General features: G+C 42.7%; 1 protein-coding gene across 1 annotated transcript; it reads right to left on the bottom strand.

Moving 5' to 3' along the window:
- Positions 1 to 76942: 76942 nt before the first annotated feature.
- MKX (mohawk homeobox) lies at positions 76943 to 141254 on the bottom strand. The gene is made up of 6 exons (XM_068987832.1): positions 141067 to 141254; positions 139256 to 139415; positions 130323 to 130476; positions 129557 to 129892; positions 77235 to 77268; positions 76943 to 77129 (listed from the first exon to the last, which is right to left on the bottom strand). Exons 1-6 carry the CDS (start codon positions 141252 to 141254, stop codon positions 76943 to 76945), a joined length of 1059 nt encoding a protein of 352 aa, XP_068843933.1.
- Between the last annotated feature and the right edge of the window lie 2925 nt (positions 141255 to 144179).

Below are 144179 nucleotides of genomic sequence, written 5' to 3'. Positions count from 1 at the left end.
GGGAACATTAGTTTAAAAGATATGCACATCTGGTTGCATTGCCAAGGGATTAACTATCCTGGGCTTTCAGGCAGAAACACAGAGCTTATGCTCAAATTCAGTGGTAGAAGCAGAATGGGTACCATGTCTAGAGATGAGGATCTTGGGCTGAAAGGTCCATGTCCTCCCTTATCCCTGTATTAACTCATATCAGAGGAACAGCTCTGAGTCACTCTGCAAAGATGAAGTGGCTAGGAGTATCTGCTGGTAGAATTTTTAGATATAAGTTTATTTCACACACTGATTGTTCTTGTTCACCAACTCCATCACCTGGGTTCCAAAAAAGAATTTTGAGACGTTCTTACTTTGATGCTCTTCCAGGAGTCCACATATTTTAAAAGAGAGTTCTATATACTCACATATCCTAAAGTAGAGTTGCTGTACCATATTATATGTTACAGGTGTACATTACAGTGACTCATAATTTTTAAAGGTTATATTCCATTTATAGTTATTATAAAGTGTTGGTTATGTCCCCTGTTATACAATATGTTCTTGTAGCTTCTTTGTGTCTCTTAATCCCTTAATCCTGTATTGACCTTCCCTCCTTCTCTCGCCTCACTGGTAACCACTAGTTTTGATACTGACCAGAATTCTTGGTCTTCCCCAAGCAACAGAAACCGACTAGAGGCCAGACAAGAAATTCAGAGAAGGCTTTATTGGGGCTCCTATGCCTGCAGCAGGAGGGAGCAAGAACAAGTAACAAGCTCCCTTGCTCACTCTCTGAGGGAACAGGAGCTCATTCATTAAATGTGAGGTGTAGGGATGTGTCCAGGGATCAGGCTGGAGGGGTGGCTTAGGTGGTTTGCTCACCCCTTTGTGGTGATGAGTGCAGGGGGAGTGTGCAGTGCCCTGCTTTTGCTTCCAGCTCTTCAGAAATCCGGCAGTTGGGTGGTGTTTTTTTTGGCTTTGTATCTTTTGGTCCAGAATTTGCCCCAATTGTGCATATACACAGTTAGTTTTATTCTCATACAGTTTCTTTGTATTTTGTAGCTTGAGGAGAGGTGTGTCTAGGTGCAAGCTTTGCTCATTGCAGCAAAAGTTTCCAGGTCCCAGACCTGTCTCAGTTTGTTCCCTATAAATCTGTGAGTCTCTTTAAATAAAATATAGTTCAACCATGCATTGTAACAAATAAGACATCTTTAAATATACAAATTATAGAAAGATATCTTTAAATATACTAATTTTAGGAAGACTTCATTTGTTAAATGAAGGAAACATGTTGCAACACAGTGTATGCTGGCTGTCATTTGTATAATAAAGAATATATATATATATTTGAAAATACATAAACTATCTCCAGAAGAATATGTGAGAAATTGGCAACAGCGCTTATCTCATAAAAGAAGAACCATGTGACAATCAGACAGAGGAGAAAAGGGTGCTTATACATTCCATATATTATTCAGATGTTTATTAATTTTCAAATACCTGGAGACATTATAGATATATTTTTGTAATTAATTTCTAATTTAATTTATTGCAGACAGAATATTTTGTGTAAAATTTCAATCCTTTGGAATTTATTGAACATTTTTATGTACCAGCACATATGATCTATTCTAGCAAACATTCCATGTATTGGAAATTGAACTCTGTAAATATCCATTGAGGTAAAAGTGATTAATAGCGTAGTTTAGTTATCTTCTGTACCTCTACTGATTTTTTTGTTTAGTTGTTCTATCAGTCACTGAGACTGCAGTTAAATTCTCCAATTTCAATTGTGAGTTTCTCTATTTCGCCATTCAGTTCTCTCAACTTTTGCTTTGATTAATTAGGGAGATAAAATTATAAACGTTTATTTTGAAATTAAGTCCATGCACACTTAGAATTTTGCCTTCCTAATTAAGCAGCCCTTTTATCACTGTAAAATGATAAAATTCTCTTTTTCTTGAAGTCTACATTGATACCATAGACACACCAGCTTTTTACAGCATGAAACAGTTTTGATCCTTTTACTTTCAATCTATCAGTGTCTTCAAATTTAAGTGTGTCTCTTGTAGGCAGCATATAATTGGATTTGGCTTTTTAAAAAAATTCGACGATCTCTTTTTTTCAGTTAGAATATTTTGGTATAGGGCTTCCCTTGTGGCTCAGATGGTAAAGAATCTGCCTGCAATGCAGGTGACCCAGGTTCGATCCTCGATCCCTAGGTTGGGAAGATCCCCTGGAGAAGGGAATAGCTACTCACTCCAGGGTTCTTGCCTGGAGAATTCCACGAACAGAGAAGCCTGGCGGGCTACAGTCAATGGGTTCTCCAGGAGTCAGACACAGCTGAGCAACCTTCATTCACTTATTTATTAAACAGTTATTGAGACAGTTGTACACGTATCTACCATTTGCTGATTTGTTTTCTACTTGCACCATTTCTGCTTTTCGTTTTGTGTTTTTGATGTTGTTGTTCCTGTCTTCTTTCCACCTCCGAAATCTAAGATCATCTCAGTTCCAGAACACTTTCTGAGGAATGTCTCTATTACTTTGCTATAGAACCACCTCTTTGCAATATTTGCATATTGCAAATATGACTGGCTCAACTTTCCAGGATGCCCAGTTTTAGCACATAGTGACTAGCTCCTTGTTTCTACTTCCTTTTCTTCATTTATATTATGTGAGTATAATTGTTGGTATCATATCTTGATACTCTGGTTTATTTCTCTTGCCATTGCTGCTATTATTTTTAATAACAGGACTAATTCCACAATATTTTTTGAGTCTCTAAGAGTTAAGGTTTTTGGTCTGAATCATGTGTGGTGTGAGGTGTTAAAATAAAAATTGATCGTTTTTGAAATGATAAAGCTTCATCTTGACTTCCTATGGTGACAGGTGGGCTGTGCCTCCAGTCTCTCAAAAAGCAGAAAAGTGAGAAAAAACTAGCATCTTGGGTTCATGTAGCTCTTAGGTGACTCCAGTCTTTCTACATTTCAAGGGAAAGTAAACACCCTAGCAGTATTTACTTGTTTTTATCTTTTGAAACTTTTCCTCCAAGAGTCACTGACCTTCCTCCAGTTTTGTGAACTTCTATTTCTTCATGATTCACAGAGATTTAAATTTTTTGAAGACCTATTCCTAAAAGATAACTATTGCTTGAGTACAGATTTTTAATAAAGCAAAATGAAAAGTCTTTCAGAATAACTGCCACCATATTTTTCAGCTCTGAATCCCACAACACAAAATCATCATTTAAGAAACACAAGTAAGGGATTTTCTCTGGAAACCAATAACAATAACAAGAAAAAATCCCTTAAACAGCAAAAAGAAAAAAATTAAATACATTATAATTAAGGAAATGTTTTAAACAATCCTGTTATTAATCTAAATGCTGATGTTTTTATCCTGTTTATAACAGTTTAGGATTGAAACTCAAAAAGAATGCTTCAGAAGAAAATTAAAACATTAATTGTATCATTTTTGCCTATATTCTCCTGAGTAGAGTGCACTCTGATTTTCTCATATAATTGTCATACTAATAGTAACAGGAACAAAAATGGCTCTATTTAAACAATTTCAACTTAGCCGATGTCATCGTAAAACATTTTGTAAGCTCAAATATTTGTTGCAACATTTAATTGATTGGTTAGAAAACACTAGGATAAAACTTAATGACATTCATTTGAAATGAATCTACATGAAATTTATTTTTTAATTATGCAAACAATATAAGGTCATTTTAGGAAAATTAGAAAATCTAGATAGCCCAGGAATATGAACATATAAGAATGAGTTTCCATATTACTGATTCCCATTCTTGACCCAAAAACCACTCTCAGAAAAAGACTAAAGAAACAAAATTTGGGGCAGGGGAGGTAAGAGAAGATAAATATTGAATTTAGGAATATGCCAACTACCTGTACAAAAATCATGGAATTCCTGCTGCATAAATTTCAGTTTGGACCAGTGAAGGGAGTGTCACTTGGAAGGGAGTGCCACAGAAAAGGTCTCTTCCTCTTCTGAGAAAGCAGTATTGTGTTTCTGGGAGTGAAAAGGACATTCTGGAAGCAGTGGTGTGGTCGGGATGGGAGGAACAATACTGTAAGGGCTGGATCTGAAGCAATGGTGATATCCTAGTCTTTAGGGGCTGAGTTGTCAAGATAAAAAAAAAAGAACAAAGAAGAAACTGAGTCAAATTTATCTGGGGTTATTTCCACAGCTTTGTACCCAGGGAACAGGGAAGAGAAGCTATGAATACCCTCATCACACAGAAAGCTGACGCTCACTAAGTTTTGTTGGGTTTTTTTGTTTGTTTTTTGTCATCATTAAAGTTCTTGGCAATATGGCTGGTTAACACTGCTGCAGAAAGACACACTGAAATCCCAGCCCTGTCTCCCTGATAAGCCATTTATGCACCTCTCAGATGCTATACTTCTACCAGGAACATGGTTCAAGGAAACCAAACTAATAAACTAACAATAACATTTTAAAAAAAAACAGAAATGAAGTTGTCAAAGACAAAGTTCCTGGGCCCATGACACCACATTCCTCCATAGTATATGTCAGGCTGCTATGTAGCGCGTGGATAACAACATAAAGCTGCATCCTTCTACTTATTTTTAATGTAAATATTTTATTTTTGAACATGTAATACATATACATGTTAATTCACAGGAGGAAAAGTTCATTTTAGTAATTAGAAATAATCCCTTTCTGGTTTTATTATTTTATAATTGCAAAAATTGATGTCTGCTTCTCGTAACAAGTGTACAGGAATAACTGACATGAAAAGGGAAAGCTGAGCTGTTTCCTATTGCTGCTATAACAAACTGCCATAAACTAGGTGACTGAAGCTGAAACTCCAATCCTTTGGCCACCTGATGTGAAGAGCTGACTCATTTGAAAAGACGCTGATGCTTGGAAAGACTGAAGGTGGGAGGAGAAGGGGACGACAGAGGATGAGATGGTTGGATGGCATCACTGACTCAATGGATATGAGTTTGAGCAAGCTCCAGGAGTTGGCGATGGACAAGGAAGCCTGGCGTGCTGCAATCCATGGGGTCGCAATGAGTGGGACATGACTGCTACTAAACTGAATTGAACTGAACTGAAGATGGCTTAAAAAAACACAGAGTTATTCTTTTATTGTTTAGTGCTAGAAGTCTAAAATGGATTCGTTTCCTAATCTCCATTTGTGGTGTCAGAGCTTAATGAAACAATCTCAGACATACAAGGCTTCAAAAGGATCATTACACAATGATCCACAATCTTCAGGAAAGTCTTCAAGTATGAGGAGGAATGAATCTAGGAGATGCTACAAATAATATGGAAAGTTAGAAGGATCAAATAACTATGCAGATAACATAATATGTTAAAACAGAATAAAAGTGAACTTAAATGAAATGAGGGAGAAATTGTGTATATCACAACAGAGAATTTAAATTTTAGGAAATATCACAAGACCCAGGTGACAGGGCATGTAGGGAAAGGAAGGAACTTGAAAATGTGTGTATTTATTTATTATTTTTTTAGTTTTAAAACTTTGTATTTTGTATCAGGGTATAGCCAATTAACAATTTGAGATCGTTTCAGGTGAACAGTGAAGGGACTCAGCAATACATATACCAAGTTCTAACCTTAGAAGGAGAATGTCGTGGGCTGAGTTTGTCCCCAGAAAGGTGGTTCAAGTTCTCATTCACATTACCTGTGAATGTGACCTTATTCAGAAATAGGGTCTTTGCAGGTGTACTCCAGTTAAGATGAGAATCACACTAGATTAGGAAGGGCCCCAGTATCTGGTGTCCTTATTATGAAGAAAACATTTGGGGAATTTCCCAGTGGTCCAGTGGTTAGGATTCTGCACTTTCCTGGCTGAAAGCCCGGGTTCAATGCCTGGTCCAGGAAGTAAGATCCTCCAAGCCCTGCAGTATGACCAAATTAGAAAAACAACAACGAAAATAAAATAAACAGAGAGAAAGGAAACATTTGGATGCAGAGAGACACAAACACGCAGTGGGGAAGGCCACGTGAAAACGAGACACAGATTGGAGTGTTGTAGTTGCAAAAGGAACTTCAAGGCTTATTGGCAATCGCCAGAGGCAGGAGAGAGGCAACTGATTTTCTCCCACAGAGTCCCAGGAGAGAGCAGGGCCCTGCCAGCACCTTGCTTTCAGACTTCTAGCCTCTGGAAGGGCTTCCCTGCTGGCTCAAATGGTAAGGAAGCGCAAAGAGTTGGACATGACTGAAGTGACTGAGAGTGCACACACGTACGTTATATGTCACATTTTGCTGGTTCATTCCCATCAGTGGACACTTGGACTGCTTTCACCTCTTGGCTCACAACTCTCAAGTTGTACATCTTTTTTCAGTCGACAGTTATGGTGACTGACTAAGCAACCCAGAGTAAACTTCCTTCCTTCCACTGGACTCCACGAGGAACTGGAGCTTTGGTACCAGCAGCGGCCCCTTGCGCCCATCTGCCTCCTGGAGGACTGCAGATGAATTTGGGTAAGTCTCTCCTGGTTCTTGGGCTTCCCTGGTGGCTCAGCTGGTAAAGAATCTGCCTGCAGTGTGGGAGACCTGGGTTGGGAAGATCTCCTGGAGAAGGAAAAGGCTACCCACGCCAGTATTCTGGCCTGGAGAATTCTATGGACTGTATAGTCCATGGAGTCACAAAGAGTTGGACACAACTGAGTGACTTTTTCTTCACTTCACCTCTTGGCTATTGTGAATAGTACTGCTATAAGCATAATACTCTTTCTTTTTTAAAGTTAAAAAATACACTTAGAATAAACATCTTTTTTTTAAGTCATGTTAGATAAAAATATTCTAAGATATCAAGAGGATGCTAAATAGAAAGTTCAGAGTGGTTGGTAATTTGAGGCAGGGTTGAAAGGCCAGGGGAAGAAATGGGTAGAAAGATGGTCAGAGTTATAGTCCTGCAGCTGACCAGACACTTGTGACTCCTCATAACATTATGATAAATGCATAAGAAAAGAAATGAAATAAACAAAAGACAATGCATGAATCTTTTTATTTATTCAGTTGTGTTCACCTGAGTTTCACTAGCAAAACCATTGAGACAACTCCCCTCTGTGGCATGCATCCATTTGCAGGTGCTGAGGCAGCTGGTAAATAATTTGGTATGTTTTAATTCATAAAATCCAGAGTAAATTGCTTTCTATTGTTTTTTGAATGGCTTTACTAAGGTATAATTGTTATACCATTTTTGGAAGCAATGCACTAAGGTATAACGGTTATACAATTAACTGCACATGTATAAAATAAACAATTTGATGTGTTTTAATATATTTATACATCCATGAAACCATCACCACAATCAAGCTAACTAACACAGCTATAATCTACAAAAGTTTTCTCCTGCTTCATTGTGACCCTTCCCTTCTGATTCTAACCATCGCCCTAAGCAACCATTCTGCTTCCTATTCCAAGAGATCTGTTTCTGTTTTCTAGAGTTCTGTATGCATGGAATCATACCATGGACTTTTGTTGGCTGGCTTCTTTCATTCAGAATAACTGTTTAGAGAATCATGCATAATTTCTTTTTATTGGCAGATAGCATTCAACTGTATAGTTCTACCACAGTTTCTTTACCCATTCATCTTTTTAATTTTAGTCATTTTTGTAGGTGAATAGTGTTGTCTTGTAGTTTTAATTGGCAGTTCCCTAACAACTAATGAGAGTGAGCATCTTTCCATGTATCTTTGCCATCTATAAGTTGTTTATGTTGAAGGGTCTGTTGAAATCTTATGTCATGTTTTTTAGTCAAGGGTTTTTTTTTTTTTCAAGTATTGAGTTCTGATAGTTCTTTAAGTATTCTAGGTATAAGTTTTTCATCAGATATATAAACTGCAAATATTTTCTCCCAGTCTGTAGTATGTGTTTTTTTTGCTAACAGTGTATTTTGAAGAGCAGGTATTTTCAATTTTTGTGAAGTCCCATTTATCATTTTGTACTTATGCAGAGTGTGTTTTGGGTGTCATATTTAAGAAATGTCTGCCTATCCTAAGGCCACATACATTTCCCCATGTAGTTTTTCTAAAAGTTTGATCATTTTAGGCCTTAAATTTAGATTTTTGATCCATTTTGAGTTAATTTTTGTATATTGTTCAAGGTATGGGTGAAAGTTGACTTGATTTTTTGCATGTGGTACCCAATTATTCTAGCACCATTTGTTGAAAACTGTCCTTTACCACTAAATTGCATCTGTATCTTTTTTTTATTTTTTGGCCACACTGCATAGCATATGGTATCTTAGTTCCTTGACGAGGGATTGAACCCAGGTCCCTTGCAGTGGAAGCATGGAGTCTTAACAACTGGACTGCCAAGAAAATCTCTGTGCCTGCATCTTTATTGAAAATTGGTTGTTGGTATTTCTGTGGATTTATTTCTGGACACTTTAATCTGTTCTAGTGATTTGTTTATTTTTTTCCAGTACCACTGTCTTGGTCAATATACACAGAAAGAAATAACATACTAAACACCAATAAATGCAACTTAATTGTCAGTTGACTTCCTACTTCCTAATAGCTACATTGAAAGCCAAAGGCAGTGGTAAGATATATTTAATGCAATAAGAAAAAAAAAAAAACTAAGAGTTGTATACCTACAAAAATTATCTTTGAAGAATAAGGGTCAAAAAAGCATTTTCAGTCAAACCAACATAAAACTGTTGGGTAACAGTAGAGGGGCCCCCACTATAAGAAATTCTAATGCCTGTTTTTCAGGAAAAAGGAAAATGATCCCAGGTGGGTAATCTAAAATGTAAGAAAAAATAAAGAGAAAAATCGGTGGTAAAGAAGCAAACATCAGTCAATGTGAACATTAATAATATCTAAGTTGAGTGTTAAAAATAAAGTAGTATCAAAATTGAGAGAAAAAGATGATCAAAGTAATGTTTCAGTGTTCTTATATTACTCAGGAAGAGGGGAAGGATATTAATGAGTTGTTAAATATGCTTATTAAAATATCTAGAGAAGCCTATAAAGATTGATTTAAAAAAAAAAAAAAACCATTAACTGAGTGGAGAAGAGAACTGTTTCATTCCAAAAGACAAGATTAGAGGTAGAAAATCATTGTAAAGGCTGGATAAGTGAATGTATAAAATAATACAGGAGGAATAACTATAAATGCTATATATTTAAACAATAAATGTAAAGATACTATATACTATCTAGAAAAAAGAAAGATCAGACTTTTTAAAAAATTCAGCTGTATTCAATTTTTAAAGATACATCTAAAACATAAGAACTCAGAAAAATTAGAAGTTCAAGATAAAAAATGGTATACTCAGTAAGATAAAATTGGTGTTGCTTTATTTATACCAGATACCAAAATATTTTAGTATTCATTACTGATAATAAAGAGGGTTCCTGCATAACATTAAAAGACTCAGTTAACTAAGAGATAGAGCACTCTCTATGCTTCTATGCCCTTATTACCATAGCCTCAAAATAAGTGAAGCATATATTGAGACGTATGAAGAAAAATTAACAACCCAGCAGGATAGCGGAAGATTAGAGCACTTATTTCTCAATATTTCACAATAAATGTCTTTATTCCTTCAGCAAATATTTATTGAGCACCTACTATGTGCCAGCCCTGGAGGATGAAATGGCAACCCACTCCAGTGTTCTGGCCTGAATATTCTGGCAGAGGAGCCTGGGAGGCTGCAGTCCATGGGGTTGCAAAGCATTGGACATGACTGAGCGGCTGAGCAGGCACTGTGTACTAGCACTGAGAGTACAATAGTGGATAAAATAAGCAAAAATCCTTACCTTCAGGAAACTTTGATTCTAAGGTTAGATAGAGAAACAAAAAAGTTAGTAAGGACAGAGAACATTTGAATAGCACAATAAAAAATCTTTATCTGATGGACATGAGTGGAACATGCAAAACACTTAATGAATACTGATTTTTTGCTAGGTTATAAAGTCAACACACACACAGAAGCTAAGAATATTATACAGACCATGTTTTCTGACCACTATATATTAAGCTAGAAATCAAAACTAAAACTTGCAGTAAAGATTTTCTGCCATTCTGTAAAACTAGAGATGTGCATATCATTGACCCCATAATTACATTCTTAGGATTCTACCTTTGAGAAAATCTGACACATGTGAGCCAGGACATATGCACAAAAATGCCAAGGAAGTTTTTATCGTTGTTGTTGTATAGTCACTAAGTCATGTCTGACTCTTTTGTGACCCCATGGACTAAAACCCGCCATGGGATGTCCCAGGCAAGAATTTGGAGTGGGTTGCATTTCTTTCTCCAGGGGATCTTCCCAACCCAGGAACTGAACCTTCATCTCCTGCATTAGCAGGCAGATTTTTTTTTACCTCTGAGCCACCAGAGAAGCACCCCCATAGATGCTATACCTGTTTTTAAAAAAGATGATTGGCAATAGTTTGTCCAGAAACAAATGTTTACCTGCAAAAGATAGATTAAAAATAACTGTGGTCTATTCTTATAATCAGTAATAGACATTTATGAATGACACCTGCTTGGATCCATATAGATGCAAAACTCAAAAGGTTATTTTCATGTTATTTCAGCTAGACTAGTTTGAAGTTATGTACTTACTATGGAATGGCATGACTTCATGTTGTGTGCAAATGTGATGAGGGGGAAAGAAAAGTAAGGGCAGGCGAAACCCAGAATTCAAGATTGTAGGAAGGGGTAAGATCAGGGAGGTACTCACAGATGATGAACAAGGTTTCCATCTTTCTGCCTAGGTACTGGCTACAGAGTGTGGCATGAGTGATGGCCTCAATGGTCTCTGTCCCCTGGTGTTACACCTGTGATCATGTCACTTAATATTGCAAAAGGATTTTATAGTTGTAATTAAGGTGACTAGTCAGTTGATTCCAAGTTAATCAAAAGGGAGATTGTCTGGGTGGTCTAACCTGATCACTTAAACTCTTTAAAAGCAAAGCATTTTCTCGAGCTAGTTGCACAACAAGAAGTCAGAGATTCAACACATGAGAAGAGTTTGATTGACATGTCATTGCTTTCTTGATGACAGAGGGGGCCACACGTCAAAGAAGTAAGGACTTAAATCTTACAGTTGCAGGGAACTGAATTCTGCTAAGAATAAGCTTGGAAAATGACTCTTCCCCAGAGCCTCCAATGAGAATTCAACTTGGCCATAACCCTGATTGCATCTTTGTGATAACTTCAGCAGGGAGCCCTGTCCAGCCATGCTGGACCTCCATACAGAACTGTGAACTGATAAAAGGGTGCTGCCTGTGGTAATGATCAATAGGAGACCAATATACATAGATATTTATATTGTTGGACTTGTACCTTTTACTTATGCTATAATCTTTTATTTATAGCATAAAAGTGTGATTTCATTCTTTAATAATGTTTCTAATTTCTAGAGTTAAAAAATTTATTTTTTGAGACAATTGAAAGATAGCACTGTGTGAGTGTAAGGTGTTCAGAGTGTTAATTTGATACCTTTATATATTAAAGAGAAAGCTAGCAATTGACTCCATATATTATACAATATTTTATACATTATTTATATATAATTATTTTAAATATAAGATAATACATATTATATTATATATTATATAATAATTTATATATTAAAGAGAAAACTGCCTCTTGACTTTACAGGAGCTTCTGAACAATGCAGGTGATGGGGCTAGTTGTGCATGAAAAGAATTTAAAGTTTTGACCTACCCAATAATGACAAAGTGTCTTCGAGACGAATCATGAATTATGAGCCATGCCCAAGACCATTTTTATGATGTCTTTTATTAGATTGCATAGTTACAATGCAAAGATTTATATCACTAAGCCAAGAATGCAGACTGCTATTTATGGAGGCCCAGAATTTGGGAAATGGTTCAGTCCTGTGGATTCTATGTAATGATGTTATTGTTGCACTAAACATAGGGGTTGTAAAGTGATTCTGTATGTTAGTCTAAGTGTGTAAATATTTCTGTTATGGCATCCTTATGTGACACTGATCATGAATATTTTATTTTATAGTGTGCTTGAATTAAATCCATTATAACCAAAGAAGGCATTAGAACATGGAGTAAAGTTGGCATGACTGCCTGTATCCTGACCCCATCAAGCATGGAATCGCTGCTAACAACATACGTGAAACATGATCAAAACCCTGGAGGCCTAAGGCAGCAACTCCATTGACTCCAACAGGCACTTCAACAGATTTTAACAGATGTGAGATGAATGACACAAAATAAATAGAACCTAATGTGAATGAGCAGCCACAAGATGGCATTTGAATACTAATGTATTTAAAGTTTGGGGCAGTAACTTAAACACATGGCTACTTTAATCTTTTCCCTTCCCGGGTCACTTTTTCTCATATTGCCATGTAAGATCACAACTTTATTTTCTCTGTAGCCTAAGTCATAAACATTTTTTTATCAGCTTACTTTTTATCTCTTGTGATGGTTGATTTTACATGTCAATTTCACTGGGTCATGAGGTGCTCAGATATTTGATCATTTTCTGTGTGTTTCTGTGGGGGTATTTTTGGATAAAATTAACATTAAATTGGTAGACTGAATAAAGCAGATTGCTCTTTATAACATGGATGGGCCTCGTCCAATCAGTTGAAGACTCTAACAAGGTTGATCCTTCATTACTTAAGAGAGAATTCTCCTCTTTGATGACCTCAAAACTGGAACAGAAGTTCTTCCTGGTTCTAGAGCTGCCTATTGGTCTCGAGATTCAAACCAGCACATTGGCTCTGCAGATTTTGGACTTGCAGTCTCTATAATTCCATAAGCCAATACTTAATTATCTATCTATCAGCTACCATATTGATTCTGCTTTTCTGGAGAGTACTACTATATCTCTCAATTTATTGTTAATTAACTGCCCACTATAGCAGAAGTTCCATAAAGGCAACAAGTTTGCCTTGTGCTCTTACATTTCTAATGTCCAGACAAGCTCATAAAAATTATGCAGACAATCATTTGTTGAGTGAAAGCATCGTGGCAGGGGAGCAATGATGCATGTAGGTGTTTTGAGGGTGGCACTGAAGGGGTACAAATACGTCAGCTTTAGAAAGTGGTATCTTTGGGTGGATGTTGATATCATGCCACACTGATATGAAAAATAAAATGGAGGAAAATTTTAAGAGTCAAGGCATGTTGCTACTAAATGGGGAAGTTTATGTAAACATTGCTCAAAGGGAGGGATCATCTATTCCTGAGTCTTAAACGTTGTTTATAGGCATTTGGAAATTATACACGTTGGTAACAAAATTTGAGACTGTTCTACTGAAATTTTGGCCAGCACCAAAGTCTGCAATTGCACGTTTCTGTTGCCCTAGAGACCCTTAGTCTCACCCACGTCATTCAGCTGAAAGCAAATCATAGAGAAATCAGTGTCAATTATGATTACAAATTTTGGTTGCCATTCTTAGGAAAAGATGGAGGGGATGGGAATCAAGGGAGTGAATAAAAGGGAACTTTGTAAATGTTTTGTTCATAGTGATCAAGACCATGAATGTGAGTTGAGGGGATCACATGTCATGCTTGGGAGTTGCAAATTCTATTGCAAAACCACCATGTCTTAGTGCAGTGTTACCATGATAAAGTAGGTAAATTCTCCATCGTAACCAGTCTTACAAAGATATTTTTTTTAATTGAATGAGAACTCTATCCTGTGTAACTGACTGCCTTAGTGGGCTGAACAGAGGGAGGGTACAGTCGGGAAATAGCACTATTTCTTTTCTCACCACTGCCTTTAAACGAAGTCTCCATCACCTCCCTTGTCTCTGCTCGTCAGTGACAACTCAATCCCATGCTTTTCAGTTCACTTGCAGCTGTGAGAACTGTCACATTTCCAGACGCTAGAAGTCCAGTCCAGTATAACACAAAACTCAACCTCGCCTCCAGTTCCAGCCTCCTCTCTCCTTGCTTTCCAGCCCCCAAGGCTTGGTTCAGGAATGCACAGCAGGGTGGGGGTGGAGGGCTGTGCTTTCATTAATGCTCCACCTCGATCTGGCACTCTCTTCCCCTCACTAACACTTTCCTAAGTGGAGGTGGGACAAGGAAGGAGGAGAAGGAGTTAGAGGAAAAGGGGCAGAGTTGTCTTCACATAGAGGGTACTGTTTATAGCTACAGTTCTCTGCAGTCTCCAGCTGCCGTCTCATGTGCTTAGTCACTCGGTTGTGTCCAGCTCTTTGTTACCCCATGGATTGCAGCCCACCAGGCTTCTCTATCCATGGGATTCTCCAGGCAAGAATACTGGAGTGGGTTGCCATGCTGTCCTCAGGGGATCTTCCCGACCTGAGGATCAAACCTGTGTCTCCTGCATTGGCAGGCGAATTCTTTACCACTGAGCCACCAGGGAAGGCCATAAATCTTTTAACTTTTGCCAAGTATATAGGCCTCAAACTGTATCTCCTTCCTCTAGTTCAAAAAAAATTATAAATGAAATTGAGCATTTTTTATGGCTAGCTCAGTCGGTAGAACATGAGACTCTTAATCTCAGCTTCATGGGTTTGAGCCTCACGTTGGGCGATGTTTTTGGCTTCCCTGGTGGCTCAAATGGTAAAGAATCTGCCTGCAGTGCAGGAAACCTGGGTTTGATTCCTCGGTTGGGAAGATCCCCTGGAGAAGGGCATGGCTACCCACTCCAGTATTCTTGTCTGGAGAATTCCATGGAGAGAAGAGCCTGGCAGGCTACAATCCATGGGGTCACAAAGAGTCAGACACAACTGAGCAAATTTCACTTTCTATATTGCATTCGAACTTCTATTTCTTCTAGAGTGAAGGGATACTTTTTCCTTTCTTACCTTTCTCTTCTGACTCTGGAAGTCCCACTAGGTCAGGGTTAGTACAGACTGACTGAGATGTTTAACACTCAAGTTTTTCAAGAGCCTGTCAAGTGGCATTACCTCATGGCAGATTACTGCACTTAGCGTGGTTTTATCCACACACAGGGGACGCTTTTTGTGCAGACAAGCAATTGTACACTGTCAGTCAGGCTAAGATTACCTAGTGCAGTTGGTGTGTGGGCTGGTGGGCCTGAGCCAGGCAGAGGTGTGGAGGCTGCTGTGTGGGGAGGGGTTTCAGGCTGAGGCTGGTGCAGGATATCCTTGGTTCTCACTGGAATAGAGTCTTCAGGAAAGACTGAGGTGGGGTTAGATCTCAAGCATTGGCGATGAAAACAATGTTTGCATGCGTGCATACTGTTGCTTGTTACGTCTGATACTTTTGCAACCCTGCGGACAGTTGCCTGCCAGGCTCCTCTGTCCACGGGATTCTCCAGGCAAGAAAACTGGAGTGGGTTGCCATGCCTTCCTCCAGGGGATCTTCTCAACCCAGGGATCAAACCTGCATCTCATTGTGTTTCCTGCGTTGGCAGGCGGGTTTTTTTTTTACCATTAGCACCACCTGAGAACAATGTTCAGTGCTATTAAACTGCAGAGGAGCTGCATTCTACCTGTGCCATAGGGCACGAGGCAGACTCCAGGCTGACGTGGTTACTGGGCCCAGGTAAGAAGCACCGGCCCAGTTTGCTCCAAAAGGCAACTCCCATTAAGGCCAAGGGAGGGAGTGTCTGTCCTCAGGCTGAAGAGTCACCCCCACCACGTGATGTCCATTTAGCTCTAGATTGGAGTTGCCAGATTGAGCAAATGGAGATACAGAATGCCCAATTAAATTTGAATTTCAAATAAACAAAAACAAAAATTGAGTTTCTAAGTATATCCCACACAGCATGTGGCATATGCTAGAAAGTATCTGCTGTTTATCTGAAATTCATATTTAACTGAGGATACTATCATATTCGACTACTCTGTATTAGATCTATCAATTATACATACTTTTAACATAGCTATAATGCCCAGGACCGAAACTGCACAGCTTATTGTATGAAGGAGTAGACTAAATAGAAGCGTGATTTTCACTAGGGCTCTAGGAATCCAAACACAGTTAGCAACAGCAGTCTTGATCTTCTAGCTGAAACAGAAATGGGGAATGAAACCCATTTCATAGAGAAACCCATAGAGAAACCACCCCTGGAAGCAAGTTTGGAGGGCTTCCACCCAAGAGTCCCTGTAGCACAGCACTGAAGATGCCTCTTCATGCCGACAGACACATGTTTCTTGTACTTATTCTCCAATGCATTCTTTTCTCAGAGCACATTCTAGGAAATGGGTTTATGTAAATGTTGTACAAGTCTTCCTAGCAAAATTCTTGTTAGCTTACCTTCCAGTTACCTTCCTGAAAGAATAAATTCTGGAGTCTGGAAAAAAGAAAGAAAGGAAGGATGAGAGGGAGAAAGAAAAGATGCTCAATATCAGTAATTATTAGAGGAATGCAAATCAGAACTACAATGAGGTATTATGTCAAGTTGGTCAGAATGCCCATCATCAAAATATCTACAAACCATAAATGCTAAAGAAGGTGTAGAGAAAAGGAAGCCCTCTCACTGTTGGTGGGAATGCAAATTGGCACAGCCACTCTGGAGGTTTCTCAAAAAAATTAAAATAGAGCTATCATATGATCCAGCAATCCCACTCCTAGGCATAAATCCAGAGAAAACCAGAATTCAAAAGGATGCATGCACTCTACGTTCACCGCAGCACTGTTAACAATGTCCCGGGCACGGGAGCGACGTGAATGTCCATCGACAGAGGAATAGGTAAAGATGCGATGCGTATATGCAGCTGCTCCTCAGCCATGACAAGGGATGAAACGGCGCCGTTCAGAGACGTGGACGGACCTAGATGTGTTATACACAGTGGAGTATGTCAGAAAGAGAAAAGCAAATATTGTATAATACCTCTTATATGTGGAATATGGGAAAACGGTACAAATGAACTTATTTGCAAAGCAAAAACAGAGTTACGGATGTAAAGAACAAACTTATGGTTACCAAGGCTGGAAGGGTGGGGTAGGATCAATTGGGAGATGGGGGTTGACATATATGCGTTACTATGTATAAAGTAGATAACTAACGAGAACCTACTGCATAGCTCAAGGAATTCTACTCAGTGCTCTGTGATGACCTAAATGGGAAGGAAATCTAAAGGAGAGGGGGTGCATGTATAAGCATCGCTGACTCACTTCGCTGTACAGTAGAAACTAACACAGCACTGTACCGCAACTATACTGGAATAAAAGTTAACTTAGAAATAAAACGAATGTTGAGATCGTTTTGCCTTTCTTTGAACACACGGGACTTTTCAAAGAGAGGCGAGTTTAACCTGTGGTTCAAGATGAACCACATATTTCAGAGGACCCCCAGGCTGCAGGTGCTGACCGATGCTCACTCTACCTAAGCACTGAGGACCGCCTAGTGATGGCAAAACCAGATATTAGCGAGAAGGAAGAATTTGTTTGGATATTTAACACAAAAGGGCAAATGCTTTGGATATTATCTTTTTGGACTGTAACTTGAGAATTTTGGATTTTTATCTCTTTAGGATTTAATCTTCAAATTTTAATTTCTCAGGATGAAATTCATAATAGGGTAAGGTTCCTATTCAAATTTGAAGTAGCACTATATTATTGGGAATTTACCATTTAACTTAAATAATAAGCGATTTAATACAAACACATAATGAATTATCTCCATTTCATTGCAGAACCTCTAACAGCATGGGTGGATATAATTGGGTTGGAAAATATAGAAGAGGAAATGAGTATTCAGCTTTGAATACAGAGTGCCACAAAGAAAAGAATTTATATATTTAAACTGTTCTAGACCATATTAAGGGCTTCCATGGTGGCTGAGCAGTAAAGAATCCGCCTGTAATGCAGGAACCTCAGGAGAAGCAGGTTCAACCCCTGGGTCAGAAAGATGCCCTGGAGGAGGACATGGTGATCCACACCAGCATTCTTTCCTGGAGAATCCCATGGACAGAGGAGCCTGGCAGGTTACAGTCCATAGCGTCGCAAAGAGTCAAACATGACTGAAGCAACTGAGCACACACACAGACCATATTAAAGGGTGCAAAGCTTGCTAATTAATTTTATGATGCTGGCATAATCTTAATATCAAACTTTGATATAAAATAACAGATAAAGCTATACAGCCAGTTCTTGTTATTTGCAGTAATTATGTTCTATAAAGTTGTCATTAACACTGAATTAGTGAATACTGAACCACCGCTTCAGGGAGAAATATATGGTTAGGCTCCTGTGAGCCTCTGGTCATAAAATTTTCTCAACTTATAGGTGCATAACCTTGTTTTATGTGTGTTTATGTTTAGAGAAACCTTGTTTAATATATACTGTTGGCTCATTGGGCTTCCCAGCTGGTTCAGTGGTAAAGAATCTGTCTGCAATGCAAGAATTGTAGGAGACTTGGGTTCAATCCCTGGGTCAGGAAGATCCCCTGGAAGAGGAAATGGCAACCCTCTCCAGTATTCTTGCCTGGGAAATCTCACAGACAGAGGAGCCTGGCAGGTTACCATCCCTGGGGTCGCAAACAGTCAGACACAACTGAGCAACTGAGCATGCACACACATTAGTTCATTAACACTGAACTCACAGCCAAATCAGACCTATAAGTCATGCCTGCAGAAAGCTTCTCTAATATACAAATTTTCTCTTTAAGGCACGTCACAGCTTTTCAACGTTGCACCTTGGCACGTTGGATGACACTTCAGCACTATGCTCAGGTGCCATTTTAAATAGTAAAGTCACCAATAAAAAGCACAAAAATGCAAAAGTATGGCACGAAATACACCATGAGAAGGATACTTTTACAGAATAAGCTGACATGGAAAGGCTGAGTGTTGCCTTCTTCAGCCTCAGCTGGTTGAACAAGTTCCCAGTTCTCAGCTGCTGCTGCTGCTAAGTCACTTCAGTCTTGTCCAACTCTGTGCGACCCCATAGACGGCAGCCCACCAGGCTTCCCCATCCCTGGGATTCTCCAGGCAAGAACACTGGAGTGGGTTGCCATTTCCTTCTCCAATGCATGAAAGTGAAAAGTGAAAGTGAAGGCGCTCAGTCATGTCCAACCCTCAGCAACCCCATGGACTGCAGCCTACCAGGCGCCTCCATCCATGGGATTTTCCAGGCAAGAGTACTGGAGTCGGGTGCCATTGCCTTCTCCGAGTTCTCAGCTCGGAACTTGCATATCAAGTGATTCAAATTTTTTGCCACTTTGCACGTGACTATGAATAACGGAGAAGCACAGCCATACTGATTTGAGATTACAAATACATTCTAGTGAGTAAGTGAGTTTACAAATATGGGATTTGTGAATAACGAAGATTGTTATTAACTACATGGCAAAGTTTCATTCATATTAGCAGCAAAGTTCTCTTTGTGGACTAATAGCTCAAGTGAAGATAATCATAAAACAGTATTAGAGGGCATTAGACAAGATCTGGATACACAGAAAGGTCTTAATCTCAGATATTTCTGGATGGGAATACTTAATCACACAAGAGGTAATTCCAAACAGAATTTCAGTGGGCAATTTTTTACTGCACAAAGTATTTTAAAGTCTTTATATAAAAATCGATATATTAGAGTTGCCCCCAAATATTTAGAAAAAACTAGATTATTAAATTTTAGTATGAAAGCCTTATAAACAAAACAGTGTAGCATAGGCACTGGAATTTAATACAAGAAGTTTAGAAACAGATCCATGGGACTTAATATATGACCCAATGGTATCCCAGCTCACTGGAGACCAGTGTGTTGTGTTATAGATGGCATTGTCATGATGGACTTCACAGATGAGAAGAAATAAACAAGACCCGAACCTCACATAATACACACAACAATAGATTTAAGATGGATGGGTTAAAGTTCTTGATCTTTTTAACTAAGTATTTTTAAAGAAAATTTAAGATACATTTTTTATACACTTGAGTGGCGAAAGCCAGAATCCGTTAAGAATTGACTCCCTAAAAATTAAAAAAATCTCTGTGTGTCAAAGGACAAGATTAAGAGCAAAAGTAAAAGACAAACAAGTCTGTGGGAAAAAAATTATTAACACATGTGGAAGACCAAGCGTTAATGTTATTCAGCTTTTCCAGATTCATAGGAAAAAGAACATAATATTCCAGAGAACAGGCATTCACAAAACCAGAAGACATATGCAGATATGGTCAACCTGACATACAAAAATGCAGATAAAAAGAATAAGATCGTTTTATAATGGACACATGTGTATGCATGGCTGAGTTCTTTCTCTGAAACTATCACAATGTTGTTAATCGGCTGCATCCCAATACAAAATAAAAAGGTTTTTTTTTTAAATAAAATGTTTAAAAAGATCATTTCCTGCTCATCAGAGTGGGGAAGGGGAGGAGAACTAACCTGTGATCACAGAAATGTGGGAAAACAGATGCCTGTATCTACTCCTGGTGGAAGGAAGGCTTATTATTGTAAGTTCTGAAAATAACATAACAATATTTACTGAAATATCAAATGTCCATGTCTGTTAACACTGTTTACCCATTCTCAGTGACTGGAGGAATCCACCCTCTGGAAATTGAAGCAGCATTTTAATTTATATTAACACATATTTATTTTCCCTTGCTACATTGTTTATAACAGGAAAAGAGCCTGGAAACACTGCCCACAGTAAACAGTGTTGTGGTACCATGGAATAGTCTGCATCTGTGAAAAAGAATGTCCGTAGCCTTTTTCTTTTAATGCAGGGACTCTTTCCCAAGATTATGCCTTTAAGATATTGTGAGATCTTGCTCTAAATTTCTCTAGAAATTCCCTTTGCCTTCACTGCTGGCTGAGCCCCAGACAGGATAGTCTTATGGAAAAATTGTGTTTGTGGTCCTGCATTTAGTAGCAAAACAGGTGTCCCTCTCTGGGGCCACCCACACGATCCTGCTTATGTACTTAATGGGTTCATGGCTTCCCCCCAGACCCCAGGAGGCAGAGGAAATAACATCATCCTTCTACCAAACCATTTGGGTTTCACTGGCCCTGGTGTACACTGCTCCATATCCTTAGCAACATGACCACTTGGGCCATGTTAAAAAGTTTTTCTCTTTTTCTCAAATGATTTAAGAAAACTCTGGGGGAGAGAGTAGGTGGGGATGAAAAAACACAATATGGGTTTTTCAATAACATCTTGAACTTATAACTCTGTGAAATATTGTCTTTGAGCCAGTAATGAAACCCACATTGCACCAGTGGCCTTGATGTTGAACAAAGAGTGCGAGGACCATGTATTACTATCCCTCGGAGCTCTGGGCTCCTCGTGTTCTTGTTCCTTTTTGAACCTGAAGATGCTTTCTGGAGCTCCCATTGCTTTTGTGACATTTCTCCTGCAAAGACCTGGTTTAGAAGTTCAAATAGTGCTTGACTGTATGTCCCATGCCTGCCACCTGTGCAGCGTGAATAACTTTTGGGGTCCCCTGTCCCTGGCCTGCACTCCCCAGTTTGGGTTGATGAGAATTCTCCCAGAACCTAAACCTTTGCAATCAGCCCAGTGCAATAGCAGTCTTAAAAAATAGTAGGGGTCACAGGCCCTAAAGGAAATTGGAAATCTTAGAAATCACAGATTTTTAGGCTGATAGAGACTTTAGAGGTGTTTTTTTTTTTTTAATTTTTTTTAATCTGCCCCCATTTACAGACTGAAAGGAAATATGAATTCAAGAAAGGAAGACCTAGTTTAAACATCAGACGGTTACTCTGGACCTGGCTGCCCATTATGCTGTGCCTCTCCAGAGTGGTCTGTGGACCAGTTGCCACAAATCGTGGGAGCTTGTTAAAAATGCAGATTTCACAGGGACTCCAGTTTTGTAGGTCTGGAATGGGATCCAGAAATCAGATTTTAAAGTCTGCCTGGCGATTTATATTTTATTTTATTATTAATATTTTATTTATTCTCCAGACTGCAAGGACCACTGCACTAGTGGTACCTAGAGATGCTTCTTTTCCACTCAGCTGCATCTGAGATTGTTAGACAGCTGAGATTTAGAAGTTGAGCCCATAAGCCACCCAGGACATGTTCATTGAAAGGCAGAGCTGTTCTTCCCGATCATTGAAAAGATTGTGACTTCTGGTATAACTAAAATGAAAGCTGACACTTTGTCTTAGTTCTGTGCCTACACAAGCAAATCAGTGATGCTGCCCATTTAGGGAGGTTGCCATTATCCTTGGGCCGAGGTGATTTGATGCCTTGTCCACCTGGGCTTCCTTCTGCCTGCAGAGGGTGCACAAGGTGCTGGCATCCAGCAAGGCTGGATGAAAACAGGCAAGAATGGCTGATGCTTTTTTGTGCAGAAACATAGATCTTTTGAATCTGATGGAAACCAGGGACATCCTCCCAGAAACATGTATATACACAAACTTGCGCATAAATTTCTGAAGTCTCCTGAATTCAAATTTAAGGCCCTAAGAGATCCTAAGAGAGGATCTTTCCTACTTTAACTGAGTCTAGGGACTCACCCAAGGTATACTGTAGTGGATTTTGGAATTTAAAAGAGCTAATTTTCAAGAAAACAATGAATTGGGGAGCAGCAACAAACCATGTAAAATGCTGATCATTGTTGAAGCTGGGTGATGGTTCTTTGAGGGCTTATTGCTCTCTTTGGGATATGATCATTTCTGTAGCAAAAATGGGGGGAAAATGAAATATCTAATCTCCTTCTATCCAATTTATGTATTTGGTATCTCAGCTGCCGAGGGAATCTTGGGTGTCAACCTAGTATCAGTGAGGACCAATCACCCACACTGATAAGATACAATTCCCAACTTTTGCTGCTGTAAATATCCTATATTACACACCAAATGTCAGGCTTCCACTTGTAATTTATAACGTGTTCTACTTTCCATGAGGAGTGATATCAGTCAGCTATCTCCAAACACTGCTACATAGCATACCATTCCAAAATGTGGTTGCCTAAAAAATAAACTTGTATTCTAGATTATGTATCTGCTGGTCAGTTGGTGCAGGCTGGCTTCAAATTTAGGCCAGCTGGGGCAGCTTGGATGATTTCAGTAGCTCGAGCATCTTCTAGGTGTTTCTTGTTTTCCTGGGATTCTTCAGTTACCCAAGGCATGTTCTTCTCATGATGGAGGCTTGCATCATGTTGCTAATACTCTGCGGACAACACAAGGCAGGTGGCAGAGCCCAGAGTCAAAGGAAGAAGAACATTTCACCTAAAAGGAAGAACTAAAATCACATGGCAAAGGGACTAGGTACAGAGGTACCAATAATTTCTTTACTGTAGGGCCAGACTATTCCAATATAAGGAAATGGGAAGTGACCTCAACCTCTTTTTCAGGAAAGAGGGACCACAGGAAACTCTCTCCCCAGACCAGATTTCCCTAGGATTTGGCAAGACCATTTTCAATCCTGGCTCTCCGATCTCCTAAAATTATTACATCGCTGAATAGATGGTTATACTATGCAAAATCCAAAGGCTTTTGAATTGGATCTAGCCACCTAAGGGATGGGGGCTTCCCAGGTAGCTCAAATGTAAAGAATCTGCCTGCAATGTGAGAGACCTGAGTTTGACCCTTGGGTCAGGAAGACCCCCCTGGAGGAGGGCAGAACTCACTCCAGTATTCTTGCTTGGAGAATCCCATACACAGAGGAGGCTTGATGGGCTACAGTCCATGGGGTCACAAAGAGTTGGATATGACTGAGCAACTAACACTTTCAATTTCACCTAAGGGATAAATAAGCACATTAACAGAGTGGGTGCAAATATGAATCCACCAGGGTGCCAAAGTGATGTCTCTGCTTTTTAATATGCTGTCTGGGTTTGCAGTAGCTTTTCTTCCAAGAAGCAAGCATCTTTTAATTTTGTTGCTTCATTCACTGTCCTCAGTGATTCTGGAGCCCAAGAAAATAAAAGCTGCCACTGTTTCCATTTCTTTCCCAGCTGAAATCAGCCATTCCTGCCCAGATCAGCAAAGCTGCCTGGCGGACCCAGAGAACTTGAGCGAAAGACAGATGTCTATTGTTCAATGCCCCCTAAGGTTTTGTGGTAAGCAATAAAGGGTATGGGAGGAGTGAGGGAGGCCAATAAGAAGGGAACCTGCTGAACAGAGGGGGTGGAAGTAAAAGACCATGGGGACCAGCCCAAAGGGGAGGACATCGGCAGAAAGAAGTGAATTTGTTAACGTTATTATGCCCCCTGGTTGGTTAATGATTGCCAGAATAGCAGATTTTTATTCCACAATATCTTCCAAACATTGAAGAGTTGGATTCTCAGATGAAATAAGACTTTAAGCAGAAGGATGCTTAACTGCTAGTTTAGGGAGAGATTGAATGTAGGGGAAGGGTGGTGAAATAGGGAAGACCGGCCAAAACCTCAGCCCATATTGCTTGCAGATGCCCACTTCCTTCTCCACGAGATGTGTCAGGAGAGTTCAAGAGAGTCCTTTCAACTGACTTTTGGTTCTTGAGAGACTCTTCATGAGAGCCACAACTTAGCATGGCCAAGGAAAGTTACAAGTGCCCTGTTCTTTATGGCACTGGCATTCTCTGGGTAGGTCTTAGATAAACCGGTGGGCTTTGTCTCCTGAAATTATGAAATCTAGTGTAAGATCAGGTATTTTCTTCCCCAAAGAATAATTCCCAAAGCTAGTTAACTCCTCAGTTCTTCTTGACAATGAAAGACAGATGCATCAAAAAAGTAAGGTTGTGATTTTAGCAAGTCAGGCTTCCTCTGTGTCTCCTACATGGAAGAGGCAGGATCTCTCAAGCAAGCCCATGGCTGTCTGAGAGCTCCCAACCTTCTAGGCAATACATTTCTTGTACGTTTAAGGCACTTTGTACTTTAAAAGTGCTTTCAGTCTCTTAACTCATTTTATCATAAACATTAAAATGATTCACTAGGACAGAAGGGTCTCCTTGTTTTATAGATAAGTAAGAACTGAGAAACCTATATGCAGGTCAGGAAGCAACTGTTAGAACTGGACGTGGAACAACAGACTGGTTCCAAATAGGAAAAGGAGTACATCAAGGCTGTATATTGTCACCCTGCTTATTTAACTTATATGCAGAGTACATCATGAGAAAAGCTGGACTGGAGGAAGCACAAGCTGGAATCAAGATTGCAGGGAGAAATATCAGTAACCTCAGATATGCAGATGACACCACCCTTATGGCAGAAACTGATGAAGAACTAAAGAGCCTCTTGATGAAAGTGAAAGAAGAGAGTGAAAAAGTTGGCTTAAAGTTCAACATTCAGAAAACTAGAATCATGGCATCCAGTCCCATCACTTCATGGGAAATAGATGGGGAAACAATGGAAACAGTGGCTGACTTTATTTTTCTGGGCTCCAAAATCACGGCAGATGGTGATTGTAGCCATGAAATTAAAAGACGCTTGCTCCTTGGAAGGAAAGTTATGACCAACCTAGAGAGCATATTAAAAAGCAGAGACATTACTTTGTCAACAAAGGTCCATCTAGTCAAGGTATGGTTTTTCCAGTAGTCATGTATGGATGTGAGAGTTGGACTATAAAGAAAGCTGAGTGCCAAAGAATTGATGCTTTTGAACTGTGGTGTTGGAGAAGACTCTTGAGAGTCCCTTGGACTGCAAGGAGATCCAACCAGTCCATCCTAAAGGAGATCAGTCCTGGGTGTTCATTGCAGGGACTGATGTTGAAGCTGAAACTCCAATACTTTGGCCACCTGATGCAGAGAGCTGACTCATTTGAAAAGACTCTGATGCTGGGAAAGATTGAGGGCAGGAGGAGAAGGGGACAACAGAGGATGAGAAGGTTGGATGGCATCACCGACACAATGGACGTGGGTTTGGGTGGACTCCGGGGCTTGGTGATGGACAGGGAGGTCTGGCTTGCTGCAGTTCATGAGGTCGCAAAAAGTCGGACACAACTGAGCAGCTGAACTGACTTACTGACAGAGACACAAAAGCTCAGGGGTGACCCAAGAGTCTGGCAGCTGCCTGTGTGGTATTGACTCAGCTCATACACTTGTTAGCATAGCTCTCATTTTGGAAGGATGCTGCAGAAGACCTCTTCCTAGAGGACTTCTGGAATCTTCCTGGAGTGGCTCTTTTACTTTGCTCATGTGAAGCTTTCCATTTTGATGCCTTCAAGTGAGTGACAGCAGAAGGGAGAGAATGAGTGTGTTTCCATGCTGCTGAGTCTGATGACAAGTAATTAGCTCCACAGGTACTGTTTTCCTAGACCTTTCTTCACGTGGAGTCTCAGGAAATTCCAATTATCGATCCCTTCCAATTTTAATGCTGTAATGATCTCGTTTCGCCTCACAAGGGAAATGATTATGTGCACTCTGCATTGTGTAAATACATATGTACATATTTATGTACAGATCTCTGTTGTCTTGGCAGAGCTCTCAATGCTGTTAAAATGGTCTGTGAATGTCTTTACAAAGCCCCCTGCAGGTACGTCCAACAGCATACTTTAAATCAGACTTTCCTTTTTTTGTTTGTTTGTTGGTATCTGGTTTTAACGTGCTGAGCATTTTAAATTATACAAGACATTCCTAGAAAAAAGGTTTCTTCTCTTTCTCAATTTCTCTCCCCCAACCTCCCACATCCCAAAGAGCTCTTTTTCAATGTAAGAAGTCAAAAGCTTCCTGTGTTATTCTTTGCATGACTCGCCACAACATTCAAACCTTTGTCTGGCCCAGAAGAAGAGTTTGAGGAGGCTCCCTTCAGACTGGCAGCCAGCTTTCAAAGTCCCCCCTTTCCAAGTAGAGAAATAAATTAAAGCTGACACTGGGAGTGTGTGGACGCCCGCTGCCTTTCGATCTGTGCTCTCGCGTGCTTATTTATTTTTGTTCCATTGCAAAAAGATTTATGACCCCTAATTATGAATTCTGACATTCCTGTGCTACATGGATGCACTTAGATTAATTTTCACTTTCTGATGGCTTTGAAAAGCTTTCTTTTTCAGTTCTAAACCCTCAAGGGCAACAAGGGTCCCTTTTGAAAGAGGGTCTGGCTGGTGCCACTGCCTTCAAACGCTGTGTTTTCCTGGCTTGGACTTAATCTGGGCTCAGGGGTTGACGGATGGGTAGTAACCTCAGCCTCTGCTTTATTTACTCTCCTGGCCTTTTTCTCCTTCAGAGAATCGAATATATTAAAAATATGCTTCTAAATAAAAGCTGGCGAGCAGAGTGTCAGCGTGGAAATAACTTTTTCAAGACATTTCAGGAAAACAAGAATACTTAACAATTTGAAATTTTAAAAAGACAACCACTGATGGCTGGTTTGGCTGGGAGTGTGATGGTTTTGCAAAATAGAAAGACGCATGCAGACTTCATGAACAATGCTTCTAAGCCAACATAGGATGAAGCAAGCCTCTTTGTTTTTCTTCTCTGAATGCACAGCTCATGGCATTTCTTCAAAAGTTAGCAAGAAGAGAGGTTGATCTGAGGGCTGAAGCAACAGCTGTAGGACTTGGAATCAGCCCAGGTCTCAAGGATTTCAGGAAAAATAGGGGTTCACCCTGGAGGAGGGGGTGCAGTGAAGCAGGGGTGCCCAACCAGGCACCTCACAGGAGGTGAGTGGTGGGCAAGCGCGTGAAGCTTCATTCGTATTTGCAGCCGCTCCCCAGCAGTCGCATTACCACCTGAGCTCTGGCTCCTGTTAGATCAGCGCTGGCATGAGATTCTCACAGGATCTGGAGCCCTATTGTGTTTGACTCACCCTGAAACCATCCCCACCCCATCCACGGAAAAACTGTTTTCCACAAAATCAGTTCCTGGTGCCAAAAATGTTGGGGACTGCTGCAGTAAAGGACTTGCGTGCATGCATGCTAAGTCGCTTCTGTCTTGTCTGACTCTCTGCGACCGCATGGACGGCAGCCAACCAGGCTCCTCTGTCCATGGAATTCTCTAGGCAAGAATACTGGAGTGGGTTGTCATGCTCTCCTCCAGGGGATCTTCCCAAGCCAGGGATTGATCCTGCATCTCTTGTGTCTCCTGCATTGGCAGGCAGGTTCTTTACCATTAGTGTCACCTGGGAAGCCCAAAGGACTTGAGCACCATCTAAAATTCCAGGCATATCGTGGAACCCGGACAGGGTTCTCAGCCCCTCCTTTCCTACCTTCCTCCCTAAGGCAGCGTGCTGACCTGATTCTTGGGGCAGGGGTTGGGGGAGGGTGGCACTAATGGCCCTAGAATGTCACCTCTCACACCGGAAAGTGCAGCACCCTGGGAGGGTATCAGGGGGTTGGAATTTTTTTTTATCAGAACATTTTGAGGGAAAAACCAAATAGCTCAATTGATAAGATATTTCAAAACATTATAATTTTTAAATTTCACTTTAATTAACTAATTAAAGAACAGGATTTTATTTCTGGAGACTGGCAGAAATTTCAGTTCTGGAAGCTGGAAGGCTGAGGTCAGGGAGCCAGTGCTATTGCAGACTTGTGCCCTCATGTGATGGAACGGGCTGGCGATCTCCCTGGAGCCCCCGTTATAAGAGTACTGATCCCACTCATAAGGGCTCCACCCTCATGATCTAAGCATCTCTCAAAGCTCTCCCCACTACTGCCAGTCCTTTTAGGGGTCAGCATTATAACACGTGAATTTTGAGGAGACACAAGCAGTTCCAACCACAGCACCCACCTGAATCGCACTCATTCTTCAAGCCCTCCCCCATGATGTCCTTGCAAACTGATGCTGGTCACCAAGGGCTCCCTCCACCGAGCCGTGAACACATGGAATTCCGTCAGAAGAGCAGGCCATTAGTGCGAGCCATGAAGACGTTTCTTTTCAAACTTTCCATATTTCTCCTCTTAAAAGCTCCATAGGCAGCCAATCCTGTCTTTAGCTGAGAGCCTTCCAGGCTGCACCGCCCCCCCACCACTAGAAGGGATAGAGGGCACAGCCCAAGGATGTGGGGTATCTACCTCTGGATGGCTCCACTGTTCCCACAAACCAAAGGGTGATGGCAGAAGGCATAACACATAACACAGTCTCAGCCTCCAGGGAAGAGGCTGCTTTCCCAGGGGCCACCCTCCCTCACTCCTAGGTGTTGGAGTGCTTCTATTTTCTGAAAAGTGATCATCTGTGACTCTTGCTACGGCTGCCCCCAACCCTGCCAGGTGAACAGGGTTGAAATAAATTTCCTTGCTGAAGAAGATAGCTAAATTTCATCGGTAAATCCAGCCTTGTGGGACCTAGAGAAGCCACCCTGGCCTCCTCTTTCTCCTCCATATCCTCTGTCCAAAGTTTTACTGTTAAGCCTCAGAGGAGATGGCATGTGCCAGAGCCACCAAGTTTGGGTGTCTGGGTTCCTAAAAGGTCGCTTTAACCACAGGGAACAATGAAAAAAACCACTGCATATGGTGACTGTAGCCATGAAATTAAAAGACACTTGCTCCTAGAAAGAAAAGCTATTGACAAACCCAGACAGCATATTAAAAAGCAGAGATATTACTTTGCCATGGTTTTTGCGGTAGTCATGTATGGATGTGAGAGTTGGACCATAAAGAAAGCTGAGCACTGAAGAATTGATGCTTTTGAATTGTGGTGTTGGAGAAGACTCTTGAGAGTCCCTTGGACTGCAAGGAGATCCAACCAGTCCATCCTGAAGGAAATCGGTCCTGAATATTCATTGGAAGGACTGATGCTGAAGCTGAAGTTCCAATACTTTGGCCACCTAACATGAAGAGCTGACCCAGAAAAGACCTTGATGCTGGAAAAGATGGCAGAGAGGAGGAGAAGGGGACGACAGAGGATGAGATGGTGGGATGGCATCACTGACTCGATGGACACGAGTTTGAGCCTGTTCCAGAAGATGGTGAAGGACAGGGAAGCCTGGTATGCTACAGTCCGTAGTGGGGTCGCATAGAGTCAGCCACAGCTGAGCGACTGGGCAACAGCAACGCTGGCCTCACTTCTGCCACGTGCATCCCTAGTGCCTGCCTGAGTCCCCTAAGGAGAAGGAGCACAGGAAGTGTCTGTTGATGAATGACCGAGCACACGAATGAGTGGACGTGTCAGGCACTTGCTGGTGGCTGAGGATCAACAGCAAGAACCAACACCTACCAACCTCCATGGAGAGGAGACAAACCATCAGATGCTCGCTCCCCCACCTTGGTTCCACAGCAAGGCTGTGAAGGGAAATCTCGGGGTGCAGGATGGATTGTGACAGGAAGCTGGTCTCATGGAGGGGCCCAGGAAGCGCCTCCCTGGAAGAGAGATATGATCTGAAGCACCAGGGGATTTTTCCGCTTGATAACCTGGTGTTAGCTTAGTCATTCGCTTGACTCTAAGCAGATTACACATGAGAGAAGGAAATCGTGTGTGTGTGTTTGTGTGTGTGTGTGTGTGTGTGTGTGGTGGGGGGCAGTGGCCACTCCGCGGAGCCCAGTGGAGTTCTGCTGCACAAGGCTTTTTACACTTGAATTCACTGACTTTCCCCCTTTCCTTCTTTTCTGTTTTTCTTTTTGTTTTTTTGAAAAGCATTAAGAAATTCTCCTCACCAAATACACTGATTTTTTTCAATCCACATATGCATCCCCCCAGTTGTTTATATGTCCAACACGGGTATTTCAAACACCTATTCCTATATGTTTTTATCTTTTCTGCTTGTCAGATGGTGATGATTTCATGTGTGTGTGACTGGAGTGAAGCTGCTCCTTCTACTTCCAAAGTCAGTTCAGCATAGCATGGTAGCTTCCCCATGCGTGTCACACATGTGCATGCACACACACACACACACACACACACATGTGCACCCATGCACACACAAAGTCAGAATGCTGCAGCCCAGGGGCCGCAGCATCTGTCACGGGCAGGTAGACTGTGTGCCTGAGTCACTCACTCCTCAAAAGGATGATATAAGCAAATAAGACGTCAGCTGGGGTCTGCCAGGTATGTTTTTCTTTCTCCTTAAACTCTGTGCAGGTCAAAAGAGATTTCTTCTGTGCATTTCCTCTTCATTTAAATCAGCTTCTGAAGACGGTGGTGGGAAGAGCCATCTGGAGCACGATAAGTTTCTCTGTCCCTTTTCACCTTTCCCAAAGCACTGAAAGCCAAGTTAAGTACAGGCTAGGGACTTAAGAGCTGCCTGAGGTTTTAGATGCTCTAGCTGGGAAAATCAGTTGTTCCACTGCTCATCGTTAGGGCTCTGCTTTTGTAGGGTGGTTCTTCTTTTCAGCTGTCTCAACCTCAAGGTGAATGAAGCACTGAAGTGACCCAATCCTGCCCTTTGCAGAAAAATAGAGCTCAGCAGAGTAAAATTTCAAGATCTCATTGCCTTTGTTCAATGATTCAATGAATCAGGCAGCATCCATCTAGCAGATAAAAATGAAAGACATTTTTTTAAAAAAAAAAACTGAAGTATAGTTGATTTTCAGGGCTTTCCAGGTGGCTCACTGGTAAAGAACCTGCCTGCCAATTGCCAGTGCAGGAGACGTAAGAGATGTGGGTTCAATCTCTGGGTTGGGAAGATTCCTTGAAGGAGGGCATAGCAACCCACTGCAGTATTTATGTCTAGAGAATCCCATGGACAGAGGAGCCTGGTGGGCTACAGTCCATAGGGTCACAAAGAGTTGGAAATGACTGAAGTGACTTAGCATGCATACACGCAGCTGATTTTCAATATTGTGTTAGTTTCAGGTACACAGCATCGTGATTCAATATTTTTGCAGATTATAGTCCATGGTAGCTTATTAGAAGGTAATGGGTGCGCTTCTGTATGGATCCAGTACATATTCTAGTTGCTTATCTATTTTATACCTAGCAGTTTGTGTCTCCTAATCCCATACCACGAATTCGTCCCTCCCCACTTCCCTTTCTCCTTGGGCAACCAGGAGTTCATTTTCTGTGTCTGTGAGTCTGCTTCTGTTTTGAATGCGCATTCAAAGTTAAAGACTCTTATAGCCAGAAGGGAGTGGGAACAGAGAGGCAAACAGTGGGTTGTTTTTGACAAGGTCACATTCCTTTAGGGAATTCAGGGGGGCTACCAGGCCTAGTGCTGATCAGGTGATTCCTGATTGGACTATTTTAAGATTCCATTTCTTGGGGTGGGGAGGGGGTCAAAACTGTAAATAAGTCTGAGTTCAGTAATGTGGAGTTTAGCCTAAGTGGCTCCATTTGGGGTTGTTGTCTTTAACAGCTCCATTCCTTGACTACTTGTACACTTTGAGAAAAGGACTTCCTGTCCCAAATCAGAGAAAGACTCCAGTTATGCCCAGTTAGAAAACACTATTTTTCTGGACCAAGAGTTCAAGTTCCAGCAGCTAGACTGATGCATGAATTCCTCTTTAGCCAGCTGCCACCCTCCAGTTGGACAGAGGACCGTGCGTTGGAGTCCAGCATCTAGAATGTGCTGTATACCATGAACAGATGATTGTAAACTCTCAGGACACTAAGTTCTCCACGTGTCTCCTAAATACAAGGAGCACAAGTCCCTTTTAGGAGACCTGAGGTCTCCTATTGTGTGCATACACCTCTGTGGCTACGATGGAAAGATGAAGACGACTGTTGAAAGCCTGTGAACACACATTTTCACAATGATCAGATCTTTGCAGGCAGTAATTATCACAAACAACAACAACAAAAAGAAGTCCTTCTTTGAGGGTAGGGATGCTTCAGTTCAGTTCAGTTCAGTCGCTCAATCGTGTCCGACTCTTTGCGACCCCATGAATCGCAGCACGCCAGGCCTCCCTGTCCATCACCATCTCCCAGAGTTCACTCAGACTCACGTCCATCGAGTCCGTGATGCCATCCAGCCATCTCATCCTCGGTTGTCCCCTTCTCCTCCTGCCCCCAATCCCTTAGAAATCAACAAAAGAAAGTATTCTCATGAAAGAATTTTCTGAGATGTTCCTGTAAGTCAATCTTGGTCCTTGCTTTAGGTAAAAGTTAAGATGGGAAGAAAAACATATTCAGGGGAACGAAAAAGCTTACAACAGGGTTTTGGAAACAGTCTTTTTAGACAGATGGATGTAGTTTCAGAATTGTTTTTTGGAAATTGTTTCTTAACTCTTTGACCTGAAATTGTGCTTAACATTTTGCAGAATAAAGAATGCTTTCGGTGTTGGTTGTATAATTTCTTGTTAAGAATTCAGCATTTATTTTTATCAAGAGATACTTTTATCTAATAAGATACGAATATATTTTTTCTCTGCCAGTTTCTTCAGACTGAGGGAATGAATGAAAACTATGGAGTTCATCTTTTAGGGGCTGGCTGGCTAGTTGACAATGGGATCTCAATTCAAGAACCTAGGAAGCAGGAAGGTAGGAAGAAAGGAATGGCCCAGGCTCTCTACACTTCTGGTTCATTCGAGGTGAAGTCATATTCATTGAATTGCATGTCTTCCAGAATATACTCTTATTGTTCTTTAGTTGCTAAGCCATGTCCTACTCTTAGGGACCCCATAGACTGCAGCCCACCAGGCTCCTCTGTCCATGGGATTTCCCAGGCAAGAATATTGGAGTGGGTTGCCATATCCTTCTCAGAGAGATTTTCCCAACCCAGGGATCAAACCCACATCTCCTGCATTGACAGGCGGATTCTTTACTGCTGAGCCACCAAGGAAATCCATTCCAGAACATACAAGACACTGGTAACCAGGTACTTCTGAATATTCAGTTCCCATTTTTGCTGACTTTTCAAAATTCTGCTGAAGTTCTCCCACATGCTAGATTTCTCAATATATGTTTCTTGTTAGACGGACTCATGGTTTAGCTTTTGCTTGTTAAAGTTATTTACATGGCCTGAGGTCAGATGGTGTTTTTTTCACATTTTGCTTGATGGAAACCTTACTGGACTCCATTGTTTTTATAGCAAAAGATCGGTTTCAATGAAGTGGTAGAGAACTTCAGTTCTAATGTGTCTGTTTAGCAATACATTTACCAGGCACTCAAATCTCCTGGAGAAGATATAAAATCTTGAGGTCTGAATCTGGAGTTTTGATGTGGTGGTTCCTGATCTGAGCCGGGTGAATTCGCACATTGTCAGCCTCGCACACCAGCAAGGGAGAAGGTCAAGCGTCACATTCTTTCCAACAGAGGCAATGGCGAGGTAGCTTTGCTTTCTGGAGGATTATGTAAGAAACTGAGATGTCTGGAGGTCATCGGTGGTAACTGGAGGAGAAAATTGAACTGAACAGGCTGCTTCCACTTAGCCAGGCTTCTCCAGAAGATTATTTACAAGTCTGGGTCCAGCTCTGGTGGAGCTCAGTTTCATGGAGTCAGAGAAACACTGTAAAATAATCCTAAATCAGGCCATCCAACATTTTGAAAAAAAGCGAGGAGGGAGGGGGGACACTAAGGAAGGGAAGGAAGAGGACTCATTCCCAAATCCGCCCAAATTTATTCCTTTCCTCTTTGTCTTCATTTCCTTGGCTCTCATCTCTTTCAAGAAGTCTGCAAGCAGAGCAAACAGAGGTGAATAGCCAAAATGGTAGCCCACTCTGCTGCTCTGGTAGGAAAGCCTCTGGACTTAGGCAGCCATTTTCCCTTGGATCATGGATGTCCAAAGTCACATTCTATTAGCTCAGCAGCACATGCAAAATAATAACCATAAACCCAGAAATGTGCTGTGGAATTTTCTCCAGCTCTCTTAACGAGCTCTGCAAAGCTCCTCTGTCAAGGAGAGTGGGGAATGTGTAATTTCAAACACATTTTTAATAGTTTCTCTTGGCTCCCTCCGAAGAAGAGGGAGGCATGCTGACGCGGCTCTAGGAGAGGCAGCAACTTTACAAGAGTAATGTGAAACAAATCACCCAGGTGCTAGTAGCACTTGGAAAGCGTGGGGAGCTGCCTGGGGAGCGGCGGCTCATCAGCAAAGAGCGATGCTGGGGTCTAATGCGTGGCTCTGGAAGTCAAACCAGTGTGGCATACGGTGAGTACAGAGGAAACAAGGCACCCTCAAAGCTCTGACCAAATCAAGACCCTTTCCCTTTATAACCAAGCGGGATTTTGTAAAAACAGAGAAGAGAGGTAACTACAGTGAAAGTGGTAGCAGGTGCCAGACCACCAAGGAGCATCCGTGAGGATGCCCGGAGCTCTTGGCTCTTGGCTGCAGCAACAGATGGACACCTGGTGTAGCTCAGTGTCTTAGACACACTGAAGAGGACTCACAGCTGGAGACCAGGAAGGAGGAGGAGGTGTGTCACTCCTTGGCTTCTCTGGCTCAAGAATCCAAAAAACAATGTATTGGAAAGGATATGGGGTCTTCCCTGGTGGCTCGGCGGTAAAGAGTCTGCCTGCCAATGCAGGAGACACGGGTTCGACCCCTGGTCCTGGAAGATACTGCATGCCACGGAGCAACTGAGCCTGTGCACCACAACAGTTAAGCCTGTGCTCTAGAGCCTGGGAACCATAACTCCTGAGCCTGTGCCCCCCAGCTGCTGAAGTCCAGGCATCCTAGAACCTGTGTTCTGAACAGGAGAGGCCACTGCAATGAGAAGCCCGCACATGGCAACTAGTTTCACTAGCCAAAACTAGGGAAAAAGCCCTCGCAGCAATGAAGACCCAGCATAGTAAAAAATAAATACATCAGTAAATTATTTAAAACAGTCACATGAAACATGAACTCAAGGCTTTTCTGTCTTTCTCCCTTTTCCCACCAGTATTATTAAGTACCTGACCATGGTTCCTTAACTGAAAATCAGAACCCATGGTGAGACAGCAGGTCAGAATATTTGAAATCCTGACAATTTTGAAAAACCCATGACTGTGTTTGGTCACCACACTATAGGCTTGATTCATGAATGTACTTAAGTGATTTGCTCTTCAAATTAGGAAATGCCGCTTTTGTTGAAATAAAACCTTTTCTTTTATCTGATAACTGGTCTTGGAGAAGTTATTCCCTCATGATCAATTTCAATGTTTCACCTATTGTGAAGGAAGAGAAGAAATGGACATTTACTGAATCAAGGGAACAGAAAGTTATCTGTTCCCAGCCCCCTCCTCATTTCATAGCAAATGAACCTGGGGCTCAAGGGAACAACCAAAACAGTGGCTGACTACCCAGAGCCCCTGTTTTTAAGCTCAGTGTTATTTCTCTGCATTCTGCAGCCCACTGTGTATCTGACTCATGTGGGCTGATTCTGCCTTGAGGGGTCTGCTCCCAGCCACCTCCCCGCCCACTCTCCATGTCTGCAGTGGAAGATGGTGGGCTGGGTCTTCAGCTCCTAGCCTCGCGTTGGGCAGCTCTGCAGCCCCAGTGGGAAGGGAAATGCTGAGTGGGGTCTGGCTTTGGTACAAGTAGGCTAATCATGGTGAGTGGCTGGTAGGAGCTGTGAGAAAGACATGAGCTCCCTGTGGTCCCATTTTCTTCCCCGAGCCCCGAGTTTATCCTCCTGGCCTCCTTTAGGTCATCTATTTCTTTCCTGACAAAAACATCTGGTTGTTTCAAAACTGAAATTTTCATGCATCTCAGCTCATGTAGGAATGTCGAAAAGCTGTTCTGAAAAACATAGCTCCTCCGGGTGCCAAACCAGTTGGGCTGGATTGAACAACTGTTGTGATAAATCTCTGCTCTGCCGCTTCAACAGCCCCAGAAGGTACAAAACAGAATGTTTCATGAGACCAGCCAGTCGAATTGAATAAGACCTGCCTGGAGGAGCCCTGTGCCTTAAGAGTGTGGAGCCACCCCTTTCTCTCCTCCTCCCTCAGGCTCTCTTCTTCTTTTAGACAATTTCTGGGACTGCTGGAAAGAGGACAGCGTGTCAGGATTCTCTGTGTTCACAACAAATTCTTTTGTGTCCTTAAGTGGAAAAATATTTTATGACATGGCAGAGTAACTGCTTGTTCTATGAGTGATTCACAAGGAAAACTCAGCGACTTAATGATGTGTGTCCTTGCCAAGACCGAGGCAAGGAAAAGGATTAAAAAAAAAAAAAGTGACCCAGAATCAAAAGTCTGAGAGGAACTTCTAAGATGCTAGACCACCTTTCCACTAAGCAGTTCCCACCATGGGCTATGGAACTTCCACTTGTGCTGTCCTTTATTTCAAACCCACCCTTGTCCACAAGGTGAAACATCCACCCCCACAAAGTCCATGCACAAAACCTCCTGACCACTCGGGCTTTGTTTTAGTGTTTTGTTCTCTGTCCCCTATTTCCTAGGATATGCATTCTTATCAAGATGGTCTGTTGTAATGCTTGGAGCATGCCTGCGTGCTAAGTCTCTTCAGTCATGTCTGACTCTGTGTGACCCATGGACTGTAGCCCACCAAGCTCCTCTGTCCGTGGGATTCTCCAGGCAAGAATACTGGAGTGGGTTGCCATTTCTTACTGCAGAGGCTCTTCCCAACCCAGGGATAGAACCTGTGTCTCCTGTGTCTCCTGCTTGGCAGACAGGTTCTTTACCACTAGCACCACCTGGGAAGCCCATGCTGCTGCTGCTACTGCTGCTACTGCTGCTAAGTCACTTCAGTTGTGTCCGACTCTGTGCGACCCCATAGGCGGCAGCCCGCCAGGCTCCGCTGTCCCTGGGATTCTCCAGGCAAGAACACTGGAGTGGGTTGCCATGCCTGTAGAAAGTGAAAGTGAAGTCGCTCAGTCGTGTCCGACTCTTTGCAACCCGTGGACTATAGCCCACTGAGCTCCTCCATCCATGGGATTCTCCAGGCAAGAATACTGGAGTGGGTTGCCATTTCCTTCTCCAGGGGATCTTCCCGACCCAGGGATCGAACCCAGGTCTCCCACATTGCAGGCAGACGCTTTTAACCTCTGCACCACCAGGGAAGCCCTTGAGTATACTTCGGTATAATTCAGTACTGTAACTCAAAGCTTCCATGGTGCTTCTGGAATCAGAGGACACACAGGTCGTATTTCACCACGTTTTCTATAAAAATATTGTTGGATGTTTTATCACATATTTTGCTGAAATCATTGCACAGAGTGTCCACTCAGTTTCCTCATCTATCAACCTGGAGATGCTATAAAACTGGAACTAAATCTAGAATAGAAACCTGTGTTGGTCCTGTGGGCAGAAAATTTCCATTCTAAGTAACCACATGAACTTATTTGCTCCACTGCCTTTGCTGCTGGCATCCTTCTTGGTTTCCCTTTGGGATCCCCTTGCTTCCTTGTTCCAAGGACCAAGATGCCTTTCGTGTACCATGAAAGAATTTACTTAATTTGTTCCCTGAGTTCCTGTTAGCTTGTCCTCTGAGATGACACCTGCATTGTAACAGCAATCCTCTGTGCCTCAACCCAAAAGTATGGGGCTAGAGAATTTGTGGCAACGCCAGGGACCAGGGTCGTCACATCTCCTGGGATCTGCTGCTTATTCCATAACGGTGACCACTTCTCAGTCTGCTTGTTTCTATGTCTGGCAACTCTTGCTGTGCCATCAACTCCCCAAACCCACCCACCTCCCCCCAGCATGGCAGACAGGTGCTCTGGTTACACAGTGGGACCCCTCCATGGGTCCCCAGCCAGGCTTCTTTTAGCCAGTATCGGAAATGGCCTCAAGGGATTTTTCCCTTTTTGAAGAGAAGTTTAGGCTCTTGCCTAAACTGTGCTAAATCAAGTTACACAAGTCAGCGGTGAAAAACCCCACCTGTTTTTTTTTTTTTTTTTCTCACCTCCCTTCCCAATATGCTCCGTCATTACCAACAACCAAGAGGGTTCATTCATTCAGCAAAGAGTTGTTAAGCATATATTTTGTGCACCAGTCTGAGGTGGTACTGCAGGTTCAGAGGTGAGCAACACAGCATGGTTCTGCCCTTGAGAAGTGTCACCAGGTCAACTAGGAAGACAGTTTTTAAACATATAAAAATGGCTGGAGAGAGAGGGTTATGGGGAGGACAAGCTCTTACCTTGCTCCAGAGGGTCAGGGCACTGGTGTGGGAGGTGACATGGATGACAGAAGTGGACCTAAGAGCCTGAGAGAGGCCACCTGTCCCTGGGGACGGTGCCCAGAGTCCTGTCCACCCAAATTCTTCTGAATGCCCCTGCGGTTGAGGGCTCCCTCGTTGTCTTGGAAAGGTGATCTAATAAGATCTCATTTCACAGCTCATCTCAATTTAAATTCTGGGCTTGTCCCAGACTTTGTTCATCTGCAGAATATTTACCAGCCTGCAGAGTGATTTATTTTTGCAGGAGAAATGCCTGCAGGATTTCTAGCTCATTTCTGAAGTGGCCAGCTCTCCCCCTTCCTCTTTGAAACTCCATCTACGCTCAGAAGTGCCTCAAAGTAACCAGTTAGAATCAGAATTCCTGGCTGTTCTGTCCCAAGTGAAAGTCGCTCAGCCATGTCTTACTCTTTGTGACCTTATGGGCAGGCTGTAGCCCTGCCAGACTCCTCTCTCCATGGGATTTCCCGGGCAAGAATACTGGAGCGGGTTGCCATTTCCATCTCCAGGGGATCTTCCCAACCCTGGGATCGAACCCAGGTCTCCTGCATTGCAGGCAGATTCTTCACCATCTGAGCTACCAGGGAGCCACTGGATTTCAGAACTAGCGCTGGGACCTGGGTTTCTGAGGACTCTAACCATAGCTCCGTGTATGTGGCCCAGTGGGATCAGCGGAGGGCACTGTCAGCTAACACCCTCTTCTGGGGGGCTTCTCGATCTCCTGACACACAAACCCCCTAGACCTGAAGAATCTACGCAACCAGAAGAAAAGCGCAAGTTGATGAGAAGCGTTTGCTCAGCTTTGGCCATCTTGGGAAGGGGCTGCTTCATCCCTGGACGGCCCCCACCCCCTACCCCTATTTGCTTGTCTTGTTCCTACCTCCGTCCCCTCCCCCTCACACCCCACGAGGCTGCACAGGCCCTTTGTCGCCTTTCTGGGCGACATTCCCGTTCCCGGACCATCCCGCGCTCTTTCCCTGCAGAATCTCCTTTGCACAGAGCCTGGGGGTTGGAGCGCCGCGAAAAGCATCTGCAAACGTGGAAAGTTTCCCTTGTGCGTTCTCCTTAAACATTTGACAAGAATTAAAGTTTCCCCCAGGGGAACCAATTTCACATATTAAAACCAAACTTTTTTCCTTCTTACAGTCTCTCTCCCTCGCCCAGTCGCAGACCCGGGAGGAATGATTTCCTGTGAAGTCCGGGCGCTCGCTGCCCCTGCGCAGCGGTGAGCGCGCCGCCGGCGGTCGGACCCAGGGCTGCGCGCGGCGCGACCCGCATCCCCCATACGTACGCCGGGCCGGGGCGGGCCCCGCTTTCGCTGGAAAAATAATAAAATGTGGGGTCAGTTTCTTTTAAGCTGGCTTTCTGTTTCACAATTCAAGTTTTCTGTCAGGAAATGAGTACCGGCTAGCCCTTTAGGGTGGGGGAAGGCGGAGGGGAGGGGGCAGTGGGCGGAGGGAAGGGGGCTGCGCCGTCCGTCCGCAGCAAGGCCGCCTCCGGCTGCACTGGGGGGCGTTAGGCCCTTCGTTTGTCCCTCAAAACCCGCCCGCGTGGACCCGTCCATCTGCGTGGGGGTCTTTTGTGCGGCTCCAGGAGGGGCCCCCTTTAGAAGGGACAGAGTCCAGCATAACCAGACAGAATATACATTTGTAATGAAGCCGGACGGCCACTGGATGTCTGCAGACAGGGTCATTTTAGGACCATGGGGACGCGCCAGTGAAAAAATCCCAGGCGTCCCTGGAGAAGTCTTCTTCCAGGAAAGCAAAAATGGAAATGGGGGCACGGGGCTGGGAGAGGATGGTGGGGGCGTGGGGGTGAGGAGACGCGAGGAGACTAAAGACAGAGTTCCAGGCATAAATATGCATGTCTGGGCAGCGTGTGTTTCAAATGGAATGTTAACGCGCACACGCAGGGTATCCCGGAGGTTGTTTGTGAACGTCCCCCAAAAGGGTGGAGGGGCTCGAACGCACATTTGGAATTTTCATTGGAAACACATGCACAATTAACAAAAATGAAAGCATATCTTAGAAACATTGAACTTGCACCCAAGCAATTAGCAAGCTGGTTCATTCTGATTTGCTGGGTTGTGGGGCTCGGAGAGCCAAACCTTTATGCTGTGGTGGTGGCCGTGGTGGTGGGAATCAAATAACTTTTAAGTCCAGAGAAGACTTTCCAGAGCCCTGCTATGGCTAAGGGGGCAAGATGGAGGCTGGGTTTGTTACAGTTAACATCCTATGATTCCCAAGCGATCTGGTTTGGAAACAGGGTTTAGAGAGAAAGTATTCATCCTGCTTTAAAAATTCTTATAACATTCGTGCAGAGAAGTGTGTCTCAGGTCAAAGCACCTTCTCATGCTGAACACATCTGTATGATCAGCACCCAGAAGCCTCACTCAGCTGCCAGGCACTGCTCTCTTCTCCTCATCATTATGTTTTAAATTACAATTTTCTTGTCAGTAACTAAAGACAATAATGGTTTATTTTGTGCCAGAACTTCAGGGTAAAGTGAGTCCAGGCCAGGGGTGTGCTGTGCACACACCCAGAGCCTCCTCAGGCTCCACCGGCTGCCTGCATCTTCCTCAGGCTTCCAGCACCACCCAGAGCACAGCGGGAACACTGTGGCCCCAAAACCTCTCCAGACCACTAGCTCCTCCATTCCAGAGGCCCTTGGAGTTTATAAAATTACTCGTTTTATATGTTGCCTTAATCCGTTCAGGCTGCTGTAACAGAATATCACAGACTAGGTGGCATTTCTCAAGTTTTGGAGGCTGGAAGTCCAAAATCAAGGTGTCAGTAGCTTTGGTGTCTGGTGAGGACCTTGATTCTTGGTCTTCTCCCTGTTGCTTCACGTGATGGAAGGACTGAGTGTGTTCGTATTAGTCGCTCAGTCATGTCTGACTCTTTGTGACCCCAAGGACTATAGCATGCCAAGCTGCTCTATCCATGGAATTCTCCAGGCAAGAATACTGGAGTGGGGGCCATTCCTTTCTCCAGGGGATCTTCCCAACCCAGGGATCGAACCCAGGTCTCCTGAATTGCAGGCAGATTCTTTATTATCTGAGTCACTGAAAGAGATTCCTATTCTACCGGCATGAATCCCATTCCTGAGGGATCCATTCTTATGGCCTAATCACTTCCCAAAGTCCCTACCTCCTAATATCGTCTATTTCAGAATTAGGATTTCAACATAAGAATTTGGGGAGGATATAAACATTCAGTCCACGCCATACATACTGACAGCCAACCAATACCAGGATCTCTACTCCTAAGGAGCTGAACAATCTATAAGAGAAAAACAAAGAAACAATAGGGTGTGGTCTCTGCTAGGGCTGGAATTAGCACAGGGGAAGGGAAGGATCTGAAAGGTAGCACTGATCTTCAAAGGCGGAGGAAGGTTTCCTAGAAGAGCCTCAGCAGAGTCCTGAAGGAACACCCAGGTGAAGGCGAGGGTGGTAAGGAGAACAGAATTCCAGGCAGTGAGAACAGCATGTGCGAAAATGGGGAATGAGTGGGGTGAGGGAGGGGAGATGGGTTTGGACCAACTCAGGAAGACCCCGTGTGCTCCGGGTGACCAGATGGCCCCACTTGCCCTGGGGTGGTATCTACCTACACTTGCTGTTCTACATCACAGCCACCTTCTCCCCTCCTTCATTCTCAGTAGTAACTGATTTGGACCCTAAAATGATGTAGTCACCTCATCCAAGCCATGCCAAAGAAACTGAATTCAATCCTGAAGGTCCAAGAAGCTGGTGAAGGCCTTTGAGGAGGGAAGAAACCACAATCACGTTTGCATTGTAGAAACATTACTTTGGCTGCAATGGAAGAATGTTTTGGAGAAAACAATGATATTTTAGGAGATTATTGCCTTCATCTAAGGTAGAGGTGATGGCAGCCAGGGTTAAGAGCTCAATCATGATGATGGATGAATTCAGAATGAATGAGAAATATTGCGTAAGAGGAATTCCAAGGACTTGGTGATTGTACTTAACTCTGTGTTCATTGAAAGTGAAAGTGTTAGTCGCTCAGTCGAGTCCGACTCTTTGTGACCCCATGGACTGTAGCTCACCAGGCTCCTCTGTCCTTGGGATTTTCCAGGCAAGAATACCGTGTTCATTGGTCATTTATATACTGCCTTCTAAGATTTCGAGGAAATGGCAACCCACACCAGTACTGGAGAATTCCATGGACAAAGGAGCCTGGCCAGTTACAGTCTATGAAGTCGCAAAGAGTCAGACATGACTGAGCAACTAAGACTTCAAGATTTAAAACTGGATTCTGCTGGCAGCCTGGTGCTCGGGTTCCAGCAGTACAGAAGCCTTGGAGGAGCTGGAAGAGATGACGAGAGTGAGCATAGGCCTGGCTTGAGTTTTCCATCTCTGGAAGGCAGAGCGAACCTGTGCTGAGCCAGGTCACAGCAGCAGCTTGGGTTGAGGCCAAGGTTAGGGCCAGGGCAGGGTGGCGCTACCTTGGGGTGGTACAGACAGCATGGTGGCACTGGGGTGCTCAGCGAAGACTTCACTCTTGGACTGGTAGGCAGGTTCACATCCTGTAAGTCTGAGCAGTGTTACAAGCTTGTGAATTACATTTTAAAAATTCTGTTATCAGTACCTCTAAAGTAGTAGGGACTCCAGTCCTCACCACATGTGTTTTCCATGTGTGTTGCGACTGTAGAAAGTAACCAAACAACTCTGTATTGAACTTGTCAGAATATAATCAAAAATTCCACTAATTACTTCAGCATGAAGCCCATTGAGCTCTCTCCCTTAATCATCAGAAGTTAGTGAGCACCAGCGCTCGGGAACAGCACTTGACTGTGTTTCTTGGACAACTGCAAAAGCTTATCTTTCACTGCAAGGTTTTCTCATTTTTCGAAACTCCGTCCCCATTACAGTCATCATTACTAACTACATCAAGAGTGCACGACTGAGAAAGGTACATGCAAAGAAACTCCTGAAATGGGAACAGACATTCCCATTGGAGTGGTAGTTTTTGCCAAAAAAAAGTTAAACTGGAGCAAATGAATTGATTATCCTAGGCTGCTGGCTTCATTGCTCGAGAAAGAAGCAAATGCAAAATTCTGCCAGTGAGTCCATGCTGTTTAGCACTTTCGCTTTACCTCTGAAAGCCGGTAATAATGACAGAAGAAAACTGATGGAGTTTTGCGCCCAGGAAGAAAAATTAAGAGGCTTTTAATATTTACAAAGAAAAACATTATTTCCCTTTCATCTTTCTTGTCTCTCCTTTCAGTTCCCATTAAGCATCTGCACCGTGGGGGTGGACAGGGGGGAATCGTGGAGAGAAGAAAAAAGAGAAAGTGAAAGCAGTGAAAAGAAATAGTAACTTCCCAAACAGAGAGAATGTATAATAATTTATACGGATATGAGAGAGCCTTAGTGTAGAGTCTGTAAATGTTTATATTTGGTTTCTAAATGAAATATGGTAAGCCCTATTTACTATTCAGAACTCCAAATTTATAAAACAGATTTTTTGTTATTGTTGTTAGTGGGAAGAGAAGTGGAAATGAGTTGGAATGGGAGTTTATTCACATTGCATAAAAATTCTTTACTTTGCAAAATGATTCACTGAAAGCTTCCTTTAAATAACAGCTCTGCTGGTGCATTTAATTTACCAAAAAAATCAATTTTAAACAGAATTTTAGGAACAACGTCTGTGTTATGCAGTGAAAATGCAGTAGGCATTTAAAAATAAAAACAGATTGGGGTGAATATGAAAATAAATTTGTATTCTTTGAATAAATTTTTCCTAGGCAAGTATCAGAATGGTGGCCTAGAAGTATGATGGGAGGTCATTGTGCAGGAGTAAGTTGAAGGATTAGGTAGGATTAAGGAAGTGTGTATGGATTTAACTTTAAAAACCGGACATGATATCATCTAAGGAATGAGTTTTAATAGGAGACCTTGTATCAGTAAAAGTAAACAAAGGGATTTCTAATTCAAGTTGCAGATAACCTCCCCTGCATTTAAGCAAGCAGATAATTTTGCTTAGATTCCAAATTCCCATTGAAATTACCAAATACATAACAGAAAACTCTGCATCAGCGTTTAAGTGGTTTTTGCAAAAGCAAATATGACAGAAAAGAGTAGTAAAGGGAAGGAAAACTGATCCTAATATTTTTAGATGCAGCTCCTGGGCAGATTGATAAAAGTTACTGGGAAGGTAATAAACATAATGTAAAATATTAATATTATTAGTAATCTAGATCCAAAAGCTTAGATTATTTCAACAGCAATTTAGATCTGGGGGACATGAAATAAAAGGCTATTAAGTGTCTTATTTTACTGGAGGGAGGGGCAGTGCTTGATTGTGATCAAGAATTTTGGCTCAAATATTATCAAAAGGCAACTTTTTAAAGAACAAATGTAGTAATAGAGAGAGGTGAAAAATCATAGAGTAAGTTATGTCAAAACAAAAAATGTCTTTATATTGGTCCTTTCAACATATATAGACAATTCGAGGCAAAGACTGAAGTTAAAAACACATGTGGGGACTTCCCTGGTGGTCCAGTGGTTAAGACTTTGCCTTCCAATGCAGGGGGTGCAGGTTCGAACCCTCATCAGGGAACTAAGATCCCACATGCCTTGTGGACAAAAAAGCAAAACATAAAACGAAGCAATATTGTAACAAATTCAATAAAGATTTTTAAAATGGTCCACATCAAAAAATCTTTAAAAAAAAAACACATGCAAATACTTTGGTGCTGGTAAGCACAAGACCCATAAAATGCATGCCCCTTTTCTAACATAACGTGTTTTAGTTTTCTAATGTGTACCATTTTTAAAGTCTTTATTGAATTTGTTACAATATTGTTTGTGTTTTACATCTAGCATAGCAAGTTAGTGAGTTTGGGGATCTACAAAGGTGGGTGGGCATGACTAGGAATGGAGAGCTAAAATATTGTCTATGGAATGTGAACGTCCAGTGAGAGATATAACTCAGATTTACATAGTGAGGGAACAGTCACCTGTGGGGGAATCTATAATGTCAGGATAACCAAAGAAGTTTTAAGGAGAAATTTGCCTCATTTGATATTACTCATTATTGTGCTTCCCAGGTGGCACTAGTGGGAAAGAACCCGCCTGCCAATGAAGGAGACATGAGAGACCCAGGTTCAATCCCTGGCTCTGGAAGATTCCCTGGAGAAGGGCATGGCAACCCACTCTAGTATTCTTGCCTGGAGAATCCCATGGACAGAGGAGCCTGGTGGGCTACAGTCCACAGGGTCACAAAGAGTTAGACACAACTGAAGCAACTTAGCATGCACACATGCGCTGCTCTAAGTCATAATCTCTTCATCACCTCAAGTCTTCAGTAAAGGCTTTGCAGAAGGTTTGGGAGTAATTAAAAGCTTTAGTATTAGATTTGAAGGGGTAGAGAGGTTGAGAAGGAATAAAGAGAAAGTGAACAGAGAAACATCTGGGACAGGACAAGGCTGTGGGTACTGCACAGCCATGGGAAATGCTCAAGAGATGTTGAGGGTAGAAGACACAGACAATCAGAAGCAAATTTGCCATGAAAATACAAGTCCCCATAAATTTGCCCAGATCTTGGAGAGGATGGTAGATTTCTCATTGAATGTGGTAGCAAGGGTCAGTGGTTTTGTTTTGAAATCTCAAGAAGCCATGTGATATCTGTATACATAGTGTCTACAGTATTAGAGTTGAAAAGATAAATCTATCAAAAAGTAAAATGAAAAATAGACACAAAGCATTAAATGAAATACAAGAAGTTAGAGCAAATAAAATAGTTATGTGAGTAGTTAAATGTGCCTTTAAATGACAAGGACTCAGAGACTTGCACTTTATGGCAGAATAGAGTAGGTCATAGTCACTCAGTGTTCTCACTATATTATCTAGAAAAGTCCTGAAAATTTCCAAAATTACATATCAAAGACATAGGAGAGTTGTGGAAACAAAACTAGATGAGTTGGAATTCCAGTTCTGAGGTCTTCTGGAAATTACCAGCTATTTTCTTTCTAAAACCAATTGCCAATTTGGTTTTCTAAAAAGAAATGGACAATATGCTGTTTACAAGAGACACATTTGAAACAGAAGACCATTTACAAGAGACTTACTTTATTTATGAGGACACAGGAAGATGGAAAAATAGGAAGAGAAAAAGGATAGTCCATACAAACACTAACTGAAAGGTAGCTGATATAGTTGTATTAATAGCAAATGATAAGATTTAAGGCAAGAAATGTTAAAAGAGACAGAGAAAAGTCCATAAAGATGGAAGAGTCAATTTATCAAGAAGACATAATAATTTAAAACTTGTTTATGCCTAAAAGTTACAAAAGGTATAAAGCAAAAGTTGATAGAACTAAAAGTAGAAATTGATAATCCACAATCACAGTTAGAGATCTAATACATCTTTCTCAGTAACTGATCATAATTCATACTAACATAGAGAAAAAAATGGGTATGATCTGAACCTAACTGACAAATACTGTATAGAACATCACATTCAACTGCAACACAGTCTTTTTCAAGTTTACATGGAACATTTACCAAAATAGATCGTATGCTGGATCACAAACTAAGTCAAAAAATTTCAAAGTACTAAGGGATATACAGGAAATGTGTTTTGACCACAGTAGAATTAAACTTGAAATCAAGAACAGAAAAGTTAGTAGAAAATCTCCAACTTCAGTAACGTATGTATCAATAAAGAAATCACTGGAATAGTTATGAGATATTTTGAACTCAATAATGATAAAAATTTGACAGATCAAAACTTGTGGAATGTAATTTCTGACCAAAGAGAAGTTTATAGTTTTAAATGAGTACATAAGAAAAAAGAAAGTTGGAAATCAATGATTGAAGTCTCTGTCTTAGGAAGTTACAAAATAAAAGGCAAATCAAATCCTGTTAATAAGTAAATGGAAGGAAAGCTAAAGTTAAAGGGGAAATCAATGTCATAGAAAGCAAAGATATAATGGAAATGAGATAAAGTGACAGTACATACCATTTAAGAAAGCTATATAGCAATGTCTATTAAAGCTAAACATGGGGTTAGCCTATGATCCACCATTTCTGCTCTTTGGGTGCATACCAAGAAAAATCTGTTTTTATGTCATATATATATATATATAGAAAATAGGATACATATAAGGCATGAACTAGACATATATAAGAATATTAACAGTAACATTTTTATAATAAGTATAAATTGAAGCAAACCACATTTCCATAAATGAAAAAAATGGATAAATAAGTTGTATTATGGGTTTAAATGGAATACTGCTGCTGCTGCTAAGTTGCTTCGGTCGTGTCCAACTCTGTGCGACCCCATAGACAGCAGCCCACCAGGCTCCGCCATCCCTGGGATTCTCCAGGCAAAAACACTGGAGTGGGTTGTCATTTCCTTCTCCAATGCATGAAAGTGAAAAGTGAAAGTGAAGTCGCTCAGTCATGTCTGACTCTTCGCGACCCCATGGACTGCAGCCCACCAGGCTCCTCCATCCATGGGATTTTCCAGGCAAGAGTACTGGAGTGGGTTGCGATTGCCTTCTCCGAAGTGGAATACTATATAGCAATAAAAATAATGACTTTTGCCACATGTAGGAACATGATGAATCTCACAGACATATTGTTGAACAAAATTAACCAGAATGAAAAGACTGCATGTTTTGATATTCAATTTAAATGAAATTCAAAATTAAACAAAACTAATTTGGGCTTCCCGATGGCTCAGCAGGTAAAGTATCTGCCTGCAATGCAGGAGACACGGGAAGACGTGGGTTTGATCCCTTGGTTGGGAAGATCCCCTGGAGGAGGAAAATGACAATCCACTCCAGTATTCTTCCCTGGAGCATCCCATGAACAGAGGAGCCCGGCCAGTTACAGTCCAAAGGGTTGAAAAGAGTTGGATGCGACTGAGCGACTAAGCACAATCCTCAGTGATAGAATGCTATTTTCCTTGGGAGTTTACTGACAAGGAGGACATGGCAGACACAAGGAGACACTGCCCAGGCCCCCCTTCAGGGCAGGACTTTTTGCTCCAGCCTCTGGAAGTGCTGTCAGTGAGCAGCCTTCAGCTAGTTATGCAAATCATACCTCAGAAAAAAAAGAAGAACAGACTCAAAATGTCTTTAAAAATGCAACTATATGTTGTTTTCAAAAGACATATCTCAGAATAAAGGATAGAAAAAGTTAAAAAAAAATAATGGAAACACAGTGTATTGGAAATTCAAGTTCTACTCTTTCCAGAGATTGTCCTGAGATGGCTATAAAAGAATATTGAAAAGGTTTAAATCCACAAAGACAAGAAGAGAAGGATAGGGAACAATAGCAAACAATGTCAACATTTTGAAAGCAGGAAAATGGTGACTGACTTAACAAAGTAGAGAGAAAGTTGAAATCTAAGTCTATAGGCATAGAAACCAACAGGAACTGAGGTAGTTTCCACACACAGCTCCAGAAAAGCTCAGGGAAACAGGAGCACAACAAGCGGCTGAGATCAGGACAGTTGGTTGAAAGACCTCAGAGTGAGCAGTTAGACTCCTGGATCCTTTCCCTTGAGCCCACACTGTCACCATCTCCCCATTTTCAAGGGAAGTCTGAAAGCTTTCTTTGGAAAGGGTCAGTCTTACAGGCTCCAAACTTGGGCACACCCAGCACAGCAGAAAAGTGAGAGTGAGGTGTCATATTGAACACCGAGGATCAGATAAAAATTCACGCCCTTGGTGGTGAGACCTTGGTCCTCTTCCTTCATACAGATCTCAGAAAACTAACGGCCAGCATGAACCATCTAGCAGAGGATGAGTTGGTTCTTCTCTGAGGAAACTGCCCAGCCCAGATAAAAAGACTGCTCTCATCCTTCTTCGCAAGAGCCCTGTGTTCTTGAAGCCCAAGCAACTGGGTTTCAGCAGGACCCAAGTGAGTCAGCCAGTCAGCTGAGGAGCCCAGGCTATTAGTTCTATAGACTCCGCATGTCACCTGGAGAGCTTTTAACCAATATCCCAACCTATCCCTAGGGTCCACCTACCCTGGGTATTCTACTCTATCTAGGGGAAGGTTTAGTAGTAAAGTCGCTCAGTCGTGTCCGACTCTTTGCGACCCCATGGACTGTAGCCTACCAGGCTCCTCTGTCCACAGGATTTTCCAGGCAAGAGTACTGGAGTGGGTTGCCATTTCCTTCTCCAGGGGATCTTCCCAACCCTGGGATTGAACCCTGGTTTCCCACATTGTAGGCAGACGCTTTTACCATCTGAGCCACCAGGGAAGTCAGGGGAAAGTTTAAGACAACTCAATTTGAATGTTTAAAACTGTGTGATGAATTTTAAAAGAGGAATTAAAAAAAAACTATAATGATGTTAAAGTGAAAGTGAAGTCGCTCAGTCATGTCCAACTCTTTGCGACCCCATGGACTGTAGTCTACCAGGCTCCTCTGTCCATGGGGTTTTCCAGGCAATAGTGCTGGAGTGGATTGCCATTTCCTTCTCCAGGGGATCTTCCTGACCCAGGGATCGAACCCAGGTCTCCCGCATTGTAGACAGAGGCTTTACCATCTAAGCCACCAGGGCAGTCCATAATGATGTTAAGTGCTCCCTAATTTAATACTCAATGGCAATGAATTTGAGCAAACTCTGGGAGACAGTGAAAGACAAGAGGAGCCTGCTGTAGTGCATGGAGTCGAAAAGAGTTGGACACAACTTAGCAAGTGAACAACAATTTAATGCATTGGAAGGACCATTGCTGAAGCTGAAGCTCCAATACTATGGCCATTTGATGTGAAGAGCCAACTCACTGGAAAAGACCCTAATGCTAGGAAAAGACTGAGGGCAGGAGGAGAAGGGGGCAGCAGAGGATGAGATGGTTAGATAGCATCACCGACTCAATGGACATGAATGTAAGCAAACTCCAGGAGATAGCAGAGGACAGAGGAGCCTGCTGGGCTACAGTCCATGAGGTTGGAAAGAGTCAGACATGACTCAGTGACTGAACAACAATAACAACTTAATACATGAATCCTAATCGTCTTTAACAAAATCAGTCAGATGATCCTAAATTTCATCCAGAATAATACATATAAAAGACAATACCTTACTTATCATGTAAGCTATTAAAATTAATCATAAATTTGCAGAAATTAAAAGAGTGAGGCTCTGCTGCCAGAAAGGACAAACCAGTATAACAGAGTAGGATTAAATATGAAAACTTCACAGACAACAAAAGTGCCATTTTATATCAGCAGAGAAGAGTAGATTGTCCAGTGAATTGTGTTGATAATCATGAGAAAAAGGACAGGAAAATGATTTTATTTATTTTTCAGTGGTTAATTAATGAAGATTTCTGGAAAACTGGGTGCTCTGTGTCAAAGCTTGTCCCTGTGACGACTCATGTTACCCAAGCAGTAAAACAAAACACGATCAGATGAGGTGCCCACGAAGATTCCGCTCAGCTCAAAAGTTATGTAGTCATTCTAAACTAAGGTAGTTGCTGCTTTTGTTTGTCTTTTTCAAAGCTCAATGGAGTAGTGGCATTCTGAATGTCAAAATAGAAAGACAAAATTAAAAATAAACTTGCCTGACTTTCTCCCTTGAAAGAAGAGGAAAGATTACTGGCCATTCTAGCCTCAAGGGCCTGAGGGACTTTGGCACTTTTTGACATGCACTGTTTGTTTTCAATGGGAAATTACTCAAAATGTAATAAGGAAATATTTTGCTGAGTAAATAGATTCGTTTACATCTTGTGGCATGGACGGTTAAGAAGAATCCTGGCTTTTAAGCTCCCTTGGCTGAAATTCCCAGTCAAAGAAACGGATTTCTCTTCTCACTAGTATTTCTGTCTTTCCAGAAGACTCTTCCTCCTCCTCCTTTTGAAATCAGATATTTTAAGATACTTGAAATGCAGGGACGGGATAGAGACTTTATTCTACTGTGGCGGGGAAGAACATCATTAATGTTTTGTGGTCACAGCCTTTCCGGAAGCCCTCCTGCCTCTCCCGAGGGTCTAGCTTTGTCAGCTCCGAGTGTGCGGTGTGAAATGAATTCAACGGGTGGGACAGACACACAACTGGATGAGCCAAGACGTGGGGTTTACGTTGGAAGGGACCAGATTATTCATGAGAAGGACCACTGCAGATGAAAGTGAGGAGGGACAGGGAAGGAGAGAGAGGAGCAGGACTTGGCCACGGAGAGGGCTGGACTGGGAGCTGAGATGGAGGGCAAGGAGGTTTCTGGGGCCAACTGCGATTCTGGGGTAAATATCGAGAGTGACAGAGGCAGAGAAAGGACCCAGCATGATTTCTGTGCATTCAGAAGTGTAGTTCTCTCTACACTTCTTGGCAATTTTCCCCTAAGTAAAAGTTGGAGCTGATTTCATTTATATATTTCAGCAGAGTGTGGTTCTTTGAATCAAAATGTATGTGCTGAGGCTATGCCAAGTGGGTTTCAGTTATATTTGGGTTATGCCACAAAAGCCAAAGGTTGTATCACTCTTGGCCCTGTTCACTCACTTTTCTCTTGGCCTCACCCCGTCTTTTTGCCTCACATAAGGGTTCTCCTGTTTCTTGTTCACGGGCCTTCGCTCCACTCCAGACTTGTTGCTATATAGTCCCTGAGTCGTTTCCAACTCTTTGCGACCCCTTCCTCTCATCCCAATAAAGGTAAAAATGTATTAAAAAAATATCCATCTTAAATGCTACCAATATCATCTCATCTTCGTCCTCACTTGCAGCCTCTGAAGAAAGTTTGAGTTTGGAAATGATTATTTCTTTCAAAACAGCTGCAGGATGGTCCCTACCAACAGGCTAGCATGACGTTACTTTGAATCACAAACCCAAGTGACAGTGAAAATGCGCCACGCTGGGTCCTTGCTCGTTCACACGCCCATCCTCTGCCTCCAAACACCCAAGCACCCACTGAAATGGCAGTTGTATTATATTCATGCATTCATGCAGCAAATAGTTTCTGAGCACTGGGTGCCAGGCGCTGCTCAAGTGTTGAGGACACAGCGATACAAAGAGAGAAAGCAAAACAGATGCCCCAAATCCTGCTTTCCTGTGGGTTATAATACCCGACTCAGTGGTGCCATGGACTGTGGATCATCAGGCTCCTCTGTCCATGGGATTCTCCAGGCAAGAATACTGGAGTGGGTTGCCATGCCCTCCTCCTGGGGCTCTCCCTGACCCAGGGATTGAACCCGGGTCCCTTGAGTCTCCTGCTTTGGCAGGAGAATTCTTTACCACCAGTGCCGCCTGGGAAGCCCTAGTGGTGCAAGCTAAGACTTAACCTGAGGCAGGGATACGGATGTCGGGATGAATGGAGGTAGCTGGTGTTTCAGATGGGGTAGCCAGGGGAGTTCTCACTGAGAAGGTGATGCTTGAGGACAGACCTGGAGCACGTGAGCAGGGGAGAGTTTCAGTGGACAGAATCTCTAGGGGAAGGCTGTGAGACAGGAAGGTACCTGGCAGAGCGGCTGGAGCTGCGGATTGAGGCCAAGAGCTGCCCAAGATGTTTTAAGAGAGGTCTCAAGGGCCACGGAGGTTATAATGAAGACTCGAGCTTTTTCCTCATGTGAGATGGGAAGCCGTGAAAGGAGTTTGTGGAAAGAAGGGACACGATTTAAATGTTAAAAATTTAACATTTAACAATGTTAAAAATTTAACACGATTTAAATGTTAAATGTGATTTAAATGTTACCAGGATCATTTTGACTTCCTTTTTTGAAAACAGATGAGGAATGAAGCAAGGAGACCAGCAATTCAGTCTGTGGGTGAGACAGGATGGAGGTTCGCACAGGGATGGTAACGGTGGAAGTGAGAGAATCTCGATTCTGATTTATTGTCAAGCAGAAGCTGATGTGTTGACTAGTTTCCTTCCATTCCTAGTTTTTGAGTGTTTTTATCAGTAAAGGGTTGCACTTTTTCAATTTTTTTTCTGCATGAATGGAGATAATAATGTGGGTTTTCCCCTTCATTCTGTCAGTGTGGCATATCACTTTGACTAATTATTGAATGTTTAAGGAATCTCCACACTGTTCTCCATAGTGGCTGTACTAGTTTGCATTCCCACCAACAGTGTAAGAGTGTTCCCTTTTCTCCACACCCTCTCCAGCATTTATTGCTTGTAGACTATTGGATCGCAGCCATTCTGACTGGTGTGAAATGGTACCTCATTGTGGTCTTGATTTGCATTTCTCTGATAATGAGTGATGTTGAGCATCTTTTCATGTGTTTGTTAGCCATCTGTATGTGTTCTTCTAAGTGCCCTGAGATCCCAGGAATAAATCCCACTTGGTCATAGTGCATAATTTTTTAATATGCATTTGGGTTTGGTTTGCTAGTATATTTTTGAGGATTTCTGTGTTAGTATTCATCAGGGATATAGGTCTGGAGTTTTGTTTTGTTTGTAGTGTCTTTGTCTGGGTTGGGTATCGGAGTAATTCTGGCCTCATAGAATGAGTTAGGAAGAGTTTCTTCCTCTTCAGTTTTTGGGAAGCATTTGAGAAGGACTGTTGTTCTTTTTTTTAATGTTTGGTATAATTCATTAGTGAAGCCATCAGGTGCAGGGTTTGTTTGCTCTTGTTGTTGGGAATTTTTGATTACTGATTCTATTTCCATACTGATATGTTATAGATCTATGCAGATTTTCTATTTGTTGTGAATTAGTCTTGTCAGGTTTTGTGTTTTTAAGAAATCATTCATTTCATCTAGGTTTTCCAACTTGTTGGCATACGATTATTTTAGTGCTTTTTTATAATTCTTATTATTTCTGTAAATCAGTAGTATTATCCTCACTTTAATATCTGATTTTGGTATTTTTAGCCTTATCCCTTTTGTTCATGGTACTCTAGTTAAATTTTGTCTACTTTTGTCTAAATTTGCTCTAGTCAATGTCAATTTTGTTGATCTTTTCAATTAAAAAAACCTGTTGATTCTATTAACTTTCTCTATCTTTCTCTAGTCTCTATCTCATCTCTCCTTTCTTCCACTAGCTTTGGGTTTAGTTTGTTTTTTTCTAAAGTTAGGTTGTTGATTTGGAATCTTCCTTTGAAATATAAGTTAATATATATTTCACTCACAGCCTTACTTTTGCTGTATCGAATAAGTTTTGATATGTTGTGCTTCTGTTTTCATTCATCTCTAGATATTTTCTAATTTCCCTGGTGATTTGATCTTTGACCCATTAGTTGTTTAAGAGTATGTTGTTTAATTGCTGCATATTTGTAAATTTTCCAGTGTTCCTTTGTTAGTGATTTCTAATTTCATTTAATGGTGGTTGGAGAAGAAACTCTGTATATTTATCTTCTTAAATCTGTTGAGACTAACTTATGGCCTATCTAACACTGAAGAATGTCCCTATGGGCACTTGAGGACAGTCTGTCCATAGTATTGTTGTTGGAAGAATTATTTTGTACCTTTGTTTATAGTTTTTATGTCTTTTTGTTGTTAATATATAATTGCCTTCTTTGTCTCTTACAAATATATATGTTCTTTGTCTCTTGTAAACTTTTTTGATTTAAATTCTACTTTGATTTCTATAGTCATCCCAGTTCTCTTTTAGTTACTATTTTCATGGAATACCTTCTTTCATCTTTTCACTTTTTAAGCTATTTGTGTTTTTGGATCTAAAGTGAGTCTTTGTAGGATATAAGATATAGTTGGATCATTTTTTAAAACCCATTCTGCCAGTCTATGCTTTTGATTGGACAGATTAATCCATTTACACATGAAGTTATCATGATAAGAAGGGCTTCTGCCATTTTGTCATTTTGTCATTTGTTTTCTATATACCTTATAGCTTTTTGTTGCTCATTTCCTTCATTTCTGTCTTCTTTTGTGTTTGATTTTGGGGGGGAGGGCAATAAAATGCTCAAATTCCATCCTCATTTTCTTTAGTATGTATTCTACAGATATTTTCCTTGTGGTCACCCTGGGCATTGCATTTAACACCCTAAGGTTATAATACTCTAATTTGATGTTAACTTCAATAGCATACAAAAACTCTGTCCCAATATAATTCTGTCCCTATCTCCTCTCAGTTATTGATGTCACAAATTACATCTTTTTTTACATTGGGTGCCCAGAAAAACAGCCTAATAAATTTTAAATGAATTATGTAGAAATTTAAAAGTGGCGTTACAAACCAAGATTACAATAAAACTAGCTTTTATGATTGCCCATAAATCTCTTCACTAGAGAGCTTTATTTCTTCATGTGACTCCTAGATACTGTTTAGCATGCCTTCATTTCAACATGAAGGACTCTCTTTAGTATTTCTTCTAAGGAAAGTCTAGCAGTAATAAATTCTTTCCATTTTTGTTTATCTAGGAATGTCTTAAATTCTCCCTCGTGTTCTGAAGGACAGTTATGCTGGATGTAAGATTCTCAGTCGAAAGTCATTTTTTTCAGCACTTTGAATATATCATCCCACTGCCTTCTGTCCTCCAAGGTTTCTGACAAGATATCTGCTAGTAAGGAACACATTAATTGTCTCTTGAATCTTCAAGATTATCCTTTTGTCTGTTGACAGTTCGATTATAATGTGTCTCTTGGAGGGTCTCTTTAAGTTTATCATATTTGCAATTCATCCAGCTCCTTGGGTTTGTAGATTTACTTATTGCATCATATTCAGGAAGTGTTTGGCCATTACTTCTTCAATAATCTCTCTGCCCCTTTCTCTCTCTTCTACTTATGAGACTCTCACAGTGCATATGTTGATCTTCTTGATAAGTCCCACAGGTTCCTTGAGCTCAATTCACTTCTTCACTCTTTTGGTTTTATGTTTCTCAGATTTGATATGTTAGGTTGTTTTTTTTCTTTAAATTCACTGTTATTTTTGCTGCCTGCTCAAATCCACCTTTGAGTCCCTCTAGTGAATTTTTCATTTCAGTTATTGCAATTTTCAATTCCAAAACTTTTTTTCTATATTTGTATATTTACATTTTGTTCCTACATCAGTTTCTTGAATTTATCTATATCATTCTTTAGCTCTTTGATAATCTTTAAGACAGTCATTTTAAAATCTTTCTGGTAAGCTGCCATCTGATCTTCCTCATAGGTATTTTCTTTTGATCTATTTTTTCCTTTGAATGGGCCAAATTTTCCTTTTTCCTTACATGCCTTGTAATTTTTTATTTAAAACTGAACATTTAAATCTTACAATGTGGTAACTCTGGAAATCAGATTCATCCTCTTCCCAGGGTTTGCTTCAAAAATTCTCATAGGGCATCTCTGCCTGGGAACAGCATGAGGCATAACCTTCAGATCTCAGTTTTGTTTATTTCTGAGTCTGTGTCTTTCCCTTGGGCATGTGTAATGACTTTATAAATTGCCTGGAGTATGTGGTTGCTTTTAAATGTCCTAATCCTTAAATGTTACGCTCCCAAAAGGGAAAAAAGGAGAAAATGAAGAGTAGAGACTGTTTCTTTAAATTCACTGGAACCCACTGCAGTCAATGGATGTGTCTTGCAATAATAGTGGCCCACTTCTGCGTCTGCAACTTTATGATCAGAAACAGCAATCAGAGATCAGAACACAGATCCCCATTATTTGCAAGGTCCTCTTGGCTTCTTGGCTACTCTGGTTCCCAGGAATTACTTTTGTTGGCATGGTTACCTGCCATGGGGCTGGGGCTGGGACCTTGGTAGCCATTACCCTACTAATACCTATTATCAACTAAAATTAACCTCAGTTTACAGACCAAGACTTCCCCTGGAAGCTGCAAGCTTTTGAATAGACTCAAGAGTTACAAAACAGATACATCAGACAGATCCTCAGAGGACAATCGTTGTGAAAGTAGAGAAATGAATTTCTGGAGATTCTTACCCTACTATCTTCCCTGATGTCAGTCCTCCACTCTCTATTTTTATACTATTTTCAGAAATAGTGTCAATAAAATCAGGCTAGGAATAATGCTTGATTACTATCTGATTCAGCAAATGAATCACTCACATCATGAATGTCAGTTGATAATTTTGTTTATTTTGATTAAGAAAAAAGTGAAGCAACATGGAAGCATGCCAAATCTTCACTTGTTTGGTAAGGATGTGAAAATTTTCTTTGTTGAACTATACAATAATTTTTGAATACTGGGAGAATATTTTCCCAATTTTTGTGCTAATCCTAACACTAAAAGTCACAACACTCTCAATTTTAACAATTAAATATCTGCACACTTTGCGCATCAATAACCTCAGATATGCAGATGACACCACCCTTTTGGCAGAAAGTGAAGAAGAATTAAAGAGCCTCTTGATGAAAGTGAAAGAGGAGAGTGAAAAAATTGGCTTAAAACTCAACATTCAGAACACTAGGATCCTGGGGTCGGGTCCCATCACTTCATGGCAAATAGATGGGGAAACAATGGGAACAGTGATGGACTTTGTTTTCTTGGGCTCCAAAATCACTGCAGATGTTGACTGCAGCTATGAAATTAAAAGACGCTTGCTCCTTGGAAGAAAAGTTATGACCAACCTAGACAGCATATTAAAAAGCAGAGACTCTACTTTGCCAACAAAAGTCTGTCCAGTCAAAGCTATGGTTTTTCCAGTAGTCATGGATGGCTGTGAGAATTGGACTATAAGGAAAGCTGAGTGCTGAAGAATTGATGCTTTTGAACTGTGGTGTTGGAGAAGACTCTTGAGAGTCCCTTGTGCTGCAATCCATTAGGTCACAAAGAGTCGGACATGACTGAGCAACTGAACTGAACTGATTCTTTGGGCTTCGGAGGTGGCACTAGGGGTAAAGAATCTGCTTCCCAATGTAGGAGATGTAAGAGACACAAGTCGATCACTGGGTTTGGAAGATCCCCTGGGGCAGCAAATGGCTACCCACTCCAGTATTCTTGCCTGGAAAATTCCATGGACACAAGAACCTGGAGGGCTACAACCCATGGGGCCACAAAGTATCAAACATGACTGAGCACATCAGCGTTCCTTACATTGCCTTTTTATTTCCTTAAATCTAGACCACATTAGAAAATTCTTTTTGTAAAGAAGCACAAAGCAAATGTAAAAATAAAATGAAAATGGCATTGCAGGCCATACTGACTCTATTGTAATGATTCAGCTTTGGTGTTCTAGCGCAAGTTGTTGTTTAGTCAAGAAGTCATGTCTGACTCTTTTGTGACCACCATGGACTGTAGCCCACCAGATTCCTCCGTCCATGGGATTTCCCAGGCAAGAATACTGGAGTGGGTTGCCATTTCTTTCTCCAGGAGATCTTCCAGACCCAAGGATTGAAGCCACATCTCCTGCATTGGCAGGTGGGTTCCTTACTACTGAGCCGCCAGGGAAGCCCCAGAGCACAAGTTAGCAATAGAGAATAAACATGGCTATGTGCCAATAAAACTTTACGGATGTTAAATTCTGAATTTCATTTAATTTTCACATCATTAAATATTCTACTCAGTGAAATGCTTGAACTAAACATTCCTGACTACTCTGTTAAATGTAGTCCCCCCCTCAACTCCTCTTGCCCTTCTGATGCCGTCCTTCACATAATCCAGCGCAAGCTGGAATTATTTTGTTCATGTGTGTGTTCTCTTACTTACTATCTTTCTCTCCACATTAGAATGTGAGTGTCGTGAGAACAGATTTCACGAGAAATCTTACCTTCATATTGTCCGCACCTATAACAGTGCCTGTATCTAGTAAGTGCTCATAATTATGTTTTTGAAGGAAGACTGGAATTTCAATAGTAAACCCGTATTCATCTTACCGTTGTTTTCATTCTGGTACACATTTCTATGAAACAGAGCTGGAGAATATTACAAATGGCGTGGAGAATTCCCACTCAGTTTTGCTCCTAAAACAGCTGCAAAGGGCCATGCCCTGCGAGTCTGCAGGAGGCCCTACAGCTCCTAACAGAACGAAAGCAGTGTTTCAGCCAGGGCGGCTGCATAAGGAGACGCTCTGTTGGAGGCTGGTTAAAAACATTTGGGAGAAATGTTTTCCTTAGTGTTCACAGCTAATGGAACGTTGTTATTTTAAAGGTGCCTTCCGGGGCCAGTCGTGTTCCTCGAACGTGTTCTCCCCGAAACAGCTCAAAATGAGTTGCAGGCTCTCTGGGGACTTTTTTGATAGAGACCAAGTTTGGCAGTTTCTGACTTGGCTGTGTTTGCTCAGGGAGACTGACTTGCCCGTCCAGCTCGGTCACTGTTAGCCAGAGCTTCTGAAGAGCACAGCAGTCCCATGAAGGACTCCTGTGAGCGCAGCTGATGCTTCTGCTGGCCCTTCCAACATGCTTCAAGTTGCTCCTCTGACTCTAGATGTATCTCCTGACCTGCAGAACTTTGACTAGGTCACCACAAGGCACGCTGTAATAAAAGCGGTCACGGTCACAGTGTGGAATCATGTCCAAGCAGAGACAGAGAATCTTCAGTTATTATTTGCTACTTGTGTCAGACGTTGCAGTTTATAAAGGAATGGTATATTGTCAGTTGGAACCTCAAAATTATCTACATCAACAAGCATTCTTATGATTTGTGTGCAGTGACTGTGCTCCAGAAACATAGGTTAAGCAGATGTTCCACACGGGTCTTGCAGGAAGTACACGGGGTCAAGAAGTCCACGAATATCCTCTGAGTTCAAGGGGGAAGAGAGATGACCCAAACAGAGAAGGGGAGCCCCGGCCGGAGTCTTTTTTGGCCCCCCAGCCCAGTGCCCATGTCCGGAAAGACGGCGGGGGAGGGGGGAGGGGGACGTTTCTGCAGCGCGGGTGAGGGTCTCTGTCAACGTGCTCTCTCTGGGAGGAGCCAGGCCAGGGCAGGGCGGACCGCCTGGGGGCCCGCGCATCCTCAGGTTTCTCTGGCCACAGCATCAGGCAGAGGCTGAGCAGGAAGAGGTTGTCCAGGTCCAGGGCTGCGGCCCCAGGGAGGCTGAGCCCGAGGAAGAAAAGCTGCAGACCTCTGAGGGGGCGAGACTCCGGACCAGGCCCTGGGAATGGGCTGGAGGTGGCCTCACCGAGGCCCCCAGAGCCTCTGCCTGGAGGGTCAGTCCCCTCCTCATCCCCACAGGTGAGCGGCCAGCATAGGAAGCACGGCGCCTTCCGAGAGGAGGAGTCTTTTTGGCACAGATACTGGCTCCTATAGAACCCTCATTGTTCAGAAGAGGAGAAAGGAAACCGGGAGGCAGGAACCTGGAGGCTGAGCTCCAGGATCCACTGCGCTGCCTCCAGGGCTATCTTGGTCCCTGGAGATGCTGATGAGAGGCGGCGGGGCGGGGTCGGTGGGAGGGGGGAGGAGGAGGCAGGCTGAGGCCCCTGGTAGGCGCTCAGGCTCCCACCACACTGGCTCCTCTCCCCTCCCTGTGCCAGAAATACCCACCCCCCACCAGCCCCCCGTACCCACCCAAACGTCAGGCGGCCGAGGCCCCGGCTTCCCCAGGCAGCCGGTTCCATCCTCCGCTCTTATCCTCCGCCCTGGGCGGCACCTCCGCGTTCCTCGAACCTCCTCTATCACCACCTGCCGATTCTCCCTCTGTAACTTGCCGGTTTAAAATATCCAGGATGTTTATGTTTTCCTGATTGAATTCTGACTCACACAGGCCTTAGGAAGAAATTCTCTAATAAGAAGAAAAACACAGGTAGTCCAAAGGGTAGAGGGAACCTAATTTTATAAAAGATTTATTGCAGAAAAAAGTAGCCAAGACTCAAAATTTAAGAAAATGTGGAATCTATGAATAGGACCGAAATCGGTCATCAAGCTGAGATTTTCTGAAAAAGCGAAATGGGATAAGAAGAACGCTATGAGATACAAGATGAATGGAAAGATCCGAATTCCCCTCTTGGAATATCAAGTTGGTAATGTTGAAGATGGGGCTTCCTAGGTGGTGCTAGTGGTAAAGAACCCACTTGCCAATGCAGAAGTAAGAGATGTGGGTTCCATCCCTGGGTCTGGAATGACAACCCACTCCAGTATTCTTGCCTGGAGAATCCCATGGACAGAGGATCCTAACAGGCTATGGTCCATTGGGTCACAAAGAGTCAGATACGACTGAAGCAACTTAACACAATCTCACAGCTTAAAATATTTGTCAAAATGAAGAGAAAAGGAAGAAAAATTATTCTGAGAAAATAGTTTTAGAAGCTATCTTTGTAGACTTAGCAACAAGTTCTATTAATATATTTTGGTAAATACAAAATGGAAATGTGTTATAAATTGGAGGGACCCTTGGTGAAATTTTTTTTAAAAAATATTGGGTTCTAAAAAAACGTTTCAGTTTGTACCAGGAATTCTAAAAAGCAACTGTGAAACTGTGAATCTGATTTCACCTGAGAACAGTTAAACAGGAAGTCATGAATCCTGTTCTCAGAGATTTTTATTGAGTGGATCTGGGACAGGGCCTGAGAATCTGTGATTTTTTTAAATTAATTTTTAAATTTTATTTTACTTTACAATACTGTATTGGTTTTGCCATACATTGACATGAATCCGCCATGGGTGTACATGAGTTTCCAATCCTGAACCCCCCTCCCACCTCCCTCCCCATATCATCTTCTGGGTCATCCCAGTGCACCAGCCCCAAGCATCCTGTATCCTGTATCGAATCTAGACTGTCTCAGTCCGTTTTGACTTGGCTGGTCAGGATCAGGGTTTTAAAGCTACTGGTTTCCAGGAAATGTTACAGCACTACTCCACCTAGTGGTGGAATACCCTAATTGCAGATTCTATGGGGCGCGGTTGCTGGCTAGAATAAGACATTGTTTCTTAAGAGCTTACTCTATTGAGCATAAGTTAGTAGCTGGCTGGAAATATTTGGGGAAGAAAGAAGATCATTAACAGAACTGGAAGAAGGCAAAAGAAATCCTAACTGCTGTAATAAATTTAATATCAGCAGGGGACCCCTGAGTCTGTCCCTGCCACAGAGCATCATCCATAGGGTCATGCAACCTCAGGGATTCACTGAATCCTTAAGACACTCGGACCTAAACATTAGCAATGAGTTTCTTTTCCTTGACTCCCTAAGAATCCTCTGATTATGGATGGGGATTACCAAAGGGAAATAAACGTAGAAAACACTGAAAGGGGAGGCAGTATGCTTGCTTTGTGAAGTAGAGTTGTGGCCCAAGGTCACAGCAACATGGGGGACCCAGAATGTCACATCCAGCCTTGCTTTTCGACTTTCTTTCCTAGGAGTCAGTTTGAAAACGCCACATTAAACAATCACCATTTAGGAGCGTCCCCTGGATCTCAGACCCTGTGATGTCCAGACCGAGAAAAGCCAAACCCTCTTTTACACCTAACTGGGTTCGTGCTCTCGGTTCCAATTTCCTTTCTGAGGCTCAAGCTTCTTTCCCAAAGAAGCTGGCCCAGGAATCTCTCCATCTTTCCAGTGAGACTCCACCCACTAACGGGGGTGCAATCAACCCTTGTAGATTCAACAGTAAAACTGTATTAAAACACAACAACAATCCTGTCATCTTCATTCTATGAGGTCCCCAAAGACAGTAAGGTGGAGTTTTCAGAAAGAAGTTCTCGCACTGGAGCTGCTGGGGTTTTGTGTATCATGTGTGTTCTATTTGCTTTGATCACCAGAGCGCTGACTTCTACTCTGAGACAGAAACACCAAGGATAAAGGAGGGAAAGGAGGAGGGGGATGGGCACACAACTAAAGAGAAGTGAGACCGTAAAACAGAAGCATGGGGTCGAGGCAGAGCTGCAGCGAGCCTGTGTAGGCTGTTCGGGGACAACAGTGGCGGAAAAGGGAGTGAAATATAATCCCAGGTTCTTTAGTGCTGTTTGTTGGGCTTTGATCTCAGCGAACAGCACAGGAAGCAGTCAGCTCCACTCTGGTTTAACGTGATCGGGAACCTTTCCTTTGGGGTGAAATGCTAAAATCCACTGGCTCCTTTCTGAAAGGTCTTAATGAGCCAGCTTGAAGCTGAGGCTGTTTCTCCATTGGCCAATGGCAAAAAGTATGGAAAATTCCAGACAGTGGATAAACAAAACTTTCCGATGTATTTGGCTTTGGGGGTGCATGATATACGACGGTGGAGCTCTCAGTAGCAGATTTCCTTCCTAATGATGTTTTTCTTAGGCTAATAGGCAGCCCCCTTATGCTCCTGCACATTTGTGGCCCTGGCAGCCATGCTGCCTCAGAAGCTCTGCCACTTCTTACCACCTCCACCTGCTCATGGGCACGTTCCTCTGATGATTCTTCACTAATTTAAGCAGACATATGCGATAAAACTCCACTTCCTGTGTTCCCCGGAACCTCTTTGTCACAACTGAGTACAAGAACTTTACTATTTAATCAGTGCATTTGGCATACTCCTTCTCTCCTGCTGTGGTTATGTGACACATTTGACCTTTTTGAGAAATCTGAAAATCAACTTAAAAGAACCAGCATTGGTTCTAAGGGGGAATCACTGGGCTAGACACTCCCATTATCCAAAAGCAAATTCGCTAAACCTCCGTTCAGTCAATGACTCATTTCTTGAATTAATAAGGATTCCCTCCCCCCGCCCCCCTAGTTTTGAGCCATGGCTTCGACACAAGCCTCCCACCCGGCCGACCTCTGTCCTGTCGCTGCTGTGGTGAGACGGCTTCCTGTTTTTCCTGCTCTGGCAGAGCTGACCCCTGGCCTGGGCCTCTGCTGCAGCAGTTGCCCCTGCCTCAATCGTGGTTTAGAAAGAAGAGAGGTCTTCTTCTTCGAGCACTGTTCAGGGCTTTCTCTGTCTTGGCTGGTCTGTGCTCCACAGCTGCTCTTGAGGCCCTGCCCATCCATGGCCTGGACCCGCCTCTTGCTTCTGGCAGTAAAACCACAGCAAACTGGTCCCCCTGACCTGAAGGATTAAGCCCAGGGGCAGAAGACAAATGGTCACCAGCCTACTCGGTGATTTGGAACACAGGCCCCAGCGTGGCCTGGTTCCCAAGTGGCCGGCAGGGCTGAGGTTATGGTTCTTCACAGCCAAGAAAGGCCAAAAACTCAGGAAGTGACTGCTCCGAGTGCCCTCCTGTCTCTCCTGAGGGGCTGCAGAGGGCCAGGAGCCACGGTGGTCTCTGCCCAGCGGTCTCAGAGCCAGCATGGAACTGGGGAGATGTGTTTTATTAAATCTCAGCCGGTTGGAATTGTCACAGCCACTTTCCCATGGCCAGGGGACTCCTGCAGGGAGTGTCACTCAGCTTCAGAAGTGAGCAGAGGGACTTTGCGGTGCGCAGGGGTTGGAGAGAGGAGTCAAGTGGGGCCCCTCCAGGAGGGAGAACCAGGAATGGAGAGGGTGGGGAGGGTGACGGTGAGAGAGCTACTAAGACGTAGTCCAAGGGCCTTTCTTTCTGAGTGAGGAGAAGGAGTCCCGGGCAGGACCTCCACGGTTCCCTCAGAAGGAGTGGAGGAAGTGGAAGTCCTAAAATGACATCCTGACATTTCAATTTTAGGTAAGTCTTTTTACGATCCATGGAAAGTGTTTTAAAATGCACAGTTAAGTTGCACAACTATCATGACTATCCATTTCCAAAACTTCATTGCCCCCCAAAGAAGCAGTAAATCCCCTTTGCCCCCTCCCTCTGCAGCCTCTCAGTTCAGTTCAGTTTAGTCATTCAGTAGTGTCAGACTCTTTTCAAGCCCATAGACTGAAGCACACCAGGCTTCCCTGTCCATCACCAACTCCTGGAGCTTTCTGGTTAATCTCTAAAATCCACTTTCCATCTCTATGAAATCACTTATTCTAGGTACCTCAAGGGCAGTCATACAACATTTGTCCTTTAGTGTTTGGCTCATGTTACTCAGTGTCTTCAAAGTTCATCCATATTGTAGCATGTGTCAGAAATTTCACTCCTTTCTGTGGCAAGGCTGTATATTGTCACCCTGCTTACTTAACTTATATGCAGAGTACATCATGAGAAACGCTGGACTGGAGGAAGCACAAGCTGGAATCACGACTGCCGGGAGAAATATCAATAACCTCAGATATGAAAATGACACCACCCTTATGGCAGAAAGTGAAGAAGAACTAAAGAGCCTCTTGATGAAAGTGAAAGAAGAGAGTGAAAAAGTTGGCTTAAAGCTCAACATTCAGAAAACTAAGATCATGGCATCTGGTCCCATCACTTCATGGCAAATAGATGGGGAAACAGTGTCAGACTTTATTTTGGGGGGCTCCAAAATCACTGCAGATGGTGATTGCAGACATGAAATTAAAAGACACTTGCTCCTTGGAAGGAAAGTTATGACCAACCTAGATAGCATATTAAAAAGCAGAGACATTACATTGTCAACAAAGGTCTGTCTAGTCAAGGCTATGGTTTTTCCAGTGGTCATGTGTGGATGTGAGAGTTGGACTATAAAGAAAGCTGAGTGCTAAAGAATTGATGCTTTTGAACTGTGGTGTTGGAGAAGACTCTTGAGAGTCCCTTGGACTGCAAGGAGATCCAACCAGTCCATCCTAAAGGAGATCAGTCCTGGGTGTTCATCGGAAGGACTGATTTTGAAGCTGAAACTCCAATACTTTGGCCATCTGATGCAGAGAGGTGACTCATTTGAGAAGACCCTGATGCTGGGAAAGATTGAGGGCAGGAGGAGAAGGGGACAACAGAGGATGAGATGATTGGATGGCATCACCAACTCAATGGATATGGGTTTGGGTAGACTCCGGCAGTTAGAGATGGATAGGGAGGCCTGGTGTGCTGCAGTTCATGGGGTCGCAAAAAGTCAGACATGACTGAGCGACTGAACTGAACTGAATGTTCAAAGCCTCTCTTTTTTTTAACCATTGCATTTCCCCCACTTTGGATACCTTTGCAAAAACACAAGGTCCTCGATAAGATGTGTGAAGTCACATATGTCATCAAAGGCTTTGCTTTAAGAAAACACACCAAGGCTGGTGGAGTAGCAGCTGCTTACGGATCAGGCTAAGGAAGAAAAGAGTTCTGCCTTAGGAACCCAAAGAGGGCTCCAGCAAGACTGACCACATATGACCTTTTAGAACTAGTCAGAGTTGGAAGAGTGACCCGGCAAGGAGTTAATAAACATGGAGGAAAGACAATTTGATATCCATTTTAATCTTTGCCTACACCTTAAAGAAATGTTCCTAATTTGTGGTTATTTACAACACAGTAAATCAAGCAAACACCATGAGACGCCAATAAAAATTTTTAAAAATCAGCCTTAAATAGCTAAACTCTCAACAGCAGCTCATAAAGTGAGGCTTGGCAGTTGTTAGGTAGTTATGGTTAAATTGACAGTCCTTTGGGGAGTTAAGATATCCAAAAATGCAGAGGTAGTTAAGATTATAGTGATAAATGGTCGGGCTTGTTGGTTGAAGAGATTTTACAGCACACATTTAAAGCTTAACCGCCTGTGAGAAAGTGAACAGGAAATAGAGGTTATCACTTCTTCGTGGCCACTCCATTCATTATTGACCTCAGGGGGTCGGTGACACACAAGGCAAGACTCAGGCTGTTTGAAGGAAGAAGTCATTTCTAGGTAATATGATACTATCAGGCAGAAAGGGGGGTTAGTGCCGGGGAGTTCCACAAATCTAGCAAAGGTACAGAAAAGAAAGTAAAAACAAAATATCAGAACCAGAATTTTTAAGACTACAATAAAGAAAAATACTAAGACTGTAATTCCCCCTGAGACCTCTGTTAGAAGATGACAGAACAAAGTTATATTTACTTGACTCCCTTTCCCAGGGTTTCCCACAAGTTTCAACAAGAAGAAAAACAGAGAGCAAAGCTTCATCTTTGATGAAACTTGGCTTCGACACGACCAGGGAACATGAAGACTGTATGATGTGTACAGAGAAATGGGGATCATTCTGAGGGGTGATGTAAGAACTAATGCATAGACCTCTCTACATCTCAAGCAGGATATAGATTGCCTAAAAGTGAGTGAAACAAAATCCTAAAATAGCCAATGAGTAATCTCTTACTTTGGAAGACCAGGGCTTGGGTCTTAAGCAGGTCACAGGAAAAAGGTAAATCCCATGGAGCATTTAGTTTCATAACTTCAAGACTTATTGTCTTCTATGAAAAAATGGTCTAGACTGGGAAAGGAAATGGTAACCCACTCCAGTGTTCTTATTTGGGAAATCCCATGGACAGAGGAGCCTGGCGGGCTACAGTCCATGGGCCCGCAGAGTGGGACACGACTGAGCACAGCACAGCAGCAACTTGCAGAGTATATTCACTGCCCTAAAACTTCATCTGTGCCCTGCCTGTTCATTCTTCCTTGTCTCCCAACCCATGGCAACCTCTAATCTTTTTTCCTATCTCCATAGTTTTGCCTTTTGCAGAATGTCATACAGTAGAAATAATACAGTCTATTGCCTTTTCAGATTGACGAATTTTACTTAGTGATATGCATTTAAATTTCCTCCCAGGTCTTTTCATGGCTTGATAGTTCATTTCTTTTCAGTGCTGAACCATGTTCCACTGTCTGTACCACATGGTATTTATCTGTGTGCTTAGTCGCTGAGTCATGTCTGACTCTTTGTGACCCCATGGACTGTAGCCCACCAGGCTCCTCTGTCCGTGGGGATTCCCCAGGCAAGAATACTGGAGTGGGTACCATGGCCTCCTCCAGGGCCCAACCCAGGGATCAAAACCACATCTCCCACATTGCAGGTGGATTCTTTACCATCTGAGCTATCAAGGAAGTCCAAGAATCCTGGAGTGGGTAGCCTATCCCTTCTCCAGGAGAACTTCCCAACCCTGGAACTGAACCAGGGTCTCCAGCATTGCAGGCAGATTCTTGACCAACTGAGCTACCAGGAAGCCTGATATCTATCTATCCAATTACTAAAAAACCTCTTGGTTGCTTCCAAGTTTGGGTTTTGCTGCTGCTGCTAAGTTGCTTCAGTCGTGTCTGACTCTGTGTGACTCCGTAGACGGCAGCCCACCAGGCTCCACCATCCCTGGGATTCTCCAGGCAAGAACACTGGAATGGGTTGCCATTTCCTTCTCCAAAGCATGAAAGTGAAAAGTGAAAGTGAAGTCACTCAGTCGTGTCCGACTCTCAGCGACCCCATGGACTGCAGCTTACCAGGCCCCTCCGTCCATGGGATTTTTCAGGCAAGAGTACTGGAGTGGGGTGCCATCACCTTCTCCCCAAGTTTGGGTGATTATGAATAAAACTGCTATAACCATCCATGTGCAGGTTTTTGTGTGGACAGGATTTCAACCTCTTTGGACAGATATCAAGGAACACAATAACTGATTCATATGGTAAGAATATGTTTTGTTTTATAAGGAACCACCAAAGTGTCTTCCAGAGTGGCTGCACCATTTTGCATTCCCACCAGCTATGGATGAGAATTCCTGTTGCTCCACATATGTACCAGCATTTGGTGATGTCACTGTTCTGGTTTTGGCCATTCTGATAGGTGTGTAGTGGTATCTCATTTTGGTTTTAATTGCATATAATGTGAGACATCTTTTCATATGCTCGTTTGCCATCTGTATATCTTCTTTGGTGAGGTGTCTGTTAAGATCTTTAGCGTATTTTTAAATCAGGTTGTTTTCTTATTGAACTTAAGAGTTCTCTGTGTTCTTTGGACAAGAGTCTTTTATCACATGTGTTGTTTGCAAATATTTTCTCCCAATCTGTGGCTTGTCTTCTCATTCTCTTGGCATTGTCTTTCAGAAGTTTTAAATTTTAATGAAGTACAGTTTCGCAATTTTTTTTCTTATGTATCATGTCTTTGTGGATGTATCTAAAAAGTCATCACCATACCCAGGGTCATCAAGGTTTTCTCCTATGTCATCTTCTAGGAGTTTTATAGTTTTACATTTCACGTTGAGATCAGTGATCCATTTAGAATTAATTTTGGTGAATGCATGAAAGTTCTGTCTAGATTCTTTTTCTTTCCTTTGCATGTGGATGTCCAGTTGTTCCAGCACAAATTGTTGAAAAAACTGTTTTTTCTCCACTACATTGCCTTTGCTACTTTGTCAAGTGTCAGTTGACTGTATTTGTGTGAGTCTATTTCTGGGCTCTGTATTCTGTTGCTCTGTTGAATTTGTCTACTTTCAGCAACACTACACTGCCTTGATGACTGGAGCTGGATAGCAAGTCTTGAGGCCAGGTAGTGTCAATCCTCCCACTAAATTCTTCTTCAGTGCTGTGTTGGCTATTCTGAGTCTTGCTTCTATATATAAACTTTAGAATCAATTTGTCAATAATCACAACAGAACTTGGTGGGATGTTCCTGGGGATTGTATTGAATCTATAGATCAAATTGGGAAGAACTGACATCTTGACAATATTGAGTCTTTGCAATCATTGTAGTGTAGTGAAGTCTCTCAGTCATGTCTGACTCTTTGAGACCCCGTGGACTGTAGTCTACCAGGCTCCTCTCTCCATGGAATTTTCCAGGCAATAGTCCTGGAGTGGGTTGCCATTTCCTTCTCTAGGGGATCTTCCCAACCCAGGGCTCGAACCTGGGTCTCCCACGTTGTAGACAGACGCTTTACCATCTGAGCCACTTTTTACTTCTTCTTTGATCTTTGATTTTGTTCATCAGAGTTTTGTGGTTTTCCTCATATAGATTTTATACAGTCATTATATATACACAGAAGTATTTAATTTGTAGAAGTGCCTAGGTCATTTTGAGTGCCAAAATAAATTTCCAAGAGAGGTAAGATTCAATATACAAAAATAAACCAAAGAACTAATAGCAGAAAAGTTAGATGAATCTTTTTATAATCTAGGCACTAACTATGTACCAGGTACTATTGTTATATATGCTCTTGTATATATAATGAATTTAATCCTCACAATGCTAGGAAGTAGTATCATTATGATTCAAATTTTACAGATGAGGAAGCTGAGGTGAAGTGTCTTGTCTAAGATTGTAGAGCTACTAAGCAGAAGAGATAGAACTTGAACCTCAACAGTCTGGCTCTAGAGCCGAATTGCATCTCTGATGACCAAATGCATGTAGTTCCCGCTTACACACTGTAGGTGTATGCACATGTGATGTTTAAGGTTCTAAATTTTTTTAATATCATAAAGTGAAAGTGAAGTCGCTTGGTTGTGTCCGACTCTTTGTAACCCCATGGACTGTGGCCTACCAGGCTCCTCCATCCATGGGATTTTCCAGATAAAAGTACTGGAGAGGGTTGCCATTTCCTTCTCCAGGGGATCTTCCCAATCCAGGGATTGAACCCTGGTCTCCCGCACCGTAGGCAGACGCTTTACCATTTGAGCCAGTAGGGAAGCCCTTTCATTATAACGGAAACAAAAATATATTAAACACTGGGGAAATATCGGCAATCTAATTATAGACAAGGTTGTTGTTGTTGTTCAGTTGCCCAATCATGTCCAGCTCTTGGCGACCCCACGGAGAGCAGCACCTCAGGCCTCCTTGTCTATCCCATCTCCAAGAGTTTGCCCAAGTTCATGTTCCTTGCATGGATGATGATGTCCAGCCATCTCTTCCTGTTACGGTAATGAAGTTAGAAATACACAAAGAGCTCATACACATCACTAACAAACAGACAAAAGAAGGAAAGAAAGGGAAAACAGACAGACAGGTAGGCAGTTCACTGAACAGAAATACTAATGGCCAATAAGCTTATGCATAATGTTTCTCATCGTTAAAACAATGATATAATTTTTACTTATGACATTTTCAAGTATTGAAAAGCATAGTAATAGTCAATGTTTTGACCAAGAGGAGGAAAACGGACACTCATGCCCTATTGTTAGAATTGTAAAATGGTAAAACTTTAAAATGGTAATTTGGCAACGAACATCAAGAATTTAATGTACCTATTGTTTGACATTAATTCCACATCTAGTTATCTATTCAACAGAGGTATAGCGGCTGAGGGCTTCCTAGGTGGCTCAGTGTTAAAGAATCCACTTACCAGCGCAGGAGACACAGGACACGTGGGTTCAATCCTTCGGTCAGGAAGATCCACTGGAGGAGGAAACGGCAACCCACTCCAGTATTCTTGCCTGGAAAACCCCATGGACAGAGGAGCCTGGTGGGCTACAGACTACAGGGTCTCAAAGAGTCAGACATGACTGAGCAACTTAACACGCTCAAGTGGCTGAAGACATATATACACAAATACAGAGCTACTCAAGTACGGTCTGCATAATGACGGTAATCTATAGACGGCTTGTCATTCGTCTGCCAGGAGATCAGAGGCCAGAATGTAGATCAATCTCACTTTTAAGAGCACTATGACTTCAGGTGACAATTTTTTTTCATAGAAAGACTTTCTTAAGGAAACAGTATTGATTTGTATTTTGGTGAAAGCTCATCTCACTGTGAAACAGCACTTTGAATAGCACTAGTTTATAATAACTAAAAATTGGAAATAACTCAAAAGTCCTTAGGGGTATTTGTTGGATAAACTTAATAATCCCAAACCCAAATTCTATGCATTCATTAAAAATAAGGAAATCTACACATAATATATACATATATACACCGTATATACATATATGGGCTTCCCAGTGGATCGGCGGGTGAAGAATCCACCCGCAGTGTAGGAGTCGCAGGAGATGCAGGTTCGATCCTTGGGTCAAGAAGATTCCCTTGGTAGTTATGAAGAACTCACCTGCCAATGAGTGAGGCATGAGACCTGGGTTCAGTCCCTGGGTTGGGAAGATCCCGTGGAGGAGGGCATGTCCATGCGAGAATCCCATGGACAGAGGAGCTTGGCAGGCTACAGTCCATGGGGTCACAAAGAGTCAGACACAGCTGAAGCAACTGAGCATGCACCCATGCACTGTATATGTATATACACAGGATGGAGTGGAAAAATGTTTTGCAAGACAGGAGGAATATATTAATAGTAAGAAGTACAAGATGAAGAAGTACATGTACATAGAGTTTCTGGAAGCATACACAAGACGGTTTTGAACCATGGTTATCCTGGGGACATGGGATAGGGTGTGGGGCTTTTATGCTTATGTCCATCTGTACAGCTTAAATGTTTCTACAACTAGCATAAGTTACATCTACAGTGTTTTAAAATATGAATTAAAAATTTTGTTTAAAGGTCATGAATCAGACTCACTGCAGAGTGAATTTCCAGAAACTGGAAATTTGAGCTGAAATTTGTTTCAGAATACTTATTGAGATAATCTTTATATGGGATGGGATGAATTTTCACAGAGGCATTTGTGTGAAGATGTAAGAACACATCAGCTTGTCTTTCCTAACTCAGAAATCCATTTTTCTCAACTTATTATGGCCAATGCACACACCTCTCAAAGCAAATTTTAGTCCATCTCTAGGATGGGTCTCAAAACTAGGAATTGATGAAGTCAGGACTCTGTCCCTGCAGTGTGACAATCAGTGACCTAATTCAGATCGTGACTGTCACAAAGAAGTACAGGACCAAAAGATACTTTGTGCTCAAAAAGGCCCAAAGATGGTGGATCATAGCAAGTCTTTTCAAAATCTAGGGTTCCTATATGCTTCATGGAAACCACAATTTATTCTGCCAGAAATTATGGGATATCAGGCCTTTCAGAGTCATCTGGAACATATTAATAATCATTAACGTTTGTACAGTCCCATGCAGTTTGCAAAGCACTTTTTTATCCACTGTCTTACTCAATCCTCATAACAGACCTTTGGGGTAGGTAGATTTCATAGACCAGGTTTTATAGATGCAAACACTGGGTACAGAAGGCTTATGCTTATTCCCAAAAGACACTGAGGAGAGAAAAGGTGAAGCCAGGCTGCGGCAGCCTAGATTCTTACCACCATCCCACACTGCCTTCCAAGGCATCTGACCTAAGCGGTGCAGACAGAAGCGTCTGGGCAGCTTGCTATATTCTCTGTGTTTATTTGCCTGATGTTATGCCTTTGAGCTGGATGAGTTTTAAAGCAGACCTGGCTGTTGCCACTGTTTGTTAAACATCGCTACTTGGAGTGAGCAGAGTACAGACAGCAGTTTGAGTTCTTGGTCGTCTCGAACAGGATCAAGCAGGACAAACAGAGGGGAAAGCGATTCTTGTTGACGGGATGAAGGAAGCCATAGCACACGCTGCGTTTCCTATGGGCGCATCTGTTCTTCCTACTTTGGTTCTACTTTAAGTGACGATAATAAAACGATCTTTCTTGAAGGCCTAATTTTGATACCTACTTTAACTATTTCATGCAATTTTCCATGTCAGAAAGCTTTCCTTTCCCAAGGCTCTTTATTAAACTATCCACATCTCGTATTCCATTTATATTTCTACTTCCTTGCACATAAGCTCTATAGAGAGGAATTAAAATTATGTGATAATACCTTCCAGTTATTGAGCACCTATTAACTGCCAAACAATGTGGAACGGGGCTTCCCAGGTGGTGGTAGCTGTGAAGAACTCGCCTGCCAATGAAGGAGGCATGAGACCTGGGTTCAGTCCTTGGTTTGGGAAGATCCCGTGGAGGAGGGCATGGCAACCCACTCCAGTATTCTTGCCTAGAGAATCCCATGGACATAGGAGCCTGGCGGGCTGCAGACCCATCAGGTCACCAAGAGTCGGACATGACTGAAGCAACTCAGGACACAGGCACCCACTGTGGCAGGAACTTTGTATATCATATATTATCTTTAAACCTTGCGGCACACTCTACAGGTTATAACTCATTGCTCTCACTTTGCGGGACTGGGTGTGGACCCGTCAGTGGTGAGTGGCAGAGTTGGGATGCAGGCACAGATCCATGTAGCCTCAAAGCCAAGGTTCTCTCTAACTCACAGCTTGCAGTAATAATGCGTATTGGATTAGCTACTGGAGGAAGGTATTTAATGAAAACGTTCATTTTAAAGTTCTGTATTTTAACAGTGAGCATCATACATTCTTTTCCTCAGCTCTTAAAAGGTGGGTTGGTGGTGATCTCAGGTGGTCTCAGGTGATGAAATTCAACCCTGATCCAAATGTGAAGCTCCCACATCACATCCCTGACCAACCTTAGGAGAATTATGGCACATAATGGACCCTTTTGTTCTGCTTCTCTTTCCACCTGGTCAGCTCTCAAAGGAAAACAACATTCTTATGATCATTGTGAGGTCTAGAAATTAACTTTTATTTTAAATCTGTCAAGAACTCCTGGCAGTTATTAATTTTATTAAAATGATTACATATGGCAAAACAAAGAATAGAGGTAATTCTATTTCTCTACAACATAAATTATGAGTTAGGGTCTCAGCTGCTGACTCAGCATTGTTGAAGATTTTTTTTTTTAAAGGATTGGGGGGAGGACTTTAATTTCCAGAAAATATTAAAGCAGCAAAAGAAAAAAAAAAAGTAAAAGTAATTGCAACTGGAGATACTGCCTAGGATGTGCTAATTATATAATTGTCTTGATGTATTTATAGACCAGACTCCAAGCTTTGGTGTTTAAAAACAAAAAATCATCTGAAGAGCTGTCCTTATTGACTTGTCATCCATAGTTTATAACATAGAACAAATTTGCTGATTCTTTTTGAAAAGGTGGTAAAAATCAATTATGACTAATTTAAATAAAAAAGCAACCAGCATTCATTTATCTAACTGAAATATGTAAAAACAAAAACAATTTTATTAAAATATTTAATACCAGAATAACTTATAATAGTATGAAAAAGAGTGAAGTACTTGTCCTTAGTTTTCACTGACATGATCACATTTTGGCAAAATTGTTTCATAAAGATTCCAAAGTTTTTATCATGGATCTATAACTATTTAAGGATCTTATAAACCAAAAGAACTCATACTTCATCTGATCATACAGTCATAACTTACATATCTTGCTTTGCACTTACTGTTACTGCAAACAGCAACTTAGAAAACAAAGTAAAAATATATATATATACAAAATATTTTTATATCAAATTATTTTCATTACACTAAATAAACCCAACCCCCAAATGTTATGGTACATGAAAAAGTGTCCTACAATTTATATCAAGACTGATACTGTCCATATATCAACTAGAGCAGCCTTTGGGTTTAAATGTATTTTGTAAAATAAAAATATCACCATGCGGCTGCACTGCTGGCTGTCATTCACACTCACAAAAATGCTTTCCAGTTTTTTAAAAAAAAATTATAAAATAGATTACATACCCAGAAAAAACATCCCACCATTAAAGAGTCAAAGCTCTTTTACTTCTCTGAGCACAAATACTCTGTTATATTTGGCGTCTCTTCTGTTTATTCAAACATCAAGCCTCCCCAAGCTGATGAGAATACTAAAAAAGATCTTCTTTCTTGATATTGATTATTCTCACTCAATGATAGCCTAATTTAGAAACAAAATGTACTTTATTTTAATGCATGATTTTATTTTAATGTCCTACTTGGCAAAATTCAGAGACTGTTCAATGTTTGTTTTCCATATGTTTTAAATTTAAAAATCAATGTTGTGTGTATATGTATACCCACAGAGATCCATTTCCTTTATTGCCTGTTTTCAATGCAGTGTAAGTTGCCCATCAGCAATTGTGATTTGAAATGAACCAAATAAAAGGTTTTTCCATATGAAAAGAGCTATTCCATATGAAAAACAGTTTCCATCACAAAAAACACTGAACTCTAATGCAAATGGGATTATGTTTTAAAACTAAATTATAAATTGAGTTTTACACGGGAAAATTTCGAGTTACTGAGATAATGACATTTTTGAAAACCGGCAAAACTTGAGAAAAAAATCCAAATCAATTCTAAAGAGCATCGTGGTGTTTTCCAGCAGTGCTTAAAGACTTATTTTTCTGATCGCATTCATTGCCATTTTCCTTGAATGTATACATTATGTGATTCCCAAGCCTTTCCTTTTGGGAGGTTTGTAACCTACCAGATATCTAGGCAGGATACACGCATAAAATTCTCACTGTCACTCTGCAAAGCACATTGAACATTTTTAAATATTGCAGATTTTTTTTTTTTAAAGGAACATTTCATTTGGGCTGAAGAGATTTCCAAGCTTTAACATGTGAACTAGTGAACACATTTCAAGGTGTTCAATCCTGGCACCGGTGGCAGATCCATCCAGAATAAAGCTCACAGTTTAGTAAGCACTGTGGTGCTGTCGTTTTGAGGCACTGCTGCTCTGCTGTGCCCACGTTGTAACTTATTTTCAAGAAGCAAGGCACTTACTGTAACGGCAACAGACATTTTACGCATACTTGGAGTAACATAAAATAAGTTAATATTTTTGATTAAAGTGGAGTTTTATAATTTATATGTCTTTTATAGAAGCAACTAAATGATACATTTAGGATGATTAAAAATAAGAAGAGGTTTGAGAGGGAGTCATTGTCACTCCTGCTCCAGCTCTTAGGATGAGGGTTTATGAAAAAACACTGATGCGAAGAACAGCCATCCATCTGAAAAGTAACAAACTCTTAAAACTGCGGAACCAGGGGCACTTTGACTGTCTTCACTTCCGCAATGTGGGACGACTTCTGGATGATGCAGCTGGTGGTCCCCTGCGGCTTGTCCTTTCCCTGCGCGAGATTGGTTAAGGCCATGGCTGCGTTGATCTCCTTCCAGTACGTGTCATCCTTGCTCGGTCCCTTTCTAGTAGCTGCACTGGATTTAAGCAGAACAGAAAGAAAATGATCAAACTCACAGCAGCGTACGTAGAAAAGATCATCACTGAAAAGCATGGATGGCAAATAAAAACATACCACTCACCTGTCACCCTTATTAGATCCATTTTCCAGAGTGTCTGTAAAGAAAAGCAAAGATTGGATTACTTTTCTTTTTTTGCTTTCTTTTTTCCAAAAAACCCACCAGTATTTACTTATTTTTGGCTGTGTTGGATCTGTGTTGCTGCTTGGGCTTTTTCTCTAGTTGGGGTGAATGGGGGCTGCTCTCTAGTTGCGGTGCACGGGCTTCTCATAGGGGCGGCTTCTTTGGTTGCAGATCACAGGCTCTAGCACACTCAGGCATCAGTAGCTGCGGTGCATAGGCTCAGGATTTGCAGCTCCTGGACTCCAGAGTGCAGGCGCGATAGTTGTGGCATACAGGCTTAGTTGCTCCACAGAATGTGGGGATCTTCCCGGGTCAAGCATCAAACTCCCTTCTCCTGCATTGGCAGGAGGAATTTTTACCACTGAGCCACCAGGAGAGCCTGAACTATAAAACATGGGCTCCTGGATGGTCTTTGGGGTGCCTGTAGCTCAATAGTCTATGGTTTCCTGGAAATCAAACCTCATCTCAGGAAAAAGACTGGCCATAGTCCCCTCTGGCAAGTCAGCAGGTGAACAAATGACCCAATGCTGACAGCAACCTGGAATTCCTGGTGCATTAGAACAAGCAGCTCAGGTGTGTAAGGTCCACATGAGCCCTGCACCCTCCACTGCAGGGAATGAAGGTTAGGGTGTGGCCTCTGCTCATGCATTTTCACCTCTGGTTTAGATTGGCTCCTTCACTCAGAACATGCATGTCTATCAAAACCACATTATTACAAAGGAGGATGAAATGGGTTTCTGGTCTGGATTTAGCCTCTCTAGGGGAACTCCTTTGGCCAAAAGAACGAGATATTGGGAACACAAAAACAGACATGCTGGAGGGAAAGATTCCAGAGGGTAAAGAAGTGGGGGAAGAACAAAGAATGGGGTTGGGACTCCCCATCAGCCTTAGAGACCCCAAAATACAGTAGTTAAGTCACTGCTATCAACAACCACCACTACCACCAAGAAGCTGCAGGAGGCGCTGTGACACACACGAGAAGCACAAGAAACATGGCATTTGCTCACAGCTGTCTCTGAGCTCCATGGTTTCTGGAAAGCTTTTTCCTGCTCCCAGTCCTCTCCTTTTCTTCTTCTCTCCTAACCCAGTATTTCTGAAGGCCAATTTTTTTTCTCTGCAATACTCAAGGCTAGTTAGGCCATGCACCCTAATGTCCAGCCCTGGGCTCCCAGAGAGCCGTGGAACCAGGAGAGACCTGGGAGGCAAAGCATGAACATGATCATAATATAGTCCAGCCGTGGCAGCACTTCCAGGGATGAGAGGGAAGAGAAAGTAGCGATATGGCCACTTCGACAGAGTAGCTAAACTTTGATGCCTGCAGAAAAGAGTCAATGAAATGTGTTCACACATCCTGAGTCAGGCCATGCAGTGAAGACCTGAGATAGTAATGGTCACCATGAGCTCTTTGCACAACCTTTTTACTCAAGGCCCACCTCACCCCCCGCACCAAAAAAAAAGAAAAGGAAGACATCAAGAGAAACAAAAGCACTTAGTGAATAAATGACAAGGTTGTTAAATGAAACTAACGAATAAATAAATGAGACGATGTGTGGTGCTGTGCTGTGCTTAATCCCTAAGTCCTGTCTGCCTCTTTGTGACCCCACGGGCTATAGCCTGCTAAGCTCCTCTGTCCATGGGCTTCTCCAGGCAAGAATACTGGAGTGGGTTGCCATGCCCTCCTCCAGGGGGTTTTCCCAACTCAGGGATATTACCTAGGTGGATTCTTTACTGTCTGAGCCACCAGGGAAGCCCGGGACTGCATGTGTCTGGCCCCCAATGGAACAATAAATGTTAGTCCCTTTGGTTTTCTTTTGTTTTAAGGCATCTTTGGAAAAATAAGTGGATCCGTGAGCAGTTGATCATCTTCTGGACCTTCTGGCCCCTGCAAGGTTGGCTTGGACAGTTAGCTCCACCTCTGCTGCTTGATAATTTTGGAATTAGAATATTATTCATGTAAATAGAAGAAAAAAATGACAACTTTGAATTCATAGAACTGTGATAATCCTAGCTTACTGACTGTGCCCTGTGTTCCTTGTATGATTCTGGGCACTTTCAGTTCAGTTCAGTTCAGTCGCTCAGTCATGTCCGACTCTTTGCAACCCCATGAATTGCAGCACGCCAGGCCTCCCTGTCCATCACCAACTCCCACAGTTCACTCAGGTCTAACTTATTTGGCGTTAGTAACTTTGGCCACCTAATGCGAAGAACTGACTCACTGGAAAAGGAGGAAAAGGAGGCAACAGAGGATGAGATGGTTGGATGACATCACCAACTCAATGGACATGAGTTTAAGCAAGCTCCGGGAGATGGTGAAGGACAGGGAAGCCTGGCGTGCTGCAGTCCATGGGGTCGCAAAGAACTGGACATGACTTAGTGACTGAACAGTGAGAAAACAACTCTGCGTGTGGACAGCAAGTCTCTGCTGTCTGTTAAGTCTTTCTTTGTGTTATTATCTGCAAATCTTTGCTCAATGACGACAGACACAAGGCACGACCAGAACAGAGAATAAGTCAATGCCTTTGTTTAGGACAAGAAAAGGTAACAACACTGGACATTTTACAGAGAGGGAAAGAGAATAAAAAAGGGGGTTAGCCTTTGCTCACTTTTGTCCACAATGCAACCATTCTGTTGCCAAAGAGAAACAATAGGTTTTGGAGATATTTATTCAATGGAAAGTCTTGGCAAAAGCAGAGTAAGGTCCATGGTTCCCTAAATAACGTTAGGGAAATAACACAACCTAATTTAGAGAAGACCACGTGACTCATGTTCTGGCTCAGGGATGGAGCTCTCTCGAATGGACAGAATCAGATTCCCCACCTGGACTGTCAACAGAGAGTGGTTACAGAGCAGAGGACAGGAAGGAAGCAGGTGGCTGCCGACTGCACATGCAAGGAAGACACAGACATCCCTGTGAAGGTCCACGGAGAGCTTCCTTGGCCCCCTTGCCTGCTAGACACTGCAAGCACTCCCTAACTTCATGACTGCTTGCTGAAATCATTCCACCAAGAAACACCTTGACCACAGCCAACTGTGAAACTGTGAAACTCTGCTTACTCTTGGGGTCTATGTGTTTTACAGTTTGGTGCTTATGAAAATACCTTATGAAAATACACTTTAAAGCATAAGCACAGAGACCCCATTCCCATTTGGGAGTTCTTCATTAGTTTCAGGAATTTTCACAATGTCCTTGCAACAAAGAGGATTCCTGTGTTTTATTTCTAGGGCAGATGGGCACTTAGTGTCATAAGGTATGGGTTCAGGTTCCTTTCCCAACCACAGAAGAAAAGGTTTCATTAAAAAGGAATTAAAAGAAACAGTCTGCTTCTGTATCAGTCCAGTGTTAAAACAGCATGTAACAAACTTCAATGTCGAAGATTTCAAACCGAGAAGGAAAAGCTGACTACGACTGCCTTTGGGGCTGGGGGTGGGGGGCTCTATGCGCCCAGGTTTTGGTACAGAACATACGCTGGTGTTAGAAGGGTGTGCTTTTCCTACTATTGGGTATTATGCATCTGAGAGACACCCCCCCACCCCCGCCCCCTCGGAGGCACAGTTCCCAGAGGAAGCAGCCAGGGGAAGACAGCAAACAGGGGCCCTTTTACTCTGAAACATTCGTGCTTTTGTAGGAAAGCGAAAAACTATAAAGATCTGGCAGTTTGGGGAGACCTTTCCCCCCCTATTCCTTGTGCTGAGACCAAATCTGGGGAAATGCCCTAGATTATCTGAGGGGAGTTCAGAAAATGCACGACCCCGCTCATTCTATGAAATAGTTGTGTTAAATGTGATTTTTTTTTTTTCACATGCTCTTTTCCTTTGAAGTATAAACCAGCCGGCAGTTATCTGGTTCAATGGCTTTGTGTCTTTTCAGCCGATCATCAGGATTTAAGGAAGGGTGGGTTTCTGAACACTCCCCCCACTCCCAACTCAACGCCACTGCAGCAGACGGGCAGTCTCATTGGCTCTCCCCCAGGAGTGGCACCCAGTAGCTCAAGGAAGGGTCTGACAGGAGAAGGAAGGGCTCTGAACGCCGCTGAAAAGAGGGCAGTCTGAGCCAGAGCAGGCGTTTCCCTGACGCTAATTACCGTGCACAGACCCGAGGTCTATGCATGTCCTACATTCAGCTCAGCCTATCTCCTACTCTGCAAGTAGCTTGGCTCAGCCTCTCCCACGTCTGAGCTAAAATGCCTTTTTAGATCCTCAGGTTCCAAAAATCAGCTACGCTGTCAATTACCATAAAAGCAACTGGTTGGCAGGAACAACTTGCTGAACCAGCCAAAAGAGCATGTTTTAAGACCAAAAAAGAAAAGGAATGAAAAAGAAAAAAAAAAAAAAAAAAAGACTTGCGTAGTTAGGAAAATCTTGGATGCTGTAAAACCCAAACCATGTTGAAACTTAAAATGGGGCTATCCTCAGTTTGGACATGTGTTTCCTTATAAAGTTAAGTAGAGAAACAATTATAAAGGAAATTCAGTCCTACTGCAGCTCACAGTCGTGTGAGCGCAAAGCCCTGTGGGCAGAGTGTCCATTCAAGTTTGAGAAACATGGTTCAGAAATATTAACTCTGAAATATATATTCCTGAGGCAATATTTCTGGTCATAAAAAGAGACAAAAATAGGGCCAAAGCTTTTGTGCTGAGATGGTTTTCAAATTTAATCAGTTAAGTCCTAAAGTTAGGAATGTCTTGAAACGTTTCCCCAAAGACTACTCACATCACGGAAAGGTAAATAAAATTGTGTCTAAGAACCTGAGTATTTTTAATTAAGTGATCTGAGTCATCCATCCAATGTACGTTTTCCTAAATGAAGGCAGAGAGAGAGAGAGCTCCAGATGCTTGACATCTGTACCCTCTCACCCTTGGTTGGTTTGGGGGCCGCTGCTGGAGACAGCAGGGGTGGGATAGCCAGGCCTAGTGTTTCTCACCTCAGAGTCCTGAGGGCCCCTGGCACACCACCCAGATCCATCTCTGGAGTTATTTACATACTTGGCACAGCGGAGATAAAGACTGAGACTCTTGGGGAATTGGCCAGACATGAAGCCTCACTAAGGTTCCGAAATACCGATTGCTCCAAATTTGCAGGGTCTCATAATAGACGGATCCCCGTTCCCCTTGTCCTGTCTGTCTCTACTTCCCTAGGCACTAGGTCTGGGCTGGGTTCACACACCCGGCAGACTGATTGATTCCACTGTAACGCTACATTTATTTACTTTTAAAAACAGAATTTCGGGATTTCCCTGGAGGTCCAATGGTTAAGACTTCGCTTTCCAAGGCAGAGGGTGTGGGTTCGATCCTGGGTAGGTGAGCTAAGATCCCACATGCCTCCGGCCAAAAAAGGAAAACAAAACATAAAACAGAAGCAATATTGCAACAAATTCAATAAGGACTTTAAAAATGGTCCCCATCCAGAAACAATCTTAACAAAGAAACATTAAAGAAAAAATAAAAGTAGCGTTTGTTGTTGTTCTCTAATAAGAAAGTCATGTAGGTTTGCTGCAGAAAATACAGGAAAAAGTGGAAAAGAGAAAATCGAGGGCAGTTTAGGGATAATTCGAATAAATATTTGGATGAATGGCCTCTCAAAGTAAGTTTATATACATTTTTTTTTTTAAAGAGAGTCATTTTGTACCTGTTTTAGAACTTGCTTTTTCATTTAACTTCTACCTTTTCCTTAACCTTTTGCTAACAAATAAGATAATCTACCACCTGGCCTACTCTGATGTGGCAATATTTGTTTTTTCTTTTTGAATCTATGAAAAAGAAACAGCTTGAAAAAATTCAAAATCTAGCTCCACTCGGTTTAAACTTGGATATTGAGAATCTTGAATGTTATAAGAAGGGGCTACCGTTAATATAACAATTACTAGCATTTCACGGAGAAGGCAATGGCACCCCACTCCAGTACCCTTGCCTGGAAAATCCCATGGATGGAAGAGCCTGGCAGGCTGCAGTCCATGGGGTCGCTGAGAGTCGGACACAACTGAGCGACTTCACTTTCCCTTTTCACTTTCATGCATTGGAGAAGGAAATGGCAACCCACTCCAGTGTTCTTGCCTAGAGAATCCCAGGGACGGCAGAACCTGGTGGGCTGCCATCTATGGGGTCGCACAGAGTCAGATACAACTGAAGCAACTTAGCAGCAGCAGCGGCAGCAACATCTTTTCTGTACTTTTTGCTAGTATTTTAGACCATAAAGATACTCCCGGGCAAAAAAAAAAAAAAAAAGACTTCGTGTAGCGTTAGTTGCTCAGTCATGTCTGACACATTGCAATCCCATGGACTGTAGCCCACCAGTCTCCTCTGTCCATGGGATTCTCTAGGCAAGACTACTGGAGTGAGTTGATATTTCCTTCTCCAGAGGATCTTCCTGACCCAGGGTTCAAACCCGGGTTTCCTGAATTGCAGGCAAACTCTTTACCATTTGAGCTACAGGGAGGACCTCAAAAAGGCTTAACCCCTTCCTTATTAATTAGTCTGTAATATATATTTTTTAAAAATGGTCCAAATCACAGAACAGGAAACCTACGCTCTGTTGAGCTCATCCCTGCACTTTGATAATTTTATTTATTTGTTTATTGGCTGGGCTGGGTGCTCACTGCTGCACAGGCTTTCCTCCAGTTGCAACAAGTGGGGACGACTCTCCAGCAGAAGTGCTCCCGCTTCTCACTGCGGTGGGTTCTCTAGTGGCGAAGCACGGGCTCTAAGGCACGTGGCCTCAGGGGTGGTGAAGGGGCTCCGTTGCCCTAAGGCATGTGGAGTCAATCTCCTGCCATGTTTCCTGCATTGGCAGGAAGATTCTTTACCATTGAGCTACCAGGAAGCCCCATCTTTGCACTTTAAGTTAGAGTTACACTCCCTAGCAACAGCGGTCCCCAGCCTTTTTGGCTCCAGGGAATGGTTTCATGGATAACAATTTTTTTCACAGACTGGTGTGTGATGGGGATGGTTTCAGGATGATTCTCATAATGAGCATGCAATCACTTTGCCGACAAAGGTCCATCTAGTCAAAGCTATGGTTTTTCCAGTAGTTACGTATGGATGTGAGAGTTGAACCATAAAGAAGGCTGAGTGCCAAAGAATTGATGCTTTTGAACTGTGATGTTGGAGAAGACTCTTGAGAGTCCCTTGGACTGCAAGAGATCAAACCAGTCAATCCTAAAAGAAATCAACCCTGACTATTCACTGGAAAGACTGATGCTGAAGCTGAAGCTCCAAAACTTTGGCCACCTGATTTTCGAAGAGCCAACTCATTGAAAAAGATTGATGCTGGCGAATATTGAGGACAGGAAGAGAAGAGGGCGACAGAGGACGAGATGGTTGGATAGCATCACTGACTCAATGGACTTGAGTTTGAGCAAACTCTGGGAGACAGTGAAGGACAGGGAAACCTGGCGTACTGCAGTCCATGGGGTCGTAAAGAATCAGACATGACTGAGTGACTGAACAACAACAACCACCTAGCTCCCTCGCATGTGTGTTTCACAGTAGGGTTTGTGTTCCTAGGAGACTCTAAAGCCACCCCTGATCTGACTGGAGGCAGAGCTCAGGTAATGCCAAACCATGGGGAGTGGCTGTAAATACAGAAGAAGCTTTGCTCACTTGCCCCGCCCTTCACCCCCACAGGCCAGGGACTGGACCAGCCTTTGGCCCCGCGGGCCTCTGTTTTGTGATCCCCCTTGCATCACCAGGAGGGAATAACTGCTAAGTAACTGCCAGACAGCTGCTACTACATCACTTTTAGAGGAAATGTTTGTGGTTATCCTCTCTTTAGGGGTAGTGAGAGCTTTTGAATGAGTAAAGATAAATCATCCCGAGTGATTCTGCCCAAAAAGGAAGGGGAAAAAAACCTATCCAACAACCTGTAACATTTATCTGTTGATGATTCAGCTGTTTTTTTTTTTTTCCAGCACCACAGGCCAAAAGTGAATTGCACTTTAAAAGTTCAGCATGACAGGAAAAGACTGCCATAAAAACTCCATGACTATCAAGGCTATTGCTCATGGAAGGATTATGGAGCCTTTTGGAATAGTGAAGTGAAGTGAAGTGAAAGTCGCTCAGTCGTGTCTGACTATTTGCGACCCCATGGACTATACAGTCCATGGAATTCTCCAGGCCAGAATACTGGAGTGGGTAGCCTTTCCTTCTCCAAGGGATCTTCCCAACCCAGGGATCGAACCCAAGTCTCCCGCATTGCAGGCAGATTCTTTAGTAGCTGAGCCACAAGGGAAGCCCTTTGGAATAGTGAAAACTACAAAATGAAACCCACCTCAGCTTCATGGATGGAAGTGGTATTTTTTTCTCCCTTTTGCAATATACTAGCTACATTATTTATCCTGGGGCCTTAAAGAATGAGTGGCTTCCAAAATTATTTGAGTTTAGAGAAAAATCTTTTCCAAAAATTAAGCCAGTGTTTCCTCCAGCCATGACTTCCACCATCTGGCTGAGGATTCTTCTCCTTCCTGTTACCTCTCACGTGGGCTGGCCCTGCACTGCAGCTAACGGTGCCCAGATGGCCTGTATCCACAGGGTCCCCACCTTCAGTTGCCTTTCTGTCAATGCAGCCTGCTCTCTATCTCCTCCCAGAAAATAAAACATTAGAAACCACACCCCTCTACTAGACCAATAGTGAAGAGGGGGAAGCTTTCAGGATAGGTTATACTGCATGAACAGAAGCAGAACACCTTCCCTGTTCCCGGAGCACACGCACCTGTGGATAAACCTGTAAATGTTGTCCTTATCAGTTAGGGGGCTACAGAGCCTTCCTGTGACTTTTCTGACTATGCAGAGGGTCTCCTTGTTAATTATGAGCTGAACCTTTGTTCTGGTAAAACAGTTATTCTGACCTCATCAGTCTGGACTAGAGGACTGAAGGCATAGAAAGTGGGATTTGCAACTGAAAGTAACTTTTCAAATATGCACAGCACCACCCAATTAGAATGTCTCAGCTTCACTTTCCATCTTTCCCACTAAAGATATTAAATGTCCTCAATCCTAAATTACTCTGCGTGGTCCCATTACCAAGATCGCTCCTCTGTGATCTCAAGGGCTCCACCTTCCCAAAGTTGAAACCCTTCAGTCTGAAATTTCACTTTGAAGGTCAGAACGTAGTCTCTAGGGAGGAAATTGTTGGTAAGTAACCAGAAAGGGGGTCTGGAAATGTTAAGTATTCTCATTTCTATTCTTAGCACGTCATTACTAACTCTGAGGGTGGTCTGCTGTGAAGAACAGAGGCAGCGTGGGGCAGTGGGTAGAGCCCAGACCCTAGAGCCAGAGGCTGGGGTTGGATCTCTGCTCCACCACTGATTCTCTGTGTGACAGTCTGCCAAAGGACTGACCTCTCTGTGCTCTGACTTTCTTACCTAGAAAGTGGGGCTAATCACGTTAGATTCAGGGTTGTTATGAGGAATGTGTGATTTCATATTTTCTAAAACTGCTTATAAGAAAGCTTAAGCATATATACCAAGAACGACTGATACACAAATCCTTGTAAAAATTAACCTCTCGGAGAGGTTGAATGTAGTCACCAGAAAAGTTAGTATTGTTCAGAGATTTGATATGAAAACCATTATGTAAGATGAAATATTTTAACTCTGGGCAAAGCCCATCAGCCTAGATTAATGGATTAAGGGTGCAGAATCTATCATCTTCAAAGACAAAATGGTTTTTCTGATGCTATTTTGTGCCAAAGTACGGTAACATGCCAAGACAGAGAACGCTGGAGCCACATTAAAGAATATCCACTGATTTTAAGTGTCTAATGGATTTTGTTACTTCATTTTCTCAAGGGGAATACTGGAGATGTCACCCAAATGTTTCATTCATGAAAGTGAAGTTTTCAGCCAAAATCTCAGAAAATGCCTTCCTAATTACACGCAAATAACTTCTGTGTTTGCCTGTGTGTTACAAGGGGCATTAATTGTTTATAAAAGTGCTCTCTTTTACATGCAAGTTGGGCTACTAGTTCTAAAAACAGGGTAGACTTGCTCTGATCCTTGGCTAAACTTTAGTTTTGTCCCAGGGTGATGACATTGACATTCATCCACCAAGTTTTGCAACAATGCAAAACGACCATGGGTGTGGCTGCCACACTGCAGTTCTAAAAGGTTGATGTTAGAGGTTATGGGGAGGGAGGTGGGAGGGGGGTTCATGTTTGGGAACACATGTAAGAATTAAAGATTTTAAAATTAAAAAAAAAGTGAGAAAAAATAAATAAAATTAAAAAAAATAAAAGGTTGATGTTTAGTAAATATATAGCTGAATAGTGTTATGTTAGAAAGTACTAACACAATTTCCTTTAGCGAAAAAAAAAAAGGCCTTTTAAATGGAAAAATGTGTATTTGTTATAATCTAGAAATTGGCTGGAAAATCTGGCTCCATCTACGTATTTTTAAGTTCATCAGTATCTCTGAAAAATCATCAAAAAGTACTTCTGCTTTGATATATGAACCGTAGTGTATCCTTGACTTGGCTCACACTATGGCCATGCTTTTCAAATTCCTTAATACCATCTCCAGAAATGACACTTCAGACTAGGCGATCTTGCTGTTAAACCTGTCTGAATGCATTAACACCAGAAATGACACAATAAGACAGAGGATGTTTGCCAACTTCTTGGCTCTTTCAGAAGAGGAGCAAATGACAGTTTCTCTACTCACAGTTCATCTGCTGTATTTATTAATAGAAAAGAAGCATATTTCAGACGTAGATGAACTGTACTACCAGTCCTTCTCCTACATTTCAAGTACATTTGGATGTTGCTAATACACTTGAAATGTTAAAACTATACTTGGCATGTCAGGGTTCTATGTTCACACATTTCTACACTTAAAGGTTCTGTGATTTTCTGCTTTTAATCCCAGGAACAGTCATTTAAAGTCTAAACCAGGGTGGGGAAGGACTTTCAAATGAAAATTGGAAAGATTTTTGTTGACGGTATGGAAGGCAGGAGGCATAAAGCTGAGGTAGAAGATTTTGCTGGCCATGGGTGTGGCTGTAGGTCTAAGCATTCCCCTAGTCTAGAAGTCTTCTGATGACCCCCTTTGATCAAGAGAAGACCACATAATCACCAGGAATCTATTTGTGAAATGGCACAGGAGCTTCTTAGGTGGCACAGTGGTAAAGAATTTGCCTGCCAATGCAGTAGATACAAGAGATGTGGGTTGGCTCCTGGGATCAGGAAGATCTCCTCACGTAAAAAATAGCAACCCTCTCCGGTATGCTTGCCTGGAGAATCCCATGGACAGAGGACCCTGGTGGGTTACAGTCCATGGGGTCACAAAGAGTTGGACATGACTGAGCACACACACAGTGGCATATACAGGTCCTATTCCACTGCTCTCACCCAAAGGTAGGATACAAAAATTTTCTTTAAAATAGAAGGGGATAAGTTGTTTACCTCTAACAAGTTGATCAATTTGGGGAGAAATCAAAAACATTTTATAGGTCAAGCCCACAATTTTATACAGTAATTTCTCTAAGTCGTGGGACGTGTCTTAAGATCACAGGAAAATAGGTATTGGCTCAGTAGGAACAGGACTTGTGTGAGTCACGTATGTGAACTGCATCTGAAGGGCTCCCCCCAAAATCGAGGAAACAGTAACTGTCCCCCCTGGGCTTGCAGTGAGGATTCAACGTGGTGTCCAGTGCCCAGCTCTTGAAACAGAACCTGGCCTGTAGGAAGGGCTGCTACTGCTGCTAAGTCACTTCAGTCGTATCCGACTCTGTGTGATCCCATAGACGGAAGGGTTACGACGCTACAGTTCCCCAAGTGAAGTGACGCTGACACTGTCAGCCGACCTTCACCAACTGTGTGGGCCATTCCAGGCTCCGTGTTGTTGCCAAGTGCCCTAGGCCTCAGCTGGGACAGCCAAGGCTGCAATTAATGCTCCGAGTTCCCGACTCTATCTTTGTATCAGTAGCAGATATAACACTTGTATTAGGAAAATGCCGTCCAGAAATGGGTGACTCCAGGTTCAAAATGTTTTTGTTTATTTTTGCTTGCTGCTGCTGCTAAGTCGCAGCAGTCGGTCCAACTCTGTGCGACCCCGTAGACGGCAGCTCTACAGGCTCCTCTGTCCCTGGGATTCTCCAGGCAAGAACACTGGAATGGGTTGCCATTTCCATCTCCAATGCATGAAAGTGAAAAGTGAAAGTGAAGTCACTCAGTCATGTCCGACTCTTAGCAACCCCATGGACTGCAGCCTTCCAGGCCCCTCCGTCCATGGGATTCTCCAGGCAAGAGTACTGGAATGGGTTGCCACTGCCTTCTCCACTATTTTTGCTTAACACCACTAAAAAAACAAAACAAAACAAAACAAAACTGCCTTTTTATTAATAGGAGGAGTAATAAAACTTTGGGCTTCCTTGGTGGCTCAGCAGTAAAGAATCCACCTAACAATGCAGGTTCAATTCCTGGATCAGGAAGATCCCCTGGAGAAGGAAATGGCAACCCACTCTGGCATTCTTGCCTGGGAAATCCCATGGACAGATGGGGTCGCAAAGGAGTTGGACACAACTTAGCAACTAAACAACATATAAAACTTGACTTGCATTATTTTCCTCAGGTGTTACAGTTTTTGCTATGGAGTGATGTATAACTTAGGGGGAGTCATTACAAATACAACTTAAGAATAAAGAAACCCACGATTTCCACTGTAAAACATGGCACAGTTCTTCAAAATAATCAAATCACCCTATTCTTCTAACTGGAACAGCTATGGTAACGACAGACTGTTACAAGATCTGTGTTTTCTATTTTGAAAATAAACATGTAGACCCACTTCTATATTGCTGTGATGTAGGGCCTTTTATTTTCGAGAGTCTTATATTTTTCTAAATTTTCCTTTGGGAAAATAGAGTGACAAATAGTAATCCAGATAGGGGTCATCAAAAAGTAATTATTCAATGTAATGCAGAGTTGTTTTTTTTTTTCTTTCTAGGGTAGGATAAAAAGCCTTCATAAAGTAAAGTAAACTTAGTTTCTGTTGCCCTTAGTAGAAGTGAAGTAAACTTAGTTTCTGTTGCCCTTAGTAGAATGTTTTGTTCAGGCCTGCTTCAAAAAGGACAGACCTTGGTTTTATTATACACGGTGATGAGGTTTACAAACAGTTTTTGGTTATTTTTAATCTGTTATTTTTACAGCAGCCCCGAGAGGTAACTGGAGCTATATGATCTCTAAAGAGGAACGGGGACAAAGGGAACAGAACCACCATGCAAACAATGTGGTCACCCCTGGGACCAAAATCACTAAAATAGAGCTCAGTGGTCAGGATGCTGAGCTGAGCTGTGAAGGAGGCCAGAGGGGCTCCTGTCTCAGCCTGCTGATGGCTTTGCTTCTAAACAAGAGCAGAGATGGCAGAGACTCTGACTCAAAGGGCTGAAAAGGATCCAAGTACTAATGGTTGTCACCTCGAAGTCCCCCAGAGATCCAGGGGCAGGCTGAAAACTGGAAACAACCCTCGGCCAGTATCTGCTGGAGAACGAGCTGGGTTCCTTCTTCCTGCAGAGCACATGGGTTCTTCCTGTGCTGGGACCACCGCCCGCCAGTGCTGACCCAAGTTAGACATACAGGCTCCATACCAAAGCCTGAAGAAGTTCAGTCTCACAAGGGGGTGTTTCTCTCACAAGATAGTAAAAATGTAGTAGTTAAACATGAAGCAAAGAAATTGTAAAGAGAGCACTCTTAGGATCTTAGATTAAAAAGAAAAGATACAAGTGCTTGATCATCAGAAAGAAGAGTGAGCTTAACATACAGAAAAGTTTCTGCACAGCCATTTCATGGAAATTTTAACACAGAAGACTGGCATGCTCGCATGATTTAAATATATTTAAATGCTCAACAGCTGCTGTTCACAATGTTCTATAAATGAGTTCCCTTCTCCAGGGGATCTTCCCAACCCAGGGATTGAACCGAGGACTCCCTCATTGCAGGGGATTCCTTACCAGCTGAGCCCTTAGGGAAGCCCAAGAATACTAGAGTGGGTAGCCTATCCCTTCTCCAGCAGATCCTCCCGACCCAGGAATTGAACTGGTGTCTCCTGCACTGCAGGCAGATTCTTTACCAGGTGAGCTACCAGGGAAGCCCTGTGATATAAGTAAATAAGACACCTCAAAAATAAAAGAGAAAACATCTTTGTTTTAATCATTGAAAGTGACTGATTTAGAGAAAAGGACAATGAATCCAATATTATTTTTGGACTAGAAGCAATCCTCTGCTATTATATTTTCTACCCTTTTATGTACTTTTTGATGACTTTTAGAGAGAAATATGTTTCAGTTGTGTAAACTAATTTTAAAATAAAAGGGAGAGAGGGAAAGGCAGAAAGCTGTGCAAAAAAAGAGAAGAGAAACAAAAGTTACCTTTCCAGGACCAATCAGATCCACTTAGTCACACTTCAGCATTTGGTGATGAGATATACATACCCAAAAGTGACTTAAGTATTAAATCTCTAGACAGCCAGAAATAGGTGATGAGTGAGCAGAGTGAAGAAGACTGAAGTTATTGCTTTGAATCAAAGGACTAAATCAGCAAGAGTAAACAAACTACATATTGTCATCATGAAAGGACAAAAATTTGCTCCTTCTTTAGGTACTAACAGCAGGAAAATCGTACTTCCTTGCAAGATCCCCAAGTTCCTGCAGGCAGGTGGCCTCTCCCCTCCCTTGTGGTGATTCTAGTCACTTTTCCACACTTCTAGACAGGGAAACAGAAGGGACCAGTCTTGGATCTGAGGGCAGAACACTTATAAAAACAGCAGAGCTGTGAAGGCTCCTGAAACTACAAACGTGCCACAGCGCTGCTCTCTGCATCCTCCACTATGTCAGCAGTCTGTCCTGTTAGACACACCCCAGTTAAAGCCAGCAGGAGTGAGCCATGCTCTGCTGCACATACGGTTTGCATGTGGGTCCCAAGCCAGGGAAGCTGAAGGCATCTACTGAACACAAAAAGAGAATCCATCCTCCCAGGCCACCCACAATGGGAGCTGAACAGGGGACATTACAAACACGCAGGAAGAAGTGACCCATTGTTCCTTGGGCTCTGAGGCAGCATTTAATTACATAGCCCTCAGCACAAGAGGAGAACAGGAGTCCGTCCACAGGGTATTTCTCTTATGTTTTATACTCTAAGTAGCTGGATATATTACCTAGCTGATTTTCAGTCTACTTTAGGAGGTTTCTAAAAATCGTCTTATAGAGAAAGACAAATACTGAATGGTATCACTTACGAAGTGAAGTGAAAGTCGCTCAATTGTGTCTGACTCTTTGCAATTCCACGGCCTATACAGTCCATGGAATTCTCCAGGCCAGAATACTGGAGTGGATAGCCATTCCCTTCTCAGGGGATCTTCCCAACCCAGGGATCGAACTCAGGTCTCCCGTATTGCAGGTGGATTCTTTACCAGCTGAGCCACAAGGAAAGCCCAAGAATACTAGAGTGGGTGGTTTATCCCTTCTCCAGCAGATATTCTCAACCCAGGAATCGAAATGGGGTCTCCTGCATTACCGGCAGATTCTTTACCAAGTGAGCTATCAGGGAAGCCCAATATCACTTACACATGGAATCTAAAAAACAAAACAAGCAAATGTGTACAGCGAGACAGAAGCAGACTCACAGATACAGAAAACGGACTCATGGTTACCCGTGGGGACAGCGAGGGAAGAGGGGCAACCTGGGGTGGGGGAAGGAAAGGTGCAAACTACTGTCTATAAAATACAGGGAGTATACAGCATATATATACTCCCTGTAGACACAGGGAATATAGCCATTATCTTGTGATAACTGTTAATGTAATAGAGGATAACCTGTAAAAATGCAAATCACTATGCTGTGACCTGAAACTAATATAAATATTGTAAATCAGCTACACTTCAACTTTAAAAATGGAATGATCTGCTTAGAAAAATAATAAAATCATAAGATTAATTTTTTAAAATTTAAAATATTAAAGTTATAAGATAGTTTATTAGACAACATATAGATTCTTATTTGGACAAAAGGATGCCCAAAAATATTTTCAGGAATGTATATTTGTGCTTGTGTTTTATAGGAGCTCATGGGTTTCCCTGATGGTTCAGACAGTAAAGAATCTGCCTACAATGCAGGAGACCTAGATTCAATCCCTGGTCAGGAAGATCCCCTGGAGAAGGGAATGGCTACCCCCTCCGGTATTCTTGCCTGGAGAATTCCATGGACAGAGGAACCTGGCAGGCTACAGTCCATGGAGTTGCAAAGAGTCAGACATGACTGAGCGACTAACACTAATAGGAGCCCATGCTGCTGCTGCTGCTGCTAAGTCGCTTCAGTCGTGTCCGACTCTGTGCGACCCCACAGACGGCAGCCCACCAGGCTCCCCCGTCCCTGGGATTCTCCAGGCAAGAACATTGGAGTGGGTTGCCATTTCCTTCGCCAATGCATGAAAGTGAAAAGTCAAAGTGAAGTCACTCAGTCGTGTCCGACTCTTCGAGATCCCATGGACTGTAGCCTACCAGGCTCCTCCATCCATGGGGTTTTCCAGGTAAGAGTGCTGGAGTGGGGTGCCATTGCCTTCTCCATAGGAGCCCATAGGAGAAGCATAAAGAAATGAAGGACGTGTAATGATGAAAATGTGCTGAATTATTCATATGAATAGTCATCACCGTTATAATAATTAGCAGGGCTAGGAAAAGCAGAAAGTGGGCCCAGAAATGGAAAAAAAGGATGATTATTTTTATACTGGAGAAAAAAAGGAGGTAACGGGAGTTGTGTGGGGCAAGCGTTGAAAGCATCTGTCAAAAAGTGGCTTTAGAAATGGGAGTCCCAGTTCATGATTAATTGAAAAATTATTCAAATGGAAATTCCATGCTAACATTAGCCGTCTTTAAGACAGAGAATAACCAATTAGTTACTCAAATTCCTACAGCTGCTTTTAATGGGATTCATGCCTTTTTTGGGGTTTATCTTGCATTGAGAGATTGAGTGCACCTGTTGGCTGCTGATCAGTGTGACCTGTGGAGGGTGGAATTCACTTAACCACATGTTACTCCTCCAACAGTATGTGCACTGGGAAGAGAGAAGATTTGGAACCAGAGAGCTGGGGGTCCTAATGACAGTTCTGCTGCTTATTAGCATGTGGCTTGGGGCAAGTCAGTTAATATCTCTGCGTGACATTTTTTTTCTCATCTGTAAAATAGGTACAAAACAGGGAACAGTGAAGGCTGTTGTAGAAATTAGTAATAGTTTCACTACAAAACATCAGGCAGCCAGGAGTTCTCAATAAAGAGCAGCTACAATTATTTCACATTGGCAAATATGCTTCTTGTAGTGGCAGCCATCAGGGATGCACGTGGAAGATTTACCCTGAAATGGAACAGATAACGAAAAACACAACAGTCCAGCATGGTCTTTGTATTAGAATAGTCTCTGCCAGGTCAAGGGCAGGCATGTTATGTCTATGACACTCTAGTGTGGAAAATTCCCTGAAGGGCAAGACTGCATGTCATGGAGACTTCAGTTTTGCAGTCCGCTTGGAGAAGGTCACTTCCATTGCTTAGTAGCCATAATATGAAAAACATTAGGAGAGTGAGAATAAGCACACCCCGTGGCAAATTCCAGGATTATGTCAGCAACTGGTCTTTGCTATTCATTTCTGGGGTTGGTGCATGTGGCTGTTATCGGACTGGCAGTTCAGACATGTTACCCATGCCATCATATAGGTATGCTGGAGTAGTTTGCCCTTAATGGCTTGGAAAAAGTTTTAGATGTGAAGGTCTTCATTCCAGGTAGAATATAACATTTGGATGTGGAGGAACAGCTTTGGGAATGCCCAATTCTTAAAAGATGGGTCTTTAATCTCTGCTATTAAAATTTTTTTATGAACAGCTGACTGATGTACTTCCACCAGGGAAAAATAACAACTTAAAACATACATTACCTAAAAGACCTTCATTGCTTCATCCTAAACAGCTGTACACAGTGTCCTTAAATTCTAAGGTTGGAGCAAGAATTTATTGATTATTTCAATACTCCTGATAGCTTACAAAGAGACCAACATTCATTAAAAAGTTCTTCCCACTGCAAAGAAGAATGCGAAATACTCAATTTCATAGAGAGTATATAGCAACACTGCAGTGAAGCTGAACTTATCCAAGTAAAAACCAAAAATTTTTTTTGATTGTCAAATGGAAAATTACACTTTGTACACATTTTACCCCCATCCCTTTTGGGAGCATAATTAAGGTCTAGATCAACTTAACACAATTCACAGTGGTGACAACAATACTTATCAAGCATTTTGCAAGTCATAAATGTGCAATTAATCTCATTTCCTTTCTATGCACACATATCATTTTCCCTATTTTATAACTGAGAAACAGAAAAGCTGACTGGCAGGTCCAAGGCGAAGCTGTTAGTACATAATAGGGCTGGTGTGTGTGTGCGTGTGTGTCCATTTGCTTCAGACATGTCCATCTCTTTGCAATCCCATGGACCATAGCCCACCAGGCTCCTCTGTCCATGGGACTCTCCACACAAGAGTACTGGAGTGGGTTGCCGTGCCCTCCTCCAGGGGATCTTCCTAACCTAGGGATCAAACCCATGTCTCCTGAATCACAGGCGGATTCTTTATTGTCTGAGCCTTGGGGGATGTCCAATAGGGCTGGTACTAGAAGCCACATCTTTCATTTTAAGTTCAGCAGACTGGGCTGTTCTCATGGTGTCTTCATTCACTACTTCAGGGGTTTACTGGTTGGTTCAGCAAACATTTACTGAATGCACCCTGACCATCAGGCACCATGACAGGCCCTAGAAATACCACAAATTACAAATGGGTCTCATCCCCACGCAGCTCACCGTTTACCGAGTAAAGGACAAGAGCTCAGTGTGGGAAGTGCTAAGGGAGCGACGGTGGGGGCAGGGGCATGGTGGTCCTGGAAGCAGCTCTGAATGAGACAATGCCCTTTGGGCAGCAGAGGAGAGGGGCTGGGCAGGTGTGTCCAGCAAGTCTCTTCCTCTATTCATGCCAGGCCCAGCCAGTGTTACCATCATCTGGGCACCAGGGCCCAGGAAAGACGGAAAAGCACAGGCCGGGGCAAAGATAGGTAGGAGAGGCCGAGGTGAAGATGGGGGATGGTGTTCCGGGTAAAGGGGCATCTGTGAAAGCACAGGTGACAACACCCTCACGGGGCCCTTCGGGGAGCTCTATCTTTGGTGCAGCTGAAAAAATGGGGTGTGTGCAGGGTCAGGTGGGAAACGACCCAAAAGAGACTATAAAGGCCAGGAACTGAGGGTTTCTGGGTTTGCACGCCAAGAGCAGGAATGGGAATTTGGTCCTGAAAGGTATCAAAGTGAAAGTGTTAGTCGCTCAGTCACGTCCGACTCTTTGCGACCCCATGGACTGTAACCTGCCACGCTCCTCTGTCCGAGGGATTTTCCAGGCAAGAATACTGGAGTGGGTAGCCATTCCCTTCTCCAGGGGATCTTCCTGATCAGGGACTGAATCTAGGTCTCCTGCATGGCAGGCAGATTCTTTACCAACTGAGCCACCGGGGAAAGGCATGGGGAATGACCAAAGGATGTGTAACAGTAACAGGATGAGATATGGATTTCAGAATGCTCCCTCTTGCCTTAGGGGAAGACGGGGTCAGAGGAGCCAGGCAGGATCTCGGCGGGAACATCAAGACAGAAGAGGAACCCTGGGAATAGGGAAGATCCCCTGGAGAAGGCATAGGCTACCCACTCCAGTATTCTTGGGCTTCTCTGGTGGCTCAGATGGTATAGAATCTGCCTGCAATGCAAGAGACCCAAGTTCAAATCCTGGGTTGGGAAGATCCCCTGGAGAAGGGGATGGCAGCTCACTCCAGTATTCTTGCCTGGAGAGTCCCATGCACAGAGGAGCCTGAGGGGGCTACAGTCTATGGGGCCACAAAGAGTCAGACATGATGAAGTGATTAAGAACACACAGTGGAACTGTGGTGTTAGAGAAGACACTTGAGAGTCCCTTGGACAGCAAGGAGATCCAACCAGTCCATCCTAAAGGAAATCAGTCCTGAATATTGATTGGAAGAACTGATGCTGAAGCTGAAACTCCAATACTTTGGCCACCTGATGTGAAGAATTGACTCATCTGAAAAGACCCTGATGCTGGAAGATTGAAGGCAGGAGGAGAAGGGGACAAGGGAGGATGAGATGGTTGGATGGCATCACTGACTCAGTGGACATGGGTTTGAGTAAACTCTGAGAGTTGGTGATGGACAGGGAGGCCTGGCGTGCTGCAGTCCATGGGGTCGTAAAGAGTCGGACACGACTGAGTGACTGAACTGATGGGGCAAACTTGCTGAATGGCTAGAGGGGGTTTGGGAGCAGGAGGCAGGATCTGCCTTGGATGACTGGGAGGATGGTGGGTCTCTGAACCAGGAACTGAAGGAGGAAAAACGTGTTTTACCCAGGAGGAGACAGGTTGTCATGAGTGTGATGTTGACATGCTGAGAACATGAGGTGCTTTGAGGACCTTCACGTGTGGATGTGGTCAGGAGCATAGGATGTCGCCCTGAACAGTAAAGAATGCAGCATGGCTGCACTGCTTAGCAACATATTTAGGAACACTGTGGTGTTTCCCCCTCAAAATATTCATTTTAACATCAAGACTGAACCGCATTAGGTAAGAGAGGTATGTGTGCTCACTCAGTTGTGTCCGACTATTGCGACCCCATGGACTGCAGCCCGCCAGGCTCCTCGGTCCAAGCGACTCTCCAAGCAAGACTACTGGAGTGAGTTGCCATGCCCTCCTCCAGGGGATCTTCCCACCCCAGGGACCAAACCCAAGTCTCCTGCCCTGGCAGGAGGGTTCTGTACCACTGGGCCACTTGGGAAGCCCGAGAGAGGTGTACATGTAAATGAATACGGACAGGTCTTACGTGAATCTAGCTGAAGAATGACATTTTAGCACAGATATCTAAATATTCTCCCAAATGCTGGTTAATATTATTCAACATGTAATTTAAAAAAACAATCTCCAATACAGAAGTCTCGAAAGATGAATTATCTTACAGTCTTCATGAGTCATGCCCTCTATCCACACTACATGTACTTTCAGAAGGAAATGTACATCCAGAGGGTGAGAAGGAAAAAAATAGTTTCCTTCAATGAAGGAGCAGACGAGAGCAGCCTGTGCACCTGGCGACCTGCCAGTCAAAGGACTCTGAAAAGCTAGGAGTTTCAAGGCAAATCTACACTAATCCATCTTTTACCAAACTTCTCACTTAAAGTCTACCTTTTGACATGAAATATTTAATGGGAACTTTAACCACGAAGTGCCCTTAAAAAAAAATGTAACACTGGATTCCATACTAGGCTAAAGGAAGAATGTATTAGGTTAAGTGAAAACAAACAAACAAACATCTATTTAAAAAAAAACAGAAGAATAAAAGGACTTGTGAAAAGCATAAAGCAGTTAATGAGAATTTCCACTGAGAACCAAAAGTTACTGACAAGGCAAAGTTTCTTTGCTATTGAGGACAGATGCTTCTTAGAGAGTGGATAAGTCAATAAAGTCCATTTTCCAGTGGCATTTGGAGCCACAGTTTTAATCTGTTGAAACAGCACAAAGACAAAAACCAAAATACAAATAAACAACAACAAAAAAGGTTTTCTTTTTAAAAGGAACACCATTTAATTGGCTTCCACTCTCGTGGTTTAAGTTGAGCTCCTTAAAGGGGAGTAACTCCCTCAGGAGGATGGCTTTTTGTTGGGTACGTGCGTGATGTTCATTTGTCTTGCATCTAAAAATTAGAACATAACAAGCTTCTGATCATCACTTGTTAATTTGAAACAAAAAGAATTCTTTTTTCCATTGAAAGCAGATTGCTGTTTTAAAAAAAAAAAAAAAGCAGCATTCTCCAAGGTCATATGCTGTTGGCAAAGCTCAAAAAACTCTTATAGTCCAACTTGCTTATGTTCAGCTGTGTTTACTTAGACTTAACTCGACAAAGTCTGCCTCTGATTACTCTGAATAGTCATCTGCCCACAGATAAATAGATATTACACAAACTTTTAGAGGGAATGACATTTGGCCTCCATAATTTTGGAATAATTTACTATGTACCCTCCACTTAAAACACCAAAATGCTCCACAATATGTTTTGGGATTGGAACATAAATATTTCATTTCACAGAGGGAGCAGTGTCCATGACCTTCACGGATTTCAGGTGATTTACTAACAAAGTGCCGCCTTGCCCCAGGAGGTGTGGACTTGTTCTGCAACAGGCAATTTCAAGGCAACATCTATTTCAGTCTTTTCAATAACCATCAAGATTTCAAGGAATTTCTGTAAACAAACTGTCACTTAAAGAAAAAAACTTTCCATCAGTATTTTTGCAACAAAGTCTCCAGAACAGAACATGCATATAAAAATAGGAGTTAACTAAATTATTTCCAGAGACTACATGTTAGAGTAATGTTTACACTATTGGTAGAAAGCAAAAGCTCAGTGTTTTACCACTATTTCTTACACTAAATGCGAAATTTTGCTTTGGGGGTAATGTAAACCATTTGCATGGCAGAGTCTGTTCCTGATTACCTAAGAATTGATGCTGGCCCATCTTATTTACTTTGCTTGCTGTTATATTTACATAACAAAAGATATACACACTCTCCAAACTAAGATTGTCTTGGAGGTGGAAGTATTCATTAAATTCCCCCGCAATCAATCAATGAAGCATCAGTCAACAGATCTTCGCCGCATTTTGCCAACAACCGACAATACAGTAGTGAGCGAGGGAAGACGCTTTCTCTCCTCTCAAGTTTTTCTAGGGAGAAAAGTGATACACTGAACACATACTGTCATCTTCTATGTCCTTCACTTTATTTTATATGATTATGAAGTGTTATCCCTGCTGAAACTAACACATTTTCTTCCCTGACTCTTGTCTTATTACTGAATTACCCTGGGGATTATCCTTCATTTGGAATTGCTAGGTGTGTTAAGGGAGCCACGGATACTCACTGGGCCAGCTCCCTCTAGCAGTTCAGGCTCTGTCTGTAACAGGGTTAGTTCCTGAGTGATTCATTTAATGCTCTCTATTTTGGCTTTTATACTAATGCGCTATTTTGGTTTGATAAGCTCTCTGTGAAGTGAAATAATGTAAACGATGGTACTGCTACTGTTGGAGTGGCTGCCATTCACGCCTAACGAGACAGTTTCCAAATTTCTCCTGAAAGGACTGACTCCACTGATGGACCTCAGAGCACATTTTCCATTGTTTTTCCCCATGATGCTTTGGCTTTGAGGTTCACAAAAGATGCTTTTGCATATATAAATAAAGAAGGAATATGCTTCTAAACGTGCCTGCCTTTCAAGACCAGCTAACAAATCCAGCACACATGCTGGAGACTGGAGTGCCTTCAGACTAATCTTTGTGAGAGAAAACAGTTAAGGCCTCCTCATTACCTTTTAGTGCAAAACTGCACCCACAATCATTCTATGGACAGAAAGGGCAGAGTTTTCAAATTCAACGTGTAGTCAGAGAACTGAATCCAGGAAAATGAGGAAGTATGCAGCTGACTTCCGAAGCCCAGCCACATGACAAAACCAGAGCCCTCTCCAGAGCCACAGAGATACCAGCAAGCCAGGTGAGGAAAGCTGCTCATGCTTGAAAAAGGAACTTTCCACTTCAGTATCTAGGTGCCCTGAGAGCTGTCTAAAAAAGGAAGGTAAACGGAGTTGGAGAACATGTGTGCACACGTGCTAAGTTGCTTCAGTCGTGTCCGACTCTGTGCGATTGTATGGACTGTAGCCTCTCAGGCTCCTCTGTCCACGAGATTCTCTGAGAACGTGCAAGACATGCCAACAACCACACATTGTACATTTCAAGCACGGAGGGAAGGAACAGCGATACCCTTCCAGTGAAGAACGAAGCTACTTGTGGGTGGTTTCTTACAAAGGAAAAGTCAATTGGCAAATTTTATCAGATTGGACGAAGACATAACTGCACAGAAACTAATACGGAAACTCATCTTGGAAAAGGAATACAAACCCCTACACATGCCAGATACTGTACACGAGAGCAAGGCTACAGAGAGCAATGCGATGTTTGAACAGCCAATCTATCTCCAGACACTCGGTTCATTATCTAAAATGCAAAAGAATTTCACAGAGAGGTAAAATTTATGGGTCACTGGCCAGAATCAGCTTGCAGAAGATCTGCTGTTGAATAAAATTTATACGGCCCTCTCAATGCTAACTGAAGTAGGAAAAAAAGAGAGAGAAAAAAAGGAAAGCTTTCACAACGAAAAATCTTGAAAAATTTCCTATATTTTTTGGTTTCGTTTTTCCCAGAACTGAAACCCCACAAAATAACACCACCTCAGTGCACTCACTCACATCCAGCTCAGTCAGGAAGTGCTGAGGTACATAAACATTTTTTATTTCACTTTTTTTACAAGAAGGTGACCAACATTTTCTTAGCTTTCCAAAAAGCTTCAGGTTTGGAAGACATTTTGGTTAAATGTCAGCAAAGGAATTCGCTCATCATTCAAACAGCACTTTTTCTTTCCAGCCTTGGAGTATGTGTAGGAACTGTGCTGTGAATGGAATTACAAAACAGCTCAGAGCCACAGAGGGGAAGGCAGTCCTACAGTAGGGAAACATTCATGCAGGAGAAATCCGGAGTCACAGGCATGTTTACACACACAGCTCATCAAGGGCTTTCACAGTTATCATCAATAACTTTGAGACACTGAGATCTTTCTTTCCCTCATTTTAAAGATACTGACATAAATCAAAAAAGTTATATGATTTACCAGATGTTTCTTAGTTATTCATAATTACTGGTAGAGAAGAAAATCTGAACCCAGATCTTTGAAGTCTAAAACCATAATCTGAAAGGACAGTCACTGAAGCCCAAAAGCCAGCATCACAAGTGATGGGAAAACACTAGCAGTATGGTCAGCAAGGTCAGAAACAAGACAAGAACGTGCCCCATCGTTACTGTTACTTAACACGGAGCTGGAGGTACGATCTAGGCAAGAAGCCAGAGAAAAACTTGATGGCAAAATTTTAGAAAGGAGGTAGAATCATTACTATTTGAAAATAATAGAATTATATTACTGGAAAATGTAAGACAGTCAACTGAAAAAACTACCCAAACTGATAAGCAAGTTCATGGTGGTGGCAGAGTACAATATTAACATAGAATGTTAACATTGCTTATGTAAAAACAACAGTTAAAAAGCTGTGGGAAAAAGGACCCTGATTACAACAACATGACAACAAAAAGATAACATGTCTAGCACTAAATTTAACAAGAAATGTTCAAGACCTAGGAGGACTCAACTGAAGCGACTTAGAACGTAACACAAGCGATCAGGGCAGGTAGGTGCTCTGGTAAAGAATCCCCCTGCAATTCAGAAGACATATTTTTTTGAGAGACAAGTTGATCCTAAAGTTAATATTGAAAAATAAACCAGCAACAATAGCTTTAAAAGCTACGAAAAAAGAAGACTGGGGGAGAATGAGCACAGCCAGGTGTTAAAACATATTCTACAGCCTCAGCAGTTAAGACAGTGTGTGATGGGAACACAAGAAAAAAAAAAATTCCATAGGAGACAGAAAGATAAGATAGACCCAGCTTAAAATGTAGTATTTCCAAACAGGGAAGGAGGAGAAATTGATCAATAAGCAATATTAGAATAACTAGGTAGCTCTACGGAAAAAAATTAAGTTGGACATTTTCTCTACACTGTATTATACCATTTCTCAAGCTAAGATACATTCCAATGAAATAAAATGTTTGAGATACAAATTGAGACTCATAGAAACACCAGAAGAAAACCTGAGGCACTCCCTTTAAGGTTTTGAAGTGAGGACGTTCTATTACATAAAATCTAGCAGCCATACAAAGCAAGATCAATACATGTAATTACATTTCGTTTCAAAGACTACATGGGGAAAACCGAAAGGAAAATCAAAGCATATATAACTAATTGGAACAAAATAACTGTTACTCACAAACATCCTAGGCTTATCTCCCTGTTCCATAAAGTGCTTTTCAAGTTAATAAAACATTATCAATGGAGGGTCGATAGCAAAAAGATTATGAATATAAATACAGAATAAACAGACTGTTGATGAAGCTGAAATTCCAATACGTTGGCCACCTGGACACGAATTTGAATAAACTCCGGGAGATAGTGGAGGACAGAGGAGCCTGACGTCCATGGGGTCGCAAAAAGTCGGACATAACTTAGCCATTGAATAACAACTATATATATATATCTCCCCTCCCTCTTGAGCCTCTGTCCCACCCCCCCCGACCCCTCCCCCAACCCCGCCCCCAACCCAGGTTATCACAGAATACTGGCTGGCTGGTTAGGCTCCCTGTGTTACACAGCAGCTTCCCACTAGCCATCTATTTTACACAAATGGTGGGTGTATATATGTCAATGCCACTCACACCACGCCAGAGGCTGTGGTACTGGGGATCAGGAGACAGGAACCCAGCATGCGTAAAGAGATGTAGAAGAAGCACGGAAATTCACCCATGCCAGTCTCATGGTTGTGGACGCTCCCCCGCCTCCTCACCAGTATTTATCTACCCTCTCTGACAATTACTGCTGCAACATTTGGCAACCAGTACCATTAAATAGGGGCTATATCTGCAAAAATATCTTAAGTTTTGAATTTCAAAACAAGAAAAATAGAGCTTTCTTCCTGCCCTATGTTAATTCACTTGTTTTTCAAGGGAGATTAATTTAAAGAAAACAAACAAACAAACGTGTTTTTCTAAGTGGAAGCTTATATCCTATTTTTAAAAAAATTTTGTTTGAAATCACAGTGACTCATGTCACATGGGTACAGGTTAAATTACACTGGGATCTGTATTATCCTATCAGAAGTGAGCAGGTTAAACCAGTGGCAAATTTGTGCCATTAAAAAATATGAGAAAGTGCTATTGTGCCATACATGGAATTCTGCTCAATGTTATTTGGCAGCCTGGATGGGAGGGGAGTTTGGGGGAGAATAGATACATGTATATGTATGGATGAGTCCTGTCGCTGTTCACTTGAAACTATCACAATGCTTTTTGTTAATCAGCTATACCTCAATACAAAATAAGAAGTTAAAAAAAAAAAACGGAAAGTGGATGATGCCAGCCTTTATAAATTTTTTAAAATAACGTTTTCCTACATTTTACCCCTGAAGAGGGAAACTATTACCTCTCCTCACTGATTTAAAGAAATTTTTTTAAAGCTTAAGAAATACTCCCAACCATAGACTATTAAAGAAGTTAACAGCTGGTACAGCATGTACACCAACCAATTCGAAGACATGTTGGCTGGAGAGACCGGAACACGGATGCCCACTATTGAATATTTAACACGTGTTGTAGAAGAAGCTTTGCTCCCAATTTCACATGCTTTCTCCCCAATTTAGTTCACTGACCATCACAAGGTCTTCGCTAATATACCTGAACCTACAGAATCTGTATTATTTTTAGTACCGTTCAGCTATGTATTTCTGTATTTCTTGAATGCACACAGAAAACCAACCATACACCAGATTATGTTGGGAGCTGGAGGTGAATGAGACGGTCTCTATATTGTAGGGAAGTCAGAATCTAAGGAGGGCAGCAACGTAGTTCTGTTCTTCACACTGATTTCTGAGATCTGGTGACAATAGTGAGACAAAGGTGAACTAACTGATAGATGGCTGTGGTTCGAGGCCACATGCACGAAGGACCCTGAAGACAGCAGAGCTTCCTTAAGATCATCTCTGCACCTTTCACCCACTAGTCTCCCGCCCCCTGCACCACTAAGGCACTGCTGTCCGAGAGAATCACATGAGATGAGAGCACAATCAGACGACAGCACACATGCAAACCTCAGAAGCAATTTTAAACTGTCTGGTAGACATGCTGAAAAAAGGAAAAGGAAAAAGAAAACATAGTTTTAGTAAAATATTTTCTTCAACTCAATACAGCCAAAATATTATCATTTCAACATGGAAACAATATAAAAATTATCCATGAGATATTTCCCATGTTTCCTCCCTCCCCCTATCCATGCTAACACATATCACTTTGGACTGGTCACGTTTCAAGAGCTGTCACCTTACGTGGCCAGTAGCTAGCATACGAACAGCACAGTTCTAAGAGACTCTGTAGAATGCAAACGTGAGCTATTCATTAAATCTCATAGTGACAGAGTGAATTCTGAGGAATCTTCAAAAATACAGAAATGTTCACAGTTTGCTATAGACTTCCTGTGAAAGCAGAGATTCCCAGAGCTGCCCTGCAATGAAACGGGTGAAGGTAAGTGAGGGCTGGCTTGGTCACCATATATTCTGCTTCCTGTTTTTAATCTCTGGCTTAGTCAGTCAGTTCAGTAGCTCAGTCGTGACCAGCTCTTTTCGACCCCATGTACTGCAGCACGCCAGGCTTCCCTGTCCATCACCAACTCCCGGAGCTTGCTCAAATTCATGTCCATCGAGTCGGTGATGCCATCCAACCATCTCATCCTCTGTCGTCCCCTTCTCTTCCTGCCTTCAATCTTCCCCAGCATCAGGGTCTTTTCCAATGAGTCAGTTCTTCGCATCAGGTGGCCAAAGTATTGGAACTTCAGCTTCAGCTCTTTCAATGAATATTCAGGACTGATTTCCTTTAGAATTGACTGGTTGGATCTCCTTGCTGTCCAAGGCACTCTCAAGAGTCTTCTCCAACACCACAGTTCACAAGCATCAATTCTTCACAGCTCAGCTTTCTTTACAGTCCAACTCTTACATCCATACGTGACCACTGGGAAAAAAATCTCTGGCTCAGTGGAAAGGATTCACAACTTTGGCCACAAAGACCAGATTTCTTCTTCCCAGTCTCTCTTGGTCTTGGTATTGGCCTGAGAAGGAGCTGTCTGCTGAGGTTGCTGACTCAGCGCACTTCAGCACACTGTTTTTCCCTTAAAGATGCCTTCCCTTAAAGGCCCATCTTGCTCATGGGCCCCTGGGAGAAGACTGGACAAACTTATAAAGACTTAAACTAAATCCCTCAGTACTTGGCAAGTAAAGAATACCAGTGTGAAGACTCAGCAGTGCTCCTCTAGATGAGATCCACAAACCTCTCCAAGGGCCCTTTCAGGCCTAATTTGCCTATTGTTGCTGTTGTTGAGTAGCTAAGTCATGTCTGACTCTTTTGTGACCCCATGGGCTTCTCTATCCAGAGGATTTCCCAAGCAAGAATACTGGACTGGGTAGCCATTTCCTTCTCCAGGAGTTCTTCCCAACCCAGGTATCCAACCCACGTCTTCTGCACTGGCAGGCAGATTGTTTACTGCTGAGCCACTGCGGAAGCCCGAATTTGCCAGTAACTCCTGGTATTTAAGGATCCTCTGATTCTTAACAGGCAGAATTTGACCCACCCCCCTGTTAGGTTCTGACTTTCTCTTCTCCCTCCAGCGCTCTCCTTTTTAATCCGATCACCTTTCCAAATGTCCTTTTCACTACATCACTATGAAGTTTTATCGGATCTTTCTCCTCCAGATTCTCTTTCCTATTACTCATTGTTTCCTTTACCTTTCCGTCTCTGACATCGTTATTTCTTATACCTGGCATGCAATCATATTTATACTTAATATCATTGTCCTGGATGGTTCTTTCTCAAAATCAGATTCTCTAAGTCTTTAGTGATATATTTATTTGATACACAGTCAAATATTATGATATCCCTTCCTTGCCAGGAGAGAAATTTATAAATAAATTGTCCCAAGTGGTCATTGGTTAAAATAAAGAGGTGAACCTAGTGATTTTTGATCCTGGCTGATTCTTTCTACAGAGGCAGGAAGGACTTGCAGAGGCCAGTTGAATCATGGTTAGCCAGTGAGACAAGACAAAATGTGTCTGAAGTCGCTTCTTTGGTTTAACATCCCGATCCTGCTTCCTCCCAGCCTTCTTCCAATCTATCAGAGAGTGGTGCCCCACTGCTGGAAGGAGGAGGCATGGATAGGGCACAGTGTCCAAGTTTAGAATTTCTATCTCTGCAATGCAACTTAGGAACAGCAGTAGGTATAACAACATCTCTGGGCTCACCCCAGCCCCAGACCTCTGTCAGTTTCTTAACACCTGTATTCACCAAGTCACATCATGATCCTGGAGTTTCCTTCAGAAATATGATAAATTCCAGCCCAATCATATCACTGCTTTCAAGTCAGACCAAAAACTTTTGGGACTGCAGGGTCACAGTAAGAACAAAGCTGTACAGGCCGGGACACCCTGACACAGAGGAAGACTGCAGGAAGCAGTCCTCTGAAGTCACAGACCAAGGAGGGGACCTCACCAAAGAGAATTCGTCTCTCAGAATAACACAGCTTCAGATTTAAATCTAATGAAAAAAAAGAAATTTCTATTCCTATATCATGTTCTTCACTTCTCCTAATAATACATGTATCATTTTCTCTTTAAAGAATATAAGCATGAATCCCAGTGGCTTTTGTTGGATTAATTGATTTGTCTTCTTTTTTTTCCCAGAAGTTTCGATACCAATCCTCAGTTTCCAGTCTGGCCAGCTGAGTGGAATGAGGTAGTCCACAGGCAGGGGATCCAAGTCCAGGGATGGCCTCTGCACCAAGTCTCCCGACTGAAGAGGACCCTGTACAGGGCATGAGGGTGCTCTGCATCTGATCACTAAGTCTACCCCAAAGAGGAGCTCCAGGTAAGTCCTGAACTCACACAACCCCAAGCAGACCAGAAACCCCAGAGCTATATCCAAATGGTATTCCAGTCCTAGTGGGGTTTTAGGAAATCTCTGAGACCCCTGAAATAATGAACAGGTATAACAGAAGAAGGCAAATGGAGAAGGCGGTGGTAAAGAGTGAGATGGTTAGATAGCATCACAGACTCAATGGACATGAACTTGAGCAAACTCTGGAGCTACTGGAGGACAGGGAAGCCTGGCGTGGTGCAGTCCACGGGGTCACAAAGAGTCGGACACAACTTAGCAACTGAACAACAACCACCACAGAATAAGAAAATTAATTGCCATTTCATCTCACAAATGTCTTAGCAGGAAGGTGACAGGTATGAACTACAAGCCCCTCTGATTTGCTTAGCGCCTGGGGAGGGGCTGAGTACACACAGCAGGCCTGGGACGAAGTTTTGTAGCTAACACAAGAAAGAACTAGATTACACAAGCAAGAAAGAGCTAGACTGTGTGGAAAGAACCTGGAGACTTTGGAGCCACATGGGAGTTAGGCGGTGAGCAGGAAAAGATGGAAGGGGGAGGCATGAGTCTGGGAGATGCTGTGCTGCCGGGGACCCACTGGGCCAGAGAAGGCAGAGGTGAGTTCCACTTGCAGTGGCTAAGGAGAGCTTAGAAACAAGGAAAGTAGTGCTCTGTAAGAAGTGGAGTGAACCACACTAATGTAAGGCCCTCCTGTGCTCTGGTATGCTCAGTCACTCAGTCGTGTTTGACTTCTTGCGACCCCTTGGACTGTAGCCTGCCAGGCTCCTCTGTCCATGGAGATTCTCCAGGCAACAGTACTAGAGTGGGTTGCCATGCCCTCCTCCAGGGGATCTTCCCAACCCAGGGGTCGAACCCAGGTCTCCTTCATTGCAGGTGGATTCTTTACCATCTGAGCCACCAGAGAAGCCCAAGAATACTGGAGTGGGTAGCTTATTCCTTCTCCAGGGGATCTTTCTGACCCAGGAATCGAACTGGGGTTTCCTGCATTGCAGGCAGATTCTCTATCAGCTGAGCTCTCCAAATTCTCCACACAGTCCAGGGCACGCACATGCCTTCTGGGGGTGGGGAGCTGGGCGGTGGGGGAGGAATCTTCTAGAATCTGAGGACAGGACCACATTGCACATCAGAATCAACGTGATATAGAGCAGGGACTACAGGTGTGGGAGGGCAGAATGACCGCGGACTGAACGCACTGTGGAAAGTAAACGTTTCTGATACGCTTTGAAGATAGAACCCTCAGGCATCGTCAGAAACCTTCAGAAGGGTCTGCTCTTCCACAGCAGGAACCGTGTCCTTTTTGGACCTAAATCAGAGTCAGCTCTGTTGCTGTTCCTGGTTGCAGAGAAGTGCAGGCTGGGAACGTGCTTGTGCTTTTTTTTGGAGAAGGATCCAAAGCTTTTTAACCAGTTTCAAAGCAGCCCATGTACAAAAGAAGAAACAGCTCCAAATAAGTTAAGAATCACTGTTTTGGAGAGGTCAACTCTATAAATGATTTTTTTTTTTTTAATCTGAGTACACTTAACCAGGATGAAAAACACCGTAAAATCGAGTGGAAAGAGTCTGAAGGAGAAGCGAAAGACTCAAGTCCTCTTTCTGGCTCTGCCATTAGGTAGCTGGGCCCCAGCAGGGCCCCTCCCTCCCACCTGGCGAGAAAAGCCAAATAATCATCCTCACTTTTACCTCACAGAGTTGTAATGAGGATCCAACAAAATGACAGATGTCTGTGTACTTTCTACAGTACACAGAGCAACACAATATATTATTAGATCTCATCTGGCATTAGATTTGCTAACCAAATACCAGAATAGTAAGTACAAAAATGACCTTAGTGAAAATATTTTTACAATTCAATCATGGACATTATCCCCCTCTTCTTGCCATAATAAATAAAGGCATTCGACTTTAAAGGATATTTTTATCATTCATCCGACTTTTGGAGTTTCACCGTGTTCTAGCCTCGCTGTACAAGTTCTGTTTGTGACTCTTCCTCCCTACTGCTCTGTTTGCTCCTCTGTGGGTGCATGCCGAATTTGTGCAATCGCAAAGGAAGCTTCACTGTTTTTTTCTATGCATGGCAATAAGCATGACATTTGATCTTACATAGGGATTAAGTCATTCATGAGCGGAGCCCAAAGGGAAGAACAGCTCCAAAATAACAACCAGCCTTGCTGGTACTACAACATTCAGAAATTCATAGTCACTTCTGCTACAGTTATAATTTGTAGTCTGTCTGGCACTAAGAAATCTAACTGCAGTCTCTGTGGTTTAAATAAAATGTATCTACAGTAACTTGGAGCCATGTTTTAAAATGTTCCATGTTATTTTAGTTCAAGGACAAGCTTTTAAAATTAAAAGAAAACTTTGGTTTTAATTATAGATTAAAAGTGAAAGGTTTTTGTTTTTTTTTTTAAGGAATGCTATGGAGTCCCAGTTTTGGAGAAAGCAATTGAAATTAGTTCTCCTAAGGTAACAATCTTTATTAACATAGGAAGATCAAGAACTGAGAGCACACACTCACACACAAAGACAATATTTTTGTGGTTTTTAAACTATGATAGTCACATTTCATCTACTCAGTATTATATTTTCCAGTGATTTCAGATGTATTTTATGACCAGGATGCAATATTTTAACAGGCATTGCTGCGGAAACAATGACAGAACTAATAAAAAGCAGTTGATAGTGTTGTCTAACTTTAAATTTAAGAAAACCCTAGTAGAACTTAAATTTATAAAACACAGAAGTTGAGTTACATTGTTCATAAAACAAAAGGATTCACTGCTGGATTGTTTTACAATACCAAGTGTCTGTGCTGGCCTTAAAATCTGATTTAATTTAAATCTAATATTTTTAGAATGTGTCTATCTAAAAATTCAAGGCACAAGTTCATTATATTCTGTAGATTGATACAGAGTGGCCTAAAATAGAAGCTTTAAGTCAAGTGCACCAGCAGGAGCAGTAAGTAAATGCTTAGACCCCAGGTTCCAGGCAAGGGCTTCCCAGTCCGTGCCCTCGGCTCTCTTGGGCCACTCAGGATGCTACAGGAAGGGATCTGATTGCAGTCTGCTTATTTTCTCAACTGATGCTCTGCTCCTTCCAAGGTAACATCTCCCTCTACCCCACCAACCTTGTTCTGTGATTGTTTTTCGACTCCGTAGCTTCAGGCATGGTGTTTCCAGTAGTCATGTAAGGATGTGAGAGTTGGACCATAAAGAAGGCTGAGTGCCAAAGAATTGAGGCTTTCCAAACTGTGATCTTGGAGAAGTCTCTTGAGAGTCCCTTGGACTGCAAGGAGATCCAACCAGTCCATTCTAAAGGGAACCAACCTTGAATATTCATTGGAAGGACTGATGCTGAAGCTAAAGCTCCAATACTTTGGCCATCTGATCCTAAGAGCTGACTCACTGGAAAGGACTCTGATGCTGGGAAGATTGAGGGCAAGAGGAGAAGGGAGCGACAGAGGATGAGATGGTTGGACATCATCACCGACTCAATGGACATGAGTTTGAGCAAGCTACGGGAGATGGTGACGGAAAGGGAAGCCTGGCATGGGGTCGCAGAGTCAGACACGACTGAATGACTTAACAATAGTGAGTTTTGTGTTCTCTCATCCTCAAAATAAGGATTGCAACACATGCATCATAGAATCACTGCAGGGACTAAGGTAACACATGCAGGTGGAGCACAATGCAGGCGCAGAGTGAGTGCTCAGTAAACTGCAGCAGCTGTTGTCAGTAAGTGCAGACCACAGGGAACTCTCCAGCCATCAGCCTCAGATACACCTTGTCAGTTGTCTGATGCCTGCCTCTATGTTATAGATAAGAGGCATGTACCCTTCAGGGAAGGAAGACTAACTGAAGGTATAAAGAGAATACATATGTGTGTTTCTTTGTGCTTATATGTAGATAATTATGTAAATTTTAACTAATTTATTTAGACAAGATTTGATTACTCAGTTTACAGATTATCCATACCCAAAGCATTTACAGCAGTATCTTTCTTATACTTTATAATTAACGGATCACACTAACAACGACGCTTGTTGTCTAAACATTTGAGGTTGAAGAGGCAAAAGTTCATCCAAATCCCCCTGCTATGTGACCTCTGCTGGGATAAGCAGAATTCTGCCCCCTATAACGTTCCCCTCTAGTATCACATCTGTGAATGTGCTATGTTATTCACTAAAAGTGACTCTGCAGACAGAACTAAGATTACCCATCAGCTGACCTTAAATGAAGGGTGGGCTCAGTGTAATCACACAAGCCCCTTAAACACAGAGCTTTTTCCTGGTTGGGGCCACAGAGCTGAGGCAGAGCAATTCAAGCTCTTGAAGGATTGGGCATACTGTTGCTGGTTTGAAAATACAGGGACTGGAGAGAAGGAACAGTGCAGCTTCTAGAGCCTGAGATGTGAGGGGGCAGGACCTCAGTCCTACAGCCATAAGGAAATGAATTCTGCCAGGTGCCTAAATAGCTTGTGAGTAGGTTCTTCCCCAGAGCCACCAGGTAAGAACCCAGTATGATCAAAACCTTGATGTCAGCCTAGTGAGACTCTGAGCAGAGCATTCAGCCATGCTGCACCAGACTGTCCATTGAAATAATATATAATAATATTATATAATACATTCATAATAATATTTGTTTTAGGTTGCTAAGCTTGTTAAGCATTAATAGAAAAGCAAAATATAAGCATATGATTTACAACCACATCACTTTTGAACCTGTGATGGTTATTTAATTAAAAAACAGCACACTCCATCCCTAACCATGACACAGAAGCTGCCATTTCTGCCAATGGATGTGCTGTGATCTCAGGCTAGTCTTCTGACATTTCTCTGTCTGTCTTAGATTCAGGGGCCTCACTTAACACTTTCTGAAAATAATTGCTTGGATCCGTACCCGCTCATGTAGCATCTCTCGCAGAGGGTGTGCAGGGTCATTGAAGAGAAAACCCTTCAAATCCCTATATTCCAGGAAAAACCTTGAGAAGAGACATGATGTCCCTTGGATATTTTCTGTTTATGCTGCTGCCCAACGGCAAGATCAACCGGTGATACTACGTGGTGCTCTCGACCTCATCCTCACTGGGAGGATTCTAGTGCTTCTGTGGACGTGCCAAAGCATCAGTACATCGCTCAGGGAAAGAACTCCTCTTCCCCCAGGAAAACAGACACCGAACAGATCATGAGCAAGGGACTCTGGGAACGTTCGACATTCCAGCAAGAGACGGTGCTGCTCTCGGAATGATATTGGGAACAGCGGCCCATTTTGAACTCATTAGTGTTTAATCAGCACAGTGTCCATGTGCTGACAGCTGGACAATCAAGCATATCCCTAAGGGAAGAAAGAAACCTCAGAGAAAAGTATTCTGCGGTGAGTCTACCGCTGCCCAGAGACAGAAATACGGTGAAATATCCATCAACTAAGCCACAGTTGAACAAACCAGCAAAGAATCTGGACAGCAGAGCCCTGAGCAAAGACAAGGGACTTCACTGTTAAAGCAGAGAGAGAAAAAAAGACGGAAGTGGGGAGATAGGGAGAATGGCAGGAGGAAGGAAGGAAAGATGGAAGAAGAAATAAGAGAAAAAAGAAAGATGTTAGAGGAAAGACTAGATATTTAGACATTATTCAAATAACTTGAACATTTACATTTCAATATGTACTTTATTAGTGTATTTTTAGGGGCTTCCCTGGTAGCTCAGAGGTTAAAGCGTCTGCCTGCAATTCGGGAGACCTGGGTTCTATTCCTGGGTCAGGGAGATCCCCGGAGAAGGAAATGGCAATCCACTCAAGTATTCTTGCCTGGAGGATCCCATGGACGGAGGAGCCTGGTGGGCTACAGTCCATGAGGTCACAGAGTCGGACACAACTGAGCAACTTCACTTCACTTCACTTCCCATGTCATTACTTTATTTTGATAAATACTTTTAATTAAATACATCTGTACCACTAGCTAAAAATCATTAAAGTAATCCAAGTATGAGAGGGGAAAAATAATATAAAGCAAATTTAATGCTCTATTGATACTTTGCTAGAAGGAAAGATTGGCAAAAATGAATGGAATTCTTAGCTTCCTGTTTTTACTTAAAAATTCCCAATAGTACTCGCTCAAACAAAGAACTTAAGTTTTCCGCTGGAAGGACAAAAAGAAAAGTTAGTTCTAGCATGTCCTGCCACATGCTTCACATCAGAGACTTCAGAGTAAAATAGTATCGATTTGGATTCTAATCACATTTCAAGAGTGCAGTTTTTATTAGGTGCATGACTGTCAAGCACCACTATATCACAGTGTTATGATTAGAGGCCCTTTAAAAAAAACTACATTGTATTTAGTGCTTTATTTCAAACACTATAGTTGATGGAAAGTCTTACCCATCATAACATGTCATGTTTTTGTACATGAAATCCATCAGATATTTTCCAGGAGTTCCCACATTCCTCTCTGCACACAATTTCCTTTGATTTTGAGAACTGATGCCTAATTCTGAATGTATGCAAATTCCCAGTAAAACAGAAACAAAGGAAACATCTCTTATGATAAAATCATTTACTGGAAGTCTGTACTAGAGTTCCCTTTAAGATGGTATACTGACTAAGCTTGATTTACTTCTCTCTCAAAACCCCATTAAAATCACAGACTGTAAATTTAAAACCAAATGAATGCCTAGCAGTCCTCAAAAACAATAAAGGGTACCATCGCCAAATCAGAAGAGTTGAGAAACTCATGGAAGATGAAATGCATGTGGCATCTAGTGGGTGGGGAAATTCAAACAGAACCACAACTCAAACCATGTGGAGGGCAAGACCGTGGCAGAGCAGGAGCTGCTGCTCCCAGCAGGGTATAGAAGATATTCCAAGTCATAGAGTAAGCAGGTCAGGACTCCTGAGGGTTACCTGTCAAAGGACAGTAAAGGGAAGAGCTAGGCCATGCTGCCTTCTTGAGTTGGGGTGGGGGGGGGGGTGCGCCTCTGGTTAATCCGGCCCAGGACACAGCTTCTGCAAATGTTCTTTACACAAGGTAATTGTTGTTTAGTCACTCAGTCGTGACAATTCTTTCATGACCCCATGGCCTGTAGCCCACCAGGCTCCTCTGTCCATGGAATTTCCCAGGCAAGAATACTGGAGGGGGTTGCCATTTCCTTCTCCAGGGGATCTTCCCGACCCAGGGATCGAATCCACATTTCCTGTCTGCTGCATCGCAAGCGGATTCTTTACTTACTGAGGCATCAGGGAAGTCCTTACACAAAGTAGGAAACCTCTGTAAAGAGGGTGCCTGGCATGAAGGCCATAGAGACATGCAGAGCAGAGACCCTGGCAACTTCTGATCAAGGTGGGATTATGGCTGCTGTGAAGAAGGTGTAATAAGAAAAAAAGATGGTCTTGGAAAACAAAAATGAGATACTACAATGAGAACTGCAATAGGTTGATCAATAGAATGGAAGTGGCAAAGTTGAAGGTTATGTTGGTGACTGGGAGGAAAAAGTTGAGGAAACTGTTCGTAAAATAAAGAAGAAAGATGAAAAATGTGAGAGGGAAAGGAGAGGACTAAGGAACACCAGGCCAAGATCATTTCACGGGTGAGTTCCTTCAAACCTTCAAGGTACCAGAAAGCGTTAATCCATGCTTCATTTTAACTTTTCTGGAGTAGAAAAAGATGAAATACTTTCCAGCTCATTCCACAATATCAGTGTGACTCTAACCTCAAAACTGTTCAAGGAGAGCATTAGAAAAAGAGAAAATTACAGACAAACCTCACTTGAGAATTTTGATATAAAATCACTAAGTAAAATGCTAATAAACTAAATCCAGAAATCTCTTTAAAAGAACAATATATCTTGAGGGAAGAGAACTTTTCCTAAGAATTCAAGGCCAGTTGAACACTAAGAAACTTAAATGGATTAAAGGAGGACAACTAGATGATGCTCTTAAAAAATGTGGAAAAGCATTTGATAAAAGGAGCAACCTGTTTGGTTACATGTGTGTTTTGGGCAGGGGATTCCTTATCAGATAATCTAGGAATGGAAAGAGAATCCCTTAACATGACAAAGTGACCATATCAGAAGCTTGCTGTGAAAATTATACTTAAAGGTAAAATATAAGGAAAATTCCCTTAAGTGTCTGTCATCACTGCTATTACTCAACACTGTTTCAGAAAGCCTGGTCAGTGTGATGCAATACCTGGAGGATGGAAGAAAGGGAAAGAGGGGAGGAAATAAATACCTGAAACGGTTACTCTCTGAAGGTTATATATGTTTGTGTGTCTTGACAATTCAACTGGATATAAGAAAAATATACAAAATCCAACAGACTTTTAGGATATCTAGTGATGACTATTATAAAATGTAATGGACAAGTCATTCACAATAGAAACAATAAGAGCAACAAAAGATCCTATAATTAACTTAATGAGAAATATGCAGACCCTATGTAAAGGAAAACTACAAAAACGTGTTGAGCATCATGAAAGATGCTCCTAATAAATAGAGAAATAAACCATATGCCTGAGTGGGAAGACCTGACATAATAAAGATATTAAATTCTGTGCTATCCTAATTTCCAAGGGATTTTTTTAAGCAGAACTTCTTCCAAAGTCCAACTAGAAAAGTATATTCAATAATCTAGATGAGAATACTTTGAAAAAAGTGAACATAAAGTAGACACAGCCTGCCAGACATCAACACGTGAAAGTCAACAGTCGTGAAAGCAGTGTGCTACTGACAGAGGAGCAGCGTTTAGGTTTGACGGTATTCAGTACAGCCTAGAAACAGACACACACATAAGGGAAGCACTACAAATCAGTGAGGAGCAGTGGATGCACTCAGGATGTCGTGCTAGGACAACTGGCTATCAATGTGGGGGAAAAATCAGATCTTTAGCTCATACCATTTATAAAAACACTTTAGGTTTCATTATGAGCATAAACGGAGAAGGCAATGGCACCCCACTCCAGTACTCTTGCCTGGAATATCCCATGGATGGAGGAGCCTGGCAGGCTGCAGTCCATGGGGTCGCTGAGGGTCGGACATGACTGAGCGACTTCACTTTCACTTTTCACTTTCTTGCATTGGAGAAGGAAATGGCAACCCACTCCAGTGTTCTTGCCTGGGGAATCCCAGGGACGGGGGAGCCTGGTGGGCTGCCGTCTGTGGGGTCACACAGAGTCGGACACGACTGAAGTGACTTAGCAGCAGCAGCAGCATGAGCATAAAAGTGAAAGTGTTAGTTGCTCAGTCCTGACTCTGCGACTCCATGGACTGTAGCCCACCAGGCTCCTCAGTCCAAGAAATTATCCAGGCAAGAATACTGGAGTGGGTTGCTATTTCCCTCTCCAGGCGATCTTCAAATCTGAGTCTCCTGCATTGCAGGCAGATTCTTTACTGACTGAGCCCCCAAGGAAGCCTAATTATGAGCATATAAGTGTACAAATAAAATAATACAAACAGTACAAGTAACTGTGGAAGCAAACTTTTATAAAATTAGGAGAGTCTTCCTAAAATGACACAGATAGAACTCTTGCAGGTTTAACAAGGGTCCCTCGCCTACCTCCCGGCCTAGCATCTGGGCAGATGGTCTACCTGCCACCAGTGCACTGAGCCCTGCTGGGCTCCCTAATACTCCTGGGAGATGTTCCCCTTGTTGCTCAGAGCCTAGGTTCTGTTTCTAACAGAGATAATACGGTCTGTATTTAACTATGACTTTCAGTAAACTGTGGGCTCCCTTCTCTCCCTAAAAATGTCACAGGATCTCAGGTGATCAAGGGTAATAAGGTAATTCCCTGGAGAAGGAAATGGCAACCCACTCCAATATTCTTGCTGGGAAAATCCCATGGACAGAGGAGCCTGGCAGGCTCTAGTCCATGGGACCACAAAGAGGCAGACACGACTGAGAGACTAAACAAAAACAAAAAGGTTCTTATGGATTATCTTGTCATAAGCCCTCATTTTATGGCTCAAGGACCCAAGGCCTTTGGAGCACATTATCAATTGCTAGCAGTTCTGGGTGAATATGGAGAGCCTGATGTCTAAGGCAATGCCATAACTTCCTGTGGCTAAATCTACAAGTGGGTGATTTTAGGTCGGGTGAGAAGGGAGGCTGGAGAGAAATTTGGGGCATAGTAAAGTCATTTTCCAAACCACAGATGAAGCAGCAGGTATTTAACTATAGTAAAATATACATTGAACTGGTCATGCTTCCACTGGGCGTCAACCCAGAGCTTTATACTATCATTTTAATTAAAGCACCAGAGAGAGTGAAGTCAAACACAGATCATTTACCTTTCTGCTTCTTCTCTGAGTTTCCTATTAGCGTTTCACCGAGCGTGTGTAGGTGGGTGGGGATTAGGAATGGTATTTGGGGGTTGGTAATATGTCATGAAATCATAAAGTTGAGCTTTTTTTATATTTTCCTAATGAGAGAAAAGTTATTCTAACTATAAACTAAAAGTTTTACTGCTTCAATCACAGTAACCATGAAATAGAACTCAAACACCTTTCAAGATAGTTGAAAATGACTATTCCAGATGATTTACGTTTATACTTTTAAAAGCACGTTTTACGAAAAAAATTAAAAAAACAAAAAAACAAAAAAAAACTCCTGGAAGAAAAAAGTACACAGGTTAGATAAACTGGAGGTCCCATGGGTCATGAGTAAATCTGAATTGGCGCCATAATTTCTGAAAAGGTCTAAAGTAAAGGAACCCAGGAGACACAGTAAAAAACACAACAAAACCAATTGCACTACTGACAAAGTTGTGAAAAAACTCCTTGATCCAGCTGGAGAGATTTAGCAGCCCCGGAGAGGAGAAAAGGAAGAAAAAATACAGCGAGACGAAATGCAACCAAGACGATTAAGGAAGATGCAAAACAATGATAGCATTCGGCCTCGGCTGCAAACCAGGGAAGGCTGGTGGTTCTCAAGCAGCCATTTAGCTCTGTGCTGGGCGAAGACATCACAGCAAAGGCACTTGGCATCAAGCAACTTCTGGTTGGGAGTTTACGTTTAGAAATGTAAGACCCAGTAACATCTAAGGAATTCTTGTTCTTGCCAGATAGCCACCCTCTTGCCCCAAAGCCATGTGACAAATGATCCCGAATACCACTCTGCTTTTTACGCATCTGTTCTCTAAATCAGTGCAGAAACTGGAAGCAGCGACTCTGAATTTTGGCCTCAGCAAAAGGGTACATTTTAGTGTCATAATGACAGTCTTGGCAGAACAGGGTCTTCTTCCTTGCAGTGTCTCTGCCATGCTGAGAGCTCTGTCCATCGTAATCTGCATCTGGCTCGAGCGAGGGACCATCAGTCCTCAATTTCAAACGCAGGGGCAATGGTGTGGGAGCTTGAGAGCAGCTGTTTCTTGGAAATTCCACTTTATGAATGGCTGTCTCCAACTTCCAGCACTTGAAAAAGGTTTCCTTTTCATCTGCATTGTTTTTCCATTTTAATTTTATCTCACCAAATGAGTCCTCTCAACATCACTGTTTTAAAATACATTATTCTCTTCATTTAAAGGAAGCTCAATCAAAGGCAGGACTGCTTTATATAATGGTGCCCAAAAAGGAACACAGTCTTTCTGTCAAAGATGTCCATCGTGGTCCCTCTATCGAAGCACTGAGTCAGTGGGCAAGAGGCTGCTCTCACCCCATCGCAACCCAGGGGTTATGGAAGACGCCACACAAACTCACAGTGCCATCCGGCCACACAGCAAAGTGCTGCCCAGACCTGGGGCCTGGTGATGTCTACACTGCAACTCAGCTTTTCTCACACTCACGTAGCAGAGTGTCTGACCTGAGGGAAAGCTGCAGGTGAACCTGACCCCGAAGCACCTTAGTGTTATCTTTGCACTTCAGCGTCCTACTGGCCTGAGGGAAAAAAGACTCAACATTGTGAGAAGCCAATGAGTGATGTCACTGCTAAGCTGAGTCCAATCTAACTTCCCCAAACCACTCTCCAACTGGATTGTTGGTATCACTCCCACGTTTTTCAGACCACTTTCAGGTAATGAGGCGACGTCTTTAGAGTAGACCCATGACAGAGGAAGGATACCACCGGTCATTTTCAAAAGCCTCTTTGTTTTCCGAACTGTGTTTAATTCTACTGCTACGACTGCTACACACAGACACAGACACACACACACACACACGCGCACACACACACACACACACAGACACACACACACACCCCAAGAGACTTCTGCCCACAGCAGGGACCACTAAAGATCTTCTGCAAACCATTTCTCTTCTCGGAGCAACACAGCATAAACCCTAGGTACCAGATGTCCATTACAGTCTACCATCTACCAACACGTGTGAAGACCTTTCCACTGCAGCCATTAAACCAGACAAGCTTCTGATTGAATCCCGTGTGCCTAGAGCCTGTGCTCCAGAAGAAAATCCACTGCAATGAAAAGCCTGTGCACCGCGACGAAGAACAGCCCCTCTTGCCACAACTCGAGAAAGCTCTCACAGACACGAAGACCCAATACAGCCAAACGTAAATAAATAAATTAATAATAAAAAAAAAAAAGAATCAGGGAAAGGAAGGCAGCAATAAGAGACCTAAGCTATTAAAAAGCATGAGTTTTCTAAAAATGAACAACCATCTATCCTAAATTCTGAAAAGTTCAACACTAACAACACGATTTTAAAAATAAAATTCAATTAATTGAAATTGCCAAAAACAATAGACTTACGGTACCAATGGTCAGGATCACATTTCCAAGCGACGCAACCACCTGCATACAAAACCTCAACCATTTCAGTGCTCAGTGTAGAACCCAAAGCAATGCCCTAATCTGCAAATTAAGGGATTGAACTGGAAGACTCTTTAAAGTTCACTGCTGAATTTATAAAAATCCTTGGCCATTTTCCTCTTTAGTAAGATGAAAATAAGACAAATTGGGTAACGAAGAAAGGAAAGGTTCATTACACAGATGCCATTTAAACATGCCATCCTTCATTTAAACTAAAAACCATGAACAATTCAAATGTGAAAAAAATTGAACAAAGTGAAAAAAATTATTATTACTTTTCTTCCTCAAAAACCACAATTATAGATAATATAATGTCTAATAGAAAACAAGAACAAAATTTAAAAGTACCCAAATTCTGGGCTAGAAGAAAACACGTATTTATTCTGAGTAAAAATTCTGTTACATCAACAAGACAAATTTTGACATAGAAAAATACCTGTTTAATTTTAGAAACAAAGTCGGGAGGCAGAAGGGAAAAACTAACTGTGACTCACCAAAAAAGAAAGAAAGAAAAAAAAAAAGAAACCACTTCCATGTTCATTAAACAGAATGTCTTCTTATTTTCACAGACAGTAAAAACTTTTTGACATCTTTCTCAGTCCCAGGCTGGAGAGGTGTCAACAGATCTTATTCGGTCTTGTCAGTGTGTAAAGAGTTTACAAACCTGACTAAATTTAGAATTAGCAGGCGTTAGGCACTTATATTCCTTATACACAGAAGAAGGGGGAAAAAGATCCTTTTATGCCAGCTTTGAGTTTGGCTTGAGTTTTTATGACTTATTTAGAAGCCCTAGGGAATGAAAAGAGTCTCTTAATGGAAACACTGACACAGTATTAAATGCAGTGACATGAACCAGCACTTCTATGAAACTACACCAGGTGTGACTGACCACTGCAGCGTCTGAAATGCACAGAGTGTCAGAAAATCAATTACCATAGATGGAATGCCAGGAGACAGTCCAGCCAAAATATAGGGATACCCCCACAGAATCAAAAGGTAACACTGATAAACTTGTTTTTAACAGGAAAATAGGTAAAAATGTATGAGATCTATATTCTTACATGTGGAGGACAGAGAAAATGTAAAATTTCTGCAAAGACTTCCTCCAATTTCACCTTAGGATTAGAAACAGTCATTCTTAAAAAGCTGAAGAAGTCATGTCAACCCTGACAGTGAATGGGACCGAAGAGTATAAATCATTGGATCTAAATCTGCACTGTTTCTTAAATCTCACCCACATGACGACCTAGATGAGTAGACAACAGATATCATTACTTAATGAAGTCAAATCCATAAAAGTTCCTTTTCTATTTGCCTGTCTGCTACACATTTTTATTCTTCAGTGGATTTTTTTTAAACTGCTAAACTTTTCCATTTATCGTCCTTACATTTTCCTGAAAGTCACTCTTTTAACTTGAAAATTGGTTTCGTTTCATTTTATACTTTCTAAGTTTTTATTTCAACTCTCTTAAACATCTCGTAGTTCTAAGCTTCATTCTGTTTAGTTTTTTCCCACCAGTTTTAACTTTCTCTGCGTTTGCCTCTTTTTTAAACCCATTTAAACATATTTGGGACCATTTTCTTTCCCTTGTCATGTTCACAGACACAGATCGACATGTACACACGTACATTACAATGTCTTTGGTGATTTAAGAGGCAGACAGACGAAATCATGAAAACACTAACTCATTCACTTAAGAAAAGAGTTCCAGAGCAAATCCGTGAGACACACTGTATGAAGTGCTAGGGGGACAATAAAAAGGAATAAAATACTATTTCAGGGCATTCGAGGGCTTTTAATATACACCAATCGGTGAGCATCAGCCCGAAAGGAGAGACCATACAGCTGCACTCCAGGAAGCCGTCTCTCTACCGTCATACAAATTTGAAAACAATGTTGCCATCATTCTAAGGCTCCACTTGGAGAAAACAATATAAAAGGACAAAAACGTAGTCAGGATCCAACACAGCCCTAAAAAAGGTGCACATTTTCTAAATGAAGCTGCTATGTATTTCCAATTTGTTTGTAAACCAAGTTGTTGAATGGGGTTGCTAAGTCTTAACATTTGCACATAGACTTTTTCAGGCTCTCACATGATACCGTGAAATGAAAATATCACCTGCCATATCAATAAATGAGAAATGTCACAGACATCAGTAATTTCTGGCCTTCAAATGTGAATGAGGCCTCCCAAAACTGCGATCCACCGGATACTGCCAGCCACCACAGTGATTGCTAAGGGGCTGGGGAAATGAAAGAAGCAAGGTGAAGAAGGAAACAGGGTTGATCCAGACATATGAGGTGCATATATGAAAGGAATGAATTCAGTGAACCCAGAGGCTTGCATCTTCGCATGCATAGTAAGCTCCATAACTTTATGCCTGAGTTTTGATGTTCAGATGGCCTGTTCCCTTTGTTGAAAACTTGTATATAGTCTGACATCCCTCCTGCCTCCTTGGAGTAGTTTTCTCAGAGCTACTGAAATGGGCTCGAGTCCTAAACATTCCCATCAAATAAAACAACTCTACATTCAGGTTGTGACTATGTATTTTTTTAGTCGACAATACCAAATAACAAACAAAGAAAAGTGAATGAAAAACTAACCCCTGAAGGAGCTTATGCCAAACTGCTTATGCCAAAGCTTGTTCTCTTTTTCTATTTTTGTCTGCCACGAATCTCTTAGCCTTTTAATATTACATGGAACATTTAAGCAGCTTCATTTAAATTTTGCAAGAAGAAAATTTACTTTCAAAACTCAAGCTAATGTGCTACTTCAGAAATAATCCAAGTGAATGTGTTTTGCCATTATCATCACTGATAAATATTTAAACATCTACAGTGTTCATAATATCATGCTTAAATTTTTATAATTCTATCCCAAGCCTCCCCAAAGGTCAGAATTTCTGTAAGTCTCATTTCAAAGGTTACTGCTCTGGAATAAGTAATTAGGAAAGACCCCTTTTAAAAAAGGTTATCAGAAAGACACTGTTCTTTATTCAAAGGTGTCAGGAGCAAGTTAGTCTGGAAGCATATAAAAAGCAACAGGAGGAGGAGTTTAGGGAAGACGTGGGGATGCTGAGACACAATCCACAGGCTATGTCTCATCCTGTATGTCCAGAGGAACAGAAAAGTCTATCTTTTTAAAAATCAGTCCTGAAATTTCTATCTGGAAATTTCACTTCGGTGGAAAACCTCATTTCCAGATGGTATCTGATAGGTGAGGTATTATTGTAGTAAAAGACAGAAGACAGAAAAAAAAAATTGGATAACCTTTCAAGTATCCTTTAAATGTCACTAACTGGGCTGGTGACAGAGGGTTTTATTATTCTCTGCTGGAGCACATCAACAGTCATTTGCATGCCAGGAAAAGAATGTCTGGAATCATCCAACAGGGCTGAGCTTAATCTTTCACTAAAAACAAGGAAGTGACAAGCATAAAAAGGGAAATAAAAGAAGATGAAAGTATCCAAAGTCGACTTACTGGTCAACAAAATTCCAGAGAGAAAATAGCATGGACACAGAAACCCACACCATCCTTAAGAGTAAAGCCTTCTCTCAGCAACCATGAGGCTTTCTTTAAGTTACCCCCCAAACACCTGAAATTGATGAAACAAATCAAGAGTCGTCATTCAGTGTTCAAAAAGATCTGGCAAGGCAGTTCTTTAAATCTTTCCCTCTGCTTCATTTAAGCTATGCTGTTTTCGACAAGCAGCCCAGCATAAAACCCAGGGCTCTGGTGAGCCTGGAGTGTTTTTGGTATGTGATGTGGATGCCTGAAGGACACCTCGTACTGTGTCCCAGAAGTGCACTGTGTAGTTGAGAACGGAGACTGCCATTTCTCCAAAGAAACTATGCTATATAGATTACAGTTAAATCCCAGGTTAATCCAATGGTTTAGTCAACCCATGAGCATCCCTATGTTTTACTATGGAAAATACCAGGTTAATTTCTAAAGTATACATGTATGCAGGAAGAGAGCAAAAAAGAACATCTCCACCACCACCCCCACTCCCCACGTCCTGGGGTCATCATTAGCCAAGAACAAAATTTGGAAATGGCATTTAGCCTTGCGTCCTCACAGATTTACTTCCTGCTGCTTTGTTTGTCTTTCCCCAGTAACCAAAATCCCTAGTTCCCTCATTTTGCAGGCCATTCAAATGGACATTTCCTCCCAAAGAGTCTGGTTTACGAAATAAATCATTTCTTCTTTCCATCAAAATCTCCACTGCTTCAGGGATATTCACCTTCATCAAGTGGAGGGAAAGCGAATCTGGTTAATTCACACTAATATAGAAAAGAGTTCTCTCCACCAGTATGTTTTTGCTATACCAGATGTGTATAATTAAGAGGGATTTCAGGCAGTTTAATAAGATAAAGTTGAAACATTCAGGCTTTAGGGAGCAGAGTAAATTTATGAATTACATACTGGGGAGGCAGGGGGGCTCAGAGAGTAATCATTAGCATGTACTAGCCATTTATAAGCTGATCACTTGAGAGCTGTGAAAAGAAACAGCAGGATAGGAACTTGTCTGCATGCCAGCGACAGAGCAGGGAGGTTCACACATTTTATTTCAAGACTTGCCTGTCCTTCCCCTCATCAAGCATACGTCTTAGAAGTGACTCCTCTCTTCTTCACTGGAGAAGGAGATTTAACAGGCTTGGTTTGGAGGGTAAATTAAACTCGAATCCAAGTTAGGAAAGGCTCTACAAGGACATCCTCTGGAAGATGCTACAGATGTTCACAGATGGTCCCATTTGGAGAAGCTCAACTACCGAGTGAAGAGGAATGGAGCTGGGCATGAAGCTACAGCCCTTATCCTGATGTCTCTGAGAGCAGACCCATCCAAGGACTAGAGACCTGGAGGGCAGTTTGCAATGGGAAGTTACTCCATCCAATATCTGAAAATTACCATTGGAATGGCACCCCACTCCAGTACTCTTGCCTGGAAAACCCCATGGACGGAGGAGCCTGGTGGGCTGCAGTCCATGGGGTCGCTAGGAGTTGGACACGACTGAGCGACTTCACTTTCACTTTTCACTTTCATGCATTGGAGAAGGAAACGGCAACCCACTCCAGTGTTCTTGCCTGGAGAATCCCAGGGACAGGGGAGCCTGGTGGGCTGCCATCTGTGGGGTCGCACAGAGTCAGACACGACTGAAGCGACTTAGCAGCAGCAGCAGCAGGGCAACTAACACTTAACCCGACATGATGAAGAGGACTGTGATTTTAATTTAGATGGCTTCATTGAACAGAGACCGAGTGCCTAGATTTCCTTGCATATTACTTAATTCTATTTAGAAGGAATAACCCTAATAATTCTGATCAATTCTATGTTATGATTGCTGCTGTCAGAATATGTGTGTGTGTGTGTGAGAGAGAGAGAGAGAGAAATAGCTCAGTCATGTCTGACTCTTTGCGACCCCATGAACTGTATAGCCCACCAGGTTCCTCTGTCCATGGAATTTTCCAGGCAAGAATACTGGAGTGGGTTGCCAGGGACATTTCCAACCTAGGGATCAAACCCACGTGTCTTTTGTCTTCTGCATTGGCAGGCGGGTTCTTTACCAGCAGAGCCAATGGGGAAGCCATCAGAATACTTATTGATAGCCTGCTATGCCCTTGAAAAAATATCTTTTATTCCTACATGATGTGGTAGATTGAAGATTACAGAGAAATATTTAATATCTACATAAAATTTAAAAAAAAATGTTTGTATCTACTTGGATGGTGTCTAGTAATATCTTCAATTAGGATTACTGCTTTATGATCTTCCAGACTTCTCCCTCCTAGAATTTAACAAGGGAAACGAAATTCAGTGATTGCCCTTCCAAAAACCAACTCTTTCTTTCACTTGGCTTTTTGCCTACGTATATTTAATGAAATGCATCATGAGATTGCAGCTGTCTTACGAAAATGGGTGGAAGAAATGGATACAATTTCTAAGCACAGATAAATCAATAAATTGTATTTAAAGGTGATCTCTTCTGAGTAGGTCATCTACTCCTATAGAACTAGGGTGGGAGAAGGGGTGTTTAATAGCAGTCTTAGAAGTTTGCTGTTAAGGTGAGGAAAAAAGACACAATCAGAAAGAAGTGAAGAAATTCAGAACAAGCCTGTGTGCCAGGGAAAACCAAAGCAGTTTCTCAGAAAGTATTTATTGAAATTCCCTGTTCTACTACTCATGCATGACTGCTAACCCAGCGACAACTGCAGCAACATTGTCAGTTTTCACAGAAGACAGTCATTTGGTGTTTTGAAATTTAGTAGACCAGTCTTAGGCCAACCCCTCTTGCTTCATTTTCCATCCACAAACTCTACAATTTTATTCTGTTCTTTTAAAGCTTATACACATGCATGAGAAACCAGAAGCTTATGTGTCTAGGCTGTGATCTCATTGCTTGCATAACTAAAAGATAGGTTTTTATTTAAAAATAGAATTTGGCAAATGAATAGTCCATAACCTGAACCAAGTGCATCTGGAATGCTTTAATAAAAATAAATGGCCAGGCTATTTCACTTTGAAAAGCATCAACTGTACAGGATGTTAGTCCCTCTCTGATTTTAAATTTTGTCACCTTTGAAAAGAGCTTGCATTTTCAGAAGACCCACACACGCTGGGGAAATTTCACAGGCACATGACCTTGTTTTTACTGGGCAACATAAATTTACGAGGAAAAAGAAAAAAAGTTTTTAAAGAACAGATCTCAATTACCCCACCTCATTCAACTGTAATTTTTATTGTTTTTATCTTTCTTGTCTTGTCCATACACACTTGTCATATTCAGGACATCCTCAATTAAAATTTTTCCACTTAACATTAGATGATTATCAATATTTCCCATATTGTTTCATAGTCAGTATCAGTACCACAAATAAAAATTTTGACATTATGCTGTCTTAATCTGGTTTGAGGTTAGGAAAACATTTACATTTTTAAAAATTGAGATACTTCCCATGTTTTTATATGTTCCAGAAACATATATAAAGCATTGGAATTAATTATTTCTTTAAAGTTTAAAAAAGAAATCCAATGGCTTTATCAAGCATTTGGGAACTGAGTTTACTAAAAACCTTAATTTTTCCTGCATTAGCAGTCATTTAAAAGTTTTCTTACTATGAATTAACAATTCATCTGGATAACAGCAATTCACTTCATCCATACATTTGCATACAGTATATTGTCAAACGATTATGTATAGTACTTTATAATGTTTTTAAAATATTATTTTAATCAAAAATATGTTGATTGCTATATCCTCTTTCTCACTTCCAACTTTAATTTGAGTTAATTTTTGCTTATTTCTTTTACTACTGACTTCAAAGAGCCAACTCTTGATTTATTTATCTGTTTTTCAGTCTTTATTTTACCATTTTTTGTTTTCTGTTTATTCTTTTATCAATTATCTGTACTTGAATGACTTGATTTTTTTTTTCCTTTTTCTGAAAATAAACATTCTGAATTATAAGTTCTGGTCTGGCCACACCAGTTAGGTATTAACAGATAGTTTGAACTTTTTTGTTTTTGGCTAAATTATCTTTTATTGTATGTTTTACTTCTTCCTAGACACAATTATTACTTACAAGCCTATGTATTTCTGAGCATCTGGAGATGTTTTCATTGTCAGATTTGGAGATACAAACAGAAAATGGGATTAAGTCATCAAAAATGTATTGCAACATCTTCTGAATTCTCATAGATAGTGTATCTTGTACATATTTATAGACACTTGAAAATCAGATTTATGACTAAATAACCTTAAGGATATATTCAGCAGGCCAACTTTAAATGTCTTTATAAAGCTCTACTGTTTATATATCAGGCTTCTTGATATTCTAAGGACTCCAGGTAGTAGTACAGCCATAGTATTTAGCATAGAACCTAGTATATCACAAATATTCAATTACTGACTGGTGTGTAACAATAACAGTAACAGCAGCCTAGCAGTAATTACACTCCTCGGACCTCTGGTGCAGGCTCAGCTGCACTGCTGATCTATAGAAGAGTCATTAGCTGTCTGTTCTTCGTCTGGGCTTTCTTATCTGTGACATAATACAGCTGGACTCCACACTTCCTGAAGTTAATTTGCGGGGGAGCATTTCTAAATCTCACTGCCTGGCATTTTCAGGACATGGACTCTACCTGTACCAGATATAGGGCACACACAATCCTCTGTCCTGAAGCAAACTTGCTCAAACACTCTTTACATGCAAAGCTCTGGGGGAATTGAAGTCAAGACAGAAAATTTTACCAAGCTTGCCACTCCATCTGAAAGCTGAGGACAGGTAGAAATTGATTCATTTTTTCTGAACTAAAAGTAAAGATTTCAAAGCTATTTATCAGCCCTACCTGTGCTTTTCAGAAATAAAAGTAAGATTTCCAAAGCAATTTAAGGCACTTTTCCTTCACAAACATCTCACCACCCATGCTAGTTTATATTCATTTTCCATCAATATAAGCAATCAAATAATTTAAGAGAAAAGATAGAATGCAAAATATTTGCATGGCTAGTTACGATCTGGGACATTCCTCCATTATAATTTATTCTTAAAGCCAACATTTATCTCCTCTAAGTATGTTTATTGCTAAGATTGAAGATTTTCACTGAGGATGAAAACTTCCCAGTAGACCATCATCTGCTAATAAGAATATCTGCTAATGAAGAACAAAATGAAAGGTTTCAAATTGAATTATGGGCCACATGTGCAAATCTGATACGCAGGCTATAAAAATTATGTCTTGACACCTGTAGAAAGAAGGCCGTCTGCTGCAGCCTTCATTCTGTTTAAACAAGGTTATCACGAAAAGCACAGACTTACCTGTGCGGTAGACAAAGTTGCCTTCCGTTTCTGACGACGAGGGAGATACCAACTCTTCCTCAAATTCATTGGAACTAAAAGATCCCGAATGGTTTCTTTGCCTTGTTTTTCCCATCATGGCCGCATTTGTGACCATGACATGTCTCAAAGAGTCATTAAGGTAACGATTCAACAAGCTGCTCTTGTATTTGGGGGGCGATACGTAGTCCTCATTGGCTCGTGACTCTGGCCGTACTCCAGCCTTTATGACTGAGCTCTCACTTTTAATCACGGGATGGTGAACTGGATTACTATAGCCTCCGTCATTCATGTGGTTTCGTGGAGGGTTTTCTCCATCTAAGAAGGAAAATACCACTAGGTAGTTCTTACACGTACTTTTCCCCAGACACCCAACTGTTATATTTAATGATTTAAAATATACATATAGGAAGAATATTTAAAGTATGTAAAGTTATCTTTGATATTTAAGATTAATTTTTAGGCAAAGAAAAGCAGGAATCTAAGTAATTTCTCCCTTTGGTATTTTAATGTTAATAAACGTCACAGAAAATGTTATTCTGACACATGATAAATCTATGAACAAGAGGAAACAGCCATAATCTGGTTGGTCATTTATAGTATTATAAAAGTCAAGTTACTCTGTGCAGTAAAAAAGAACCATTATGACAGCATTATGTTTTGTGGGATCGACCTTAGAAATAGGAATTGAGGTGAATGACTCCTTACAGAGGCAGAGTAAAGAAACCAGATAAAAATATCAACAAACCTTCAGAACAGGAGTCATCACTGCTCACACTGAGCCGCTCAGCATTCCCTTGAACATACTTGTTGTATAACTTTATTCTTAAGGCCCAGCTTAAATCTGGCTGTCGAACAGTATTCTTAAGCCGACGTCTTGCATTAGCAAACCAATTTGACACCTAAAAAGGTTTTATTTCTCAGTTAACACAACATAAAAAATTATCCATCATACAGTTACTTTCCCAGAAAGGACCTAAGCCTCTCTTATAATCTCTGATCATTACATATTCTCAGACATTAACAGTACTGGAATTAATATCTGTTCATTCATTCATTCAACAAATGTGCTAAGCCCTCACTGTACAGACTGAACACTAGCTATATCCTGGGAATAAAAACATATTAAAGGACTCTGCCCTAAAATTTTGAGGCTAGTGAGAGGTAGGAGAATACATAGATAACTCTAAAATCTATTCACTATTGCCAAGACATGGAAGCAACTTAAATGTCCATCAACAGAGAAATGGATAAGGAAGATATAGTACATATACATAATGGACTATTACTCAGCCATAAAAAAGAAAAATGCCATTTGCAACCACACGGATGGACCCAGAGATAAACTAAGTGAAGAAAGTCAGAAAAAGAAAGACAAATACCATATGATGTCACTTATATGTGGAACCCAAAAAATGACACGTGAACAAAACAATGAAATAAAAACAGAATCAAGGAATACATATATTTATGTCTATAATGGAATACGTATATGTCTGTAACATATAAACAGAATATATATATACATGTCTGTAACATATAAACAGAATACATATATATGTCTATAACAGAATCACTTTGGTGTACAGCAATAATTAACACATTGTAAATCAACTATAATTCAAAAAAATAATTCTAATATAGGAGAGAAGGTAATTGGCTTAAGATGCATTAAAATAAAATGTTACAGCAGTGAAACAGAAGGAGGGGTTACTTTCATGTGACTCAAGAGTTCGTGAAACTAGACTTTGAAGGAATATGTCAGGGATAATGGGGGGGAGAAGTATGTTTCCAGTACAGACTTGGAACAACAGAAATCAAATTACAGAGACATTATGGGAGGTAAATAAGAGGGAAGAATTAGAGATGTCGTTGAGTTATCAAATTTATGTAAGAAGAGAAGACAGTGCCATTCTGAGGAAGAAAGAATTGTTTGAGGGTGAAATGATGGGTTTGGTCTGGGAACGTTTAGCTTGAGGTACCAGAAGAGCATACAGGTGAAATGTGCCAGTGAGAAAATAAAGAGGCCATCTGAGATTCAAGGGCAAGGAAGATCAGATTTGGGTCAAATGCACAGAAGTGAGAGCTGAGGTTGTGACAGTAGATAGAATGAAAAGAGAGTCAAGGAACAAACCCTGGAAACCTCTAGCAATTAAGGAGGTAGCAACTGGCAAAGCAGAGATAGAGCAATCAGACAACCAGAGAGAGAAAAAGGCAAATAACACCCAGCTTTAAGCTAAAAATTAAGTGCTTCTAAATAGGTGATGGCAAAGAAATGAATACTGTAAAATACAGTTAGTTCCATTGTTTTTGTTTAAGGTGCTGCTGGATTTCTGGAGGGCTTCCCTGGTGGCTCAGATGGTAAAGAATCTGCCTGCAATGCAGGAGACCTGGGTTCAATCCCTGGGTCGGGAAGATCCCCCGAGAAGGGAATGGTTACCCACTCTGGTATTCTTGCCTGGAAAAACCCTCGGATAGAGGAGCCTGGCAGACAACAGTCCATGGGGTTGCAAAGAGCTGGACACAATTTCTAGAGGCTAAAATGACACTTGACATTTCTTTTTAAATATCATGTTCTCATCCAAATATATAGATATTAAAAACCTAAAAAGCCAATATTTGCCTTTAAAAGGATGAAATGTGGGAAGAAGATTATGTCTTTCTGTCAATTTTTTCTATAACATGATCCCACAGTATATTAATGGTTTGTGTGGTGGTACTTGCTCTGGAATTTCTTTTTTTTTTTTTTTAATACTTAGTCTATAAATACACTTTTTTTTTTTTGGTGCATTACTCAAGCGTTAATTATTGAATGAACCTGTGGTGAATCCTACTTTTAAAAAAAAATCTATAACTCATCTTCTTTTTCCCCCCATGGGTAAAACAAGGTAGTCTATCCCAGTTTATATACACATAAACCATATCATACATAATATATATATTCAATTCATATATAATATACATATGTTCAATGTTAACCTACCTTTGTGTCTTAAGCAATGATGATTGTCCTCAAATTTATGAGCAGTGGTGTAATTACCTCACCATGGCATTTCAGAAGCCTTGGACACCACCAACCACTCTTCCTGCCAAACTGTGCTATTATTACTATGGTTTTAGCCCGACTTCAAATTCTCCATCTCCTCCAGCCTCTACAAACAGAAAACTCCTGAGGCTATTCATTCAACAAATACACACTGAGAAGGTCTTGTATGCCATGGTGTTAAGTGTTAGGAATGAATAAACTTCGTCCCCTACACACACAGAAGGACTAGCAGTGAAGAGATTGATAATGGCACCCGGGTGAACCTGCACTATGGAGGTATGAAATGCCTGGTCAATTTTTTCTCAAACCTCTCTCGATTCTCCAGGTCATGGCCAAAATGTTCGTCCATGTCCTTGTCAGTACTAACTGGAACATTTAGAACATTATTTTTTGAACTTCCTTATCTTTCTTTCTGCCCACATGAATGGATCTTACAAACCGCCATCAAATTAAAGTGATGATGCACTGTTATGATTTAATTACTTAAATGATACTTAATTACTTAAATCATACTCAATCATACTCAAATCCTCATTCATTTCCTGGGCTTCCTTGGTGGGTCAGAGGTTCCCTGGTGCGTCTGCCTGAAATGTGGGAGACCTGGGTTCGATCCCTGGGTCGGGAAGATTCCCTGGAGAGGGAAATGGCAACTCATTCCAGTATTCTTGCCTGGAGAATCCCATGGATGGAGGAGCCTGGTGGGCAACAGTCCATGGGGTTGCAAACAGTCGGACATGACTGAGCTATTTCACTTTCATCCTCCAACTGTAGTGTAACAGAAAGAGCCCTGGTTTCCTTTTTTGACTTTGCCAAAAACAGGCTGTGTGAGTTTAGATAAGTCATTCAGCTTTTCAGAATTTCATGGTTCCTGACATCCTTGCCAGCTCTGGAAAATCCCATGGACGGAGGAGCCTGGTGGGCTGCAGTCCACGGGGTCGCTGGGAGTCGGACACGACTGAGCAACTTCACTTTCACTTTTCACTTTCATGCACTGGAGAAGGAAATGGCAACCCACTCCAGTGTTCTTGCCTGGAGAATCCCAGGGACAGGGAAGCCTGGTGGGCTGCCATCTATGGGGTCCACAGAGTTGGACATGGCTGAAGTGACTTAGCAGCAGCAGCTGCAGTAGAAGCAGTCACTCTACTGAAATATTGAACACCTCATTTTTACATCATGTAGTTAGTTCTCAGTTCAGTCGCTCAGTTGTGTCCAACTCTTTGCGACCCTATGAATTGCAGCATGCCAGGCCTCCCTGTCCATCACCAACTCCCAGAGTTCACCCAAACTCATGTCCATCGAGTCGGTGATGCCATCCAGCTATCTCATCCTCTGTCGTTCCCTTCTCCTCCTGCCCCCAATCCCTCCCAGCATCAGAGTCTTTTCCAATGAGTCAACTCTTCGCATGAAGCAGCCAAAATATTGGAGCTTCAGCTTTGGCATCATTCCTTCCAAAGAAATCCCAGGGCCGATTTCCTTTAGATGGACTGGTTGGATCTCCTTGCAGTCCAAGGGACTCGCAAGAGTCTTCTCCAACACCACAGTTCAAAAGCATCAATTCTTCGGTGCTCAGCTTTCTTCACAGTCCAACTCTCACATCCATACATGACTACTGGAAAAACCATAGCCTTGACTAGGCGGACCTTTGTTGACAAAGTAATGTCTCTGCTTTTGAATATGCTGTCTAGGTTGGTCATAACTTTCCTTCCAAGGAGTAAGCATCTTTTAATTTCATGGCTACAATCACCATCTGCAGTGATTTTGGAGCCCCCCAAAATAAAGTCTGACACTGTTTCCACTGTTTCCCCATCTATTTCCCATGAGGTGATGGGACCAGATGCCATGATCTTAGTTTTCTGAATGTTGAGCTTTAAGCCAACTTTTTCACTCTCGTCTTTCACTTTCATCAAAGGGCTCTTTAGTTCCTCTTCACTTTCTGCTATAAGGGTGGTGTCATCTGCTTATCTGAAGTTATTGATATTTCTTCTGGCAATCTTGATTCCAGCTTGTGCTTCTTCCAGCCCAGCATTTCTCATGATGTACTCTGCATATAAGTTAAATAAGCAAGGTGACAATATACAGCCTTGATGTACTTCTTTTCCTATTTGAAGAGGACTTCCCTGGTGGTCCAGTGGTTAAGAAATCTGCCTGCCAATACAGGGGACGTGGGTTCAATCCCTGGTCCAGGAAGATCCCACTTGTCTCAAGGCAACTAAGACCATACATGGCAACTACTGAAGCCAGAGTACCCTAGAGCCTGTGCTCTCAAACAAGATAAACCACTGTAAAGAGAAGCCTGTGCACCACAAATAGAGAATAGCTCCTGCTCACCACAACTAGAGAAAGCCCATGCATAGCAACAAAGACCCAGAATGTCTAAAAAAAAAAAAAAAGAAGAATGCAGGACCAATCTGAGATTGTTTTGAAAATTTAACATTAGCCATAAGCCTTGCAGTTGATAACTGCATACATATCTCAGCAGACACATTCAATATTAAGCAAAAGCTATGTCAACACGGAGGCAAAATCTTGCAATATAGCAGATTTCACCAAATGATACATGACTATATGACAGGAATTTGGAACGTCTACTATAAGTGTATGGCTTCCCTGATAGCTCAGTTGGTAAAGAATCTCCCTGCAATGCAGGAGACCCTGGTTTGATTCCTGGGTCAGGAAGATCTGCTGGAGAAGGGATAGGCTATCCACTCCAGTGTTGTTGGGCTTCCCTCGTGGCTCAGCTGGTAAAGAATCTACCTGCAATGTGGGAGTCCTGGGTTCTCCTCACTGGGTTGGGAAGATCTCCTGGAGAAGGGAAAGGCTACCCACTCCAGTATTCTGGCCTGGAGAATTCCATGGACTGTACAGGCCATGGGGTCGCAAAGAGTCGGACACGACTGAGCGACTTTCAATTCACTTCACTTCACTTCAGTTAAGTGAAGGGAGTATTGACATCCAATTACTAAATACAGTCTCAAACTCTACTTGCATTGCACTCTGTATTGTTATCTGAAAAAAAAAAATCATTTCACTCTTATAATCCAGAAAAAAATATTTTTTGAATATACATGCATAAGCAATGGGAAATATTGAAACCAGGTACAGCCCCCATTTGCCCTTCTTTGAAAAACTTCTTCAGAGTCAGTTATTGCCTGGGTAAGCTCCACATCCTACAATAACACAAAACCCCAATCACATACTTGTTATTCCACAATAAAGTTGTTTATATTTTGAGAGTAGAGAGTATATTTTTACAATGTTTGAACAATAGTCAGTCATAGGAAATAAGCACAATGGAATTGTTTTGGTTGGTTAAAGTCAAAACACGTGCACAAATCATCTTCCTGTTAATTTTTTATAAAAATCCTTATATCTTATTAGGAAGATAGCAGATTAATAACACAAACAGTTATAACTAATTAAGACAAGTTGACAAGTCTAGTGGGTAGAAAAAGATGAAGTTTTTGTAAATACCTCTCTCTGCTTCATCTTCCAGGGATGAACAAAATGTAGTCTTGTTTAATGTCCTTTAGAGCTTCTATTTATTGGAAAAAGTAACTTATGTGATCCTAAAACATTCCCTCCATTAAAGTTTCAGCTTTTTTCTTTCTAGGCTTAATGGAGATGACCGATCAGGTTTTATACCCTTCAGAGTAGCAAAATAAGGCAAAAGCACTTCTTATGAAAAGTTTGAGAGTTTGACAACACAACCAAAAGGGAAATATTAAGTGTAAAAGAAATTTTCAAAAATATGACACTCTTATAGTTAATGAATAAATAACTATGCTGACAACTTAATATAAATTAGGAGAAGCAGAGACAAGAAGTATTATAATAAACAAAAAATACAGTCTGGAGCCAGAAATAAAGGAAAAATTCCATATTTGTCTATAGACATAAAATATGACATATTTCTAGATAAACCAAAAATAATGTCAGTTACATGCTTGTTCTGTAGAACCAGCATATATCATTAAATATAATTCATTCATTTTCTGCTGCTGTCCATGTATTTCCTACAATGACATAAATTTTCAAACCAGAATATCTTCCTTTGATTTCAAAACATTCTCCAGTTTTCAGAAATATGTCTGGGCAAGTCACATGGTGATTCCAGCAGTATTCCCCCATTAAAACCTATTCAAACACGTATGAACGGTTTACTACATGGAAAGTACTGGACTAGGGTGAAATGGGAAGATGAAGATGGATAAGACATGATCACTTGAGTGAATAGGAGAAATTGATTCAATGTGAGAACCTGACTCCTGAAACAAGTCTAATTTCCAGGGCTCAAAAAGCTTTATTCAGATCACAGCTTGACATTTTTCCCCCAGAAGTAAAAGGCATTGATATAATTTATTTGGTTTCCACAGAGCCAAAATTTGCTTTGGATGTTTAATACATGTTTGACTTATACAAACTCCTTATATTCATAAATATATATTTTTCTTTGATAGACATTCCATTGTGCCTAATTGAGAATAACTAGATCCAAACTGAATGCTATATAAGGGTCCCTTGGTCATTCTATACATTTTGAATTTTTCCATTTATCACTTTAATGTTTTAGAAACTAACTTCATTTACTATAAAACTTGAAATCATTAAATGGGTATCAATTATAATTATAAACAAGTATCTCTGCCCCATTTAAAAATTACATATTTGTGTGCATTTTATTTTCTGAAGACTATAGTGTAATAGAAAAAATAATGGCAAAAGTTTTCATACATTGAATAAAAACTTCATGTAAATTAGAAAAATGCAATAGTTTTACCAAGATCTTAACACAAAAAGAATTGTTAACTGCATTTGAATGACCATTTTAGGTAGTAGGTAGAAAACAATTTGATTTTGTATTAAAAAATAACTATTTCTATTGCAGCTCAAAAAACTACTGCACATAAAAATTTAAATGTCTCTGCTAATGACAAATACATTTCATGTTTTAAAATGTCCTAACTATGTCATAAACATTTTTTGCTTTCTATCTGAAAGAATGGCAAGTATTAAATATGGAACTATATAATCAATAATCTAATGCTTTACTGTTGACATCAGAGTGAAATATTCATACAGCTCTATAAAGTAGTGTATTTTCAAAATAAATAACATACCAGTTTAAACTGAAATCTGAACACATGCATTTGTTTTCTTAAGTCAAGTTTTTCTGATTGGAATAATTTATTTAAAAACTAATTTTGAACATCACTAGTTTATGTTAAAATAAAAAATCATAGTTTTATGTTAAATGTATATTAAGCCAAGAACACTAAATTAATTTTCCCCTCCAGTACTGCAGCAAATCACTATTAATACTATTGCCTGTTAATATAAAGCAAAACAGATGTTTTTCTCTACAATCATACTCTGAAAATAAGCAGAAAATGCATATTACAGTTTTAATAAGGCTGAATACAAGTCAATTTTCATGCTTTGTCAAACTTTCTAGTAATTCCTAAAAGGACAATCTTACACTCTGGAAAGAAATCTTTGTTATCTAATAGTTAAATATTCCCTTTTATTTTGGGGTTCTCACTATAACTTTCATGGAATGACCAAAATTTCACCATGCAGTGATGCAGGGCTACTATAATGCATGCGATTTCTTGGCTCATTTAGCACCTCCTCCTCCTCCTTTTTTTCTCAGTTAAATGCTTTGTTTGATGCATAAAAGTTTATCTTACTACATTTATGAAAGAAAACTTGTGTGATGGAAAGAGCATTTGATATAGAATTACATTATTTCCAGGCCTTCCCTACCCCTAGGAACACAACTTCTTCCTGCCTTGATTACATCATCTACAAAATGCTGATAAGTGTTCTACCTATTTCCCCAAGCTTGTGATACGGTTATGGAGGGGAAAAACTTGTCCAATGTAATTCACTAGATTGGCAACAAACTCACACGCCTTCTCTACACTTGATCAAGTAACCCTACCATTTGAAATCTGCCTCTTCTTATCCTGAGTAGAAAGATAAACAGCGGCAAAACTGTGTGGATTCTAGCTAATGCTCTGGGTGTCATTTATTAAAAAAGAAGAAAAAGAAGAGAAAATCCCAAATCCACTTCTTGCCTTTCCAACCTAGCTCTGTCAGGAATGGTTAATTTAAAAGTTATCCTGTACTTGACCTTTAACATGGGGCCCTGATGTGGGGTGTCTTTCTGCCTGGTTTTCAAAGTGTGGTGTGGGGCCAGCAGCTTCAGCATCACCCCAAGAACTTGTTAGAATGCAAATTATCGTCCTCGCCCAAGGACTACTACAAACTCCGGGTGGGAGTCTGACGCGTACACAAGTTTGAAAATCACCGCGGGGCTAGTAGTCCCATCCGTAGCCATCTATACTTGTATAGAATCCGGACACCTTCTCCTAAGTCTGCACTTGACTTTTCACTGCCCTCCTTAACGAACACCACACAATCCCTCCTGGACCAAACAGAGATAAGATGGGAGGAAACCCGGAGGCTCTTCCCGCATTAGAACTCTGCCCTGTGCCGCCTCGCATCATCCACAGGCCGGAGGAGCATCCGAACCGGCCGATCTCGGCCCGTCCTTCCCCAGCAGCCGGGAGGAGAAAGGCGGCTTGCGCCCCGGCCCCACCAAGAGAGGGGCAGGGACTCGTGGCCCCGATTACCTGCACGAGCGTCATCTGCGAGCCGAGCGCCAGGAGAATCTTCTCTGTCTTGGTGGGATACGGGTTGTCGCGGTGCTTGTACAACCACTGCTTCAGGGGCCGCGCCATGTCCTGCAGGGCCTGCCGCTTATGCCGCACCTTCCCGCCGTTCTGCCGGGCCCTGAGACAGCGGGAGAGGAGGGGCTGTGAGCCGCGCCCTCCTCTGCGACCCCGGGGGTCGTGTCTGCACGCGTCTCAGCCTGCATGGACCCCTGTCACACGCGCGCGGACGTGGAGGAGGCATTGGCGGTGCCAGAGGGCGGATGGCCAGGGAGTCACAGGACAAGGCCACCAGCTTTATACTGAAAGGGGGTGGGGGTGGAGAGGGGAGATCCTGAAGCCAGAGGCTGGAGGATTAGGTGGTCAGATCTGCTCAGCAGGGCTGTCCCCGCTAGGAGCCCAGGCCTCGCCGGCCGTGTACACTCTCCAAGAACGTTCTTTCAGGGATTCAAGCCCGCCACTGGGGCTTCCCGTCGTCTGTGGTCAAAGGTCGCCACTGGACGGTGGGAATAAAGCGAGAAGGTGATGGCCGGCCCCTGCCCTTGTTCCTCTGAAAAATCTCCCTGTATTCTTGGATCCTCTGGGTAAAGGGGAAACTGTCCAAGAAAGGGTTTGTGGAGGAAAGATGCTGAACCGGAAAAAAAAAACAAGTAACCCAAAACACTGTTGGGGACTTTACACGACATAAGGAAGAGCTTAAAAGTATGGACAGGTCTGTCCCACCTGCTAAAGTAAAAAGACCTCAGGAAGAGCTTTTTTCCAAGGAGGGAGAACGGGCCGGGGTGCTGGGCCCTGCGCTCCTCTGCGGCTCCGGGAGGGGTCGCCGCGCCGCCGCCCGCGCGTTCTGGCCGCTCCGCGAGCACGCGCGCCTGCGCCGCAACCTCCAGGGCTTTTGCCTCTTTAAACTCTTTGAAATCCAATTCCATCCGTGAGGACTGGTAGTAACATTTTGACGAAACCCGATCTCTACTTCACTAACAGGCAACGCAGCAGAACAAGCAGCTGATGCAATCTCTCAGATGGACCGGCCAGCACGGCCGCCCGCCGCCCCTCCCCCACCGCCCCACCCCGCGGGGCGCTCCCGGAGTCGCCCGGACGTGGCGGGGCCGCAGACGGCCTCTGCACCGGAGCAGCTGGCGGCCTGCGAGCTCTTGCGCGCCTCCCACCCCGCCCGCAGCCCTCAGCCGGCTAAACCGAAACCCAGGCCCGCGGCACCCACCCTCCGGGCTCGCGGCGGGCTCCGCCGAGCCGCGCACGCATCCTGGGCGTCCTGCGCAGAGCCGACCTTCCCAACACCTTGGCGGATGCAAGGCCCTGACGTGACACAAGATGGGGAAGCCCGCGGGGCTGGCTTGACCGGGGGAGCCCCTACTGCCTGACCCTGCCCGGTGCTCGTGCATCCCCAGCAGGCCTTTCTGCCTCATCCTCAGCCGCGCAACTGCATCGCGGTCCGGAGAAGGGCAGTCACCCCCACCCCCACCCCCATCCCTGAGGTTCAGGCTTCGGAGCACCCAGGGGCGCTTTCAGGTGACCTCCGTTTCCAGCGAGCCTCTTTTGAGCTATTCTGACGAATCGATCCCCCACCCCACCCCCATACTTAGAACTAGTATCTTAAAAGGAGAGTGCGTGAAACCGGGTGGCGGAGACCTGTCCTCCCAGGAAACTCTGGGCCCCTGACCCGCAGGCCCGGGTTGCCACCAACGCGCCCCCGTCTCTCTATCCCCACCTCTCCCGGCAGCCGGCGGGCAGGGGCCCCGGGAGAGTGAGCTTACCCGGTCCTCCGGTGTCTCAGGCCCAGGTTGTCCTTGAGGGGCGGGCCGTCCGTAATGCCCACTTCGGGGCGAGCGTGGGGACTGTCCAGGACGCCGCCGTAGGGCCGGCCGCCCCGATCCCGCTCCGGAGCCCCGCGGTCCTCAAAAAGCACCGCGCCGCTGAGCTTGTTAAAGACGATCGTGTTCATGGCGCGGGCAGGCAGGGGCGCGCGGCGCGGCCGCAGCGCCTTGGGACCGGGCCGCCAGGAGCTCCGCAGGGCTCAGGTTCTAGGAGATAAAGATGAATCACATTAATCGCTGAGAGTGCTCATACTCCGGAGCGTCCCGAGTCTGAAGCTGGCCTTGGCGCGGGGCTGCGGAGCCCAGGGGAGGAGTGACGCCGCGGCACCTGAACCCGGGGACTCCCGCCTTCCCCTACCTGGTTACATCGCTCCCCGGTAACCCGGGTCACCGCCCCCGAACACTCCCGGGACTGGTACCCACCCTCCTCTCTGCCCCGGCTTCCCAGCCCGCAAGGAATGTCAGCCAGAAACAGTTTACCCGCCTGACAAAGGAAAGTGATTCCTAAACAAGCCTTCCAGAGTTGGTTTTAATCTGGATGAAGCACACTCCGGAAAGCGTGGGAGGACAACGCGGGGCCGTGCGTGATTATTCAATCAGAATCGGAGACTAAAGCCTCCCAGAGCTCCCACTCGGGCTCGTCAGGAAGGGTTGGAAGAAAGGAAAAATTGGGGGTAACACGAACGACCTCATCAGCCAGCCCCAGTTAATGAGTCCCAGTGCATAACAGGATTTCAGGGATTTGCTTGTTTGCTAGATCCTGGGTGGTTTGGCTGAAACCTCTGCGTCCTTTTTTTTTCCCAGCTACAGCTCCTGGGGGGGGGGGCGGGGAGGGGCGGTGAGGGCAGGGAAAGTTAGCAGATTCCACAGATAGAAAGTTAAGTGGCCTCAGGGAGTTAAGCGGCCCTCCCTCGAGGTTCCTGCCACCCCTCCCGCTGCTCCGGATGCGCAGGGTTCGGGCAGGTCAAAGGCGCCTGAGTCCCGGCCCTCCAGAGCTGGTTGTCAGCGCTGTCCTTTTCCGCAGCGCGGGAGCGAGCCGCGAGCTCGGAGTCCTTTCCCTCCCACCCCTTTCTGGGGTCTCGGGGAACCATTGTAGAAGTTGCAAAAGGTGTTAAAAGAGCGGGGGAAAGGCGTCGCGGTCCGCGCTCCATAGAGCCTGCGGGGAAAAGTCCGTAGCTCACCTCCCGGGTCGAGACCGCTGGGAGCCTCTGCCCGCCGCGCGTGAGCCTCGCGGGCCGGTCTGCGCCGCCCGGGAGCAGCCGGGTGGCTGCCCGGAGGCGCGCAGCAGCCCCTGGCCGCCGCACCTCCTCGCCTCGCGCCTGGTGAGGAGGAGGGTACAGCTCGCGTGGCTTCCGAGCCGCCCCCGCTTCGCGATCCGCGTCCCCTCACCCCGTCCCGCCCGCCACCCCCAGGCACACACGCCGGGTGCCCACGCTCGCCAACGCCCCCGCCCCGCCCTCGGGCCACCGCAGCAGCGGCCACGCGCGATGTTTAGGGTCGTGACCGCAACGGTTAAACTTCAGCTTGCGGGCAGTGTTCGTGGAGAGGTGGAGTCAGACCTCTGCCGGCTGCCGGTTGTACGGCAGGGCCGAGCCCTCCCGCGCACACAGGTACGTCTGGGGTTCAGACAGCCTCAGCGAGCAGCGGGGAAAGCGGACATTCGCGCTCGCAGCCCATGTTCCCCTATCCGGAAGCGCCTTGTTTTTCTTTTACAATCTGTGCGCTTAGTGATTTGCGTCCAGGGTCCTCTGTTTGGGAAGCACACTCGTTCCCGGCCCGCGGTCTGTCCCCACCTCAGCCCTGTCCTTCTGTGTGCGACGGCGTGTTTTCCCTGGCCATTGCGCCGCGAGGTTCGCCTTGCCGACCCTCTCCGCTGCCCCAAGCCCGTAGGTCCCCACTACAGATCCCAGCGCGGCAAAGGGCCGAGAGCTGGGTCCCCGACGTCAGGGGTCGTGTGAACTGCCGCTCCTAACCCTCCCCGGGGGGCCCCGCGCGGTCCCCATTGCCGCCTTTCGGATCCCGCGCTTCCCCACTTACCCAGATTCACTCCACTGTGGCTTGGGGAGAGCCCTCCCTTCGGATCCGCCTCGCCCAACCCCCGCGAACAATTTTAAGCAAAGGGGGCGCAACCAGGTGGACTTTCCGACTCCTCGCAGACCCTCCAGCCAGCCTCGGCCGCCTCCACCCCCCCGCCCCCTTCCCCGGCGCGTCCCCGAAGGACCTCAGAGGGAGGTGGGGGAAGGGCCGGGAGCTCAAAGCGCCGGGCGCAGAGGGAAGGGGCTGCTAAAGAGGGGAGGGAGCCTCCCTTCCCGCGGCCCTGCGCGGGGACGGCGCGGCCGGGTCTGTACCTGTCGCGGTGGGGCCCGCGGCCGGCGGCAGAGCGGCTGGCTCTCCCGCGTCGAGGCTAGACGTGCTCCCATCCCCGCCGCATGTTTTCCGCGCGGGCTCCGGCGCGCTCACCGCCGCCACCGCCAGCGTCGCGGCTTTATTTACCCGGACCGGCGCGCGCGGCCCGGGAACAGGAATAGCGAGGCCTTCTCATGTTTCCTGACTGCCCAGCCCAGCCGGCGAACATCCTGCGGGCGCGGTATACACGTTCCCGGGCCAGCGAGAGGAAGCCACCGCAGGGACCTCTGTTAACCCTCGCCGCAGAGGAGCTGCCGCAGCCGGTGCCGCCGGGGATCCCCAGGCCCGAGATTCCTATCCAGCCGGGCCCGGCTCCCAGATCCCTCGGCCTCGCAGGCAGAGAGCAAAAGAGGCGATTTCCTTCTCCCTTCGGGGAGCGATTGGAGAACATGCAGTAGCTCCCGGCTCAGGCTCTGGAGCCGAGCGGCTGCGGTGCGCATCCTGTGTCCTCGCTGGCCGGAGCGCCGGAAATTTCGCCACGCGTGGCTAGGCAGAAAAGGGCCCTGCGACGCGCCCCCCACCCCTGTTTTCCTCTCGCGATGAGCTGGAGTGAGGTTAGCTAGAGCTCGGTTTGTGCCTCTAACGCGTGAGAGCGGATCGCAGAAGGTGTTTGTGCCCTTTTCTCGTGTCCTTAGGCTTCTGCGGTC

The sequence above is a fragment of the Capricornis sumatraensis genome, chromosome 15, assembly GCF_032405125.1.
Source record: "Capricornis sumatraensis isolate serow.1 chromosome 15, serow.2, whole genome shotgun sequence".
Lineage (NCBI taxonomy): Eukaryota > Metazoa > Chordata > Mammalia > Artiodactyla > Bovidae > Capricornis > Capricornis sumatraensis.
The sequence above is the reverse complement of the archived record's forward strand: the minus strand, read 5'-3'. Positions and strand labels throughout refer to the sequence as shown.

Bases quoted from the DNA above. Each gene is read 5' to 3' on its own strand.
- MKX (XM_068987832.1), bottom strand. From the start codon at position 141,254: ATGAACACGATCGTCTTTAACAAGCTCAGCGGCGCGGTGCTTTTTGAG. The intron at 139,416-141,066 runs GTAAGCTCACTC...CCGCTGTCTCAG, and splicing joins CTGAGACACCGGAGGACCGG to GGCCCGGCAGAACGGCGGGA. The intron at 129,893-130,322 runs GTTTGTTGATAT...TTTCCTTCTTAG, and splicing joins TGATGACTCCTGTTCTGAAG to ATGGAGAAAACCCTCCACGA.